Source organism: Sinohyriopsis cumingii, chromosome 10 (assembly GCF_028554795.1).
Source record: "Sinohyriopsis cumingii isolate HCF-2022 chromosome 10, ASM2855479v2, whole genome shotgun sequence".
Classification (NCBI taxonomy): domain Eukaryota; kingdom Metazoa; phylum Mollusca; class Bivalvia; order Unionida; family Unionidae; genus Sinohyriopsis; species Sinohyriopsis cumingii.
Window position 1 is genome coordinate 22124095 of NC_142970.1, and position 141342 is coordinate 22265436.

Genomic DNA, 141342 nt, shown 5'->3' on the forward strand with positions numbered 1-141342 from the left:
TATTTATTAGATTTGATCTCTATAGCAGCCATATTGTATGCCTAGGTAATGTCGTAACTAAAGTCAATTGAATTTTCTTGAATAGTCATTGTATTATTTGTCGGTACACTCCAAAGTCTAGCCAAATAAGGTCAACTATTATTAACATAGCTTGTTGTCTTGCAATGATTGGTTGGTTCTGTGTATGAACAAGACTTTGCTTAGAGACAAGTACGATCGTTACAGAGAATACAGTCTAGTTAGCTTGGGAAACTTGCATTTTAAGGGATGTATCGATATTTTGTAAGTATCAGTCTACTATTTACTATTATAAGACTATATATATTTGCAATAGAATCACACAACACATTTATGTTACCTGTTTTCACAACTGATTGTACTCATATTGAACCAATGTATGAAATTGGAATAACGTTGTACTGATTGTGTTGAGTTGTAGGTTTACTCATGTCAAGGTCACTAATACATTCAAGAGTTGTGCAGTAATGATACATTGGTAATTGAATTCACAGGGTTTTAACATTTTTTAAACCTAGATGCATAGTCATACGATCAAATAGAGACAAATGTTCACGTATTAAATAACATTTAACCCACACCTAGGTCATTTAATGCACATATAGTTGTTTATTTTGAATGAGTGAGATTATAATGTAAAATACCATTTGTACGTCATATTCTGTGATTGTGAGGTCAGTAACATTAGATGAAGCTTCTATAACAGCAATTATTCACAGTTATTACACCCACCCCACCCCTTGTATCATAGAATTTACACCCATTATTAACTTCTCAATCCACAATATACTTATATACCTGAATGGTCACAGAATGATATATCTTCAGTGATTTATACATTTAATGGTAGTGATATTCATGGGATGGATAAAAGCTAATGTGTATACAGTTATGTATAACTTTTTATGGTGGTTACGTACATGACATAGATCAGGCTAGTATTTCGCTATTTATATTTTGTAGCCAAATCCCCGTGTCAGCATAACGTTAGGGTGACAACTCCCTCCACTTGCATTATATAACCCTTGAAGCACATTAAACCGACGCCATGGCAACAGGAGGAGAGGAAAAACTTGTCAGGGATCTGGTCAAAGTTGGGGATTTGACACTTGAAGACAGTAAGTGATCTATATGTTACATATAGGATCCCATTTGCTCTTTAGTAATCCATTGATATATACACTTTCTTCTTATCCATGTTGATAAATAGCCTATTACGTACATGTTATTATATCGACATGTGCAGAAGTTAGAGGTTGAATAATCGCCCCATATCCTCCAACCGTCAAACAGGGCAAGTGTCCGTCACAATGAACTGGTCACATATAATATTGAGTCGTCAAATCCAAAGTTCGTAAACGCATTTAACACATGTATCTCCAGCAGATCAGATCATATTCGATATATATATATATATATATATATATATATATATATATATATATATATATATATATATATATATATATATATATATATATATATATATATCCCAGCTAATATTCTTTATTGTCTTCAAAATACTTAAACCTGCATTTGTAGCTAATTGCCATTGTGGAAAAAGAAAATACTTTATAGGGCCATATTTTAACGATACAAGAGATTACTCAGTAAAGATTTCTACTATCACAAACATAAAACTTAGATGACACTTCATGGAGAGAAGTCAAATATTAACTTCGATGAAATAAGCAATTATAAGCACTGAACCTCTTAGAAAATGGGTCGATGAAACTGTATTGTCACCTGTACAAACCTATGGAAACGCCATGGATTAAATCACCCCCACCCCGATATCGTATTGATTCTAATGCTCATTGTTCAATTAAGGACAATAACGAATTAATATTTCGTTTTATCGACATATTTTTAAGTTCAAACGAATTAATATCATAAATAAGATTTTGTTTTGTTAAAGCAGGATAATAGTACGATTAAAATATTGTGAAATATTATTTATTTTATAAAATTTAAAAATAAATAATAATAATTGCCTGTATATTACTTAAGTCTTCCCGTCATTTTACAGACATACATATCTGTAGGTAGCATTTCGTATGCATAATAAAACAATTTGTTTAGTTACTCATGTGTCGAGGGGATAGAGTAGGATGGGTGTGGCTGTATGACAACATATTTCAGAAGTTACTGCACTGCAAAGCTGTGGATGTCACAACCATTGTAAGCAGAAGACGTTTACAAATGCTTTTTTTTCGCTTCGTTGCTTTGACTGCAAAGTATCAAACATTTAAATTTATACAGGTGATGATACCCGTGGAAACTTTGATATGGAAACAAAAGGTGTAGAGATTATGATGGGGTTTTACTGTTTCTGAAAATCTATGATGATTATGTTCACAGGTTCACAAATAAATCATTTGTCTACTAAATCATTCACTAAATAACTTGCTTTGTGTTAAAGTGTTACAACGAAAATAATTTGTAATGATAATATTCTGTTTATATTCGTTAACATTTACTCCAAAATTATTGTAATATTTTATGAACAATATTGTTTCATATGTACTGCGATACATGTAACATTGTCTTTTCATTCACAACACAATACAGTGTTGATTACGCAATGGTCAAGAATGTGAGACAGTAGTAGTAAAGTAGGACGATATAGCGTCAATTGGACTTACCATTAAAAACTACCCTATGACGATATAACGTCTATGTAAATTTAACATTAACCACCCTGGGACGATATAGCGTCTATGTAAATTTAACATGGACAAAAAACCCTGGGACTGTATAGCGTCAAGGGAATTTAACATGGGAATATGGGACTGTATAGCGTCAAGGGAAAGTGAACAGGGTTGGTCTGTTGAGCGTCAAAGGGAAATGGAACAGGGTCAGGACCCTATTTTAAAAGGGTCCCGACCTGATGGATCTATGGAAATGGAACAGGCAAAAATTGAAACAGGGAGGGTCTCTATTTTTTTTAATTTAAAAAAAAACAATAAAAAGGGGTAGGCAATTGAAAGTCAAGGTATTTTCGAGATATTGGAGTGGCCCTGAAAAAGGCCTTTGGTTATATTATTCTTCTTATTTCTTCTACTTTTGCACCAGCTTCTTATTTTCTGTCCTACACTTTTTCCATTCTTTTCATTCTTTTATTCCTCCTTTTTCTTCTGTTTCTCTTCTTTCTGCTTCTCCTCCTCTTCTTTCTTCCTCTTCTCATTTTCTTCTTCCTTTTCAATTTTTTCGTTCCATGCTCTCATCCTTATCCTTTCCTCTTTCTTCATCCTCCTTCTCCTCTTGTATCTCTTTCAACAGATCACTTATAATTTCCTTTAGTTTTCTTAAATTGTTGATCTCCATCTTCACTCGATGGGGACTATAAGAATAGTGGTCCTCGTTTAGGTTAACTAACATTTGCTCCATGATGTCCAAATTGTCCAGGACGTCTTGCAATTTTTTCATTTTATCAAGGTGGTTCGAAGCCATCTTCCTTTCTGTTCATTGTAGAATGGTGCGAACGACGAACGTTGTGAGTTCTTATACGGAAAGCGCGGATGTGAAGGAAAACATCCCCTAAGACCCAAAACTAATATTACCTAGATCATCGCTTAAAACGCGCGGACGTGAAGGAACACATTCGCATATTTTATCATTTCATATTATCTACTATTCACGTACGCGAATCAGCAATAAACAAACGCAAAATATACTATCCAAACACGCAAAGCATTAAAATGAAACCCAAATCTACTATCCACACAAACTTACTTGATCTCTTACAAAGCCCAATAATCTACTATCCACACAAACATACTTGAGCGCTTACAAACACAAACACATACACTCACACTAGGAAAAAGGAGTCAGTGTTTATATTCACACTACTCTACATACACACATTGGCAAATGGATTACTATATCTTTTCTAGAGTAATGGGTAGCCCTGAAAAGGGCTGTTTGTTTTGAACTCCAGGGTACCTGGTTAATGGTTGCACATCCCCGGCCTGGCACCGCAAACGCATCTCCTACTCCAATCACCTTTCACTCTCTTTGCTGGCAGTGCAGAAATGGAATGAGTGGCTTCCGAATCCCAATCTTCTGTGTCTAGGATCCCGAAATTTCCTTGTTGTGTCTGTGGTACAGCCATTCCTCTCTCTTTTTCCTCCTCTTCTTTTTTCTTCTCTCCTCCTCTTTCATCCTTCCTTCTTCCACTATAGCCTCTGCGGCCAGCTCATTCAGTATGAGCTTGGCATATTCCAGGTGCACATGAAGTTCAAGCATTTTCGCTAGGCTTCTGCTCATTTTGTAGTGTTCATCAATCAACAAGGGTAGCTAGACTGTCTATCTGTTTTCAATTTATAATAAAAGCGCGGAGGTGGAGGAAAACATCCCCTAAAACCCAAAACTTATATACCTAGATCATGACCAAACAACGCGCGGACCTAAAAGAAACACTCACTCACTTTATACTACCCATCACTTTTCTAAAAAAAATTTCATTAAACAAATAATATACTATCCACATACGCAAAGCTGTCAAATCAAACCCCAAATATACTATCCACGCACGTCAAACAGCAAAACAAAAATTATCATAATCTACTATCCACACAAACGTACTTCAGCGCTTACAATCACAAACACAAATAAACATGTACAATCACACCAGAAAAGAGTGATTGTTTATATTCAAACTACTCTACATACACACATCGGCAAATCGATTGTTATATCTTTTCTAGAGATTGGGGTAGCCCTGAAAAGGGCTGTGGTTTTTTGCTTGCGTGAAGTTGAAGCTAGGGCGATCTTTGATATTCTAAGAATGCGAGGTCCTCTGACGATAGACCTTCTGACGATATGTCTGCTTTTTCGGAAAGAGAAGAACTCTTTGGTATCGATACGACAGTCGACAAAGACAATATCAGGTTCAGGTTGCTGCTGCTGTTGTTGTTCTTGTTGATGTTGCTGCTCTCTCTGCTGTTTCTGAAGTCTGTACTGTTCTGTCCATTCTTCTTTCTTCCTGTTAATTTCTTCACTGAAGAGCTCTTCTATCAGGTCTTCAGTGACATTTAACATTCTCACATTCTCTATCTCTTAAGGCTTCAGTATCAGACTCTGTCTGACCCTATGCAAATTCACGTAGGCTTCTTTTAGCTTAGCTAGTTTGGAGCACACCTTCATAGGAGGATGAGTCGACAATTAATGGTTAGACTGGAAACTACCCCGTTTTTTAAAGTCAAAGCGCGGACGTGAAGGAAAACCTCCCTATACGGTTTTCGAGGCGGAACGTTCAATGAGTGTGATGAGAGGGATAGTAAGAAGTCAAAGAGCATGAATCAAGATTCCTATAGCCAAACGAACCACGAAGACTTTTCTTTCAAAACACAACATTTTTTATTCAAAATCACTTGACACTAACAAACAACTATAACATTTTTAACAATTACCAAACAATATAACATCAAACATTTTTTTTTCTCAAATACCAAACATTTTTTTTCAACTCACACAATATTTTGGACAGGGTTGGCAACGTTGTGAATGAAATTGTGATGATTTCCGCTGCTGGAAGTCATTAGGCCATTGATGGACACCACGTTTCCTAGCTTGCGACAAAAGACCAGTATAATGGTCACAAAACCATCGATCTACTTTCACATCGTTTCTAGAAGAAGAACGTGAATCAAAATGAGTCACTAAATGTTCTAAGGAATAGCGCAAGCTGCGATTATGCAGAAAGTACACACACTATTGTCCACACACGAAGGAATCTGTGCCTTGTAATTTCACATTATTTAATCGGGTGGTCTGAGCATTTCTTCTCATAAAGTCAATGAAATCGTCTTCCAAAGGAGGCAATCCATTGGAATCGAAATATTCCACACATCCTTCTTGAGGAAAGTGGATGGCTACCCAGTGGGTTCCTGGGAGATGACTGTCGTCCGTGTTGATCAGATAAGCTTGATGGTTTTGAGATGTGCGATGAGGGAGTTCATCTTTAGCACAGACGACAGGATTCCAAGAAGCAGTGTACGAACTGTGGTTCAAAAGGTAATAAAGTTCCCAGGTATCCATTTTTTGTGTGTATTTTTCCTTCTTCACAGGGAATGATAAGTGATCAATTCGATTCTGACTTTTGCTTCAAAATGTCTGACAAGTAAAGGACGTTTGGCTCCGACTTCTTATTCTGGTCAAAGAGAGATTCGATGCGACGGCGCTCCAGAGACGTTAATGGAGGAGAAGAATGTTTATCTAAGCCTTTATACCACTCGTTCAACACGAATTCTACCTCGATGAGACCCCAAGCTTTGTCCAGATATTCGTCCAATTTTTCTTCTTGACTCAACATCAGACATTTGTCGTGTTGAATTTGACTGGGATGATCGTTGTGACATCCATAGCACTCTTCCTTGATCAATTCTTTCATTATATCTGTCAGGAATGTAGCAGAACAGGAGACTAAATGTTCTTCTTGTTCCGGCCATCTTGACTTCATCATGATAACTTCTTCGTTTTTGTCTTGGGATTCTTCTTCTTCTTCTTCTTCTTCTTCTTCTTCTTCTTCTTCTTCTTCCACGGTCTCCTCACATTCCATGTCTAAAGTTTCTCCACTAGGTAAAGAGGGATAACGGTCGTCCATGGTTTCTAATAATCTAGAATGACTTCTCTTAAACTGTTGATTTCTAGGGTATTGTCAAATTCTGCATACAGGAGGACGTTCACTGTGTCTGGCCGGATTGTATAGGGTGGAAATGTCCCTCGTCGTTGTCTTGTTCTGGAGTGAAATCAAACGCCCACAAGCCGTAGCCTCCTGTATAATCCTCGTACGATATGCCGTGACTGCTGTTGGTTCCTAACTGTCCGGTGGCTTCGTACAAGGACAAGTACGACCTCAAGTAATTCCTGTCACCAAACTTAGGCTCAAACGGTTGGGTACACATAGTCTTGCCATCGCGACTGACTTTGATCTTGGCTACACTGAAATGATCAAACAGGAAAGGATTTTCGTTGTGGACTCCGTTGAAGGCTGAATTCTTGACGATATCAAGAATCAAACGCTTGGGTAACTGGCCTTGGAACAGATGATCTTTGATCATGGATCGCTGCTAGCAGGAATGGTGAACGTTTTTACTTCCACGCGTCGTATCGGATACATGGTGGTCGTTCTGCTCAACGTTTGACTGATGTTGTTTCCCACTTTGTGTAACACTTCCACGCGTCGCACGTAGAGCCTGCCTTCATGGATGATGGTTTTGTACTCGTTAGCATGGGCCAACAAATGTAAAGCGGTACTGCTACGATTCAGTCTCAGGCGAATATCCACCCCTTTCAGTAAATAATTTTCTTGTAACCACATGTCCAAATGCAAACGATCCATCAGTTCTAAACTACGTCCTTGCTGAATTTTATTTCTACGTGTGTTAAACCCCACATTGTGAGGATCGTCATCTGCTGTGAGGGCTGTATCGTTAAACGTGTTATCACCCGCTGTGTCAGGTTTCCATACCACGCAAGCATCCAGAGGAGTATTCTTGGCTTCTTTTCCGTACGTCAAGAGATTTTCCAGGTAGGCATGATACGGGTAAGTATCCATGATGCTGCTGACCAGTTTGTTATTCAAGTACAAGTCCACTTCGCTGAACAAGGAATGCATGAAATTGTTGACAGGAGCTACTCTAGCATCGCCTCCTGGATTGGTATTGTCCGTTTTGATTACTTTGACCTTCAAATACAGGTAACTGCTATTCAGATCGATGTAATCTTCGGGTTGACCTTTGATATCAAACTCGATGGGAGCTGAATCGGTCAAAGAGGAGACGGGGTGAAATTCCACCCATTGGGATTCTTGCATGGTCATCATGGTGGGGGGCAAGGCAAACAGATCCAGTTCCGACTTGGAACAAGCGCAAGACTCTCGATGCATCATTTTTTCTCTTTCTCAATAATCGAAAACGTCTACGTCTCGAACGGTTTTTCTTTTCTTTGTCTTTCTAGCTTTAGACGTGTGAAGTCTGGTAAAAAGGTTTTTTCTTCGCCGTCTTTTTCTGCCTTGTCCTTGCTGTGGCTTCAAGGAAGTAGGAATGCCTGACTCGGTAACGTGTAGGGCATTTATAGGTGTTTCTCGTTGGTCCAAAAGGTCTTTACCCGTTTGTAGCAAGATATTTTTGCCTGCCCTCAAGAGAGCTTCTTTGGGATTTTGTTTGTCAATGATGACATTTTGGAGAAATTCTTTGCTGTATGTCAATGCTGCATCTTTCAAGGCGTGCAATCCGCGTGTCACCATCGGTTTCAACACCGGAGCCATCAAACGAAAAGACGATTTTAACATATCTCCTAAACCGTGTCCTCGCTGTCGAGCAACCCCTCGGTACACTGGATACATGACTTACAACTCGTGAGAGAACCGTTTTCGAAAATGGAGTTTCACCGTGACTTTCCCTTTGGTGAAGGGAATATTTTGTCCCAGATCTCCTTTTATAGCAATTTTAACCGTGTCCAAATACCACTTGCTGACAGGCAAATAGTGAGGATGTACAAATTCGCGGTGGACGTGTTTCCACCTTGTTCGTCAGCGAGCGTGACAGAATCCACTTTGAAAGGAATGACACGCAGTAACGATACGGAGGTGTGCCCCACCACGTTATACTCCACCACATCGGAGTACACACAGATCAAATTTTAGTCCTTGGTTTATTTCTACCGGGAAACGAAATAACTTGCTAAAAGAATCGTTGACAGAAATGACTGGCAATTCGTTTTTCTTCATCATGGCCATTCTCATGTCCATGTCTCCGCCCAACACGTCAAACAATTCAGAACAAAATATAATAGACATGATTTTACCTCCGTCAAATTTCATCAGGAAGCGACGAGCTGCTTTGTGGTACTCCAGAGTGACACTTTTTCTGACACTTTCCAAAGCTTTCAGAAACACGACATTAAATCTGGAGGTAATGGTGCTGACCAAATGTTGACCACTAAAATAATAGCCTGGGGAAATGAACAAGTGGTAGGACCACATTTTAGTTTTGTCATCATAGCTTTTGTGATCATATTTGACATGGGTATTCAAGTACTTTTTCATTTGCTCGTCATGAACTTCCACTGAAAAAATAATTTTGATTGGGAAGGACATTGAGGACTTGGGTCGGGTGAATGAATTCTACCAAAGCCACTTCCCAAAGGGCTTCGTGATCTAATTGGATGGTCTGAGGTAATTTGACCGTGTAACAGCACAACGTGTTGTTGGGAAACACCTCCATGGAACTGTCACTGGGTAAGATTAAGTAAAATTGGTTGTTATTGCTCATAATTCCAAAGTTCTGTGACTGTCCGATGGGTTACTGAAAGTCAGAGACCTGTCTCCGCCCAAAATGGGGTTGATGTTATTGGAATGGTGACTGTCACTGTCACTGGACACAAGGTTCCCGCTGTTCCTGTTCCAGGTGAATTTCAGCGAGTGATTAGGAAGCAGTTAGCCGATGCAGCTGCTCAATACAATGGTCCACAATTGCTTGTCTCCTTGTCGCAAACTCAGATTGGCAATGGCTGCCCCGATGACACAATACACAACGAAGATTTGGCAGAAAAAGACGATTTGCGTTTTAGGCACACGTTCTCCACACCACACCCACAAGGGTTGTTTTTGTAAATCTTGCAGAGAAGAACTGGGTGAAGGAGTGGTCGCCGTAGCTGCGTCTGTGCGAAAGGGCATGATGGTCACTTCTTTTTATAGTCGATGACTTGCGAAGCGTCGATCCAAGAATCAAAACTAGTTGGATATCCTTTCCAACGTACTTTGACTTATTTGACAAGTCGCTTGCCCACTTTACGGGTTCTGCGTTCGAGAATGCTTTCGATGTCGTACACGTCGTCTTCTTTTCAAGTGACACGTTGTAACTCGGGCAAATAAAACATTCCTTTGAGCACATCTCCGTTCATGTCTTCCAATTTATAGACGGCAGGATGACGACCATGCACAAGTCCAGTGACACGAAACAGTTCGGTGGTCCAGTTAGGTAAGTAACCTTTGTCGAAAGTGCGTTTGGTTTTGCCAATGCGTACCCAATCTCCTACATCAAACACACCACTTTTCTTGGGGACAGCTCTCGTCGGGGACGTACCAAATAGGCACTCAAATAGCAGCTCTTCATTCTTGCGAGTCACCTCTTGCGGGGCACATCCAATGCTTCGATGGTAAGATTGGTTGTACTCTTGCACCAGGTGCGGTAAGATGTCGATGTACTTCAGAGTGTGGTGATGCGTAAAATATTTCCACATGCGTTCTTTCAAATCGCGTTGAAAACGTTCAGCGATGCTGTCTTTGGTTTCAGGATTCTCGGTGGTAAAAAAAAATGGATGTCACGTTTCTTTAATTCTTTTTGGAAAGCTTGGTTCAGAAAGTCGGTACCTTTGTCCGTTTGCCATCGAAGAGGGTGACGCCCGCTTTGTTTCAACACTCGTTGCAGGGCTTGCACTAACTCACTGCTTGATTTGGAAGTCAAGGTCACGACCCAGGCAAATTTGGAAAAGACGTCGATGACACAAAACGAATATTTGTAGCCGCGATTGTAGCTGGCGAAATGAGAGACATCGGCTAAGTCGGCTTGCCATTGATGATCGATGCCTTCCACTCGGGTGTGACTTCTGGACAAGCTTCGTCGAATGGATTTGTGTAAAGTGTAAGTAGCTTGTTCTTGTAACCATCGTTGCACTTGAGGTAAACGGAGACTTTTCAGTCGCGTTTTGGCAGCATGATACAATTTTTGAACTACTCCGTAACCTGCAGGATGGGAGGGATCGTAGTAAATGCTGGCTAAGACTTTTTCAATTTTTTTGTGTATTAATAAGCCACCAACTCTTCGGTGATGCTACTTTGGGTGGGACGAAAGTGTGGTCTGGAAACGGATTTACGTGTCCGATGGGCTACGGGAGTAGAAGTCGAAGGTAGTGGTGGAAGTGGCAATGAATGACTTTGGTCTTCTTTTCTTTTTTCACTTCTGGTTTCCCTTCTTTCTTTTTCACTTCTGTCAAAAGAGGAGTGGACATCATCTTTTTAATCCAAGCTTTCATTTCTTCTCGTTGGGGTGTGGGGGACTGGGTAAACAAGGATGCTGCAATCTTACTAGACATGGGAGCTGTTGACTGTTTTTGAAACACTTCTCGTATCTCTTCTTCCTCAGGCCTTCGTGGGATAGCATCTCTGGTGACCCCTGGGGATGGTAGTAGTGGTGGTGGTGGTGGTGATGGTGTGGTGAATGGACTTTTCATCAAGGTTTTGAAATCTTTTAGAGTGGGAAGAGCTGTTTCGCCTAAAGCTTTTGGTGAAAGAGTTGCTGTCATTGCAAGAGTTGGCCGTACTTTTGCGATTTTTCTGTTTCGGACAAATCTTGGCGATCCAAAGGACTGCAATTCGTGTTGTAACTTGGACATCTCGCTCAAATTGGGATTGGTAGGTAAATGCGGGGTGCGTTGTTCTTGCCAACGATGGTATTCCATCCATCGTTTGTAAGGCACTAAAGCTAGTTTTCGTCCATCCATGGATGGGTCAATTCTGAGATCTTATGACTTCAGAGGGCCTTTTTATCTTGCTCCCACCAGTCCTCCCAACACGGTTCGCAAGACTCCTTTCAGCAACGGACCTAACAAGAGGAGTAAAATTCCTCCACGTTGGACCAACATCTTCTTCTTTTGCCCGATGGGGATTTTCTTTTAAACCATTTAGCGCAGAACGTGACGATGTTTGCCTAAGCATTGTTTCTGGTGTTTGGACAAAGAGATCGTGCCTTTCAAGACGTTCAAACAACATTCGCACACGGTATCGATGACCTATTTGGAGGCCGTTTGAATGAGTTTTTTTGTAGGGGTGGAGAAGCTGTCCCCATGTTTGACTAAACGTGGAGGCAGTCCTTTCCTTTCCTTTCCTTGGGGTTTAAAAGAGGAATGTTTTCTGGAGGGCGACATCTTTGCTTGTAGGTTCCGGGACATTCACCAAACAGACACTAACGTCGATGACTAAACACACCCCCTTTTATTTTTTTTTTTTTTTTTTTTGGGGGGGGGCTATCGCTTTGTCATAAAGGTGACAAAGTTTTTTCCAAAATCGCCGATAAATCCTCCCCTATGTTGACGCCTCTTTTTCTTGGAACGACTGTCTTTTCTTAGGGTAACGTCGATGCTTGGTTAAGCGCTTTGTCGGATGACGAGTCTGCCTTTTTCTCTTTCTTTTTTGACTTCTTGGAGGTTACATTTTTTGGAAGTTCACTGACTACTTGGTCGCAGGCCTTTATTATACATGTACGCGTCGCCACTGATTATATTTACGTCGTATCAACTTGAGGACACGCATGACACGTCGTGCAGGGGTACGTAACAGACTAAATCGAGCCAGTTCTTGCTTGGACAAATCCAGTAAACTCTGGAAAATGCCCGATCTTTATTGGACATTGATTTTGTGAGCAGATACTTTGTGAGCTGCGGCTACTGCCGCTAAATGGGAGGGTCCTGCCACTGGGGAAGTTCTGGGGTCATCAACGGAGAAATTCTTGGTGTGATTAACGTTTCCAAGTACTTTTCAGTTCTTGGTGTCATCAACGGAGAAGTGACTGAACCTGAGGTTACCGGAGACGCGGTCACCGCCGTGGCAGGTCGTGGTTTGCGAGTGTAAGGTTGCGTCCTGGCCGAAATACCTCTCTTGCGACTAGTTTTTGTGGACTTGTCTTTTTATGATGACTTTTTCTATGTTTCTTTTTCTGGGGGCTTTCTCTTTCCGGGGTGGTGACTGGTAAGAGGAGGGTCTCGCAACTGGAGAAGTTCTTGCAGACACGGGTCTCTTTGGGGACCTGGTCTTGCCACTGTGCTTCTTTTTCTTCTTTGAGCTTCGTTTGACTTCGTTTTCCTTGGGGAAAACTTTGGGAGCATTAGGATCTCATCTTAAGAGAGAGCGAATGATGACCCCTCCTAGAGTACCGCTCCCTCCAGGTTTCAAAATTATTTTTTTTTTGGTCTGAGTGTCGATGCGGGGATCGGCCAGTTGGGTCAAAGAGACTTTGTTTCGATCGAGAAAGCGTTTGGTTTGATGAGGAATCTGAATGATCCCTTGTAGCAATTGACGTGCTGTCACCGTGAACCATCGTAAGACTTCCTTGAGAATATCTTCTAAGACACGAGCGCTTATTTGTGGATTTTTTTTCTCGACTGATGCCATACAAGGCACGAATCAATTTGACGGGAAGATGCGACTGAAGGGACGTCATGTTCAAACTCTGTGAGACAGACGAAAAGTGTCTGAGGTTTTTATATATTTTTTTGAGTGAAGTTAAGTCGAAGACGGAGACGTGTACAGGACAGGCCCTCCGTCTTGACACCAGTGGTGAAACAATTGGGTACAAAATCGCAAATCATCGGGGGTTGTAGGTTTGAAATCGACGAGTAAAGAGGCGTGTGGAGTTTGAGTGGCATCGTCGTACGCCCGAGTCAGCCAAGGCGTTCCTAACTGTTTAGCTAAGCCTTGCACTTGCGATTTGTCTCGAGGGCTTTAAAACAAGACCACGTAATGCGCATTGAGACTGATGGTGCGATGGGCTTTACTTTGTTGAAACAAATTGTGAGTGATGTAAATGACACTGACATTACGGTGATGCCCTTTGGGCGTAAACCAAAGTTTAATTTCTTCCTCGTTTTCTCCTAACATGTCGTCTAAAATGACCAAATGGGTTTGACGGGAGTCAGAGACGATGCCATCGTCTTCTTTAGGAATGCCTTCCACAAACACAATGAAATCACACTGACTTTCTCGCAAGATGCTGTACGCCGATTGCCAATCTTTGTAACACCACACGACACGTTGAGGTGGACGATCGATCAAATGATGTTAATGTTCGATCAAACGTTTAACAAATTCGGTTTTACCTGAACCGCTAGGTCCAGCAATGAGCATGGTAAAGGGATGGCGAAGATACAAAGCCTCACAACTGGCACGATCTAAGTGTTCGTCGATGATTTTTACAGTAGAATAAGAGGAAGCAGCGACAGCAGAAGTAGCCATAGTGTTAGGAATGTCACTTGTGACTCGAAAACAAATAAGACAAGAGTTGATATACACGTTTATTGAATGATTTTAACATGAATACGAAAGACAAAAATACATAAAAGCCAAAGGCTTAAGTACAACGATAAAATGCGCATCAAAATCATCAACGCGGAATAGAAACAAGTGTCTGTACAACATGTTTTGGGTAAGGTTCTGACCAGTTCTTTAGGTGGTAAGGTCACACAAACGTCCTCCCGAAAGGGTCTTACAGGCATGTTCACGACAGTCCTGTCCTGAGTGACGGGTTCTTCTTCTGGCACCGTCTCTAACACAGGTTGAAAAGTAACTTTTTTCCTTGAACAACTCTCGTGCATACTGGGCCACTTCTTGGTTCCAAGCCTCAAAATCCCATTCTTTCCAGGCACGGACATCTGTCCTATGGGGGTGTACGTCACAAGCTACACACACATCGTCATAAACGTCTTGGGTAGCTAAAAGTTGACGAATCTTTTTTCACCGTAGAGGTCGAGAAGTAATGCAAGGCTTTGAGTAAAAGGAATCTTTCGTGACCATTTAAAGCCACTTGGGTGGTAAGTACTGATCGTAAAGAGTTCACAAGGAATCGGCTGGTAAACGAAATCCCAGAAAACAAGTCACTAAGACACACACTATGCGGCGTCCCAAATTGATTGGATACAGTTCTTGTAATAATTGATGGTAATGATCCAAGGTTTGAATATGGTCATTGTGTTCCTTCCACGGAATCTGTTCAATCACTTGTGACATAAAGCGTGGCATGGATTCCTGATTTTATAGTCTCTTTATTTCGGAAGCGATACAAGTACTTTCTAACTAGACATCTTCGTTATCCAGTTGGGAATCTAAATTGTGCATACTGTAACCTACACTTCAGAGTTTGTTTAGATGTTTCCTCTTCCGCTAAGCAGATCCCACGTAAAATATGTTGGTAATCCTTTAACACGTCTTCCTCAATACGTTGCTCTAATTGAATCTCGAAGTAACCAAAATTATGAACATTTCATTCATTCACTAACTCAAAGTGTTGAACAAAGTCTGACCAGTGGAACAATTTCTGACGAATCAGTTCTCTTATACCAATCAGGTACCAGTGGTTAAAGATCTGGTGACGTAACGGATGCAACTGTTCTTTACGTTTGACTTGTATTTTGACCAGCTCTCGGTAAATGCGTTTTCGCAACTCCACAGGCAAAGCACGAATGTTCTCTTGTAAAGTATCCATGAATAGGTCAGTCAGTACAATTCACAATCTTCTCCTAGAGCAAAAGTAATCCACATAGTAAGTAATTTCTGACCACTGCCACTAAGGGTAAAGTCCAAGAATCTCATTGAACTCTTTTGATATAAACGATTTAGAGTGATATACTAGGATGAATGCACACTTGACCCAGAGAAATCTAACACATTGATTATTTTCTTTCACTTTCCTCTTGTGAATTTCTCGGCACAAAAGTTCTACAGTTACCCATTGAGATTTCAATCTGGCAAGCCCCTGCCAAACTTCCTTGTAAATCTTCTCTTGCAGTTCTTTAGGCAATGATTCAATATCGTTTTTGAAATGAAGTTTAAATACTGGTATCGGTGATGTCCAACATTTGACTCCTAGCCAATCTGGTTTCTTCTTCTCCAATGACATGGTAATTCCTTCAATGTCTCGGTCCCACTAAGGGTAAGTAATGACAATTCGGTGACCAGCGAGCACGTTCTAGGTAGGCCGAATATTGTGGTTCCCTGTGTTGAAGTGACACACCGCAACTGAAGCACTTGACGTTATCCCCTTCGCCCAGGTAGAATAATCCGGCTCTGGCTAATTCCTCGGGGGTTGGTCCTCCCAGATACTAAGTTCATTTTCCTTTGCACGAATGGAGACGATTTTCAAAGTCGCAGTATTCAGGCAAACGCATAGGGAACGAATATTCTTCTTTCACAGGTTCGTTTCGATGAGGGAAGGGTGATATGGACAGGAGTTTGCTCAGGGCTGGATGACATCCGTAGAGGGGGTAAACGTGAAGGTGGATATTACATTGACCATGAAACCCAATAAAGTGTCCACGATGACCAGGGACATCGATTTTGCATCCCTCAGGTTCGACACGCACAGCATCACTTTCCATGATAGGGGTAGTGAGAACAAAGTTCCCGTGATGTTTTACGGCATCGGTATGGTCGCAGTGTACAGCATCGTTCTCATCGCAAGGCTCACAATCGCATTCCACTTCAAAAGCCCCAAACTTGAATTGTGCTGGTCTGAACATGTTTTGTGTTTCTATAAAAGTTTTCATCTTGTTTGCTTGGCCTTGGTAATCACACTGAACTATCGATCTTGCCTAGGTTTCCTTTTAATAAACAGACCAATACCGACGTGTCCATACGGTAAGGTGAAATGATTGGGAAGTCGTACTTGCTTCTGATACACGATCTGATAGACTTTTTTCAAGGGTCGACTGACGATGTGGTGAGTGGGTAAACGTACAATCTTGTTGGGTTGATAGGTGGTCACTTTTATAGTGTTGATCTTTTCCAGACTGCAAGGCTTTTTTCAATACGTCAAAGTTGACCACTCGACTGGTACGATAATTCAGATTCAATCCTTCACTTTGCACTTCGTGTGCACTTCTCCTTGTTTGTCTCGGTATTCGTAGCCGTAATTTTTAGGACCGCCACTCGCGAATCTTAGAATCTTGTCGTCGGGGTGCTTGTCTGTCCAGGCTCCTAATCCGTCTCCTTCGATGTCGGGGTGTTGTTGACTCGGATGATCGATGTAAATGCAACTGTCCATGTCAAAGTACAGGACGAGTTCCCCTAACAGTTCTAAAGCTTCCGAAATTCTAAGCGAGCATGAGCTGTCACGTATGCCGCAATGATGACATTTCCAAAGGGGTCGTCTTGTACAAAGTACAGATCATCTTCGTAATTGAATAAGATCAAATCCTCGCCAAAGACGTCCACGTGTTTCATGAATTTGGTTCTGTCGTGAATCATCTGGAAGTAGCGGGAAGGTTCTGTCAAATATTACGTCTTGGGTAAACACTGTCGTTGTGCCATTTTGCCCCACAAACAATTTAACATTACTTTGGCAAACGATCGCTTTCCTTCGTTTTTCTCGATGTGGTCCAAAGGGATACCTTCTTGTTCCCAGTATTTCTCTTTGAATGTATTTTGGTCTTCGGGAGTGTGACACCAGGAAGAATAGCCACTGGCTTCTTGTTTCAGTTTCAAAACGCATCCACGTAGTCGGCGAAAATGCCTTCCTGCGTGGGGTCACCCATGTGGTATTGTTGTGTCTTGGGAACGTGACAAATTTCGTACACTTCTAACAGTTGGTATCCCATGTCCAGAGCTTTGAACAATTCCACGCTAACCCACGTCCTCGTCATGGCGCGTTCTTCCTGGGTGTGCTGACAAGGTTGATCTTGGTTGTACGTTTCGGCACAAGTACGGCACAAGGGAAACACCAGTTTGCCTTGACAATGGTGAGGTAACACGGTATGGTACAAGTCGGTGTGAGGCAAGACTTGACATTTGATCAGACCCTCGTATTGTCGAATGTGTTTCAGTCGATGTGTTCCGTTAACAATTGCGTGTGCCCTGCAGGAAAGCGACAATATTTGCACACGTAAGGATACAAAGAACACACGTCCAATTATTTGATTCTTCTCCTTTCTCTTCGTCGGATTGGTACAGCAAACTGGTGACATTGGTCTTCCTCCGTACAAACTATCCCTCGGGTTCAGTGGGTCCATGAACTGGTAACTTTCCACGAGGCGTTTAATCTCGGGATCGGTTTTCAAACGGTGATCGTACTCGTGTTTCCACATTTCCACCACTTGGTATCCTTCGTGTTCTAACTTTAGGCGTCGCAGGCAAGTGGCCTGGTACAATTCTTCCATGGTTCGTTGTAAAAACTGATATTTAGTGCCACGGTCAGGGTAACAGACGGGGCATCCGTGAAATAAGCAACCGTTAAACTCGTACACGATCTTGGGGTTTTCTAAGTTCCAGCCATCGACCGAATGCGTTCCGATGGTCTTTTTCACCCGCTCCGTTGCAGGCATGCTGAATCAATTTGTCTTCCTTGTCGCACAAGTAATGTAACCAGCGTAGGGCTTTGACCGAGTATTGACGTTTGATAAAGTTGGTCGTTTGAGGACGGATGACAGACACGGTGTTTTCAGGCATGAATCGTTGTCTGTATACTAAGAAACACGCTTTGGCAATGGTGCAAGCTTCTTTCAAAGGATCGACCCCTCCGTGTTCCATGAACAGTTCTCGAAATTTTCTCGAAATTTTCCACAGCAACGCCTTAAAATGTCCACGTCGGAACGACAATACTTTAACATTTCTTCCTGAAAGTCGAAAGGGTCCGAGGCATGTGTCTGGTACCAAACGTAGAAAGCTTCTCGTTGTCTGGTACGCATGTTTTTGGGGTCGTAGACTTTAGCCTCATGCAAATGGGGTAGAACAGCATGTTGACTGGCTTCCGTATTGAAAAAGTGACGAAAATACCCTTTAGCCATTTATGTCATTCCAAACGTTTTAGGCATTTGATTCAAAGGCATGGCCAAGTATCGCATCGAATTTTTAAACTGCACTTGTCCCACTTGCACGAAAATTACTTTGGCTCCGTTCAAAGTGACTTTAGGACGCTCGGTACCATGTTCCGTATAGTATCTCCAAAGAAACTGTCCATCGTATCCGGATGAAATTGCCTTTTTTCTTCTTGTGACCGTCCTCTTTCTCTGGTTGGGGTTGGTATTTTCGCACGTAGCATTCGTGTTCGAAGTGCACGATGTGGTGACAAATGTGACATTTTTTCTTTCCTCGACATACGTGTGCCTTAGAATTATTGGTACGTATGCAATGTCCACACGTAGAGCACAATCTCAGCAGTTGACATGCACTTTTCTGCTGTGAACCTTGCGTCTTCAAATGTTGTTGGTAACAGGCAGGGCTGACAAACGTGCGCAGACAAGCAGGACAATGCACTGGTTCATGTCCTTCGCTCAGACAGGGTGGAGAGGCCAAACATCCTGAGCATTTCGATCCCCAGTGTTTGTGTTGCTCTCAATTATTATAACCATAGTCACATTTCTCACAGTAATAACCGTATCCCAGGAATCCGGTGATACTGGTAATGGTATCGAAATGTTCATTGTGATGATAGAGGTGAAAGTATTTTCCATCCTTAAAGTCTGTCCCTCGAAACAATAGAGGCCCGCGCATTTCTTGAGGGTACACTTTCAAGGTGTAGCGTGGAGCTAGGGTATCTTGCAATTTTTGCATTTCAGGAATGCCGCAGGGTGTGTCTTTCGGCAAGCCGGCTTGTTGAAACAGGAGTTCTGCTTCGTTTCGTTGTTTGGCTCGGTCCGATTGTTGAATAGTTTTCCAGGCTCTTTTCCATTCTGCCCTGTCGTTTTTGTTGGCATAGGTTCGTCCCACCAAGATAGCCCTGGCTAAACACATCTGCTCTTGAGAATTGTGAATTTGAACGAGGTTACGCTTAATGCTGCGAAGGTCGTTCACCAATAACAACTTATTGCATTATCCGGTCACTTGAGGAGGAGAGACGTGGGTCATGTCCAGTGTGGCTTTTCCATTGGTGATGTCAAACTGATCGTTGGATTGTTGCACGTGTTGAATCTTGTCCATGACTTTGGAAGCGGTCTATTTTGCAGGGGTGCTAAACTCGATCCAAACGGTCGTGTTGTATGGAAAGTCTCAAGCGATCGTCTTATTTGGGTTGACATTGTCGCTTGAGCGTGGTAAGCAAAGAATCACACAACCCGGTGATGAACTCTTCTACTTTCTCCAGCAGTACGTCGGACTTGAAATCCTTAAACTTCACCCTGTAAATGTAAGCCGTAGTTCTAAATTTTCTAGAGGAGCGCTTTTCCGTCTCTCGAATGGAATAGTATTTTTCAGGGTTGACTAAGGGTGGTGACATTTCTTTAGAGGAAAACTGTCTGGGCTTGGATTCTGGTTCACTCATGTCCTCTTCAAAATCACAGGCATGAATTTGTGCCAAGACTTCAGCTCTGGTACGAGACGATATATCACGTTTCTGCCTCTTACTTTCTTTTTCTTTCTTCTCAAATGAATTGTGTCGTTTCATCTTGATAGCAAAACGTCAAATGACTAAAGTTTAAACACCATGGACTTATTTATAGTCATGGCAGACCAGCTTATATAAAGGGTATGTGTCTTGTCCTTTCACTATTCATTTCACTCTCAAACCGAGTAGAACGATGGAAGAGACTACCCAGATCGAACGTTTCATCAGAGCTTTGAGAGGGGTCATTAGAAAATTTTCTTCAGACCAGCCGTCGGACTACTCTCCTTCCTTTCGAGATAAAAGTCAAGATACCTGCTATATCAGTCAGAAGCAAGGGCATTGGTCTTCAGAGCGTCCAGGCCATCAAAAAAGCAAAACAGGGGTTAAAATAGACAAAAGTCAAGATACCTGTTATCATTGTCAAGAAAAAGGACATTGGTCTCCAGATTGCCCTAAGAAACAAGAGGAGACAGAAGAAGAAGAAAGGGATTATGGAGAGGAAGAAGAAGAAGAAGAAGAGAAAGAAAGTAGACAGGTGAAGAAAAAGAAACAGGAGAAGAAAAGAAGAAGGGAAGAAAGTGAAGAAGAAGAAGAGGAAAAGAATGTGACGGTGACAAAATTGAAAAAAACAGAGACAGTAAACAAAGAGACAGAAGAAGTCTTATGAACTTTTTAAGGTGATTTGTTGTGAATTGTGAATTGGATTGTAAATAGTTATAAAAGAATAAATTATGTATAAAAAAGTAAGTGTCTTTGGGTTTTGATTTTAAAATAAGAACCTATATTCAAACACTCATACACAAAGTCTTACTATAGGGTAAAATGGTTGGCATTTTTGTTTTTGCTTTTTTGAGTCATTGGCAATTGAAAGTCTATCTCTTTTCGAGAGACATGGGTGGCCCTGAACCCTTTTTGGTGCAGGGATGATTTTATGCAATCAACTTTAACTGCCTTAAGCCTTTGCCACGGCCGAGGACTACTTCTGATAATGATTTGGTTGAAATCACTAAGGGTGGGACGGTAGGCTTAGTCACAGGACTGAAGTATTTAGCTCGGGAAGGTTCTATTCTCTTCGGTCGTGATAAAGAAGTCTGATACATTCGTTTCTTACTTCTTAACTCCACTAAAATGTTTAACAGTACCGTGACGGTATGACTTTCACTTTCTTGTTTCTTTGCTGCTTCTTCTTCTTCTTGTTTTTTTCTTACATCTTCTTTTCCTGATGCTGCTGTAGGAGAAAAGCTTGTTCTGCTTCCTTTTGCTGCTGTATACATTTCTCCAATTCTTCTTTCTCTCTCTGTCTAAAATTCTCCACGTGTGGTAATGAAGGAGAAGGTGACGATGGTTCTGTAACAAATTCTTGCGAGGTAAGAAAATCCACATAATCCCAGTTCACCTCTTCTGAAAGTAACTCCGAGTTCCCTTGGGTAGTCTCAACGACTGGTACACATCAATTTATCGTTTTCTGAGTTTCAGTCATGTTGAAAAACTGTCGCATGGATTGACTGCGAACAGACGCTAGCGAATATATGTAGACCACGTGACGTCACAGACTGTTCTCTTCGGATTGGACGTGGGCTGACTGAATTTTGTAAAGAGTGTTTGGATTGTTGAACTAACTCAATCCGTTTCAATCCTTCCTCTCCCTATAAATAATTGCAGTTCACTGCATTCCTTCGCCTATTCTGGGTACCCGCAACACGTGGACCACAGTTAAAGCGTCGACTCTGGTTTCTTCCATGATGTTCTGGACGGACATACCGATGTATGTACGATCCAAGTGGACAGTTGTCCACAAGACAGACACCAGCCTGTGGATACGAAGAGTATATGTGGAGAGGCAAGGATGCATCAAGAGAATACTCATTTACGATCGAACAGTGAGACGAAGCTTAAGAAGAAGAAGATGGCACAGATGCCATTGATGTTAAAGGTATATTAACATTAACCCAAAGGCCCTTTTCAGGGCCACTCCAATATCTCAAAACGATCTTGACTTTCTATTGCCTACCCCTTTTTATTTTTATTTTATTAAAATAATTGAGACCCTCCCTGTTTCAATTTTTGCCTGTTCCAGTTCCATAGATGCATCAGGTCGGGACACTTTTAAAATAGGGTCCTGACCCTGTTCCATTTCCACTTGACGCTCAACAGACCCACCCTGTTCAATTTCCTTTGACGCTATACAGTCCCATATTCCCATGTTAAATTCCCTTAACGCTATACAGTCCCAGAGTTTTTTGTCCATGTTAAATGTATCGTCCCAGGGTGGTTAATGTGAAATTTACATAGACGCTATATCGTGATAGGGTAGTTTTTAATGGTAAGTCCCATTGACGCTATATCGTCCCACTTTACTACTGACAATCTATGTATAACAAAATATTAGTTTTCTTCTATAGAATTCGATCTGATCTTGTATGCCTTGGAAATCCTTGTAACTATCTGGAAAACTGCATCAGAGTTATACCTAAGTATAGGTCAATGTGGTCAAATGATCGTTCTTATGCAGAGTTTTATGTCATGAGGATAGGTAAAACATTTGTGAAATGAACTTAAAATAAATTATAGGAATAATTTTATTACAAAATGCAATGTTTTTTATGTTGGCGCACAAGATATATATTGAACTTCTAAGAGAGTGGAAGGTGTAAGGTGAAGCTGTGTGCATTTGTAACATGCCCAATGAAGAGAATGCTAGAATACATCTTTCTTACTTTCTTGTATTGTAGCTAAAGTTTCATTGGATATTGTACTTGTGGAAATTGCACATGATCTATACACACAGCTAACCATACCCACCGCTCCCATATGCTCGAAATATCAGCCTCAATTAGTTTACATTACAAAATCATTAAAATTTAATAAATTAGGGAAAACAAATTCTGCCAGACTAAATAACACCAGCTTCTACAAGTTCAACGAATTTTGCCAGACTAAATAACACAAGTTCAACAAATAGACTACAGATACATAAAATGAAAATAAAATAAGTTTTCAGCTCTTATTTTATAATTTACCTTTGAAAGTCCAGGAAGTCAAAATGACAAAGTGGAGTTAACAGTTGTTCGATAGGTGCGCATCTGAAGTAAGGCCAAGCTGTAAACACTATAAACAAATCACCCCCATCAATCATACACCAAACTAAAGAAAATTCCAACCACCAATCACACAGCAAAGTAAAAAGATCTAAACGTTGTTTTAACCATACCTGAGATATACAAGGTCTTTTAAATAGCAATAAAAACCAGTTGGTAAATTATTTTCCATTAAATTCTAACCCTATTCAAATAGCAGATTGTAGACCGCCACCTTAAAGGGCCCTATAATTTTACAAACATATCGGTAGCAAATATTTCGTATCCACCAGGGTTCCGTCCCACCTAACGATACTAAACAATATTTTGGATGCCCTGAAAAGAAGAAAATATTGAAAATAAAATATAATGTGTTTAGTCTTCTGATTCCGTGATTTTAAATATTACATCTTGTTTTCAAGATGTGAAAAACTTCGTGTTGTATTTGTGCTTTAGGACATTCATCTATTGACATTACACGCTAATCAGGATTTCCTTACTCTATTTGATTTTTAAGTAAATTACTTCCCGATAAATAGCTTTAACAAAGGTAAAACCGAAATGTACAAGCTATTTCAACTTTGTATCATTGGTGTCGTTTAACACGGTATAAAAATCCCATGGAATGTATAGACATAATATTATAACGAACCAGATAATTATAGGTCACCTGGTTCAAGGTTTTCATCCAGCTTTCTCTCACTCCACCGATTTATGGGCTCGTTAGGGACAGATTGTACACTAAACGAATCGTTAGTGGCTTCCCCTATTTTAGACTGCACCAATAGAAACAATCAGGAATTTGCCAAAGAAAATTATTTTCTCATTCCTGAGAAGTAAAATCTTCCGAGTTGTATTTGTAATGGCACGCACGAAACAAACTGCCCGAAAGTCCACAACAAGCAACAAATACAAACATACACACCTAAGGGGGCAGCACGAACACGTAAAAATGCTTTTCTATTTTATTTAATTGGGGGCATCTGTCTGGTGCCCCCACTTCCACCCTCCCAAAACCGAAAGTGCACAGGAAGGAATTGGTAAAGAACAAAACTTAGATAAGCCTACCCTAGTGCTAGACATCACAATAAACTGCCACATTGCAGACTATCGTAGCGATATGACTGAAAAATTGTTAAAGCTACGTTAAAAACTATAATCACAACAACAACAACGTTGCAGTAGATCATGGATCAATACTGTGATGTTTTCTGTTGTGACACTACACCTGTGAGCACAACGCATCAAATACTTTTCTTATATACTCAGGTACATAAGGTAAGATATACTCATAAGTACTATATCAACCATCCCCATACAAAGGGGCAAAGCTGGATAACTTCTCTGCGACAAAGTTAAAAGGGAGATGGGACCAACACACGATGGTCGCATATCACTATCAGAGCTGTCAGCAGATAGATTTTGGGGATATAAATGAGTGCTCCAGACAAGCTGACATTCTAAGAGCACGCAAATCCAAATGAATTAACACCAATGACATTGTAGGCTTGCAAACCTGGGGAGGGAGAAATAGATTCATTCTCTACCTGGACAAAACTACAACGTGCCCTTGCTAGATTTCACAGAAATGGAAATTAATGTTCTCTACAGCCACAATGAAGGGCTATACAGCCACAATTTCAGAAATTAAGAAAATCGAAAATCCAAAAATTCCAAATAAAAAATTCAGAAATTAAGGGATATACAGCCAAACTTTCAGTAGCTCCTCCAATAATACAAGAGGTAAAGGCAAAAGTGAAAGGCATCTAAGTATCTTGTATCCACATAAAGACTGGAAATTATATATTAGTAAGTAAACTGGAAAACAAACATTAAAATCAAAGTAAGAAGTCTTAGAGCAACAGTATGGGATTTTCAAATGGTACAGACAGGAATTAAAATCCTAACCATAGTTAAAGAAGACGCTCATAAAATTCCAACCTATTTCAACACCATGGATATTCTGCTGAAAACATGGTACAGAGGTTGCGAAGCAGACCGGATATGTCCAAAATACACTCATTCCCTTCTCCCCCCCCCCCCAAAAAAAAATTAAAAAATTCAGGGCATAATCCGAAAGAGTGCAAAAATCCATCAGCGCATAAGATGTACGCAAACAGTGTAAACAAGTACAAAAAACAATGTAGCATTAGAAGTGCAAGAACTAAGGGAAGAATTGCAAAATATCGAAACTCAAAACATGATTTTGCAAAATCCAGCAATTAACACAATTTATGACAGCCCTTTAATCCCAACAGGGGAAGTGGCTTATGGCATTCAAGCGCCGAGTATCGATAATGCGATTTTGGAAACAGAACCAAGTACTAGCAAAGATCTAGAGTGGGAAAACATTAAAATCCCCAAAACCTCACCCCCAAAAAGGGGAAGAAAAGAAAGCACACTAGGAACTAATAGGTTTCAATGCTCTAGAAGTTGATAGTAAAGAAAGGAATTTCTTCATCAGAGGAAGAAGAGGAAATGATTGAGGAGGCGGAACGGGAGGGGGCTAGTAGATCTGATAGATCTGAAATCCCTAACCTCAACCGCTGCCTCCAAATAGAAGAAGTGGACGAATTCTCTATAGGATAATCATTGCAAAAAGACCCACCATATACAGTAATGCCCACACATCAATTGAAACAAAAATTAAACAATAAATACAAATAAATCGGTAAGCTCAGGAAAAACAGACTCAAAATGACTCACCATTAGCTGAGACAATTTTAATGGAAACATGACACATGAATGGAAACGAACGTAAGCGGAGACAAAACGGGAACAAATGGGACATACAAACCAATAGACTGGACAAGAAAAACTGACAGTAAAGAAATAAATGAAACTGACAGCAAAGAAATAAATGAAAGTGACAGTAAAGAAATAATCGAAATTGACAGTAAATAAATAAATGAAATACTGTCACAAAGAGAAGTTGTGGCATAGAGGGGAAAGATTGAAAATAATACATAATTTATAGGAAAAACCGATAAACTAAAATTTAGAGATTTATTAATAGTGGCATAAAAATAACGGAATCGGCTAACTTAAAGTATGCGAAATGGAGAAAAAACTTCCGTATTGCATCTATAAACGCAAATGGGATAATGAAGATAAATAAAAAAATTAAAAATGAAAATAAAGGAATATGATGTTACTTTTATTCAAGCAGCAAACAGTGAAACTACACCGGAAATGAAAGCTAGACTAGAGAGACAACTAAATATATGTTAATTAACAATGAAAACCGTAATGATCTTAGAGGAGGAATAGTATTAGTAATACAAATAAGAGGGGTGGAACATGAAAAAGAGCAAATGAGGGGGCATTTTTGAAGGGACGAATGATTCACATCAAATTTAACAATTGGAACTTAGTCAATGTTTATTTCCCGCCACAAGGGAGAAAAAATCTGATTTTAATTGACAATTTAAGCACTTATTTGGAACACTTTATGATGGATAATTTCATAAGGGGGTGGGGGATTTTAACTGGATAGAAGACATAATAGATATAACCTCAGATTTAACAACCAGTGATAAACAATATATGGGGGAAACTAAAACCTTTATGAAACAACACAAATTGACAGACATATACAGGATTTTAAATAATTTATGGACGGACTATACATTTGAATATGGAAATAGGGCGTATACAGAATGTATAATCACCAAATAAAATGTGTCTGACCATATAAATAATTAGGAATTAAAATCGTTTTTGGAGGAAAGGAACAAGGACAAAACACAAGAATGGGACACGCAAAAAAGAAAATTAAAAACATATTGATACAGTTCTTAAAAATAAGAAAGGAAAAAACTAAAAGTTAAAATAGATCTGAAAGACAAGTAAAGAAATAATAAAAACTGTAAGATCTCTGGCTACAGGGAAATCACCAGGTAAATATACAATCACTTCGGAATTATATCAAAAAATCCAGGTTGAGTCGGGATCGAGTCTGGAATCACTGCATAACAATATTTTTATCGAGGAGGTAATGACTATAACAATGAAAGAAGGAATAATCACAATATTTTATAAAGGAAAGAGCAACAGAGAAAAACTGAAAAACTGGAGATCAGTATCACTACTAAACAATGATTGCAAAATTCTTAGTCGGATACAATCTAACAGAGTGAAAATAGGAATGGGAAGAATAATTAATGAAAACCAGATATGCGGAGAAAAAGGGAGAGACATCCAAAATAATATATTAAATACAAAACAATAATGGACTATATAAACAAAACAGGACAAAAGTGTGCCATGGTACTATTTGATCCAGAGAAAGACATAGATAATTCGAATGGAACTAAATACAAAATGTAGTGGAAAGATTTGCTTTCGTAGATGATTTTCGGAAATGGACCAAATCCTGTATAATGGAATAGCCTCAAGACGACAGATAAATGTATATTTTACGGACGAATTTTAAATACAAAGGTCATTGAGGCAGAGTGCCCACTATCAATGCTATTATATGCAATAGCAATTTAAATTCTCAGTCACAAAATAAGAAATAATCCAAAAATAGTAGGGATACGCATCCCTAATTTAAGGGAAAAATATAAATGCTCCAACACACAGATGATCTTTGCTGGTACAGTGTATTTGGTTTTGTTTCTAAGAGGGGCGGTGGTGGACCCTGTGATAAAAGTATTGTTGCGCCGTGGTGATCTTAATATATTCCTCGTTATGACACACGTGCTAAGATGTTCTTCCATGTTTGGAGGGCGGGGGTAGGCAGAAAATTAAGTCGCCAAGTCAAGGTAGGTTACATGTTTCAGTTTGTCATTCCATGCATATTAAGTGCATATATGGTTATTGAGGGATTTCAGGTTAAGTACCTTGAGTTAAGAAAGGTGTAATTATTTGTTGTATGTATTTAATATAACACCTTCTTCAAATGGAAACGTGTAATTATTTGTTCTAGGATAGACCCCGGCGTAAAACATGACACGTGATTCATACATCTCGGGTCATATTCCACTTCACTACTACTGTATGTATTTAATAGAACACCTTCTCGTGGGTCGGTGGTAATTTCCGGGGTTTCCCTGGGATTTTCCTCCACCATTGATACTGGCCGCCATGTATAGCCTATCGTGTGCTGAAAAATGGCGTTAAACTGTACAACAACATCTTCTTCAAATGACAGAGGGACAATATCAGTTTCCACACAGAACCTGTTAAAAACGCTATTGTTGGTATCTTCAGTTTACTAAAATACCGTACAGAACTAAAATAGTGTGATTACTGGGTCTGTGTTATGTCTGATGCAAATCTCTCTTGTAATAATAATAAAATGCTGATGTCATTATGACGATTGTAATGGCAGTTATTTAGTATTTAAATTATACATGTATATTATGATTGTGTTGGTATATGTCAACGTTTATATTATGCATTCATTTAACATTTATATCACGTAAATGTACAAGTTATTTTAGTGTTTTGATATAAATATGCATATATTGGCAAATTAACGACGACAACAATCACGATCATTGCAATATTTTGACAGTTAATGCTTTAACATGCAGACGATTGTACCAACTTATTAACACATTAATCCCTGGAGGTGTTTGTCGTTTTCGCCTGAAATTCGAGTAGGAAACACATTTTGAAAGCTTTTGCTGAATACATCCGAAAACACCAAATTCCATGTGATCTTCCAATAAAGTACTGCCTGGTTGTGTTAGAAACATCGTTTTCCATTGGCTCTTTGGCTCACGCATGAGCAGAAGAGTAAAAAATGGATTTTTTATATCTATTTTTTGTTGCTAAACGGACCCATTTTTTTTTGTTTCGCGACCACTATTTATTCCAAATGCCCATCTTACCCTACTTTTTGCAAAGGTTCATCTGTCTGATTGCAGTTCATACCGGTTTGCATTAGATCTGTGACCAAAAAGTCTGAAATCCAGACACAAAATCTAATTCCGACCAAGGGTGAAAATTAGGTAGAAAAACAAATCGGGTCCAAAAATTGAGTTTTTTCCCTCTGTATTTTGTAGTGCAACTAGACATTCCAGATTATTTGGTATCATTGTAGAGCTGCAACTGTCTAACTTTCTATAATAGCACCTACTTTAGTGTATTGTAAGGCTCTTCTTGGTCCTTAAGAGTGCTACATATTTTTATGTTTGTACATATGAACTGATAGTGTTATGTTAGAAAAGGTCAAAAGCTCGGGGTTGGGGCGACGGAAGAAGGGTTATATCATCATTAAAAAATCAAGAACAATTTGACAATGTTTAATGAATTATGAAAATAAATAAATAATAAATAAGAGCTATAGTTATTGTGTACAACCAGATTATGTAATTATAATATAACAAAGTCGAAGGGGGGCTGTCAGGTGTGGTGGGAGACAACTGTTACAATCTATTTTTTAGTGGAATAAATATATTATTATTGTATTATTCTTGTTAATCTGATATTGTAAAATGTGCTATTTTGAAAGATCCAAAATGTATTAGCTTGAAGCTTCGCTTTTTCTTGTGTCACTTTGTATTTTGGCGCCGACTGTACTCATCAGTTGTTTGACCAACAATGACAGCGCTCCGCTATTTATAACCTTCCCACAGACACCACGTGACACAATTCATCTAATCGCTGAATGCACGGCAACCCATGTAACCAATCAATGTCTTGTATGGTGTGCCGTGTATTGCATTGTAAACAATACAGTCTTTTGCATGGGGTTCGTCCATTAGTTATGTCAACAAAATGGGGGGAGCAGGTTTGAAAAAGTTTGACATTTGTTGACATGGGGGAGGGAGTAGTTCAAGATAAATTGACGTCAACAATGTTATTGTTTACAATAAATTTAATAAATCAAAAATTAGGAAATTAATCGGTGCGTTGAATCAGTCGCTATGTCCATTATAACAATTGAGGAACATTTGGCTCCCCCATGGGAAGCTGATAGAAGCTAGAATATAAACTCTCGATTATTTCATGAATTCATATCGTTATAGTCAATTTGAAATCTGTAAAACAAGTAAAAAGTGTATTAAAAGTTTTGTGTAGACCTTTTAATTTCCATAATTCTATTTTTAGCATAAAAGCCAGCCGTATAAAATAGTGTTATTTTGTAGGGGAGGGGTAAATTGTATTAGGGAGGTCAGTGAAAGTTTGACAGTTGTTGACAAGGGGAGAGAGGGGATAAAAATTGCCTTAAACTTGTTGAGATTATTAATGGACATCCCCATGGTATAACATGTCATCTATACAAATACATGAATTACATAACAGTAAGTATTTCAATACTGTATGGCTTGTCTATTAAATGAATAAGAACATTTTATAAGCTCAAGCTTATGTGAAATTAAACTTTATGATGATAATTTAAGTCTTGAATAATTGAATCGATTCATGTAGACGCGGGCTCTGCACTCAATGCAGACGACTGCTACTGTAACATCAAAACATTAGTTGCAGACATCAGTACAACGGTATCGCAATCATGTTATCAATAAAACATACAAATTACCTTCTTACAGTAGCCTATATCATTAGAGAGAATAATTGCGAATGCGAAAGTATAGAATATCTAAATACGAAACACTTGTGCTAATCCAAGATGGCGAACATCGTGATACATGGATATACATGGACTTTCTTAGTCATGATTTTGTAGGTATTTTACATAGATTGCAAATACTAATACCATGAGAAGATACTATTTGTCGCTGATAAGCTAAACAGTACGCTCTGAAAACATTATGACACACTTTCAAAGACGTTTTACCGAAAGAACCTCTACCTCGAAAATAGGTTAAATATGTTAAGATCGGTTGCCTGGATTGGCTGCTAGTTTGACAGTTCGTAGACATTAGAGTTAATATAATTGCTATGCTTTATAAGTGAACTATCTAATTCATATTCATATTCACCATATTTATAAAAAATGAACTTAATAGAAGCAAACACTGAAAGTAGTATCCAAATCATCGTGACTCCAGCCATGGTCATTACAGTATAATGTATGAACATGACACCACAGTGCTAGGCAGGATGCTATTACCTCCTGCCACATTAGCTCGTCGCCAGGGATTAATATGTTAGCGACGCAATCTGCATTTAAGTATCTCCAAAAGAAATTTGAAATTTTTTGAAAGCGTCTGGATTGAAAATTGATCATGAGAAAATAGAGATCTTAAAATTAAGAAACTGGAGGAAGAATCAGACTGTACTCCCACCTCACTTGCATAAAGATAAGCTTACGCTCTTGGAGTGGTCTTTGAAAAGAATGGAGAAACAGAAAACCATAAACAGATGTGGAGAAGAAAAAAAAAATAAAACAAAATGTAGATATCTGGCCCCTAATGCCACTATATATAATGGAGCGAGCACAAATGGCCAAAACATAATTCTTTTCAAATATGAATTAAATTTGAAAGTTCATATATTTCGATAATAAAAGACTAAATAATTTAGATAAAGAAATACTTGATAAAGCGAATGGATATTTATAGAAACAACCTTTTCTAAAAAAAAATAGTAAGAAGTACCAAGACACTTTAGATATATAAAGGAAATTATTCTAAAATTTAGAGACAACAACATTGATGGGATCTAGATAAAAGAAAACATATAAATAGCTTAGGAAGGAATTAACAAAACAGGATAGGTGCAAATTATAATAAAATACTTGTGAGTAAGATGGGAAGGAATGTGAAAAATTTGGTTAGAAATAAAACCACCGAAAATGCAAAGTATGATGATGGAATATCTGAATGATATTTGGTTAATGGAAGATGTGGCTGTTAGACGCCACATGATAATGGTTATCCCGAAATGCCCGGGATATAAAATACATCCGGTTACCAAATATCATGCAATTGCATAATGTGAGGTAATAAGAATGAAATAATTTTAAAATAAATATATTTAAGAAAACGCCAAAAAATAAATAAATATGTCTTGATCAATGGAATGGCATATTAAAGCCTCGCAATAGAAAATGATATAATTGCATCCAGAAATAATATGTCCATGTTTTTAATCGATGTATGTATATACTAGGCCGATAAATCAGCCCCTCACCCTAGATGATATTGATTGGCAGTTTAGATAGTGTCCATCGTATGAACACAGATCATAGAGTTGGGTGTTGGTTTTTTGATTAATCGGACTATTTTATATACGACTTCGGATATTTAAATGTGTATACTTGTGTATAGTATATGGTTCATTTACATAGCTGTTGACCAGTATAGTTAAACATATGAATTCATTTTAAATCTGTGAGTACGTGTGCGATTATACTAGAGTGTAAGTGCCTTTTTTAACATAACAAGTTAAATAAATTGAGGACCACGTGGCAGATTTGTCTTTCATGGACAATTGCATTATACTCGTTAAATTATTATTATTATTATTATTATTATTATTATTATTATTATTATTATTATTAAATCATAATATCAAGTATGACAATCACCTCTCAGTAGGTGTAGGAATTCCGGTGATAAGAACTGACCAATGGAAGAATGGCGGAAATAATTAATCACCATGGAAAATATTCGTCTGTTTAAAAGTAAATGCTTACTGACTTTTAATTTGCGACAGGAAAAAAATTCTTTGAAGAGAATTACAATGATGATGATGACGAAGATGATGATCTGTAACACATGAAAGTTGTAGGTAAAAACCTTCTGAAACCCTTCGGTTTATCTTGCTTTATAAACTTAATTATGATTCATATATTTCCTTGTGAAATGTAAACAATGCCTGGGTTAAATCTCAATACTTGAAAGCTTATTTTTGTTGTATATTATATTTTCCTAATTTACGAATAAATGCAATCTTTAAAACATAAACTTGTGTATAATCCGTTTTCCGTTATGTTTGACATCGTTATTGTTCCCAGAGAGTGATGTAGTGGGCGGAGTTTGTGTAATATGGTTAAAGACACGCGCGCCTTCTAAACTCGATACTCAAACTCTGCCAGAATAAATAGCTACCACTGTTATGACCCATGTCTCATGTAAACTTTAGTACATCGTGCTTCGCGGATTTGTAAATAAGTACGTTTCTCCATGTTGCATGTTTCCGCCAGCAATCTTTTCAGTGCAGACGTCATACTCCAAGGCAGGCAGCCCAGTGTAAGAAAATGCAGCAAAGTAAATGAATGAAGACGTTTCTTAACACCAACTTTATTGAAATACTCAGAGTAGTACATGCATATAGGGTAACGAATAAATGTTGAATATGTCAGGGAAATGTTAGAGAATTATTATTTAATTTAGTTTATCCTACTCCCTTTTCTTTCTCAGTTTCTGTAAGTCAAGCGCTAATATTGTTGAACAATTTTTCCATGTATGAAGGAAATCTCATTAACCAGGATTAAATTATTCATACTTTCACAGACAAATTAAACGCACAGATCTTTTTCCTTGCAATTAAAAAAAAAAACAAGTATAAAATTTATGTTGCGATCCCGTAATAGTCAAAGGCCGTCGAAGCGACCTTAATTTTGTAAATGTATTGTTTAAAATTCAATCAAAATTATTATTTTTACTTTAGCAGCCGATATGACAGATTTATAAAAAAAATCCACCCATTATAACCAACATCCAGTATTCTGTCTTTGCAAAACAGGTAGTCTTCTCGTGCATTTTATCATTTTGATTCCAATCCAAACTCCCTTTTTTGTGATGATGTCCCTTTTCTGTGCACAATGACTACGTGGATGACAACATTTTCCATATACTTTTCAAGCAATGGCCCAGGAGATAAGTTACTAAATGTAAGGATGTACCCCAGATACAATTTTGATTGCATATATTAATTTGGCTTTTCATACCTAACAAGCGTGTATTTAGTTGTAAAACCAGGGATCATACTGTTTTCGATGTTATGACACAGGGGCAAGGCTGGACCCTGTCATAAAATGATTATTGTAGCGTGGTGATCTTAATACCTTCCTGGTTATGACACAGGTTATAATATGTTCTTCCATGTTTGGAGGGCGTGGGTAGGTAGGATATTAAGTCGCCGAGGCAAAGTAAGTTACATGTCTCAGTTTGTCATTCCATGCATATTAAATAGATGTATGGTTATTGGATGATTTCAGGTTAAGTGCCTTGAGTTTAGGAAATGTATAATTATTTGTTGTATGTATTTAATACAACATCTTCTTCAAATGATAGAGAGGTAATAGCAGTTTGCACACATAACCTGTTAACACTATATTTTTTGGTATCATCAATTTACTAAAATGCTCCACAGAACTATGATAGTGTGATTACTAGGTCTGTGTGATGTCTGCTGTCAATCTCTCTTGTAATGATAATAAAATGATGACGCCATTACAACAATTCTAATGGTCAGTTATTTGGTATTTAAATTATACATGTGTAGTATTTTTGTGTAGATGTATGTCAACGATTATATTATGCATTATTTTAATGTTTATATCACATAAATATAAATATTATTTTAGTATTTTAATATAAATATACACATGCAAATTGAGTAAACATACGAACACCGCGACCATTGCCATGTTTTGACAGTTAAATTTAGAACAATATAATAAGTATGATACATTTAACAGGAATTAATTTTTAAAGTCATAAATATAATTAATTATAATTAATGTATCAGTCTTTTCACACTTCAGATGTACAAGTCATTTCATGTTCTAATGTAATTATATGTGTTTAATTGTTTGTTTGCAGATGTGTATTCATGTGTATATCACTTTATTTCCACAGCTGATAAGTTCCCCTTCTACTGCTCTATTGTCGTCTGCCAGGACAAGATAGTCGTCCTAAACGACAAGACGGGTAAAGTCCAGATCCATCGACTCCATGATGGAACATTCCTGGCATCGTCAGACAGACTGGAGTCAGAACCACGTGACATCTGTCTGATGGACGCCATGACAATCTGTGTCCTTCACAGAGACGGTCTGCTAAAAATGATGTCCATTGGTTTTACAGACATGTCACATGATATTGAAACGACCAGGACTTTACCTATACAGGGATTATTGGATAGATATTATGGTGTTGTCAGATTGAATGACAGCCTTGTTGTCACTGGGGTTAAACAGGGCACGACGTACTGGTGTGTTGTGTCACTTGACGACGGACATGTTGACACAATTCACCAGATTTGTCAAGGGGACGGATGGAGTAGTGTGACAACAAGAGACAACATAATTTACATCTCGTCTAATGCTGGAGTTAAATCCGCTATAACTGGTGTATATGGATTTGACATTTTGAATCCCAGTCAATGTAAATATACATACAAACATCAACGTCTACAAAGGCCAACATCAATCGTTATAAATGAAGACGGGGATATTTTCGTATGTAATGGATTCCTTGATTTCTGTATCCATCAACTTACAGCTTCATGTCAACTTGTCGCCATTTTCACAGAAGGAATTCCACGGCGTCTCCTTACGATGTTCTGGGACAATGGACATCTGTATGGCACATGCATTGGGAGTAGGAACATTACTGTTTTCCGTCAAGGGTATCAAGGTAATTCGTTTTTCTTATATTTTTCATTGACATAACAAACTTTTAATGACGTCATCAATAAAATTATAAACTTCATGTATTGACAATTCTCAAAGAATTAATTTTAAATTTAGAAAACAAAATGTCAACATGACAGTTTCGTCACGCGTAGTTGTCATGTTGAAATGAAGTCACATATAAATAAAACAGTAATTTGTTGTTATAAAATTTGTAATATGTTCTCTTTAATATTGTTAAGTAATTTACATTTATGTGTACTATTTATTAATAATATATTCATTTATATCTAAATAAAAATAACAATTCCTATAAACACAATTTATCAACAAGTAAAGGACGACTATATCTTGTACTGAGTTTATCCACCAGGTGTTGCTTTCATTCCAAGCGCGTGCCATACAGTCTGGTTTAATCTGGATCGTATACCAAAAAAATTTTTTTTTTGCCAGGTCTACAAATGTTCCCATTCTTAAACAATGAATTTATATTGATACACTTTTTGTGATTGCAAATTTATGCCACAATATAACAGTCAATAAAACAAATCATACAAAATAAAAATGAAATAACGTCAATCAGAGGTATGTTATCGGTTACATAAAATGATTTTTGAAACCAAAGGAAAGATATAGAAACAGACAGATGCGTCAACAATATCCCATTTTCAGCAAAAAACTTCCAATATTTGCAATACACATATCATGATATAATTCCAGATACACATTATTTTCCTTACTAGTACGGCCTAATATTTACGTGGACGAGTGCATGATTTGCCAGACAGTTGTGCAAATTTTCATCGTTTTAGACAAATAATTGCTTTTATATTCGTAACATTAGGAATTCTGTACCTTTTACTAACAAATGGTGTTAGAAATTATAGGAATATACACAAGACAACCCTGCTAGAGCCCAACGATATCCAGGACTGATAGTTTTCTTTTCCCCTCCCCCGTTTCTATTTATTGAAATCTGTAGTTGGGTATATAAGGAAATCGTCCATGAATTTTGAACTTTTACATCTTATTACATTTTGTATCAAATAATTTATATCTGTGTGCATCGGAAATTGTGAAATACTAGTTGATACTTTACAAATGTCACATTACTTAAGGAAAATTAAATCTTTTAGCTTTAAAAAATGCATTATATGTTTATAAGTTATTTAGCTTTATGATGCAAACCATGGTTGTTTAATTTTCAAAAAGAACAAGAATAAATTTTATCAAGCTGAATGCAAGCTATTTTTTAAACCCCATTACAGAATTACCAAATAATTTTGCAGTGGGGTAGTCAAAAAAAAAAATTATGAAGAAAATTAGAGAAGGAAGAAAAAATATTTACCCTACTCACGTTTTACAGATCTGTTTTGCTGACTTATGTTTGAAAAGGTGGTGAATATTTTTTTAAAAATAAAATAAACCGAGTTAAATGAAATAAATTAAGTCTGATTTCTATGTTATTAAGTTGATTTTTGTGAACTAATTGGATTGAGCCCGGTGGTCTCGATGTCTTCTTGAGCAAGACACTCAAGCTATTTCAAGAAACATACACGCTCACACGCACACACACACACACATGCACACATACACATTCACACACACATACACACATACACATGCACACAAACACATTTCAGTAGGTCAGATATTAAGTCATGCTATTGAGGAAAATCATCTATGTACATGATATGCACAAGATAACAGTGCTGGAGCTCATTGGCGTCAGTCAGGTTAAATATTTTAAATTGATGCATCATATTAGTAATTTGTGGGAATTTTCTATGACGTTTTGCTCTTGGTTTCTTTAAAATATGTTTATTTAATTAAATCAGTAGAGAAGAGTAAGTACTGTACTATCCCTCCAACCAGAGAACTATCATACAATTTTGGAGTAGGGGGTGGGAGAAAAGTTATGAAGGAAAAAGAAGAAAGAAAAAAATATCCACCCACCCAGTTATATAGATTTTATTTACTGATGTATTAAGTTTGAAAATGTGAGGAATAATTTTATGAAAATAAAACATAATTAAATGAAATATTGTACAATTAAGTCTGCCTGTTGTTAGGTTGATTTGTATTGCATGTAATTGTGACTGAGCTCAGTTACCTCATATCTTGTTGAGCAAGACATTCAAGCTATTTCAAGACACCCCCACCCCACATACATGGTGATTGTGAGATGCTTTCATTACTTTACAGGCTGAACAAGAATGAACATTCCTATCTGGAGTTCCTACAAATACTTTGGCCAGAAGAGCCCCTATCCCTCCTGTGAAAATCAAATTGTTCCCAGATATATTTTATTGTAATCTTGTTTAGTACAGATTTTATTAAATACCTCATTCGAAATTCAGTATCTTGGTGGTATTGCTAATAAGATGGGACAGTTTTTATTTTGCTGTAGGAATTCACAAAGCTTTAGAAGTACTAATGAGAGATAACACAAAACAACCCAGCATTGAAGAGACATCCATAGAGATTGGACATGGAAATATAAGTACTTCATTCATGCATTTATTATAGTTTACCACACTGTGTATTGGTAGGTCACATCCAATATGACACATATCAGAATACAGAATGTATGAATTGTGACATGAATTGTTGATACAGATTAAGACTATTAAAGCCTTTTTACTTTTAAATCAGGGTGTATTCTACATTAGATCTAAAACGTTAGGGGGAGATGTAAATTCCCTCACTATTTAAAAGTGGAGGAGGCATTTTATACATATCAGAGGTTGTAAATGAAGACATACAGGTGAAGCTCGAAAATAATGTCCTTGTATTTCATTTAGTCAATGTGTTTTTGTGCATATTTTTACTGCAGCCTACTGGTATATTCATACATCAGACGATTTTATGGGAGGACCCATTTTTCATCATCTGATTCTCTTCGTAAACTTCATAGAGAATTACCATGAAAATGTACTGACACATCCATGCCAAAATATAGTCGATCTTAAATGAAACTATTTGACAGTTGGATATCCAACATTGCTACCACAATGGCCTCCTTGAAATTCTCAAACCCCAACAAAATATTGTAAAACAAAGTTAGATTTTCATTAAGCTGATTTTTGTGAATTGCGATTGAGCCCGGAGTAGAAAATTGAAATTTGTGCACAAAATTAGCAATATTTCTGCAGTTTTTATATGACATTTTTCTTTCTTTTTTAGTAATTAAATCTGAAACGGAGTATAAATGGATATATTGGGAAGTCATAGTCTTTTTTAAAACTATATCAACCTAGTTACAAATATACTTTTTGTACTCTCCCCACCCCAAAGCTGAGAACAATCACATAATTTTCCAGTGGGGTGGTGGAAAAAAGTTGCAAGCGATAAGGAAGAAAGAAAAGAATATCTACCACTTTCAATAAATTTTACTTATTGACTTCAGTTTGAAAACGTGAGGAATAATTTTATGAAAATAAAACAAACATACTTAAATGAAATATTGTAAGGTTAAGTCCGACTGCTATTAATTTGGCCTTTTATTACATGTAATCGGGGTTGAGCCCAGTAGCCTTAAATCTTATTGGGCAAGACATTCAAGCTATTCTAAGGCACCACCACCCCACCCCAGTCACCGTGGTCATTCTGAGATGCTTTCAGTACTTAGCAGGTTGAACAAGAAAGAACAGTCTTATCTGGAATTTCCTAAAATACTTTTGGCCAGAAAGGCACCTGCTGTATTATGAAAATTGAATTGTTCCCGGATATACTGTACTGTAACCTTTAGTTTGTACAGATTTTAATAAATACCTAATTCGCATTCAATATTTTGCTGTATTGCCAATTAGCTGGGACAAATTTTATTTTGCTGCAGGAAGTCATAAAGCTTCAGAAGTCCTAGTGATCGATGAAAAAAGACATCCTGCCATTGAGGAGACAGCCATACAGAAAGGACTGGGACATGTAAGTGCTTCATACATGCGTTTCATATAGTTTACCACACTGTACTGGTAACTAGCTTCCAATATGACTCTATCTCAATACAGAACTTCTGAAGTGTGATATGCCTAGATGTTACACCTTTATTACTATTCAGGCATTTTTACTTTTAAATTGGGGTCTATTCTATATTAGAACTGAAAAGTTAGGGGGAGAGGTAATTTCCCTCACTATTTGAAAGTCAGGGAATATTTGATAAAAATAACACAGGTTGCAAATGAAGAGAAAGTTGGAGCTTGAAATTAATGACCGTGCTTGAATTTCATTTGGTCAATTTTTGGTGAGATTTTTTATAGCAGTCTACTGGTATATTTATAGACCATAAGATTTTATTAGATGGCCCTTTTTCCATCATCCGATGCTATTCCTAAACTTCATAGAGAATTGCCATGAAAATTTACTGACACATTCATGCCAAGATATAGTAGATCTTAGCGATAGGAATCAGACAGAACTTTACAACTGATAATCAGTTCCACTTAACCAGCTGGTAATCGCTTATAATTGGTTACTAACAGCAAATTTAAATTTTTGTTTGTTATACAGTTATACTGTTGATAAAGAGTTCCAGATGTTAATAAATGTACAGGAGTAAACTCTTTTAATTACACGTTTACTTTAATCTGATAATACTATTACATTTTTGTTCCATTTCGTGTTAGTTTTGTTCTACAACTTTGTTAAATGAATGCAACTTGTTATGGCAGAACAATCATATGTAACTAAAATAATATAGCCATCCCCCAAAATCCTGTCATTCATATGTGATGTGTCTATAATTTATAGTATAGAAGGGCATGGTTTGCTTGTTTGTCATTGTTTACAAATACTACAAAGTATTCTACATTTAAACTGTTTTTTTTCTCTCAAAAGTGTTCAAATTATCTCAACAGTTTAACAACTTGATCGTGTAATCATGACACTATGTTCCTAAGCATGAAATTTTGCACCTATGAAATATGCCGGTGCTATATATCTGTAGTTGTAGAGGGAATTAATAATTCAGATCAACATTACTGGCTGGGAGTTTTAGTAGCCTTTGTGATTTACAACTGAAATGAAGTAGTCTCCCTTCACACAATCGATTAGAGTGTGTCTCAATTGATTTATTTATTTAGTTTGCTCAAGCAAGTGATGATCGATTATAACTGATAACCGGAACAACACTAGGTGATCGTAAATAAAAGCATTGCAACTTGATATCCAATGTTGCCACCACAATTGCCATCTTGAAATTCGGAATGGATCATCATGTCAGCATGGGATGTTCACTAAAACACTTGCAATGTCAATTTGGTCTGATATCAAAATGGCATCCAATTAACATGTAGCCATTTTGGCGTTCACCATCTAAATCTTTTTGATACTCCTTCTAAACTGAAAGTTATATGAAATAGTTGTTTTTTCCTCTGATTATTGTCCCACATCATTGATTCTTTTTAATATATGTTTGTGTATGGGTCAAAATGCATTGCCCATTGAAAACTTGGAATTCACATAAACCACATTGGGGTAGCTGCTTACTAATAAGCCTGACAAAATGAAATGGCCTTACATTCTTCCTCAGTGGTAAAAATCAATTGGAAGTTAATTCATCTTCTCAAAAATTACAAGTAAAACTCGTGTTGACAAAATTTGACCTAGTAATGTCTAGTTTTCTTTGTTGGTCAATTGAATCTAGTGGCCTATATATCCATGAAATCAGAGGTCCAATTTTCATGCAATAGCAACAGAAGCCTCATTCCCAATGGTGTTGTACAAAATATCAAAAATATTAAATAAAAGTCATGTTTGTGAAAAACAAAAAGATGACACATGAGTTTCAATATTTATCCCAAGAACAACCACAAACCTGCCGCTCTCACAGCAACTTAGAAAAACTAGATTCATCACACAAAGAGAACATTCCAACACGTCACGTGATACTAACTAGGAAAGATATCCTGCATGGCCATTTTGGTAGAATCTTGACAATCTTCTCGTTACTTCATCTAAGTGAAAAGTGACATATGCATGTGGTTTTATACCAGAAAACTCAATGTAATCTATACTTGGTCCTAAATACATTGGTGCTGATCTGACCCTCAATATGTTGACCATCTTCAAAATCTTGTCATCGTTATCTCTTGTCACTTGTACTTGGTCCAAAAAAAAAACGTGTGCCCTTCTTTCATCCAGTATAGCCCTAATGAAGCAATTGTGAAAATCTCGTTATCGCTACTTATCGTAAACATAAAGTTGTATTGATATATGGTTTTCAAGGGAAGACTTATTATCATATGTAGTTAGTGCAACATGAAAACTAGGTCAAGATGACATCTAATATGGCCACCATGGCTGACATTTTAAATATGTTGCCATTGAAAGGTATTTCAACTTCGAAATTTTTGAAGATGTTTTTTAATGTTTTGCATGTCCCATACAATATTCAATATAAGCATAAGAATATTTTGGTAAAATTTGTTTCAATTATGTAACGCTTAAAGCTGTTGAATAGCATCAGTTAACAAACAATGTAATGTTATGGTTTTATTTCATTTATATATTTATTTATTGGTAATATCAATTGAAGTGCTCTATATTTTACTTGGTTTCGATAAATAAATGAAGTATATTCATGTTGAGACTTCCTGAAGCGTGCTGCTGAGGTGCTAATTTTTGTTAGAATTACTAATAAGACTGTAGTTATTCCTAAAAATCCTTTTTTTAGCTATATATTTCTATTTTAAATTACTACAGGATTATTACCAGTTCTCAAACATAACAATTGTAACAGCTAAACGTCTTTTGAATTTTAAGAGCACTACATGCTTGGAAATGTTGTCACAGACAGACATAGCTTAGGCCCAAATTCTCAGCCATGAGTATATATTCTACTCAAGATTTGATCATCTCTGATTTGGGAAATTACAACAAAAATACTATGAATAATCAAATTTTGAAAGTAATCATCCATTCATTTAGTGGTAAGTAAAGTCTTGAGATAGAAAATTTGAATCGAGTAGATGAGTACATACATACTGTATGGGTGAATGTAACTTTTTGATTTTGTTACGGGATAGCGTTGGACGTTAAAATACCAGTGACTATTCAGTGACTTGCTATGGCTTATTAAATCTCATCTGAGTAAAGGCCCAGTTAAACTTAGACCATTTCTCCAAGAGGTCTCTGATGAAGTAGGGAACCCTTACAATAAGAATGGGACTAGAGATGAAATGCAGAGTCAAATTCAAGTTTCATCGGATTTATTAACATTCACAAACTTGCATAGCATTAAAATGTCTTGACTCAACTATCAGGTTCATCACTTCCAAGTAATAACTCGTTGATTTTATATCACAGTGGTTGTGTGCAAGTGGACACGCACAAGTAAATTAAGTAACAGTTTTTATGATATAAATTGATATTAATATTTATCAATGTCGAAGTTTAATGTTCAGATGTTATATTAAAATTATTGTTTAATGATAGACTTTTTGGAACTTTGGCTAACCTTTCATTAATTTCATATATGTTAATTTCAAACGGTCCCTTGAGAAACACTCATGGCTGTAACAAAATAACTAACAGCGGAAGTACAAAGCCTTGAGAAACACTCGACATCTTTACAATATAACAAATAACTTTAGAAAAGAGCCTTGAGAAACACTAATTTTATATATCTTCAAACCGGCACTTATTACTGTTATTATTATAGTTCCTATTTATATTGAAATGTATTATGCATCATTATTTGAGCAAGATTTTCAAGAAATACTGACTTGACCGTACATAATCCTAAAATTGATGTCTGAATACTATTTAACTGATAAATAGATATTTAAGCTGAAGTTACTGATTTAAATCCTGACAATTAATAAAATATCTATAAAGGTTTTAGTACACAGATGTAGATTTCAAAACTTAGTTTTAGATCTATCCAAAATTTTCTATAAAGTAAACATTATTTTCTTAGCATTTATTCATGTACATATTGTGAAATAACTAGGAATTCTGATTAACGCCAAAATAATAAATACAAGAGTTACCTTTCATTCGTCTACTTCCTTATATGGTATTCGTAGTAAAAATAAATAGTAAAAGATTTTCCCACGCTCTGTCTAAACGTACGGAGGTCTTGACCTGACCCTCGGAAACCCGAACAGGTCCTGGTAGAGACGCTGACAAGCCTTTTGTACCTCCCCCGGAATTCTGCATTGGACATGGGATATTCTGCCGTTCGCTGGGTAGCAGCCACAGGAGAAAATTTTGCTAGCGCGCTTGCAATAGCAACCATACCATGCTACCGGTAGCAACAAAACTACTCCTACATTAAAAAGTGTAATTAAAAACCTATATAATCCAGAGTGTTAGTTAATTGTGCATAAATGATGTATTCCTCAATGGTGAAAATCTGCAGTACAAATTCATTTTTTAGCTTTAAAATGATTGCTGTAGTGCGCGACTCCATGTATATGCAAGATAACGAGGGGAGTATTCCAAATTTGCCAAAATTAGTAACGAGGCTAATACCTAGGACAGTTATACATGCATTTCTGACATACTACCATTGTGAAATGAAAGTGTTAACTGAATGATTTATTATCACATTTATATTGGAATATGAAATATACCCAAGAATCATACCAATCATCATCTGGTATTGAATAACAATGGGTATTTATAAATAAATTCATATTGTCCAACAATGTTGACAACACCCACCCACCATGCTCGGATGTCGTAACCCCATCTACGAAGTACAGGCACTAGTATTAGTATTACCACTTATGCTGCTTTACCACTGAAAGCTGTACGACGAATGAAATTGATTTTTAACTGTTTTAAACAAAAATTCTAATCTAGATTTCCTGCTCATTACAATATATTGACCTATGTTTGGTTAATATGTATGGCCTTATCTTATTTAATCACCACATACATGAACTGACTTCATGATATATGACTTGAACTATATTCATTCCATTGCAATTTGACCATTATCATGTTGATTTTATATTGCATATACATTTGCAGACAAATTTTATTTGACATGAGATTCATAACTCCTTGTTTGTTATTTCTGGAAGCTTTTTAAATGCTTAATGAACACAAATATCTGAAGACATTATAATCTTTACTCGGCCTAATAGCTATAGAATTATAATTTTCACAAAAAGCGGTCATCAAATTGAAGACAGACATGGCATGGTTCGGACAAACAGTTTTGAAAGAAATACTGCAAAATATTTATATACATACGTTTTAAAGAGTGTGACTTGATTTTTGCCTGCCAATAAGATTAACTTGTTGATGCATAAAAAATGTATTCATTTTGCTTTATTAAAAATAAGCGCGTTTTTTATGTTGAATATATAATTGTTTGCACATGTAGTTAGCGGGTTACACAATGCATAATGTAGAGAGGGTTTTGTTTGCAACATATTCATTTTTTAACCATTTTATTCATCCTAAAAAAAAACATGCTAATTCTATGCAATTTACAACACGCTTACCTTTTGCTTTCTTATGCACATGTTGGCTTTTAATCACCCTCTGTTTCATGCTAACCTGCTTTGTAACATAACTACATGGTGAGTGATATCTGTTCCATGTTCCATATAAGCCATTGGCCAGGAAACCTACTACAGGACCTGGCGGTTCGGGTTAGAGGAAGACATGATTGATTTGGTTTGTGGGTTTTAACACTATTTTTCAGTAATTATAGCATATATTTCCTGGCCAGTATATTTGGTGGAGGAATAACAATAAACGCTAACAACAAGCGTGTTCGCACCCTAAATTGACTGAGCCAAAACCAATTCATGTAGAGGTGAAATGTGTGAGTGATCTCTAAAGGTGAGAGCATTAGACCACTCAGCGACCCATGGCTCCAGGAAAGGGGTACAGTGTGGAACAGATTATGTGGCTAAATGGGGTCCCGAGTGGCAGTGTGGTCTAAAGTGCTCACCATGAACTCTGCGTCTGGTAGAGTCATGGGCTCGCCCAATGTGGGTACATGAGAAAGCTTGCCAGTAGCTTGATGGGTATATTAATGTTTCTTCATTGGACAATTGCTGAATTTGATAACTAATCAGATCATTTTCCTTTAAAACCTGGACTGTTTCTTGGCCAATGGAGCCACTTCTGAATGTCCTTAATTCGGAGACGGTTTGGGAGGTTTTATCTGCTGTGCGCTTTCTATCATATCTGTTCTGGTTTATTGGGCATTCGCATTTGAAATGAGATGGAAAACACAAATAAAACGGACCTTATGGCATGATTGGTAATTCTGCCTTTCACCATGTGACCCATCTTGGTAACTTTGTTTACTTTGTGACAATTATCAAACCTGCTTTATGTTGGTTTCTATGAACTTGCATGATAACTCTGTGTTAAATTAGCAGTCTGTTTCTCTATCTCTTATTGTATTACTTCCCTCAGCTTATCCAAATCAACCAAACCTGTCTTTGAACTTTCTTCTCAGTGTTGCCTTTGTCAACTCTTGCAGATTCTTGCAAGAGTTGACACTTAAAGATTGTATTCTTGTTCTTCCCTGCTGCCCTTGCAACTCTTTTCTCAGTAGATTGATTTTCATCTTTATTCTCGAGACTACCATCTTCATCAGTGTCTGAACACCTGTATTCGTTGACTGCTCGTGTTTCACTCTTCTCGTTTCTATTCTGACATGTTTGGAGGTTTACTATTTGAAATATGGCATCATCTATCTTTCGGTTCTTTATATATGGTACTCAGAGTGAAAGTGAGCTTTAATATATATCATCCTGTCAAGGAACCTTCTCAGTAAATCTTGTCTGGTCTGTTCATCACGCTTGTCATTCACCTTGTCATATATCGTCTTCAATTCAGCGGCATACTCTTCAGCAGTCTCATATATTCCTGGTCTCTGTGACTGACAGGATGCCATATGTTTTTGCTGTTTCAATAATCCTATTTTGACTGGTTAATTCTTTGTGTAATGATTCATAATTTGCATGTAGTCTGTGAGACAATTGTCCATGCACAAATTCACATGCAGCATCTTGTAACTTTGGAAGCAGTTCGTCTAATTTTTCATCTGATGTTCACCTCTGACAAAGGCAACTTCATCAAATCTGTATAGCCACGCCTTCCAGCTCTCTTTTCCAATAATCGGTGGTAACTTCGGGTTTGTGCTTTCCCTCGCCCTTCACCCTTATAATGCTGATGTGATTGTTTGCACTATATGTGTCGATCGATTCACTATCACTTTCTGATGACAGACTTCCCATCTGCATATCTCTTTGGACAGGTCTTGACATTTTAGTGCTAATCTGAGGATTGACTTGCCTCTCTTGGTGTAAAGAAATTATTCGCATCACCTTGTCCAAAATTCTCAACAGTTATGTGATAGTGATAATTAGTCTTTTGTTCTTTGAGTTTTCCTCTCATCAGCATTAATTCTCTACAAAGCTGCTTGCAGCTCATTTGCAACACCCATTAAGGTGTTTTCAAACTTCTTTTACATTACTTTTATAGCTCTGGCTAAGTAAGTCCAAATTCTGGAAAGCAGTGTCCGTAGACTATTTCTCCAGAAAGCCTCAACATTGTCTGCATCTTTAACCCCAGGTATAACACCAGTATCACTAATACTACAATATACTGTTGCTCTTGGATTTGATAGACTGCTATGATGACCTAACACACATTCTCCATCAGGCATCACAGTGTCCATTATAGCTGTAACTTAGAAAGTAGGATTGTTACTAACGTCAACTGTACTTTGAGCAAAATGGTAGTCTCTGCAACTTCTTGTATCCACCATAATTTTACACATGCCATTGCTCATCCAGTTCACTCTTTCAGAACTTGTTTCACATGGCCTATTCCCTTGATGGATACGGGACCTTTTCTGCAATCATCTTATTGGAACTTTCTTTCAATGACTCAGTTTCTAAAATTACTTTTAAAATATTTCCTTTTATAAAACCTGTGAATTTTTTTCTTTCTCATATCCTACCATAGGTACTTTTTATTCTAACGCTAACTTTTGGAGACGTAAATTCATATCCCAGGATTTGAATCAAAGTGGCAATTCCCGCCTGTAACGTATGAGATAAATCACTTACATGCAGGGAATTTACTTGTTACTTCCCTTTCCCTTTATTTGGAATAGACTATAATTAAATCACTTTGATTTAGTACAAGTTTAAATGCTAGTAAATTTAATATATTTACCTGTAATTGTGCTTCCTTAAGATAAATATCAGACCATCCTCCCAATTCTGCCAAGCTTCTAGCTTATATACCCTACAAAATCCCGTAAGGCATAAGGAGTTTGCGGAATTCATTCAGAATTCTGTGGAAACACCAAGTCGAAAAATATTACCTCTACTACATAATTTAAGGAAATACGAATATTTAATGAAGAACAACGTAATTGTTACATTAACTTAATACATATTCATTAAATAACAATTACCTCACATGGAGCACAATTTCTTTCGTGGAGAAATACAAAAACAAAGCCTTCTACAAACCTTTATGAAATCACGAATAAAAAACGAGTGATGACCCGGAAGTGAACCCAAGCGAAATCACTGCATTGGACTAAGATCAAACACCGCATTAGACTAATTAACAGCGAGGAAAATAAGTACCAACTGTAGGCTCAAAACAGTAAACAAAACCAGAATTACATAACAGATACTTTTATCTATAATACTAGAGTTGGATGCATTAACTGCCAACGAATATTGTTTCTGATTGTTCTTAAGAAAACAGGCTCATCACATGGCAACCCCCGACCCCAACCTGTAACACTGTTGTCAGCATCCTGAATGCTAGCTATATTGTTACAGTATATTTGTAATTTAGGTCTAGAATCGTGTAATTGCTGAACTACAGGTCAATTACAAAAGCAAAATTAAATGTCTTTTTTAAATCCAAACAAATATAAATTGGGAAAAGAATACATATTTATCTTAACTGCTAGGTATTAGACTAATAACATAGGAATTAACCTAGAAATCATAATAAAGCTAAGTTTGCAATAAGAAAACTGGTAATGATTTTACTTGGTATACTTTGGGATTCAGAATTGGTTTCAATTACAAATAATTTAATTGTAATTGATCATTACCAATATGGTGCAATTGTAATTGAACGATCATAACTTTGAGTAATTGAAATTGTAATTGTGACTGACATCTGCAAGCACATCCTAATTGTAATTTGACAAAGGTAATTGAACCCATGTTTAATCTCTACAGACATCTACGACAGTGCTACTGTTAATAAGAGGACTCCGCTGAACACACAAAACTATTATTTGAACAGATCAAAAATATATACTTATAACTGCTGGTTTGGGCATATTAAGTCATCACACGAGTTTAATATTATTATATTTCAGGGTGCAAGTACAGTAAGAGTTTATTTTAACCCGATACAGATGCAACTTCGCGGTGCTGTTCTAGTCCACATGACATGTGTACCACAAGATAGTTTGCAGTGTCAAGCAAATATTGCATTTTTGTTAGCTAAGTTGCTGGTGTACAAGGACGTTATGATACTTAATCAGATCATCCTTTCTGGGATGTTTGCACAATGCTATGGCCAATAAAACATGTACACAATTGTATTTAGACATGTTTTAGTAATTTAGCCAAGTCTGTGTAATGACTGAGATCTTGTAACCAAGAAATATCGTCAAGGATTAATGGAATGAAACATTGTTTGAAGTCACTGAAACAAACATAGAACTTCAAAGCCGAGTTAAAAGCATTGTAATTTGTACTGTAAATGCCTAAAGACATTGCATCCATGTACACAATACCGCCATTTGTTTGGTTCTAACTGAAAGTGAAACATAGGAGACCTCCAATATGGCTCCCAGACAGCCATCTTGAAAATCTTTCTATTCCTTAATTGTGACTGCTGCGGTGGCCTAGTTGTTAGAGCATCCATCTTGGTTGCGGGAGGTCGTGGGTTCGATCCCTGGACAATTCATACCAATGACTTACAAAAATGGTACTAACAGCTGCCACGCTTGGTGCTCAGCATTAAGAGATTAGTTTCAGGACTGGTTGGCCTGGTGTCAGGATAACGTGACTGGGTGGAACATGATGCTACATGTCTGCGGCATGATGCCCCAGTGCTAGACATCACTATAAACTGCCAGACTGTAAACATCATAGCGATATGACTGAAAGATTGTTAAAGCTACGTTAAAAATCCAAATCACACACACTCCTTAAATTGAAAGTAACATTGACATGGGTTTACACTAAAAGATGTCTTATGGTATTTAGCTGGTTCTAAATAAAAACGATTCCAATTTTTATTCCAGTATGGTTGTCAAATGATATTACCTTGCTTTCGTATAAATTACTTATGGTCATTAAAGCAGCAGTCCTTTGAATGACACTGATTTTGCATCTGAATGGCAATGTGAAACAAAAGCCCAGTGTTGCTTCCAGTATAGTCTGTTTTTGTATTATAAACTATCTGATCTTGAAAATTATACAGGATTTTCAGGCTTTCCGGAACTATAGGTATCTTCTCAGTCATTTTGTGATGAAGATATTGAAAGAAGTATTTTGTTTGGAATTTACAAATTCAGTCATAAAGACAGAAATATAATTCCAAACTAATAATAATTGTTACGAGTCTATGCTCTTAAAATAAGTAATATAAAAGAGTGAAAGCAACAACCTTTGTATAATTTAACAAATAGTTTATTTCCCTAGAATGCAAAGTGAAAAACGAGAAGAATGAAAATACAAGTCCTAGTAATAAAACTTCTGAATGAAATGGAGTTCAGATCCCGATGAGATCAAAATTGGATGGCAATTATATCTGTTATGGTCAACAAATTGCTGATATGTCAATAATCTCTTGCTGAATCACATACATATTACTCCAGGCTTGAATTCAGTATACATTCCAGTGAACGTATTTATTCAAGATTTTTTTCAGAGCACTTTTGTCTTTCTGAAGTTCAAGCTTTCTTAACTCTAATTCCATTTGTATATTAATTGCAATTCTTTTATGTTTATGTTATAGTCTGATACATATTTACTGATCGAAACCAAAGAATTTTTATCCAAATCATTCTTTTCCACCAAATATTGAACCAAAATATTTTTTCTTGCTTCATTAAAGAACCTTTTGCCTCAGAAAGATTATATTCTCTATCAAGTTGAATCAATTCATCTTTTTTCAAATAGTTTAACTACTGCTGAGTGGGATTTGAAATAAAGATCTCAAATTGTGATGACATTAGGAAAAAAAATGTGCTGAATTCACTATAGATTTCTAAAATGTGAAATAATACTTGGGATTTAAAATAGATTCAAAAACATTGGGAATTTAACTTTTAAAAACAAACTTTTCAGAAAAACCTTTTAGTAAAATTTGTATCCCAAGGACGATAACCCAATTCTCTGTTACGAGTCTATGCTCTTAAAATAAGTAACACAAAAGAGTGAAAACAATAAGCTTTGTAAAATTTAACAATCAACTTGTGTTCCTAGAAAATAAAATGAAAAACGAGAAAAAAGAAATTACGAATTGCAAATTAAATCCAAAAAATAAACCAATAATTAAAAACACAAGTCCCAGTAACAAAAGTCCTGAATGAAACTAAGTTCAATTCCCAATGAGATCAAAATTGGATGGTGATGTTGTCTCTTATAGTCAGCAAACTGATGTGTCAACAGACTCTTGCTGAATCACATAAATATTATTCCTCGTTTGAATTCAGCATAAATTCCAGTGAACGTCTTTATCCCAGAATTGTATCACTCGAATTCAATAATTTGAAGAAAATAAAATTCAACCCTCACTAGTCACAACATAAGATAACTTACAGTGCTAGATGTTAAAGCATCATCATCAGTCCTGTAGTCTGTTACACTGTTGGAGCATCGCACAAGACCAAACGACCAGCTTCCTCCATTCCTCTTGATTTTACATCTTTCTGAGTGAGTCACTCAATGTCATGCCTGTCCACTCTTGAACGTTATCTTCCCAGATATTTCTTTGCTTGTCTCTCTCTCTTTCTTAATCTTTGTACAGTGCCTTGTGGGATTGTCTTTGCAAGTCCTGACGATTGTGAGATGTGCCCATACTACTGCAGTTTACGTTTTTTCACTGTGATCAGGAGGTCATTGTGAGGCCCAGGGGCTTGTCTGATCCACTGTCATATTTCTTCATTGGTGACACAGTCTTTGTATGTGATGCCGAGGGTCTTTCGGAAACATCTCATATGTGTGGCCTGTATCCTTTCCTCTAAGTCAGATGATATGGTCCATGGTTCGCAGACATAGAGAAATATCGAGACCACCAGTGAATGCATCGGTCTGACCTTTGTACTGAGTGTGATGTTATTATCGTTCCAGATGGGCTTCAGTTTTATCAGCACTGCTGTTGTCTGTGCAATCCTGGAGAGTACTTCAGGCTTCAATCCTTCATCTGTTACACTTGCCCTCAAATACTATGGACTGGTTCTAGCTTCGTACATTGGACCCATACGTTAGAGCTGATGTCCATGGTGTTACTAGTTATCATTTTGGTCTTCTCTACCCTGATGTCTGTGCCATACGCTGCAGACGTTTCGTCAAGGCTCTCTACTAAGCTAGCTAATTCTTGCTCATTTCCGACTAGTCCATCAATGTCGTCGGCAAAACGTAAGCGAGTGACTGTTCTGCATCTGATGCTTACTGGTCCTTCATACGTTTCAAATGCGTCAGGCATGATTTTCTCCAGAAAGATGTTGAATAGTGTAGGAGAGAGTAGACAGCCTTGTCTGACTCCAACTGTCATTCTGAACCAGTCCTCTATGCTGCCGTTGAAGCATACTGCACTGGTTGCCTTGTCATGGAGGTGCTATATTAATATGATGACGTTGCCATTGATGTTCTACAGTCTTAGGGTCACCCACAAGGACACCCTGTCAAATGCATTCTTGAAATTGACAAAGACATGATACAGTTCTTGCTGGTGCTGGAGGTACTTCTCACACAATAATCTGAGGTTGAAGATCTGCTCTATTGTGCTGCACACTGCTCTGAAACCTTCCTGCTCCTCGGTAATTATCTTTGCAGCCTATGGCTTTAGTCTGTTCAGCAGTATCCTCAGCATTACATTGCATGGATGGCTTATAAGACTGACAGTGGCTTTGACACTTTTGATCATGTTCCCTTTACTGGAGAGGGTGATGATCAGTGATTGAGTCCACAGCGATGGCCATACTCCTTTTTGCCAGATATTGTTGCAGATGTTTGTTAGGGTGCAAATCACTGCTTCTCCCCCACCTTGGATCCGTTCTGCTGGGACAGATGTTAAAGCACAACTAGTAAAATTCTCTGTCATAAGATAATAAATTATCTGCTTGACCTCAGCTCACATTCGCATTTTCTACAAACAACCATTACCTAATGGACAATAACGTATTAGAATGATTTTTGTATGCTCTAACCATTAGGCTACCGGAGTGGTAAATAATAATAATAATAATAATAATAATAATAATAATGATAATACTACTGAATAATGTTGGATGTTATGTATAATAACTTATCAGGTACATCTCTACAGTTTCTAAAGTTTCATGAATTCATATTTCATATAACAAATTGGCCTATTTGTAAATGGTTAATACTCTGAGATAATTTAATACTTAAGATAAATACGGTAAAGTACATATACCTAAACTCGAAATTCACACGAAAATTTCATCTACTTTAGTAATGATAAACTAATGTCTGTTTATCCCTGTCCATTATTTGATGATTGGGTATCTTATCTACAAAAATAAAAATAATCAGGAAACCATAATTTTGAATCAACATTTTTCTTTCTTTTATGTTTCCTTATCTTTTGTTATATGGCTAATCCAGCATAGATTTATTGGTTCATACTCATTTTCCTTTATGCATGATTCTGTTTGGCTGGACGCCTTGTCTTTTTCTCCTTTAAATCAATAAGTGACCTTTTGCCCAAAGGTCTGTTAAGTGTCTTAACTTTTGTCCCCATGACTGCATCTGGTATTGAAACTGGACTAACATCAATATCTTATTCACTTTCTAAGACTGATCAATTTAATTATTCTATATCGCTATCATTAAACTCTACAAATTCGCTCACATCTCAACCTGAATCCATTTTTGTTTATCTTAACTACACACATTTCTTAAGGTGCAGAAAAGCCCTTTCCAGTATGTCTAAATTTAACATATTACGTTTCAGGCTTTTATCAAAATATTGAGTAAACAGCCATCTTGTTGGTTATGATAATTAAAAATGTGTAATCTTTCTACCTGTTGACTTATCAACGTTTACTTAATATACCAGTAATGGGGTATACATCTACGAGGTACTAGGTATCTAAATAGTGCATTTTACGCATGCGTACGTCACTGGGAAGTCAACAAGCATTATCGACACCGCATACAACCAGCATTTGGGTTGAAGAGTTATTTACAGGTTGATAGACATGTGTTGGGGGAAATTTTAACTAAGACTGATTAGCTAGATAGCACGCATGTGCAAATATTGTGGTGAACGAAGCATGGAATTGTGTTAGACCAATAAGTTGTTCTCCACCTTTTTGTTTTGTTTCACTAGCAGCGGAACAGTCAAACAAAATAAAATAAAGGTGGAGAACAACTTGTTTGTCTAGGAATTATGTGCATTCCAATCAGTCAGCCAATTCAAAACGACCTTGCCATTGGTGACCTTGCGAGTTGAATACAAATCCTTTGAGTTGAAATCAACGAAATTCATACAATAAATGGAGACAACGTCTGTAATGACAACCTTACCTGAATATATAGATGCAGTCTTTGACTGCTTTAGCAGGTACTTTTATTTGACACTCTTGCATTGTTGTACAGAAAAGATAAAAGGGGAGCGAGCGTTTAGATTTATCAGTGGTCATCGCAAGTACCAAAATATCTGATCACTATTGGACATATAACAATCAATTTTACTATACGTTATCTACATGTGTTTGTCAGTACTGACCTTTCCACTATGTGACAATCAATGCCAATCATATGTTAATCTAAAATACCTTCAGAAATGATATAACGGTGAAGTTCTCGTCGAAGGTCGACCTTATCATTTTTGAGATGCTGGACTGTCAAAAGCAACATATAGACAGTACACAGATTTCACTTCTGGGTCATCACCAAGGCCTTATTACTCACTGTGCACTGTCGCCAGAATACACACTTACAACAACACCCTGGGTTCATATTGTCAAGAATAAACAATTGCCCTTAAATTCCTAAAAAATGCATAAATAAAACTCTTCTATCACCACCAAAATGAGAGAGGAAAAAATGTTCAAAAAATAGACTAGAACTACATTCGTGGGGGTACTGAAGTGAAAGTACTAATTATGACCCGAATCCTGACAGGCCTCATTTGTTATGAAAATGTTATTCAAACTTTTATATTGGCATGCTACACTAATTTCAACTTTATATATGAAGTCTTATTGAATTTCCTTGCAAACAAAACATGTGACACCTGTCAGAAAGTATGTAGTGCTGGTGTTCCACAGGGTGAAAGATTTGGTCCAAGTGCTCTTGAGAAACCAAAACTAATTTGCTATATCTTCCTTAATTATAGGAATTTTTGAATGCAGAAAAAACCTAAATGTAATACAAAATAAATCCTGTCTGAAAATATGTTTAAAATTAACAAATATTAATACACTAAAATCTAATGGCAATTTAAATAAACATTTAAATTTTTAAACTAAATTTAATTAAAAACTTAAATTTTCATACAAATTTTAAAACACATTTTGACAAATGTTAGACTGCATAGTTGACTTATAAATAATATTTAAAACAAATGGTTGTTTGAGTCTGTACAACGGACAACATTTTTTCCAGGGGTAGTAAAGAAACATAGCTCACAGTGATTTTGGCAGAATATGCCTGTCCAGGTGCATATAGGCGTACACACTAAAGAAACAATGACGGGTGCTATGTTCCACATTTATTGTGTCAGGAACTTAGGCAGTTGTTTCCATAACTAATAGCACATTCATATTTAAAGTTCTGATGGGACCACTATCATGTTTTAAGGCAAAAATTCATTACATTTCAATGTTGATAGCTACAAGAGGTGAACATGGGATAGGAAAATAGTTTCTAGGGAGGCTCTACCTTACCGAAAAGTGGTGTTGATCTCTCTCGTAAAGACCTACGCCATGTCGTTGAGGTGCTATATGTCAGTCTGGTCATATGAACTAATCTTGGTCACTTCTGGCAGTACACTGCACATGCCCTTATGGGACCTTGCTATCACCACCGGACTAGTGGATAACTTCCAATCTGATCCAAGTCTAACACTTGTTCCAGATAACAGGTTAGACCTGAAGAGATACAATATGTTTCACTTAATTCAAGAAAACAGTAAGATCGACGTAAATGAAGTTAAAATGTCTTAGATATGGTGATTTCAAAATAACATTAAGGATGCAAGCATGGGGAAAAATATTAAACCTGACAGAGTGACATTCAGAAATGTGAAGCAATGACCATGTATTAAAGAGACAAATTTATCATAAAAATGTGAGGTTTCTAGAAGCATATTTAGCCATTTACAGGTCAAATAACTAATCAGGTAGACAATGTATCATAAAGTTTAAGACAATGTTGGGGCGGTGAGGTTTGATCATTGATGCTAACATTAGTACATACAAGTATACAGGAAAGTCAAGTGACAATGTACTAAATTATCATATATAACTATAAGCAATCTTTTTCATGAGTGAAATAACAATTTTGGATATTGCAAGTGAATACATCCAAATGTGGTCACACAGATCAACTATAGGTGACAATAAATAATATATCATCAACTAAATATGAAATTCTGCTCCTCAAAATTTGTAAACAAGAAAGGAAATTTGCATATGTGGGACATATACAATGTACTTGTTAAGATCAAATGTGCAAACATAATTCAGATTATCTGTATGTACATTTATAGTGCATTTTTAAGAATGTTGGTTACCAATTATTAAGCTCATTGATTCAGTGGAGTCAGATATCAGCTGGTGCTTCAATACCGCACACAGTCAAAGTACTAGATTAAAATATGTTACCATACATAGGCATATTCATGATGAAAATAACATTTTGGGATATTTTCAGTGCACACAGCCAGAAATGTGCCTTACAAATTCACTATAGGTACAATGTCAGGCTATATGATATAATGAATGTGAACTTTTGATCCCAAACATTATAAAATGGATGGATATTTGTTCATGTGGGATATGTAACCATGTTAGGATCAGTTGTACAAAGTTAAATTCAAATAATCTGTTTGAATATTTCTTATGCAATCTTTAGAGTGTCAGTTAACAAATGTTATTAGCAATTCATAATGCATACAGCAAGATGGCTCATTAGAATTCCCATAACATCACATAGGCGACAATGACGCACTACACCATTCAATATCTTAACCAAACTGAATAATAAAACGGAATGCATTTTGTGTTCAACTTAAATTTTTTAGCTGTTTTCTTACAGTCAAGGGTATATATACCTGGCAAAAGCATATTTTATCCCTTTGACCTGTATTTCATTCTCAGACAGTTTAACATGATTTAGCAGAGAACTTGAGTAGGTTCTAGTATAAAGTTTTCATCCCTGTCCTCTCACTAAATACCTTATAACTATGTTTATAAACAATCACTGAAGACTAAACAAGCATATATGTGTTACTCAGGAAGTGACCCCATGATAAACACATAAATTAACTACTTAGACCCCTAATAAACATCTGAATGGCCAATACAAAATATAATTTTGTCTTTGTGTAGTTTAAATGAATGTCTCATTTTGACTTACAAAGAATTTTCTCTGACAAAATGTAACAAATATCCAACATAGGAGCTTGTATATGGTGTAAGAATATACACATGCTGATAACATGTAATATCATTCCAAAAATATATATGTGCATTTGGGGGGATTTTTTTAAAAAATTTTTTTATTTTTAAATTTCATTCAAATTTTTAAATAAAAACTAATTTGTTAAATTTAATTTCATTTGTATATTTTCAAATCAATATCCATATTGTATTCAAATTTCATATGTCTATCAATAATAATAAAGATTTTATACCAATTTAAACTTTACTCCAATACTACTCTGGCAGGACATAGGACAGAATTAATTTTACTATATGGCATCTACATTTGTTTTCAGTTCTGACCATTCCACTGTGTGACAATGCAAATCATTTTTTAATCTAAAATACCTACAAAGATGACCTCACGGTGGTGAAGTTCTCATTAAAGGTTGACCTGCTCTTTTTTGAGATGCTGGACTGTCAACAGAGCAACATGTAAACAGAACATAGAGTTCACATCCGGATCATCACCAAGGCCTTATTACTCACTGTGCACTGTCGCCAAAATACACATAGACAACAACACCCTGAGCTCATATTATCAAGAATAAACAGTTACCTTTAAATCCCTATAAAAAAATGCATAAATAAAACTTTCCTATCACCACCAAAATGAGAGAGGAAAAAATGTTCTAAAAATAGACTAGAACTAATTGTGACCCGATTCCTACTATAATAACAGCCTGTGACTCTGAAATCAGCAGATTGGAGGATGCATAGAATCATAACGGTATATCATGTGAATAAACATTAAATTGGAGAACATGTATTTCATTATGACGGCTGCCTGCTAGGTACATAGTACAATATAGGGTTGTAAAAGGCGCCTTTGTTCATGAATATCATTGTTAAATTAATAATGTGATAACATTTTAAGCCATGTTATGGAACGAAAAGCCACACGTATTCAGTAGTTCTTGAGCTCATTTTACTTAATGGAGACAGCTTATGTGTCTGTGATTATAATGATATTTATGATAGCATAAACTTCCATGTATGCATTATACCCGGGTTTCCCTGATGAATATGTTTATGTTTAAAATGATTAATGTCATAAAAGTGAAATGCTATTCCCAACCCCTCTAAAATACAATTACTACATTGCATTTGCTGAGTATTGATAAATGATACATTGAATTTATCACCAGTGGTCATGTAAGGGGCAGATATATAACTTCATATATTTCTCATGAACATTCATACCATGCTTTTGAAAGTCGGTTATGTCACTGCTGCACATGATATGGAAAAAACCCAGGTGTAGGTTAAAAGTTCACATCTAGGGAAAACAACCACATGCACAATTGATAGCTATGTACATTTTATTTAGTGCTGCCACAATAGCAATTTGTATGGTTATGATGGTCACGAAGAGAGCAGTTGTTGGCACATATTACTGTCATGAGATGGGGCCAGATCTGGACCATGAGGTTTTTGAGGTACTTTCACACAAAAATCATTGGAAAATCACACTTTTACAGTACATAAATAAATGTCAGCCATTTGTAGCTCATTCACAAGCGTATTACTCACTGTGTACATGAATAAAAGTCTGTCATTTGGTGCACTTCACAAGCTTATTGCTCAATGTGCACATGAATACAAGTCTGTCATTTGGGGCACTTTCTCAAGTGCATTGCTCACTATGCACATGAACATAGTTCTGTTATTATTCTATTCATCTATGACCGATTTGACAGTGAAATGTTTTTATTTACCTTCCGCAAGTTTATTTCAATGATACCCCCAAACCAGAACACTTTACAACATTTGATACTCCATTTAACATTTTTGTCTTGATTTGCAATTACAGAACTATGTAATTTGTTTTTTGCTAATGAGCCAGTTTAATCTAATTCAGTCTTAACATATGTTGAGGTAAATGCCATACAATGATTGTTTTTAAATTATAGTATAGTAATGCTCTATTGTGTTTCCTCATAATTGCCTGTGACTCAAGTCAGTTATATGAGGAAAATTGAAATTGTTGATGCTGACTCCAGTGTTGTATCACAGACCATTGTTATTTCGTACATTAAGTTTTGCCATAGTTTACCAAACATTTCTTCCATTTGTCTAGGTACATCAAGGGCAGTCAAGTCTAGCCACAGAAATGCCTCAATCTGGACTGGTCTCTGAGGAATCTAAAAATGACAAACAAGGTAATGGTAACTACACAATGTTATAACAGGCAAGCATGCATGACTCTATAGATTTAGGCTGCAATGAATTGTAAAGGTTTGTTTATATTAGGTACATTCCTATAATAAATCGTGGGGCCCCAAGCGGCCAAGTGGTCTAAAGCACTCACCATTATGGATCATTGCCATCTCACCTCTTATGTGAGAAAGCTTGTCAGTACCTTCTCATGAATCGGTGGTTCTTTCTGGGGTTTTTCCGGGTTTTTCCTCCGCCATTTATATTGGCCATTATGTATAGCCTATATTGTGCTACAGAATGGCATTCAACCCAACAACAACAACAAAAAATGACATTCTGATGTACACAAATATTGTTTGTTGCAAATGACAATCATATGAAACTTAAACTGAGAATATAGAAATTTGTAAAAATGTTGGCATCCATTATTTCAGTATTTGTTATTCCTGTTTGTATAAAAAAAAAACTGTACTGAGAGCGCGCGCGCGCGAGAGAGAGAGAGAGAGAGAGAGAGAGAGAAAGAGAGAGTGAGAGAGAGAGAATTATATTATACATGGATCTTATAGTTGTTGTTGTTGTTGTTGTTGTTGTTGTAGGGTTAAATGACATTTTTCAGCACAAGTCTTGTTGCACTAGAAAGTGATCTCCAGATTAAATTGGCATGCACTAATAATCATTAGCGAAAAAAGTGAAAGAAGCAAAACACAAAAGAGTAACTGTGTATCTAACTTAAATGAAAAATGGAGAAAATAATTCCCTTGACTAGAATACGGCACATCCATTAGGATTACCGGTGTGACTTCTGATCGCTTGATTGCGAAGACTGTAAAAGTGAATAATCCTTTTGTGACAGGGATTAAGAAATGTAAAAACTCCGCCCTCGTTCACCACTAGATTACTGGAGAACACATTATAACCCAAGACATTCTTTCACAACAAAGAAATCAGTAAACTTGCAGAGACAAATGCGTTATTTGTATTACAAAGTCGGGGTCATGGTATATTTTGTTGGTGTTTAACTTTGCTGAGTAAAAAAAGGTCTTACATTTCAAGTGTAACTTATTAGAAAGAAGATTGATCCGTATCCTCTTTGATTTTTGGATAAATGTGTTCTAGGACGAAGTATAATAAAACCTATGATAATACCCATTTTATGATAGGCAGTGAATTAACTACCATCTGGTTAATAAGATTTGGCTTTATGTATTGGCTTATATGTAATGTGTTGGTCTACAATATTGCTTCAGAAAAATGTAGAACTTTAAACTAAAAGAAATCAAACTAATCCAATTATTCTTGGAATGGATAATGCATTTATTAATTGTGCATGTAGGTTTATTTGTATGTTTAGAGACATAGCATATATTACAAGTTGTAATATCATATTTCACGCTGAAAAAGTATGGGTCAGACGAACATTTGTCGTTACAGTTTTGAGTCCAAAATATTTTAATTGACCCCCAGTCCTGACATCATCTTTTTTGTTTTAACTCTCAATTGTACTCCCCTGGTGGATACACTGCATACTGTACATGAAATAACAGGACTTGGTTAGGTAAGTGGCCTTCTGTACATAGCAACAGCCTAAAATATCAAGGCTTTGCCAGGGAGGTGGCATACTGTACTTAGCAACAGCCTAAAATAACAAGACTTTGGAAGGGATGTGGCATACTGTCCATACCTACAGTGTGAAATAAAAATAATTGGTTTGGAATGTGGCATACTGTACATATCAACTGCTTGAAATAAAAAGAATTGATCAGGGAAGTGGCATACTGTACAAAGCAACGGCATGAAATAACAAGATTTGGTTAGGGATGTGGTATACATTACATAGGTACAGCATGAAAAAAACAAGTCTTGGTTAGGTAAGTGGTGTTCTTGTACATAACAGCAGCATGAAATGATAAGGCTCGGTTACGGAAGTGGCATAATCTACATAGCAGCAGCATGGAATGACAAAACAGCATGAATTAACAAGACTTTTTTAGGGAGGTGGCATACTGTACATTGCAGCAGCATAAAATAAGGCTTGGTTAGGGAATCGACATACTCTACATAGCATCAGCATGGAATGACAAAACTTGGTTATGAATATGGCATGCTGCTCATAGCGATAGCATGAATTGGCAAGACTTTGTTAGGGATGTGGTATACTGTACATAGCAGCAACATGGAATAACAATGCTTGGTTACGAAAGTGGCATACTGTACTTAGCAACAGCATGGAATGACACAGACTAGGTTAGGGAAGTGACATACTGTACATAGCAATAACATAAAAATAGCAAGACTATGTTGGGTATGTGGCATACTGTACATAGCAACATCATGAAATAACAAGACTTAGTTAAGGATGTGTCATACTATACATAGCAACAATATGAAATAACAACGCTTGGTTAGGGAGGTGGCATACTGTACATAGCAACATCATGGAATGACAAGACTTGGTTAGTGAAGTGGCAGACTGTACTAAGACTTTGTGAATAGCTTACTTTACATGGCAAACAACAAGAAACGCCAAGACTTGTGATTTGGATATTTTAATGTACCGGTAGCTTTTATAATTTTTCAGTTATGTAACTATGATATATGCACTGTGGCAGTATATAGGAATGTCTAGTAGTAAGGCATCATGCCGCAGACATGTGGTATGATGTTCCACCCAGTCATATTATTCTGACACCAGGCTGACCAATCTTAACAATAGCCTCAATGCTGAGTGCCTAGCAAGGAAGTTGCAATGAACCCCTTTTCTAAGTCTTTAACATGATTCAGCCAGGTTTATCCCCATGACCTCCTGCATCTGAGACAGATGCTCTGTCCATTTAGTCAACTAGACTTAAGAAAGAATTGTCTTGCTGTACATATCAACAGACATGAAATAATAAGACTCACATAAAGTGGTTTATTTTACACAACATCACATGAACTAAGATTATGCTACTAACCAGTCCTAATTATTTTACTGAAATACTGACAGAAATAGTCCAATATAAAGTATTTCATTTCCATAGCCGTTGGATAGTAATTCTTATTAAAGCTATGTGCAGAATAGTCCGACATATCGCATATCACGAAAACACTGGTGTGTTATCCCATGTGTCCAAATTTGATAATTTTTTGAGCAGAATATTCTGGTAACAGTTGCATCTTTTCAAATAGTAAGCATTGCAGAATTTTATTTTCGTCGATCGTTCTAATTCGGTGTGCGTTTTGCTTCAATATTGTGATGGAAACCTTAAGTGCGCAGAAATGCCAAACAGCATTTTATATGGTTATCCACTGACTTGAGGCTCAAGTGAATGATATTATGTTTTGCTGTGTAACTTAATATTAGCCTACCCAAAAATATTGACCATTTTGTGGACCTCACTCATCTAATTATTATTTTTAATGAATTTTTATGTTAGTCGGGTATATGCAATATTAAATTTGTGAATAAAAACTGTCACATGTACACTTCACAAATAATGCATTTGACAGTTATGTGCTAACACCATAAAAGCTGAGTTGTAGTTTATTTTGATGTAAGCGATCTTAAACCTTGTTTCACAAAAATACAAAAGTAAAATCGATTGACGTTTTGGTCTATATTCAGAATGTTATCCTTTATTATTACCATTCTTTCATGAATACGTAACATTTATGCTGGTCATGTGCCTTTCACAATTGAACATGTGTGCCTTTTCATTAAGATTTCCTCAATTTGTTGCATCGCGTATATCATTTAAACTGGTGAGCGTGTGAATCAGCCTAAATGAAACAGCCATTACAGAGTATCTAAAGTGTTATCTGAAGAGGGCAATTTGGTATAAACACCGAATAAAACAACATCTGCATCCGATTTGTTTGGAAATAAACAAGGATTAAAACCATGCACGTTTTGTACTGTGTAAGTACTGTACATTATGGTACAGACTGGTCTCCCAGGTAAACTCAAACCTGCCTGTGAATTATGAAGTCTTTATTTACCTTTATTTAATGTTATGTTGGAGAAAACAGAAAATATGCACATGAAAAATAAAAACAAAAGAAATCATATTAGTCTGCAACAGTTCATTAAGTGTTGCCAAACTGAAAATGTGTTGTTTCACGTGCATATTAAGTCTTAGGACACCGAAAATACTTTTGTGTGTCCCATGATTTACAGCCATTATGGTAGACCTCCATCTTAAAATGTTAAACACTTTCACATTGAAACCTTAGCATATAGATAAACTTACCATCCCGCGTTCTTTCGGGTATTTAATTGTTTCCTAAATTATTTGGCCTATACATGAGCAGGGATCGCCCTGTGCTTCACCAGTGTCGCAGACTGCAATTTTGTTACTGAATGGCAACACAATATACCATCTGGTGAACTTTTGGTACAGTAATTTAGCCACTATTTGATTTTGCACTTTTACAGAAATTGTACTTACATAATGAATAATCAAACTTGCTTAATAACTAGGTTGTTATGAATTTCATATCAAACATGCTCTAAATTATGGTACAAATTTTTTCTTTCGTTTTCATACAGATAATAATGACAGAAATGCTTTTCATTACTCTGTTTGCAGATAAGGGCAATATCTAGCACCACTTGGGATAACAGGTTTTATGTAATGCCCAGTTTCAGCCTGTAGTGAATAAGTCCAGATTCTAAACTGGGTCATTAGTTTTAGATGTTTCTTTATGACGACTTTTTTAATGTGCTGTCTGGTTAGACCTAAAACATTGCCAAATTGATATTCAGTATGATTGCCATGGTTGTTGTTTTGCAAATTGTTTTACTGCTTCACCTCGATTGCCACGTCTTTGAAGATCTTGATATTGCATCTTAGATTGATAGATGGTTGGTCATATTAAAATGAACTTTTCAGTTGAAGACCTTAGGATGTTGGTCTTAAATAAAAATAGATTTGACAGCCAGTATAACCACCATGGCAGCCATTTTTAAAATATTGTTGACATGACAACTTCTTAAGAACAGTTCACATGGGCATGGAGTTTTACAGCAGATCACGCTGTTCACTTGATCTTAAATACAAACAATTTCAATCTCACATCGAGTTTTTGTGACATTGTGGCTGATTTTAAAATCTTGTTATTGCTCAAAAAATATCAAGGGATGATTTCACTGCTAAAGAGTCAACCCTTTAACTTTACACAATTGAGTCTGAATCTATCTATCTATCTATCTATCTATCTATCTATCTATCTATATATCTATCTATCTATCTCAACCACTCCAGTGGCCTAGTGGTTAGAGCGTCCGCCTCTTATGTGGGAGGTCGTGGGTTCGATCCCCGGCCGAGTCATATCAAAGAATTACAAAAATGGTACTAACAGCTGCCTCGCTTGGCGTTCAGCATTAAGAGGTTAGTATTAGGACTGGTCGTCCCGGTGTCAGGATAATGTGACTAGGTGGGACATCATGCTACATGTCTGCGGCATGATGCCCCAGTGTGTGACATCACTATCAACTGCCACATTGCAGACATCGTAGCGATCTGGCTGAAAAATTGTTAAAGCTACGTTAAAAATCAAACTCACATCACATCACACATCTATATATATATATATATATATATATATATATATATATATATATATATATATATATATATATATATATATATATATTTAGATATATAGATAGATAGACTGGCTTGAGAGTGAAAGCTGATCCTTATATGAGGATACTTCTTTCTCACAGAATACTTCTTTAATATGCTTTAATACCATGGGAGAACTCAACTTTAAGTCAGTAAAGCTGTATGACTAAATGTAGCTGACATTTCTCAGCTTCTAAATATATGGATGTATTGTTTATTACTGTATGACAAAATCATCTGAGTTAGTTAAATTCTCCATCAATATCAGGGGCTAATATCTAACTTAGTGAAGCCTACATTTCTAAATATAATCATCCAAACTAACAAAAACGTGCTGAGTGAAATTCACAGACTCCAATGTGGAGAGCGGAGAATCCAACCCAGTTACTTTCAACAGCAGATTGTGATGATATCTCAAATATCAACCACATGTCATTCAATTTTCATTTGCCTTTAAGCATGTAGTGGACTCTGGGCCATGCTCAGTGTTCGAAGGCACATGTGCCTTTGAAGATCATTGACATCTCTGAACTGTGTGCGTTCGAGTCTCTGCTGGTCTTTGTCAGCATATGAGAAAGCTTGCCTGTAGCTTCCTGTGGGGTGGTGGGTCTTCCTGCACCAAATATAGTGACCACCGTGTAAAGTATATCATGTGGTGAAAAATGGCATTGAACCCACAGAACTATAAACTATAATCACACTTGTAGTTTATAATAGCGGTTTCCACAAACATGGTGTACGAAAACACTATATGCACCAAAATCTAGTTCATGGGCTGCATTTAAATGGATGCTGAATAATCCGTTAAAAAAAAAAAAAAAAAACTTTAAAATATAAATTATATATTTTAATATTAATTTGCAAAAGATGAAACAAGGTGGATTATTACGTATCTATCACAGCACAGATCCAATCCTTTGCAGACAATATGTCAGAAAATTAACATTTGTGAAACTGTTAAATGTAATAAATCTGCAAAATCACAATATTGGGAAGCGATATGCATTTTCTAAATGAAAAGCTTCCAACATGGAGAACGGGGGATAAAGAAATCTCTTTTATCCTTACAAAATAATGAAAACAAATTTGACCAAATCTGAGCTTGGTTTATTTTTTTGTAAAACTTTTTTAAATATTGCCAGGTGATAAGTCTGCACATGTGATAAATTCCTATTTAAATATTATTATGTTCCTTTGTTGAATGCTGGCTGTAAAATTTGTTTGCATATGTTTACTTATTTCAGGCCCAGTCATTCCTGTGGAGATCCTCCGTATGGATGATACATCCCTTCAATTGTACACAAAAGCTTTGCGTGACGGCAAGGAGAAGGTTTACAACCTACGAGTCATGGTGGTTGGTCAGTTTGGAGTTGGAAAGACAACATTGATTAAGCGCCTCCTTGGAAAGCAGGTTGATATATCCGAGAGGACGAGTACAGAGGGAATCAATGTATATAAACATTGTTTCAAAATCTCTCTGGACACTGGGGAATGGATAGTACAGCACGAAGGTAGGCTGTCATTAGCCCCGAGATTCACAATGAAATGACAAACGTTGTATGATTCTCTCCGTCTGAAAGTGTATGAGTAATGACACATAATTTCTCTTCCACTGTACGTATACTGATTTTAAATATTGACATATGACAGAGGTCATTTTGAAGAAGGATGCAAAATTACACATCTAGTGTGCAGATAGAGCTTTTCAAACTTAGGATATGACTGAGGTCATTTTGAGACCCTATTGGGAGGTGATGTTGCTGTATTGTCCTCAACGATACAATGTAGGATATGACTGTATTGTCCCTTGAACCTATAGTGAGGGAATGTAATTGCTGCTGACTCTATAATGAAGAGATGAGATAGGATTGTCCTTAACCCTATAGTGAGACGTGACTGTATTGTCACTAACCCTATAGTGAGATGTGACTGTATTGTCACTAACCCTATAGTGAGATGTGACTATATTGTCACTAACCCAGAAGTGAGATGTGACTGTTTTGTCCCAAATCCTATAGTGACTGTTTTGTCCCTAATCCTATAGTGAAATGTGACTGTATTGTCGTCCCTAATACTATAGTGAGATGTGACTGTATTGTCCCTAATACTATAGTGAGATGTGACTGTATTGTAACTAATACCATAGTGAGATGTGACTGTATTGTCCCTAATACTATAGTAAGATGTGACTGCATTGTCACTAATCATATTGTGGAATGTGACTGTATTGATCCTATAGTGAGATGTTACTGTATTGTCACTAATCATATAGTGAAATGTGACTGTGTTGTCTCTAATACTATAATGAGATTCGACTGTATTGTCCCGAATACTAAAATGAAATGTGACTGTATTGTCCCTAATACTATAGTGAGATGTGACTGTGTTGTCCCTGATACTATAATGAGATGTGAGTGTTTTGTCCCCTGACCCTATAGTGAGATGTGTTAGTAATGAGAGGATGTGGCTATACTGAACCCTGACCCTCTAATGAGGGAATGGGACTATTGCTGCTGACCCTATATAGATGGGATCATGATGTGGCTGTATTGTCCCAAACCCTCAAGTGAGATGAGACTGTATTGTCCGATGACCTATAATGAAGCAATGTCACTATTGCTGCTGACCCAGAGTGAATGGATGTGACTATAGTACCCCTAACCCTATAGTGAGGAGACGTGACCAACTAACCAACTCCAATGACTGCCTAAGCCAGTTAGAAACCATTATTTGGTTTGGAAACCGTGGTCACTGACTGCAGAAAGCAGGTGGCCATGATGTAAATGACATTTGCATCGATGAAGTACTAAAGTACCTTGTATCCAAAAATATTATATATAGTATTTTGTATAAAGACCCGTGATAATGACATGATTGATATGGGGATAATGTTTATTTATAATATCTGATATATATATATATATATATATATATATATATATATATATATATATATATATGTATGTATATGTATGTATATATATATATATATATATATATATATATATATATATATATATATATATATATATGTATGTATATGTATGTATATATATATATATATATATATATATATATATATATATATATATATATACATATATATATATATATATATATATATATATGTATGTATATATATATATATATATATATATATATATATATATATATATATATATATATATATATATATATATATATATATATATATATATATATATATATATATATAGTATTTTCTCATTTTCAAGATTCTGATCACTTGTCCAGACTGCAACGGTTGATGAAACTATTACATGAACCAGATCAAAAGTCTGATGTCAGACAGGAACAAGAAGGTCATATAGAGATTGTTTATGAAAGAGAGACAACTCCTGAAGTAGATAACACTCACATGAGTGATACAGTATCTAGTTCAAAGTCAGACCAAGAAGATCAATTAACCAACCCCAAGCCAGCCAAATTGTCTGTTATCAAGACAGATGGTGAACATGGTGTGGTACCTTCAGACCATGAAACAACTGCTGTTACTGTTACAATGAGTGAAGCAGAGTCCAGCAAAAAAGAAAAGAAGGATGCAGTGATAGAAATCATCCGTCTGGTCAATGAAAATGCTGACAAACTAGGGACAGATGTAGTGAAATATGCAACATTGTCAATATGGGATTTTGCAGGGCAGTATGCCTTTTACACTACTCATCAAACATTTTTGTCGAGTCGTGCACTGTATCTCCTGGTCATAGATCTCAATCAGCAAATTACAGATGTCATAGAAGATGACACATGCTTCATTGATATGGATGGGATAAAACCATGTAAAGTTCATGGTTAGTAGAACTCTTTTAGCCATGAGTAAGAAACCAAGTGAATGGGTATTTGTACTAATAAAGTTAGTCAGGTAGTTTTTCTTGAAGTCTGTACGTAACAAATCCTGACAATTGTAGTTTTAAGAAACTGCTCTGTAAATTTAGAATGTACAAATCGGCACAAGTTCTAAAAAAATGCATAAGAAAGCTTTCAGGTGTTATACAAGTACAAAAACAACTTCAAATGTTAAACATCCTTCTGTTTGCTAACAAAGAATCTCAAAATGAATGAAGTATAAGCATTGGGATGGGGGTGAAGAAGGGCACTTTTATTGAACTAAGGGGAACCTTTTGCTTGTTTCATAGGTTTCATACCATATTTGAGCACACGATAAAATATGCATGTGAGCCAGTAAATCTGGTGTGAGAAGATCCTGGAGAAAACCCCTGGTAGAACCAGACCATATTAATGTGCCACAAGCCTTATGAAAATTACCCTTAAATTTCGGACTTATGGAATAAAAGCAAATTTTATGGGAAAATGATTGTTGCTGAAATATCCAGATAGCCGTGTGTGATTTGAATCCGAGTTTCATATTAGAATTATTGGAGTTTATCAGGTAACCAGACTAACTTTACAACAGTACCTCAGATGCCTTAAACTGCACATGTTTTCTTCATGGGTAGCGCCATCATGATCAAACAATTAATTCTTGACTTTTTAAAAATGGCATACAGCAAGCGAGGCATTGAAGATCAAAAGGAAATTGATTATCTTAAAAAGTGCTAATAATCTGCACAGATGAATAATAGAAAATATCCAAATTCTAGCGAATAATATCAGGAAGGAACATTATTAAGTTTATCGGACATCACATGTCAATTTGGATCTGTCTTGTAGCAGGAGAAATGAATGTGTTTGTGAAATGGAAAATAAAAATTCCAAGAATTTAGTTCAAGTTGAGACAACATGCCATCGTGATACATGAGTTTTGGAACTGAAGTTTGTGCAACTTTATATATGATGAATAAGGTCTGCACGTAGTTTACAAAACCTTTCATTAGTACATAATGTTTACCGTCAATGCATTTTACGAATACCAAACATTTAAATATGTTTTCCTGCTTTACAGAGCAGTGTATGATATTTTGTTCCACCTTACTGAAAGCTGCTCAAACGTAAGGAAAAAAAATCAACTGCCTCACCGAGACAGTCTCGTCAGTGTTGGCAGGTCCGCATCATAAACGACTTGATGTCATTAAATTGAATATTATAAAAAGTAGAAGCAGAGATAGGCATATTATTATGTATATCTATGATTAAATAAACAGAGAAAACAAATGGAATAAGTATAAAACAGAGAAATAAAAGATATTGGCTATTTACAATTACTATATATGTATTTGAATACAATTTGATTTGATGTAAATTTTGTGTAAAAATGGAGATCCACAAGAGAACCTGGTTTTGAATTGTTTCTGTCAGAAATAAAAGTTGTGATGTAAATTTTGTGTAAAAATGGAGATCCACAAGAGAGCCAGGTTTTGAATTGTGTATGTCAGAAATGAAAGTTGATGTTGTTATTATTATTAGTATTTACTTGATACAATTCTACATTATGTATTTTTTTTTTTTTGTTCTCTTCAGACCTGGCTCACATATGGCTCAACTCTATACATTCCTGTGCATCATCACCTCAAGCCAGTATTCCCCATGTGCTTCTGGTTGGTACACATGTGGATAAGCTTTCAGAGGTATGCTATGTTAGGACTTAATTGTTCAAGTTTAATGATTTATTTGAAGATGATATAGAAGCTTTGTCTTGTGTATATTATCTGCCTCTGTTGTTCCATATTTAATAAATAAATGCAGAGTCTGACCGGATGTATTGAAAGTTAATGTATTTAATAAACTGCAACCAATATCAGCATTATTTCGGTTCTGACCAGTACTTTGAAGCAGGCTTTGCATCCTGCTGAGTGTGTTTTGATGTCTTGCTACTATATGTATCTCAATAGACAACATTAAAAAACAGGAGGAATTTCAGGTTCATGGTCTCTAACTCTTTATAAACTGCCATAGTGCTTCCTTCTTTTCAAGGAATTAATGTGATAGACTTGTACGTAATCAAAATACATACTGTTTCTCAGAGCTGGTTACTCTTGGAAACACGTTTTATCACGACCATAGTTTAGGCCATTTAATAAGAGAAATAGATAATGAACTCGCCATAAATATATGCATGTATGTATGTTTCTATGTATTTATGTATGTTATGTATGTATGTATGTATGTATGTATGTATGTATGTATATATGTGTGTGTGTGTATGTATGCATGCATGCATGCATGCATGTATGTATGTATGTATGTATGTACGTATGTATGTACGTATGTATGTATGTATGTATGCGTTTATATATATATGTATGTCTGTCTGTCTGTCTGTCTGTCTGTATGTATGTATGTATGTATGTATGTATGCATGTATGTATGTATGTGTGTGTGCGTGTGTTTATGTATGTATGTATGTTATATAAATAGATAATTTGGTTTGAATTTCAATAAAAGTTATTAAACGAAAGAGCAAATAATATAATGTTATTATGGTTGATATGTGATGTCTTAATATAAAAATAATTTTAATATGGACATGATAGCAAATAATATTATATTAAAATGGTTGATACGTGATATCCTTACACAAAAAATAATTTTAATATGGACGTGATAGCACATAATATAATATTATATTGATTGATACGTTATATAAAAATAATTTTAATATGGAAGTGGTAGCTAAAATTGTTGATAGATTGAAAAAGATAAAAGACATGGAAATATGTATGGAGGGCAGGCAAATAAATGCAAGTAGTCTGTAGGAATAGAATAGAAGCATTGACACATAGGGTGACAAGTTAAAAGGATGTAAACATGAGTGGTTAAGTAGTGATTGATAAACAATACCCAGTTACAAATTAAGGAAGTAGCAGTGGTTAATGACGATTGATATAATGCTGACACAGTGAAATATACAGCAGTGGTTAGTGATGATTGATACACACAATGCCAAGTTACAGTGAAATAAACTGCAGTGGTTATTGATCATTGACACATAGAATACCAAGTTATAGTGAAATAAACAGCAGTGGTTAGTGAGCATTGATACTCAGAATACAAAGTTACAATGCAATAAACAGCAGTGGTTATTAATCATTGATACAAAAAATGTCAAGTTATATTGAAATAAACATCAGTGGTTAGTGAACATTGATGCACAGTGCCACGTTAAGAGAAATAAACAGCAGTGGTTAGTGATCATTGATACACACAATGCCAAGTTACAGTGAAATACACAGCAGTGGTTAGTGATCATTGATGTACAGAATGCCAGGTTACAAGGAAATAATCAGCAGTGCGTGGTAATAGTTGCATACCAAAATAAATGGAAATACGATTATTATGGTAGAATCAGGATACTTATCTGTGATTATTTCGGATCCAGGTTTCATATTAGAATCAATAGAGTTGGTCATGGAACCAGACTAACTTTACAGAAGTACCTCAACACATTTTAGCTGCCAACATTTTTGTTTCTTTTAAAATGTCTGCATGATCATGCAGTTACTTATAGCATTTTTCAAAGGTGGCACCCATGAAATGACACATAAGCAAAACAGTATGTACAATAATTTTTTTTAAAATGTTTAAATAACACACAATAAAATGGAATATTCTCAATTCTCGGGCACATGCTGGAAGGTTAACAATTACGCATGTTGGACATTATCTGCTGATCAGAGTATGTTTTGGTATGGGATATGTTGTCACGGGAACTTGAAGAAGAAGAAAGGATTACATCAAGTTAAAGATAGCAAAAAGCCATTGAGCTGCATAGTTTTGGAAATCCCTCTTTCAAAATTGTACTGAAGGTATTTAGGGTCTATGTACTTGATAACGTTTTAGTTGAACATAAAGTGTATTGTCACTACATCAATCGCTGAGTACACTTAGGACCTTTCTAAATGTTCAACTGGACAATACCCCTGGACAAATTAAACTGAAAATTGGTCTGACTTGAGGAAGAATGTCAACTGCCATTCTGAGAAACCTTGTTAGGTTTGGCAGGCTGCAACTGATTTTAATATATTGACATATTCCATGAAAATAAAAATGATTCCTTTATTAGACATTGTTTGTCTGTTATGATGTGCTTGATTTAGAATGTCATGTATGAAGAAAACGCAAATACTGCATTTGAAAGAACAACAGTTTAATTAATTTTACTTACAGGAATCGCGAGAAGAAATCATTGAGAAGTACTTCAAGGATATCCGCGACATTCTGAAGGATAAGCCAACAAGACACCACCTGATGGGTGATATTGCTGTTGATAACACGCAGAGTGATCCCAAGCTAGAAATATTGAAAAGAATAATTTTTGAATTAGCATCAAAGCAGCCCCATTGGGGGGAGGAAACACCTGCACAATGGCTTCCCTTGGAACAAGCCATCATGACATTGAGAGCTTCTGGTGCCAAGGTAAATTTTATAGAAACATTCTTCTAACATGTATGCACCCTTTGATCATTATACTAAACACTTCTGGGGCCAAGGTAAAGTTAACATGAAATATTTTAACATTTATACACCTTTCAAAGTTGAATCATATAAATATCAGTATTTTCCATTCATTGATCTTTTGCCTTTATCAGTTCCATAGTATATCTTTGTTTTTAAGTGATCTACCTGTACTATAATTTTAGTTGTACATAATCTACCTGTACTACAACTTTGGTCATAATCTACCTGTACTACAACTTTGGTTTTACATGATCTACCTGTACTATAATTTTGGTTTTACATAATCTACCTGTAATTTAACTTTTGTTTTACATAATGTACCTGTATTATAACTTTGTCGTTGTTGTTGTGGGTTTAACGCTATTTTCCAGTACACGATATGCCATACATGGCGGACAGTATTAATGGTGAAGGAAGAACCCGAGAAAACCCAGAAAGAACCACCGACCCACAAGAAGCGGCTGGCAAGCTTTCTCACATACCCCCATTGGCTGAATCCGAGACTAAAATCAGTGCAGACAGAGGTGTGATGGCAGTGGTCCGTAACGGAGATCGCTTTAGACCACTCAGGCACTTGGGGCCCCCTATAACTTGGGTTTTACATGACCTAACTGTACTATATCTTTGGTTTTATATTAATAGACTTGTATTATATCTTTGATTTTACGTAATATACCTGTACTATACCTTTGGTTTTACATAATATACTTGTACTATAATTTTGGTTTTACATAATCTACCTGTCCTATAACTTTGGTTTTACGTAATGTACCAGTACTATAGGTTTGGTTTTACATGATCTAACTGTACCAAACTTTATGGATGACTTTCGCTTGAGGCAAAGAAGAAACCTATTGATTTGTGTTGTCAGAAGGTCATAGGTCAGAGTCAGCAGATGCAAAGTGAATTTTTTTTGTTGTGCAAAAGCTTTATTTTCCAACCATATATCTTCATCAGAGAGCTTATATATGGCTTACTCTTTTGATAGGGTATACTGTTCAAAGTTCATGTCATTAAGTCACTAAATATAATACCAAGTCAAGGCAAGTATAATACCAAGTCATGGTAAGTGTAATACCAAGTCATGGTAAGCATAATACCAAGTCATGGTAAGTATAATACTAAGTCATGGTATGTCTAAATTCAAGTCAGGGTAAGTCTAATATTAAGCCATGGCTATCTAATGTCAAATCTTGGTAAGTCTAACATCAGTCATGTCATGTCTAATACTTATTCAGTCATGGTAAGTCTAATATAAAATCATGGAAAGTTTAATATTCGGTCATAGCATGTATAACATCAAGTCAAAAGAAGTCTACTACCTAGTCAGAGTAAGTCTACTACCTAAGTCATAAAATAAGTTATGGCAAGTATAATGCCTAGTCATAGTAAGTCTAATGCCAAGTCAGAGTAAGACTAATATCAAGTCATGGAAGGTCTAATATCAAGTCATGATAAGTCTAATACCAAATCATGATAAGTCTAATGCCAAGTCAGAGTAGACTAATACCAAATCAATGTATATATAATATCATGCTATGATAAGTCTAATACCTAGTCATGGCAAATATAATACCAAGTCATGGCAAATCTAATACCAAGTCATGGTAAGTCAAAAACCATGTCAGCGCAAGTCTAATACCAAGTCATGCCAAGTCTAATACAAGTCATGGTTAATCTAATACGAAGTCAAGGTATAGCAAGTCAAGCTACGTCTAATATCATGTCATGGCAAGTCATGGCAAGCCTAATACCAAGTCATTGTAAGTATAACACGAAATCAAGGTATAGCAAATCAAACTAAGCATGATACCAAGTCAAAGTAAGTCTAATAAGAAAATAGTTTTCTGCTAGGGTCATGCTTAGTTCAAGTCCACATACCTTGACCATAGGTCATATTCGTTGAGACATGTTGGTCACTAATCAGCAGTCAACCATTTCCTTAAACATGTGATCGGTATGTAACACTATGCCATACAGAAAAAAAATAATGGTTTATGCACAATTAATCAAGGTCTGCAGTAATTACAACCAACAGACATTCGAATGACATGCACTTGGGATAAGAAAAAATAGTATCAAGTTTGGGATCAAAAGGTCAGTCTGATTGAAAGAAGAAAAGTATTCCTGCATTGTAAAATTAGTTCTGCATCACACAGCTGGATCAAACTTAAACATAACACTTATCACTTTGAACAAAATATAAACCTGTCAAATATAAGGTCAAAAGTTGTAAGGTCAAGGTTATGATAACTGAAAAAGAAAGTGTTTTCAGTACAATGAATGTTTTCTCAGTTGTGGACTGTTAAACATGGTACAGATGCTAGCTCATATGAGAGAAATTAAATAAATGTATTTTCTAATAAAAATGTTAATTTTATTCCTTTAAAATATCAATAATTAGTCCTAATGAGATCAGGGAGCTGTTTCTGCATAATGTACATACAACGTTCTATTCATGTTTTATTCATTTAAAATATCAATAAATGGTCCTAATGAGATCAGGGAACTATTTATGCATGATGTACATAAAAATGTTTGTTCATTTAAAATATCAATAAATAGTCTTAATGAGATCAGGGAACTGTTTCTGCATGATATACATGCAATGTTGCATTCAAGTTTTATTTATTAAACATATCAATAAATAGACTTAATGAGATCAGGGAGCTGTTTCTTCATGATGTATATACAATTGCTTTATTCACGTTTTATTCATTTAAAATATCAATAAATAGTATTAATGAGATCAGGGAACTGTTTCCGCATGAAGTAGATGAAATGTTCTATTCATGTTTTATTCATTACAAATATCAACAAATAGTCTTAATAAGAATAGAAAACTGTTCCTGCGTGATGTACATAAATTTGATTATTTATGTTTTAAAATGAAAGAATTTCAGCATGGCTTTTTATAATTATATATAGTTGAAAAAATTGCATTTTTGTGAAAATTCTGTTCCTGATGCTTGAAATTGGAAGGGAATTCCTATGGTAACAAATAATTGGGGCAATTGTATATATATATATATATATATATATATATATATATATATATATATATATATATATATATAATGCAGAATATTGATAGGTGGTATTTATATAGACAGTATTCTGATAGAGTTTATATAGGTAGTTTTTACACAGGCAGTATTTGCATATAGATTATATAGGTAGTATTTACACAAACGGTATTTACATAGAGTTTTTATAAGTAGCATTTACACACGCAATATTTTGCATTGGGTTTATATAGGTGGTATTTACACAGGCAGTATTTGTATGGAGTTTGTATAGGTATTATTTACACAGGCAGTATTTGCATAAAGTTTATATAGGTAGTATTTATAGGGACAGTATTTGCAATGAGTTTATGTAGGTAGTATTTACACAGAAAGCATTAACATAGAGTTATATAGGTAATATTTACACAGGTAGTATTTGCATCGAGTTTATATAGGTAGGATTTACACATTCAGTATTTGCATACCATATTGCAAATTTTTTTTATATTTCATTTCTGTATTTACTCGGCCCATCATAATTTCTTTTTGGTATCATTGCAAACTAATATACACTGCTGACTTTAACCCATGAATAAAGTTGACCTCTTTGGAATATTTGGGATGTTTCAGTCGTTATGGTTGACCTGTGTTGAATATTTGGGATATTTCAGTCAATATATAGCTCATAACATGCCTTGTGAATGTTGTAACACCTTGTCCTTCATAATGGAACAATTACAGGCCAGTGTAGTATACTCTGATCAACCAAGGAATACAGTTGACCTGTTTGGAATTTTTGGCATGTTTCTGTCTTTATGGTTGACCTGTTTGGAATGTTTGGGATGTTTCAGTCTATATTGCATCATGACATGCGATGAAAATGTTGTAACACCTCGTCTTTCATATTGAAACAATTAAAGGTCTGTGTAGTGCAGCCCATCCAAATCAGCGAAGTGGATGATTATGCAATTAACAACGATTTTGCAAAAACAACCCATCTAAATCAGCGTAGTGGATGATTTTGTAATTAACAACGATGTTACATAAAAACAACCTATCCATATCAGCGTAGTGGATGACAATGTCATTGACTAAACAACCCATCCACGGCAATGCAATGGCTGATTATGTATCTGACTAAATAACCCATCACTGCATATACAGTGAATGATTATGTAATTGACTAACAACCCATCACTGCATATACAGTGAATGATTATGTAATTGACTAAACAACCCATCCAAGGAAATGCAGTGGATGATTATGTAATTGACTAACAACCCATCACTGCATATACAGTGAATGATTATGTAATTGACTAAACAACCCATCCAAGGAAATGCAGTGGATGATTATGTAAATTGACTAAACAGGAAATGCAGTTAATGATTATGTAATTGCCTAAGTTACTAAACTTCGTTCACTGGCACATGTTTAATGGGATCAATCCACATATAACTGATAAGATGAACTCGTTGTTTCAGATGGGTCACAAATACATGTATAAAGGTGGCATGATGCATAATAGTGAATATTGAATCTAGCATTACAATAAGGTTAACACATTAACCCCTGGTGACAAGTATATGTCGCAAGAGATTGTAGCCTACTGACGAGCTCTGTAGCGTCAAGGTCATGTATGTTACACTAAAGTGGGTGGTATTATAGAAAGGTAGACATATGTAGCTCTACAATGATACCAAATAATCTGGACGTTCTAGTTGCGCTACAAAATACAGTGGGATAAACATCATTTTTTGGACCCGATTTCCCCTCCCCCCATTTGCCCGTGGTCGGAATTCGATTTTGTTTCTGGATTTTAGACTTTTCGGTCTCAGTTCTAAGGCAGACTGGTATGAACTGCAAACAGACAGACTAACCTTTGTATAAAGTAGGATAAGATGGGCATTTGGAATAAAGAGTGGTCTCAATACAAAAATAATGGATCCTTTGAGCGAAAAAAAAGAACTCCAACTGTTACCCTTCTGCCCATGCAAGAGCCAAATAACCACTGAAAAACGATGTTCCTAATAGAACAAGGCATTATGTTATTGGAAAATCGCCTGGAAGTTGCTTTCTTAGGATTATTTAAGAAATAGCTTTCGAATTGCGTTTCCTACTTGAATTTCTAACAGGCCAAAATGACAAAAACCTCCAGAGTGTAATGCGTTAATATGATTCTAACTATGAGTGTGATGTGATGCATGTTAAGACCCTGTAAGAACTTGAATCGTGCATTAAAATATAGCTAAGGTGATTCCAGCAATGAATGTGATGTAATACATAGCAGGGTGTGTTGCCTCCAGCATTAAAATATAGTTAATGTGATTCCAACTATGAATGTGATGTAATACACAATAGGGTTTATTGACTCCATCATTAAAATTTAATTAAGGTGATTACAACTATGAGTGTTATGTAATACAAAATAGGGTGTGCTGACTCCAGCATTAAAATATAGTTAATGTGATTCCAACTATGAGTGTGGTGTAATACATAATAGGGTGTGTTGATTCCAGCACTACAATATAGTTAAGTGATTACAACTATGAGTGTGATGTAATACATAATAGAGTGTGTTGACTCCAGCATCAAAATATAGTTCAGGTGATTCCAGCTATGATTGTGCTGTAATACATAATAGGGCGTGTTGACTCCAGCATTACAATATAGTTAATGTGATTCCAACTATGAGTGTGATGTAATACATAGTAGGGTGTGTTGACTCCAGCATTAAAATATAGCTAAGGTGATTCCAACTATTAAAGTGATGTAATACATAGTAGGGTGTGTTGATTCCAGCATTAAAATATAGTTGAAAGTGATTCTGTAAACTATGAATATGATGTAAGGTATACTAGGGAATGTTGAATCCATCATTAAACTATTCCTGAAAGTGATTCTAGAAGCTTGGATCCCCAACAAGTGAGAAATCAATAGGGAGTAATATTTAGATTGTGACTCAGAGCTATATTACACCTGGGATTGTCTCACAATGAATGGGACAATTTCATACAGGCATCAAAAAGGGGTTTCCTCTAATTTGATAGTGAGTATTTTATTTTCATTTTGTATATTTTATATTTTATTATCAAGTGAGAGGTTTAGAAAATGTCCCATTTTTCAACATATTATCTGAAGGTTAACAATATAATTTTGAAGTGTGCAAAATGTTAATTAGGACACGATAAACGTGAAAGTAATTTGATAAGGATTTTTTATTTATTTATTAAGACAAATCAAATTTCATTGTTTTCATCACACATTGCAGTTGTTTTCATGTTAATAGGATATATCACCTTAATCGTTAGCTTATAACTCTTTATATGTCTTTTCATCAGATTGTTGCACGCAGTCTCATTGAAGAGATAAATGTGTCAGGGTCTGTTAGGATTGAAGACAGCAATGAACTTGATCTGTTCCTTAGATTCCATCATGAGATGGGCACAATACTCTACTTCAGGTGAGAACATGGCAATTTTTCCCAGTTGAAATGGAAATTAGTAATTCACAATTCATATGAGAGAAATGCTATATTTTTCTTTAGTGGAATTATCTTTCAATTGCCTTTCCAGGTGAGAAAATGATTTTTTAACCTGTTGGAATGGAAATGACTGTTAATTCACTCTATGTTAAGATTAGGATGCATTTAATTGTACGTTTAAATTACTCCATTTTATACTGTGTAAAATCATGATAGTTTATATTAAAGTGCTCTGTACCTTGGCCATTTTTGTACAAGTTTATATTGTGTTAAAAAATATGTATCAAATGATCCCAAGTCATATTGTGTCAAAAACCAGCTTTGAGAAAGAGATTAAAAAAACAAACATGGTCTCAGTCTGACTCCTTTATGGGATGCCAAGTTTGTCAGTCCATTTGGAGACGGAGAGTTAAAAACACTTGATCCCATTTTGAATCCTTTACGGGATGCCAAGTCTGTCAGTTCATTTGGAGACTGAGAGTTGAAAAGAACGTGATCCCATTCTGACTTCTTTATGGGATGCCAAGTCTATCAGTCCATTTGGAGACTGAGAGTTAAGAAAACATGATCTCATTTTGAATCCTTTATGGGATGCCAAGTCTGTCAGTCCACTTGGAGACTGAGAGTTGAAAAGAACATAATCCCAGTCTGACTCCTTTATGGGATGCCAAGTCTTTTAGTCCATTTGGAGACTGAGAGTTGAAAAGAACATGATTCCATTCTGATCCTAGTCATGGTAAGCATATAAAATACCCCTGCTCTTTTTTCCTTGAACTGATTAAGCAAATTTAAGTGTCAGGATGCTCCAGTGATTACAACGTTCAAAGATGTTAAGTGCATTTTCAGTCGGTTGTTGCCCTATTATATTATGCTATTTTGTCTCCAGTCATTGCATGCATGGGTGTTTTCTTGTTTCTTAGTAGCATTTGTGAAGGGGTTTTGCACCTTGCTGATTGTTTCTGTGCTTAGTTAATTTTTCCTCTTCATAGTAATGGTGTCTGGGTAAGTATTATCTACCCTTTTCTACTTCCCGTTATACTGTGTCGTATTCCCGATTAGTGACATACTTTGTCTCAAGGTGTGGGTGAGTATGAACATAAGAAGGCTTCATGGAACACTCACCCTACCTTCCAGCTGTCTATAAGTTGTTCGTGTCTTTGGTCAGAAGATGTGCGTGCCTTGGCAGCAGGTCACCTAACTTATTGGGAGGAGGAAAGAAAGCCTTTCTTCCTCTTTATCTCAGGATGAACCGTCTAATCATTTCCTGGAGGGTTCTTGATCAATTTTTATTGGGGAAATCTTCTGTTTAGCAGTGCCTTATCAAGGAAAGTAAAGTACTGGTGGCTTGCTTATCCATGGCACTTTCTTGAGCATTTATTTCATTTGGATAAATTTGAGTTGGAATGACCTGTCAGATCTGTGCTGCTGGACTAGTCACCAGTCAGCAGGTGGTTGATGGTCAGTTGAAGTGGCATCACCCCGTCAGCATGTTTCCATTTAATCCAAATGGGAGTTGCGTAAACCACACTACCAGGCAGCAAGTCGGCTCGACCCTCCAGAGCATCATAAATGTGCATGACTGTGTTTCAAGGTATGGGGTACAGGACACACGGTACTAATTATGCGAAACACTGTAAACCAGTCTAGAAATGGGTGAACAAATAATCAAGTATTTACGGGTTTGGTGGTCCATAATTGGTTAATAATCGAAATTAAAATTTTAGAAAATATTTCTTTTGAGAGCTTATCCTATAGGTAATTTAAAAAGAAATATAGACAAAATTATATTGATGCAAGTTTAGTATTTTTGCAGGCTTGACTTAGGAATACTCATTAATGAAAGTAGGACCTGATTCATGTATTGCATAATCATTGACATGTGTTTCAAGCACATGCAGATTTAAAAAAATGCCGCGGGTGATATGGTGTTCTCCACACAGAAGCTTGCACCAAAAATAGTTGTGCATGGAGACATGTAAGTCTGATCATCAGCACCCAGAAATTGTAAGTTATTAAATGTTGAATATGATGGTGTTTCCATATGTTTGCTATGGGATTTGAATTAGTACCGTGACTCCTACAATATACTATGTGGATTTGCTATGTTATCCTTAGAATCATCCATCAAAAAAGAAACAGCCTGTCAGTGGCTTCCAAGGCTGTCAAGAATGGATCAGCAATGTCACTTGCCTCAGAGAGCAACTTGTAGAGTTTGTCCCATCAGCCCCACCTCCACCCTATAAGTGGTCATATAATGAAAAAGAAACATGCATATTCATCTTTGCATTGAAGGATACTGAAAAGGATGTTGCTGCCTCACCTTATGAACAGGCTCATGAAGATGATTGACTAGTGGACTTAAAGAGCTTTCAGAGATGCTGCATGTATTTACTTCTTCTCTTAGGGTCCCCTACCCCCTTTCCATATGTTGAGTCATTTGTTACTAGAGGAGAAAACTGGATTGTTTGATCAGGCAGTAAACACAGCTTACCATATTCTTCTCACAGACGTGTCCAAACCCTTTGAGATAATTTATGTGGCCCATTCACATTCATATTTTCTGCTGCTCCATATTCAGTGAACTTTTCCTGGCGTTATCCTTTTGCACTTGATGGATGGTATCTGCCTCCAGGTCTTGCATGCATTCATGTTTCCTCAAGTTTCCCCCATCTGGACATGAGTTAATACCAAGCAGGGATATCAGCTGCAGCACGAACTTGTGTCCTGGTCAAGGCCTTGTTTGGCCTACAACATACTGACAAAAGGGTCTCACAGTGATCATTCTTTTTGCTGTCCTCTTCAGTCTCATTAAAGGAGGAATTGTTGTCGTCAGTTGCACTTACGTGCTTGCTGAAGGTTATGGCTAAGATATACAGACATCCATTCTCCATTACTTAATTGCTTGTTGAAGGTTGTGGCTCAGGTATGCATATATGCATTCTCCATTACTTAATTGCTTGCTGAAGGTTGTGGCTAAGATACACAGACATGCATTCTCCATGACTTAATTGCTTGCTAAAGGCGATGTCTTACATATACAGACATGCATTCTCCACGCTTTAAGTGCTGAAGGGTCTGGTTAAGATATACAGACGTTAATTCTCCACGATTTAAGTGATAAAGGTTGTGGCTTAGATATACAGACATGCATTCTCCATGATTGACGTGCTTACGTTTGTGGCTAAGATATACAGACATGCATCCTCCATGATTTAAGCGCTAAAGGTTGTGGTTAAGATATATAGACATTCATTATCCATGACCTAATTGCTGAATGTTGTGGCTAAGATATAGAGACATCCATTCTCCATGATTTATGTGCTTAAGATTGTACCTAAGATATACAAACATGCATTCTCCATGACTTAAGTGCTGAAGGTTGAAGCTAAGATATACAGACATTCATTCTACATGACTTAATTGCTTGCTGAAGTCTATGGCTAAGATATACAGATATGCATTCTCCATGATTGAAGTACTAAATGTTGTGGCTAAGATATACATACATTCATTCTCCACGACCTAATTGCTGACGGTTGAGGCTAAGATATACAGACATTCATTAACCACGACTTAATTGATGAAGGTTGTGGCTAAGATATAGAGACATGCATTCTTCATGACTTAATTGATGAAGGTTGTGGCTAAGATATACAGAAATGCATTCTCCATGACTTAATTGATGAAGGTTGTGGCTAAGATATACAGGCATGCATTCTCCATGACTTAATTGCTTGCTGAAGGTTCTGGCTATGATATACATGCATGCACTCTCCATGACTTAATTGCTTGCTGAAAGTTGTGGCTAAGATATACAGGCATGCATTCTCCATGACTTAATTGCTTGCTGAAGGTTCTGGCTATGATATACATACATGCACTCTCCATGACTTAATTGCTTGCTGAAAGTTGTGGCTAAGATATACAGACATGCATTATCCACGATTTAAATGCTGAAGGTTGTGGCTAAGATATACAGATATTCATTCTCCATGATTTAATTGCTTGTTGTACGTTATGGCTACCATATACAGACATTCATTCTCCATGACTTAATTGCTTGTTGATGGTTATGGATACGATTTACAGACATGCATTCCCCGTGATTTAAGTGCTGAAGGCTGTGGCTAAGACATACAGACATTCATTAACCACGACTTAATTGATTGATGAATGTTGTGGCTAAGATATACAAACATGCATTTTACATGAAGTAAGTGCTTGCTGAAGGTTATGAATGAGATATATAGACATGCACTCTCCATTATTTAGGTGCTTGCTGAAGGCTATGGAGTTAGGGAACCGGACTTTTCAAAAAATGGTCTCCAACAGCAGATACACACTGAATAGGAAAGGGAAAATGAATCTCTTGAAAAACTGGTAATAATCAGTACTGAAGAACAAAACAGGAATATTCAGAGTCTTGTGAAAAAAAGCAGTAAGGGCACCATTACATTTATCGGTTATGTATCGTGGTAGGAAGGGACACGATTACATTTACTGAGTATGTCTTGTGGTAGAAAGGGACACAGTTACATTTATTGGGTATGTCTCAGGGTAGTAAGGGACACAATTATATTTTTGTGTATGTATTTTGGTAGGAAGGGACACAATTACATTTATTGGGTATGTCTTGCTTTAGGAATGGACACCATTACATTTATTGGGTATATCTTGTGGTAGGAAGGGACACAATTACATTTATTGGGTATGTAATGTGGCAGTAAGGGACATACTTACATTGTTTGGGTATGTCTTGTGGTAGGAAGGAACATAATTACATTTATTCGATATTGTCATCAATTGAAATGGAAAATATTATTCCAAGAACGATGTCATTTAAGAGATTGTAACAAGCCGTTGAGGTGCATAGGGTTCAGAACTGATGTGTATGCAACTGTACTTGAGGTAAGTAAGGTCTATTTGTTATCTACAAATATTTAAGTTGAATATAATGTTTACCATTACTGCATTAGTTTCCAATGCTAAAGTTTTTAACTACTTATTTTTCAGCTTCACACTAGCATTGCATATTTTCTTATACCTTAGTGAAAACCGGTGTTTACGGGAAACGAAAACAACTGCCTTGTTTGGGTTGGCAGGTCTGAATTTAGCTTATAACAATGAATTTTGCAATGTTACCTAGACAGAATTGTCTATTCACACAGATGCCATATGGGCAGTTTTTAAAAGACTATTCTCACTGCTGCCATGCGACCAGAACAGAAAAGATTGTATGTACAGTGATAAGTAAATGCATAATGTACAAGTCTAAAATATTCTGTGAAGAATAGTATCAGGATTAGTTAACTAAAATTATGTTCCTGAATAGTGTGATCTAATAGTCTTAAAGCAACTTTCGCTTCCAAAAACAGTAGCTAAACTTACATACGAGTTTTCCTTATATCTTATTGATTGTTCCACACAAATGATTGTAAGTGTAAGACATAATAATATGGAGAATGCATGCCCTATTGTGCACTTAGCTTTTCCAACCATCCAGTTACGATGTATGTCCTGTATATTCATGCATTGTGAGTAATTTATCTACATGAGATTATGGATCTGATTGGTAATATAAATGTGTGTTACTGTAGAAGATGAAGAATTTAGAGCAATTTTGTCACACTTGGGATGTGTGGCATATTTACACATGCATTGTGGGTAATTTATTTTCATGAGATTATGGATCTGATTGGTAATATAAATGTTTGTGTTACTGTAGAAAATGAAACAGTGAGAGTATAATATTATACCAGTTAGAACATGTAGCATGTATACACATGCATTGTATGCAATTTATCTACATGAGATGAGGGATCTGACGGGTAATAGCAATGTTTGTGTTACTGTAGAAGATGAAGCAGTGAGAGTGTACTATTGTGCCAGTTAGAATGTGTCTGTTTACATATGCATTGTGGGTAATTTATCTACATCAGATAATCGATATGATTGGTAATAGACATGTTTATGTTACTGTAGAAGATGAAGCAGTGAGAGTATAATATCGTACCAGTTAAGACACGTGGTCTGTTTACGCTTGAATTGTGGGTAAAGTATATACATGATATTGGATATGATTGGTAATACAAATGTTTGTGTTACTGTAAAAGATGAAGCAGTAAGAGTATAATATTGTACCAGTTAGGACATCTGGCCTGTTTGCAAATGCATTGTGGGCAATTTATCTACATGAGATTATGAATATGATTGGTAATATAAATATTTGTGTTACTGTAGAAGATGAAGCAGTGAGAGTATAAGATTGTACCAGTTTTGCCTATAATTACTTGATAAAAGAAACAGATGATCACAGATGATGGACACCTGACATATATATGACCAGCTCCTTTAGGTAGTTGATGCAATGGGCGGCGTGTGACTAGTCGGTTGGCAACAGTGCAAACAGATTTTTCAAATGTAGCCACATGTCAGCCAAGTGAATAGCCTTGGTCTATATGGATTTCCAATAATCATTAAACTTGGTGAGTGGATGTATCTTATTAAGTTATATATCTTTATATGTAATAAGTCCCAGTGACCTATATTTCTTGCCTAACAGCTTGTTCCCATTTTTTGTGCTAAAAGGTTTTTTTTTCGTGTTTCAGGCATGAAACTTGGTAAATGGATGCAGCTGTTTTGTTTTCATGCCCTTAAAACCAAAAGTCACTGTGACCTAAATTTTCTGTCTTAATATCTTGAGTTGATAATTATGTTTATGCTCACATTGATTATCCATGCTAGACCTACATATCATTCTCAGAAGTCCCCTTCTGACCAGTGCAGACTGAAGTAGGAATAAAATTCTTCATTGGTAAAGTTCACACATTAATGACTACAGATACATTGCAGATGGAAGTAAGTTGTTGTTCTTGTGGGGTTTAACGCTATTTTTCAGCACATGATAGGCTATGGATGGCGGACATTATTAATGGTGGAGGAAGAACCCGAAAAAAAAGCCTGGAAGAAATAAATACCCACGAGAAACTGCTGGCAAGCTTTCTCACATACCCACATTGGCCGAATCCTAGACTCGAACCAACGCAGACAGAGGTGAGATGGCAGTGATTCGTAACGGAGAGCGCTTTAGACCACTCGGTCACTCGTGGCCCCTGATGGAAGTAAGAATGAAATGTTAATTGAGTGGTACACTATCCATATTAAAGACTTCAGGTACAATGAAGAGTGGGACATGTTACCATCAGCATGTTAGCCGTGTATTGTACCTGTGAATGAGTATATTAATTAGGTGAATGGACTTTATGTTTGTTGTTTTTCATGCGAGGTCTTACTTGTACTTATATAAACACTGGGAAATTCTTCACTAGCTTCTAAGCGGAATATCATTCAGAGGATCACTTTGCTAGTTATTCATTCATTTATCAGGTCTGCATCATCACCCACTGTTGTGAACATTCAAAACATTTGACTTCACTACACACACCTGTCCCTATTTTCCCACCACATCGCCCTAATAAGGCAGGGGAGAGAAGTCACACCATCTGGGCTATTTTATTCTCCAAGTAGAAGTGTACTTCATTATCCATCAGACACCCCATAGACTGAAAAGTTTACCCATCCGACACCGAGTAAATTGAACAGTGCATCCATCAGACTCCCATGCATTGAACATTGCACCCATCAGACACCATATAAACTGAATATTGCACCATTCAGACACCACATAAATTGAATAGTGTACCCATCAGACACACGATACATTGAATAGTATACCCAGCCGACACCCCATACGATGAATAGTGTACTTATCAGACAACCCATAAATTCAAAAGTGTTCCCATCAGATACCCATACATGGATCAGTGTACCAATTATACACCCCATGCATTGATTAGAGTAGACTTCAGATATGGAATATCTCTCATATCCTAGGGTGCAAAACAACCTGATTCTCCTCATGTTTTCCTCAAAATTCTAAATGCTGAGCATGACTGTCTAGTTCGAATTGAAAATACAGGCGTCAGTTCGAATTGAAAATACAGGCGTCAGTTTCAAAGACCAAGCCTATTTGTAGGAAATCATCTAAATACATTTTGAATGAGAAACATGGTATTGCTTATATACATACATAGACAATATAAACTTGTCAGAAGGTAACACACATCGGCAAAATAGTCTAGTCTGTTAAAACTGTTAGCAAATGGTCAGTTCATGTTATCAACATATTAAGAATATTGAATTACATCATTTTTATGGAAATATCCATAACACAAGAAAACAAAAAGAATATTCGTTATCTTTGTGTTTCAATGCAAACATCTTTATTTTGTATAACTTGTTATTTCTCTTTCACATTGTAAGCCATAAAAAAGAGTCAGCAGAGCACTTAACCATTTCTAGCATTGTGGACTTAGTTATGAACTTATTTATTGGCTTCCACATAGTCTTGAACTGTACATTAGCTTACACAAATTCTTTAACAACAAGCTGATTCTTCTGGCAACAAAAAAAAAGATTTTCTGATTAGAATTTTTTCATGTAAATTAATAATAATTCAAGGAACGTAAATTTGTGTTAATGTATATATCTTATTGATGTATGTTTGTAAAAAAATATCAAAAGCAATCACCTCATTGTTTGGTTTCTTGAGATAAAAATACACATCAGTGCTTGTTGATTTGTTCTGAACAAGGAAATTAATGTATGACGTCTCAATAACCAATATTTTTGTATGTGGGTTTCAGTGTTGAAGGATTGAGGGAGAATATTGTGCTGGATCCACAATGGTTGATTGATGCCCTGAAGTCTTTGATTACAGCTGGGGCATTCATCAAAAAATACCCTGCCATCACAAGCAAGTGGCATGAATTTGAAGAGACAGGAAAACTCACCCATGAACTGATAGGTTTGTATTTATTTGCTTTAAAAATAATACTAGGAAATGTTTGATTACGAATTCATGTGTAGTCTAAGTCTAGCTGATGAGCTTTTTGTCTTTGGAAATGTTTGATGTTCCACAACAAAGACGATGTTTGTCAAGATACATCTTTGTGACCTTGGCCTAATGGAAGGTGTGACTTGACAAAATGATAGTACATGTTATGCCAAGTCAGTATTACAAAGAAAACGATGTTTGCCAGAATACATCTTTGTGACCTTGGCCTAATGGAAGGTGTGACTTGAACATGTGAATTAAAAAAATGATAGTGCATGTCATGCCAAGTCAGTATTACAGGTCAGTTTGCCTTTGTTGTAGACTAATTATATATTTGTCAAAAGAATGACTTAGTTGCAAAACAACTGTTGCTTGGAAATAAACTAAAATAAAAACAATATGGTGATATGTGATAATAATTAGAAATAAATATAAATATTCATTCTAAATTCATGCACTATTTTTTATGAACTCTATTTTTTTTTCTTTTACAATTATTTGCATAATATGGGTCAACAAATGATTCCTGGTGAAAAGGTTTGATTATTCCTAACATTTGACAGGTAATGATAATGGTTGTTGTTGTTGTTCTAGGATTTAGCACCATTTGTCAGTATAAGATAGGCTATACATGGTCGCCAGTATAACTGGTAGAGGTAGAACCCTGGAAAACCCATTGAAGAACCACTGACCCATGCGAAGCTACTGGCAGGCTTTCCCACGTACCCATACTAGCCGAGCCTTGGACTCGAACCCATGCAGACAGAGGTGATCCGGGACGGCGAGCACTTTAGACCACTCGGTCACTCGGGGCCCCAATGATTATGATCTGCCCCTTGTTAAGCTGTCAACTTTTAGATTACTTCTAACACAGCTAGGTAAGGGGTATACTTTAGGATAAGTTAAAATATAAAAGTGTCCAGTCTGAAAATTCTTTCCATAAGGTTGAGTATATTATGTTACGTTGTTGTCCATCCATCTGTCTGTACCAATTAGCTGTCATATATTTGTGTTAATTAGAGCTTGTCCATGCATCTGTTTATCAATTAGTTGTTGACCATCCATGTGTCTGTACCAATTAATTGTCCATACATCGGTCTGTACCAGTAATTAACATTCATCTGTAGGACTGTACCAATTAGATGTCAGCTGAATCAATGAATTTTTGCCCATCCGTCTATATGTAGCAGTTGTTGGTGATATGTTTGTGTCAAGTAGTTATTGTCCATACATCTGTCTTTATCAATTAGTTATCTATTCAGCTGTCTGTGTCATTTACTTGTTATTGATCCATTTCATTGTACAAATTAGTGGCTTTCCATTCAACTGTATGTATCGTGTATGTGCTGTCCATTAATCTGTTCATATCAATTAGTTGTTGTCCATTCATCTCACAGTACCAATTTGTTGTCCATCCATCTGTCAGAACTAATTAATGGCTTTTCAACCATCTGTTGGAATCAACTAATTCCACACAATAATCATTTTGGGTGAGAACTGGCACTTTGGTTTGGAATAAGACTATTAATATTTGGCTAGAAAGCTTAAATGTGAAGGTCATTGGTTGAAAGGAAGAAAATGGTTTACTCGCTATCTACATGTATCATACTTTGTGCATAGCTTGCACTTGAAGCAAGGAAGAACTGTTTTAATTTTGGGTTGTACAGATGAAAGGTCAATCCCTTGGACTCAAAACAATGGTATCTGCAAAATGACATTAGTACTACATGATATATCATAACCAAGCATTGTAAATGGTTTGCATATGACACCTGAAAAAGCTTTTGATTTTTGTTTCAAAGTTCAAGTATCAAAATATATGACTGAAACAAGATAAATAATTTTCAGACAGTAACACTGATTATGCATCACAGACCATGAAATTGGACCCCGTTTTTGGGGTGGCATGCACTTATAGCAAAGAAGAATTCAGTTGATGTTGGTGGCTGTGGGTGAAGATCACTGAGTGAGGAAATATTTTTTTTATGTGCAAATATTTAAGCTATCTGGCTAGAAGACTATTACATGATTCCAACACAGTACCATTATTTCATCATCACATACATGTCTGGAAGACTATTCAAAGATTATCACATAATACTCTTACATCTTCATCACAGATATGTCTAGAAGACTATTGAATTATTCCAACACAATACCATTATTTCTTCATCACAGATATGTCTAGAAGACTATTAAATGATTCCAACACAATACCATTATTTCTTCATCACAGACATGTCTAGAAGAATATTAAATGATTGCCACACAATGCCATTATTTCTTCCTCATAGACATGTCTAGAAGACTATTTAATGATTCCAACACACTACCAGTATTTCTTCATCACAGACATGTCTAGAAGACTATTAAATGATTCCCACACAATACTATTATTTCTTCATCACAGACATTTCTAGAAGACTATTAAATGATTCCAACACACTACCATTATTTCATCATCACAGACATGTCTAGAAGATTATTAAATGATTCCCACATAATAGCATTATTTCTTCATCAGAGACATGTCAAGAAGACCATTAAATGATTCCCACACAATGCCATTATTTCTTCATCACAGACATGTCTAGAAGACTATTAAATGGTTCGCACACAATACCATTATTTCTTCACCACAGACATGTCTAGAAGAATATTAAATGAGTCCAACACAATATCATTATTTCTTCATCACATACATGTCTAGAAGACTATTAAATGTTTCCCACACAATACCATTATTTCTTCATCACAGACATGTCTAGAAGACTATTAAATGATTCCAAGACAATACCATTATTCCTTCATCACCGACATGTCTAAGAAAACTATTAAATGACTCCCACAAAATAACATTATTTCTTCATCACAGACTTGTCTAGAAGACTATTAAATGATTCCCACACAGTAACAGTATGTCTTCATCACAGACAGGCCACAAACATTGTGGATGGCTTTGTACTGTTCTCGATGAAGGATCATGTTAATGTTAGGGTCTGGGTGAAAGAATAAAACAATTATGTGTATAATGTGTTTTACCTGTGTAGGGAACAGTTAAATGGTGGGGGGTTGTATTTATTTTGCTCTTCTTTAAAATAATTTTTTCTGGTCCAGTTAAAGACTATTTACTTTCGAATTTGACTTTACGCTGAACACATACGATGTAATGCATAGTCCAGACAAACACTTTTTGCTTTTCAAATCAACTACTCAAGATACGTTATGTTGTTGTCTTGTCCATTTGCGTTTCAAGTTAGCTTTGTTGGAGTTGCATATAATGTTGATGTCTGGTCCAGGTAAATTATTATTTTGCTTTCCAAGATGACTTTGCTTGTATAGCTTTATGTTTATGGCTGGTCCTAGTAGACTATTTGTTTTCCAATTAAACTTTGCCCTAGATACACACAGTGTTGTTGCCTGATCCATGCAACACTATTTGCCTTTTCAGTCAACTTGGCCCTGTATACATATGAGGTTGCTCAGTGAAAACACTCACACATTTCAATAATTGTCCTCTTAAAACAATCTGAACTCGATTAAAGAGACAGAAGAAACAATGAAAAAAGAGAAAAGGAAAAAACCAGAAACAAATACATTTTTTGGTCCTGGAATGCACTTATTCTGAAATTTGTGGAGAATTTTGATGTGAACAGCAACATACAAGTGTCACCTAACAACATGGTACGTTTATTGCATCAATTCATTTTTTATATATTTTATATCCCGGGTTCTTCTTCCACCATTTATACTGGCCGCTATGTATAGCCTATCTTGTGCTGAAAAATGACATTAAACCCTAGAACAACAACAACTATTTGATAATAAGATGTTTATACAAGCAAGAAACTTCACAGTACATACAGTTTATTTAAATAAATACTCCATTTTCTGCGGGAGGTAGCATACAGAATTTACAATATATTATGGGACAAAATATTCCTTGGGACACTATATTAATTGTTAAAGTGATATTTATGTGCACTGTACGATCTGAAAAATATGTTTTTTGTTTCAAGGTATCAGTAATGGGACACCATTTAAATCATTTAAACATTAATTGTTAGAAAATGCGCTCAAATTTAAATTTTATTTAAAACAAATTTAAACTGGTACATAGGTGAAACTTGTATCCACTGTAAGTGATTTTCCATAAATTGTTCATATTTAGGACTGGATTGATTTTTAAAAATTGACTGTATCCCATTGATAAATCTCTAATACTGATTTCATGTTATTTCTTCTCGGGTGCCTGCATTCTTGTCCCAATTATCTTTTTCCCTGTTTACATTTGGGATCAAATAATCAAATTGACAAAAGTCCAGTGGAAAATATATTTTGCAGTTACGTTTGGCGATGTTCTATACATGTGATCTTCAAACAATGTTTATCAATGCGAGTTTTTTCTTTGAATACATTACTCAATCATAATATCTTAAGAGAACTACTACTACCTCACAAATCCAACCATCAAATGTACTACTGCTAACTAAATGAAGATATAAGTTGTCTGCCAACCTAGCTGATGGTCAGGCAGAGTGATCACCCACTTAAGCATAAGGATTGACAGCAAAAACCATGAACCTGCCAGTTACTGCCTCCACTCGTACGAAGAGAACGTTCTCTCGAGAGCTTGCAAAGCTAGTTTCATCTTGAAAGCACATAATTCTCAGTTGTAAGAGTCTTTTCAGCTCAATGAAAGTATATGCCATCTCTTGTTTCCAAACTCTCTGTCTTCCTTAATCCTACAATTTTCTACCTTTCAACTTGCTAACACTTAGTCAACTTTGCATATCTTAAAGCACTCCGTCACTTACATGGATATCCTATATGTCTTCACTGGATAGATTAGAGCTGTAAAATTGTTATGCGTGCAAGTCTTTATTCCTTTCAGACCCCCATTATATCTGTATAATTGTGTTATTAATTGTTCATCCAGGTGAGTGTTCACTACCGAGGCATTCTAAGCACTCTTGACACCATGCTTCCATGATTGTACTTGTAGAGGCTGCCATTGAGCCTTCTTACAGGTACAAATATAAATATATTATCTCTGGACACTACATGTCTGTGTTAGCTCATCTGATATGATCTATAATTTCCAGGTAATTATCATATGGTATAACTCTGTACCACACCCCTTGTTCAAAACCAAGTGCACTAAACTGATTTGTACAGGCCATCTTTGTGCCTTCCTACAGGTGTTATTGTAATTTATATCATACAAGGACACAATTCTTTATTAGCTCATCTGCTACCAATAATTTATTTACCTAGGAGTTCTTAGCATCCGGATACTATTCTTCAATGGTTCTACATGCCCATGTCGTTCTTGACTTTTCCGACAGGTAGTATTAGCATTAAGGTTGTCGGCTATCACATTTTTTCCAGGTAACTTTCATTTCACTTAGCCCTTCACCCTCACAATATCTAAACAAGACATGTGCAGGTATCCAGCCGTATAATGTATTGTTCCCATAAATGGTATTGTCATTATAATTCCTATGCACTTCATTGCTTATTATACTGGCTGTTATATATTGCTGGGCCAACTTAACATACAGCTCTGCAGCAACATTGCATTCAAATGACGTGTGCAGGGCTCCCCAGTTTGTTGTGCTCTGCTCTATTTGTCCTACAGATTAGAACCATGGGCAAAGCCGAAAATGCACAGCGATGGATAATGACATCAGTCTGCATGCGAAATTTGGTGCAAGGTTTTATGGAACACAAGGGAGATAAGTTGACACGTCACCCTTCAGCATCGGAGACGATTGCAGCAACCAAGTAACCACCACTGGATTCAGCCTTATTGGCAATTCTTATGGTGTTTTTCTCTTCAGGAGTCATCTCCATTTTTATCGCATGCTAGCGAAGGAAAGCTAAATAAACTGCGAACTGTTCCCTCTGACAAGCATTTACATGGATCAAACAAATGTAACCCATCCTAACCTTACAAGTCGGATGACACCTCGCCATAAACATAGGGCTTATTTCCATTTCAGTGTCAATGCCTAAACAGCAACAAAGCTTCCAGTATGTCAAACCTGACCTATAGCATTATGTGCATTAATGAGATGTTGTTTTGCAAATACCTCTCGTTCTGCCATGAGAAGAGACTCCTTACACAGGGACCATTTCAGAGTCATGGTTTATATTTCGGGCGATCTATGTTTCATGAGCTGCAGACATTTTCACTCTTCACCAGCTAATTCCCAGGCATTACAGAAGACCTCAGCCTCACCTCAGACCAGCAATAACGATGATGGTTGCTCTCAAGTAATGTCATCAGTTCTAGACAATACGATATCACAGGAAGAATCATGCTTCTGATCCTCTAATGAGGAAGTATTCCACCTTTTACCCTTGATTTCAGCACTCCTCCTCCCACTCTATTAACTACGTAGACCAGACCACCTGAATCTTTATTCTTGTTTCGAGAAAGGGGGAAACTAACCTCAGATTGCTTCTGCAGTCTGGAAGGATTACAGCCATTCTAAACTATCTTCATTATCAACTACATGATCCAAGCATTAACCGACTTTTCTTCTCACAAAAGTGACTCCCATTTAGTTCATGTCAGTGATACTACCTTACGTTTAGAAATCCTAGCAGGTGACTATGATCTCTCATCTTCTGGAGATTAAACGCCACGTTCAATATGTAAGGTCTGGCTGGCCTTTGATGACACTGAGCAGTTAGTGCAGAGTATTTTAGCTGTAGGTTCTGTGCTGCACTTTGTCTATATGGCTATCTTCAAACAGAAGGCTTATCGTCTTCTACGAATAGCCAGTGATGAACAGAGTCACTAAAAACACTTTGGCCAATGATGAAACAACAACTACAAATTTACAATTGGCGGTAAGTGACTCAGTTTTCTCTCAGCCTCCACTTTCCTTAAGGACCAACATAAGGCGAAGCTGCTAGCACAGTCTTTAACCCCTGGAGGTTTTTGTCATTTTTGCCTGAAAATCGAGTAGGAAACATTTTGAAAGCTATTTCCGAATAGATCCGAAAATACCAAATCCCCTGCGATCTTTCAATATCTTTCTGCCTAGTTTTGTTAGAAACATCGTTTTTCATTGGCTATTTTACTTCCGCATGAGCAGAAGGGTAAAAGTTGGAGTGTTGGGGTGGGGGCTGTGCTAAATGGAGCCATTATTTTTCTATCGAGACCACTCTTGATTCCAAATGCCCATCTTATCCTACTTTTTGCAAAGGCTCATCTGTATGTTTGCAGTTCATACTGGTTTGCTTTAGATCTGAGACCAAAAGGTCTAAAATCCGGACACAAAATCAGATTCCGACTATGGGCGAATTTTGAGTAGAAAACAGTCGGGTCCACTAAATGAGTTTTTTTTTATCAGTATCTTGTAGTGCAGCTAGATATTCCAGATTATTTGGTGTCATTGTAGAGCTACAATTATCTTCCTTTATACAGTACCACCCACGTTAGTGTATCATGCATGACCATGGCGCCACAGAGTTTGACAGTAGACTACAACCTCCTGCCCCATTAAGTTGTCGGTAGGGGTTAATAATTTAATGGCCATATCAAACATGTCCGCATACAAGCAAACACACCATCGATACATAGATAACACAGAAAATCAATAAAAGAATCCAAGAGCCACACATAGGACACAAACCTCTGGTAAATGTCCTATTCAACCTCCATCCAGCAAAAACCAGTCCTCACAAACCATGGCAAAGGAACATTTTTCTTCCATGAGCTTGCTTTCTTATAAGATGATGTCATCTCCACTCTGCTTTTTACACACATCCTAGTCAGAGAATGGCTCAAATTCTTTGCTGCCAAATGAAACAAGATTTGCCATGACAAATTATGGACTCGTCAAGTGGTTTCCAGGTTAGTCTGCCTCATTTCCACACACTTCATCCTCTCTCCAGAGTCCCACCAATTACAGACCCTCCAATCTGACCCATTCAAACCACAACCTTACAGAAAGAAATAAATGACCTTCTTCAAAAAGTATAGTATTATTTATTCATAACATAAATTCTCCTGGGCTTTAATAGAGACTTATCTTGGTCCCAAAGGCAAATGACACTCTATATTGAGTCATCAACTTCAGCGTCTTTAATCATTTTATTCATGCTACTTGGTTCTCAGTGGAAACACAGTAGCACATGTTGAATGCCTTCCAATAGGGAGACTTTGCCATCAGTGTCGACTTAAAAGATGCTTACCTTCATGTCACTATTCACCAGGAATCGATTCAGTTCCTGTGGTTCACCATACAATGACATTGCATACCAATTAAGAGCACTTCCATTTAGACTCATCAACAGTCCTTGGGTCTTCATTCATCTCATGAACCATATAATGCCGCATGTCCGAACCATTTATACAGCTGCCAGTCATGCTACCTGGATGACATCCTGCAAAAATACCAGCTATAGTTGTATTTTAAATCACTACATGATAAATCATGTTACACTGCTTAAACATCTAGGCTTTCCCATCAACAAGGATAAAATCCAACCTAGTACCATCTTAATAATTTCTTAACCTAGGTATGAAGTTCAATATACAGGTAAACATAATTCATCTCCGTCATGAGTGGGCATTGAAAGTCCGAACCATGGTGGCATCTTTACTTTCGATGGAGACTCTAACTGGATGGGAATTTCTTTGCCTACTAGGCTTTCTCGACACAGCAGATTTCTTTATTCTAGATTACCCTTTTATGCACCATGGCAAATTATTCTTCTTTCATGTCGGAGGCCGAAAGTCTGTCTACTAGACTAACCCCTAACCTTCTGCACATAACTGAGTTACCATCTGCAGACTTGGTGCAACCAAAGTTGGCTCACTTGTGGTATATCTATGTAAGTACCACCACCTGGGATTACAATTTGTAATGTTGCAATTACCAGAGATGCTCTCAGGGTGTTTGATTCACGCAAACTTTTACGAATTCCCGCACTTGAAAAGTGACGATGTGTGGGAACTCCCACATTAATTGTATGTCATGCATATTAAAATTTACCCAGGATACAACTCTATTCAGCCGTTCACCCTCAAAATACTTGTGTAAGTGGTAAAAATGTTATACCGCTTGTCAGGATGCACACTTTTTCGTAACTGTTTGCACATTAGGCCCCGTAACAAGCATTGTGTCAAGGTTTGAAATTTGGATAAACAAAGTTTTGCAAATGCGCGTTTATAATATGGCCTATATGGAAGACCCAAAAAAGTGGAATCTCAACGTTGTTCATCTCTAGATAGAAATATAGTTCGGCTAATACTGGCTGATCATAGCAATGAAGGCAATTTATTTTTAAAGTCGGGAAATATATCAGAATATAGGAACTCAGAACGTATTAACAGAGAAACAAGTGAGTGATTTGGAACAAACAAAATGACGTTAAATTGGAATCCAGTGTAGATGATGGATGGAACAAAACAGAAAGCATGCCAATCAGCATCACGTTTTGGCAGTACATGTATTTTGAAATTAAATGTGGAAACAACAGAAAAACAAGCGAAATTAAAATACAATTTAAAAGTAAATTGCATATTTTTAATAAACCTACTATTACATATAAAATTTGATGCATCTGTTAAATATTTTGATTTCAATAGAAGTCTTACAGAGTGGTTTAGGAAGAAAGAGATGGATATTGATGTGTATATATATATTGAACTGTGGTCATTTTATCCTTCCCATCATCTTTGTTCTACTCCCCACCCCCTTTTTATTATTTTGACAAGGGGAGTGGGTGGAGGAAATCCATCCTTAAGTTAAAATCATGGGAGCATCTCTGGAAAATAGAAGGCTAGGGAGCTCATCTATTACCATCCTTTCGGAAAACCAGTGTTTTCATGGTCTCCCCAGTATGAAATCTGCATAACAATGTTCTGGCGATGAAGGTCATTTTGAATGCCTTTCACTGGTAGCAGCAATGTTTAAATGGTAAGTCCTCATTCTGTCCAACAGGCCTACATAACGACAAGGAGGAACCAGGTCCTCAGCCCATTGCATCCTGACATAGGACTTTCTGAAGTGGTATGGTTAACAACAAATTGATGTTGAAGTTCACCATTTCCAAGCATTCCTATTCATACTAGCTAATTCTTTGTCCTGGAACATTAAACTAATACAGACAGAATTGTCTCCCCATCCCTATGTTGTCACTCTGTTGTGTATCCGATGGGACCCGCCATTGGTGGAATTGTTTGCAACGAAGTGGAATAGGTAACAATATACACAGCCAAATACTTTAGCTCTGTGCCCAAAGTGCAACCTCTGCTTGCAATTAATCTGGTTGGACAAAACCCCTTTGAAACCTCTTTCAGGGGTACCTCTGGAATGCCTTTAATACAAGGCTGCTTCCTCATGACATTAGTGACTTCGGGCAGAATTATTGAAATGCATGCAGCAGACCCAAACTACATAGTTCCGACAAGATGAGCTTACTTCGGGGTGCATCTTCTTTCATTCCCAAGAAAAGGCCTCCTTCCATGGGTAACCATACTTTAGTTATGACTGCAAATTATTTCTTTGCCAATAACAGGCTTCCTTCCCCAGTAACCAGACTTTATTTCTGACTGTATTATATATCATTGCAAGCTGGCTTCCTTCCACAGAAAGCAGACTTTACTTATGACTGCATCCTCTATCATTGTCAAAAACAGGCTCCCTATTACAGTAACCAGACTTTACTTACGATTGCATCCTCTATCATTGCCAAGAAAAGGTTTCCTTCCACAATAACCATTCTTTACTTATGACTGCATCTTCTATCATTGCCAAGAACAGGCTTCCTTCTACAGTAACCAGATTTTACGTATGGATGCATCCTCTAATGACTGCATCCTGTATCATTGCCAAGAATAGGCTTCATTTCACAGTAACCAGACTTTACTTATGACTGCATCCTCTATCATTGCCAAGAACAGGCTTCCTTCCGCAGTAACCATACGTTACTTATGACTGCATCCTCTATCATTGCCAATAACAGGTTTCCTTCCACAGGAACCAGACTTTACGTATGACTGCATCCTCTCTCATTGCCAAAAACAGGCTTCCTTCCACCGGAACCAGACCTTACTTATCACTGCATCCTCTATCGTTGCCAAGAGCAGGCTTCCTTCCGCAGTAACACGGCTTATGAATGCTTCCTCTATCATTGCCAAGAACAGGCTTCCTTCCACAGTAACCATAATTTACTTATGACTGCATCCTATATCATTGCCAAAAACAGGCCTCCTTCCACAATATCCAGACTTTACTTAGGACTGCATCCTCTATCATCGCCAAGAACAGGCTTCCTTACACAGTATTCAGACTTTCATCATGAAACCTCCGTCTATTCTAGACACATCAGCTCAACACCCAGTTTGAAGTGGTGCCGTAATAGAACAAGATCCGTAGGGGGAGATCATGCCTATGCTATCTCTGACGAAAGAACATGGGTGTATGTCAACATAGACTATCTCGCCATGCATATGAAGAAATCATGCCAACTCATATGACCTTTTTACGCATTTCAATTGACAAGGTTAGAGCAGTTGCCAGCAGTATAGTATTTAACCAGAGCTGTTCTCTAACCAACAATATTCAGGCAGTGCGATGGAGATCCGGGTCCACATTATCTAGCTTTTATCCCCAAGATTTGTCATCCCAAAAAGCTTAAATTGATCTTCTGGACCCATATATTTCCAAAGCTCAGCAGATCCCAATTCCAGGTCAGTCAACAACTTCCTAAGAAGCCGCTTTTCGACTTCTTCTGGATATATGTGGAATGGGAAATTTGTTCTTTATTTAAAGTGACTTACTGACAGATGAAGTCCCTTCCAGTCGGGTTACATACAAGCTGTCTCTTATACCTAAAGGGATCGGTGATGGTATCTACAGAGTAAGGAGATTTACCTCCCTCTATCTCTTACTTATTCTCTGAATGTATTATGATTGGAGCAACGTTTTCAAAGAATAAACCAATTCTCTTAGTAAAATATATCTTCAACAATCATTGCCCATCCAAAATGCACACATGTTTTCTCAGCCTCCCCACAATTACATCCATATAGAGCATTCCTTACACTCCAGTAGTAGTCGAGTATTATCAGCATTACGTCTTTACTCACCTCATAGATCAAATGAAATTACTACATTGTTGATGAAACTCAACCTGGTACTCACTATTTCTATTTCGAGTTATGTCTACACAAATCTCACAACCTAACTGCTCATTGAATCAGAGGTCCAATATTCGCATGATAACAACAATAAACCCATTTCCAGTTTTGTTATAAATAAATTGGAAAAAAAAATAAAAGTCATTAATTGTGAAAAACCGAAACGGGCAACTAATTTTCAACTTATTTATTCCAAGAACAACTACCAGAAAGTTGTCAAAGCATCCTGGACAAAACCAGATTCATGAAGCAGAGAGCATGTCATTTTGGTAGTCTAGTGGTACAACAAAACCATCATTGACGCATGCTCCATTCTTGATAAATTGGAATTTACTCCCATGTGCTGTATACATAATTTGTGATAAAAAGCACAAAGCAGATAATAAACATTTTTACGTTGTATCCATACTAGAAACATAGTTTTAGAATCCAATTAAGATCTTGAAAAAGGCAAATAGCTTTCCTCTTTTTGTTTCACCATGAGTAAAGGCCATTTGAGCTTTTGCTATAGTCTTTCATGGATCATGTGACGTCCATCCATTGCCAATGACCTCTTACTGTACAGGAGTCCATACTCGAGGCACACAAGGAATATGGGATTATGTTATTAAATTCTCAGAAGTCCATATTTCATTTACATTGGTAAGTAAGCTTATATTATCATTGTCATAGACAGCTTAGAACTACTACAAGTGAGGGCCCGAGTGGCTGAGTGGTCTAAGGCGCTGTCCGTTACGGATCACTGCCATCTCATCTCTGTCAGCGTGGGTTTGAGTCTCATATTCGGCCAATGTGGGTATGTAAAAAAGCCTGCCAGTAGTTTCTCGTGGATCAGTGGTTCTGTCCAGGGGTTTTCCTGGGTTCTTCATCCACCATTAATGCTGACCGCCATGTATAGCCTATAATGTGCTGAAAAATGGCGTTAAACCTTACAACAACAACTACTGCTACATGTGTTACCACTTGAAGTTCCAAATTCCATTAGACTAACCTTGGTAAATAAGATTATAGTATCATTGTTGTAGACAGGTGCTGTAATAAGAGTTGCCACTTTAAGGACCACATAGTAATTGTTGTAGAAAGGTTCCATAATACATAAGAAATGATCATATTAATCGAATGCCTTGCATCAGATTCATTTTGTTACGTCTTAAGATCTAAAGCAGGTAATTTACTACCCATAGGCCTGATCCAGCCCACGACCTGGTATTGTCCACCTATTGACTTCATCGGGGGTGGTGCGGGGCTTTAACAATTGCTAATCTGTACCAATGCCTGGAGAAAGTTCCATGTGCCTGATATCCCTCATCAAGTTTCTGTGAAACTTGGTAAATGAGTTTAATTCATCAGGGGAACTGAGGAGTTTGATTATGATCAATGTTGACAGATGCTTTATTATTAGGTTATTGTTTTGAATCCAAGAAGATGCGTTCCACAAGAAAGAATGTTCTGTTGATTACAAACAATGAAACAATATTGATCACAAACAATGTCAATCACAATTAGACGATAAGCAGATAAACACGAAATGTTTTAATGGCTTAGATAAATGGCTTTAATTGAGAATAATTCACTTTCAAACCGGGCTTCTTTTATGGTGCAAAGATTTTTTATGGTGAAAAAGCCCATCTGGCTGGTTTCTGTGTGTAATTGCTGTTGACAGATTTGTCAAGTCTTTTGTTTGCAAAAGTCGGTCTTGTATGATTCTGTGTAACTGACATTGAGAAATTTGACAACTCTCTTGTTTGCAAAAGCCGGTCTTGTATGTTTCTGTGTGTATTTACTATTGACGGAGTTGACAAGCCTCTTGTTTGCAAAAGTCAGACTGGCATGTTCCTGTATGTGTTGCTACTGACAGATTTGACATGTCTTTTATTTGCAAAAGCCCAGCTGGCATGTTTCTGTGAGTAACTGTTATTGACATGTTTGACAAGTCTATTGTTTGCAAACGCCCATCTGATATATTTTTAGTGTTGATGGCTAGGCATATAGTGTCTAACTGGTATTGACAGTTTTGACTGTATATTGAACCGTGTGGTTGTTTTGTTCTACACACCCGCTGTTCTAAGACATTGCATGATATAAAACTTTTTGTGTATTCACAAGGAGTCATCATATTTTATTAAAAGAAGCAAACTAGAATTGTACAAGATTGTATATATGCCCACATAAAAGTATCAGGCATATGGGACAGTTAAATTAACCAAAATTTACCCCACATTATCTGATTTTTAAATTAAAATTATCTTACGTTATAATGTAATTGGTAAGCTCAGTACTGATACTGCATCATATGAGTATGTAGTGTAACTTCAAAATGACTAACACTGAACGATAGGTTTTGAATTTGTCTCCTAAGGTAAGTCATTTAAGTATGTAGTGCAACTTATAAATGACTGACACTAATCGTTTATTTTGAATTTTTCTCCCCAGGTAAGTCATTTGATTATGTAGTGTAACTTCAAAATGACTGAGACTAAACGGTTGGTTTTAATCTTTCTCCACAGGTAAGTCATTTGAGTATGTGGTGTAACTTCAAAATGACTAACAATAAATGTTTGGTTTGAATTTTTCTCCACAGATAAGTCATTTGAGTATGTAGTGTAAATTCAAAATGATTGACACTAAACCTGTGGTTTGAATTTTTCTCCACAGGTAAGTCATTTGAGTATGTGGTATAACTTCAAAATGATTAACACTAAACATTTGGTTTGAATTGTTCCCCACAGGTAAGTCATTTCAGTATGTAGTGTAACTACAAAGTGACTGAGACTAAATCTTTGGTTTAAATTTTTCTCCAAAGGCAAGTCATTTGAGTGATGCCAAGTAATCAGATGGTCATAGTTTGAGTGCCTGAAGTTTGTATATATCACATAATTTTAGTTTCAGACTAGAAACAACTAGAAATTCTATGAGAAAAATATTTGACATTGAAATTACAGCCATTTTTTATGACACTGACAATTATGAATATGTACCCTTAAATGTACAATCATGTAACAGTAATTTTAATGTGTTACTGACAGATATGAAGTATATACACATGCTTGTACATGTAATATTTTTCTGTGAAATTGTAAGCCAAAAAAACTTAGTGGTAAAGTTAATGAAAGTACATCTACATGACATTTAGATAACTCCATTTATACAATTACATGATATTTATATTACTACATTAATATATCTATATGACATTTATGTTACTACTTAAAAATGAATCTACATGATATTTATATTACTACATTAATACATCTACATGATATTTATATTGCTACATTATTACATCTACATGATATTTATATTACTGCATTATTACATCTAGATGATATTTATATTACTGCATTTATACATCTACATGATATTTATATTATTGCATTAATACATCTAGATGATATTTATATTACTGCATTTATTCATCTACATGATATTTATATTACAACTTAAAAATGACTTGTTATTATGGTGTCATTATTTTCATTTCTAGATGCCATCTGGACGGAGGAAAACCACAGGGAATTCCATGAACACAAGGACCATATCTTGCTCCTAATGGAGAAATTAAATATCATTGCAAAGCCAAGGTCATTCTCTGAAAAAGGAAATGAGCCCAAGGTATGTTTATAGAACTCCTGAAGTTTTATTACTGCACTTGTATTGACCCTTTTATATCCTTTTGTATTGACCCTACCATATTCTGTTGTATTGACCCTACTATATTATGTTGAATTGACATTGCACATGTATTGACCCTACTATATTCTGTAAATAGGCATGTGGTGTTGATGGATAGTGATTTTATTTAGTTGAATATGACTGTATTCCTTGAAATAGGCACATAGTGTTGATGAACAGGTATATAATACTGACGAATAGACTTATAATGTAAGCATAAAAGCATGTAGTTTAAATATGTAGGCATATAGTGTTAATTTCCAAGTATAGAGTACTGATGGATATGCATTTCATGGTGATGGATAGGCGTATAGTGTTGATGAATAGAAATGCTGTGTAAATAGATAGGCACATATTGTTGATAAATTGGCAGGTAGTGCTGATGGATAGGTATATAGTGTTGATGAATAGAAAAGTGGTGTAAACAAATAGGCACATATTGTTGATAAATTGGCAGGTAGTGCTGATGGATAGGTATATAGTCTTGATGGATAGGCATATAGTGTTGATGGATAGGCAGATAGTGTCGATGGATAGGCATATAGTGTTGATGAATTGCCTTAGAGGTTTCATGGATAGGTATATATTGTTGATGGATATACATATACTGTTAATGGGTATACATAGAGTGTTGATTGAGTGGCATATAGGGTTGATGTATAGGCATAGAGAGTTAATGGACAAGAGTATAGTGTTGATGGATAAGCATATAGTGTTGATGGATAGGCATAAAGTGAGCATCGATATACATATAGCATTCATGGATTGGCATATATTTCTAGTGTTAATGGACAGACTTAGTGTTGATGGCTAGGCATATAGTGTTGACGGATAAGCATATAGTGTTGATGGATAGGCATATAGTGTTGATGGATAGGCATACACTGTTGACAGATTGGCATATAATGTTGATGGATAGGCATTTAGTGTTGATGGATAGGCCTGTAGTGTTGATGGATATGCATATAGTGTTGATGGATAGGCATACAGTGTTGATTGATTGGCATATAATGTTGATGGATAGGCATTTATTGTTGATGGATAGGCCTATAGTTTTGATGGATAGGCATATAGTGTTGATGTATAGGCATATAGTCTGATGGATAGGCTTATAGTGTTGATGGATAGGCATATAGTGCTGATGGATAGGCATAGTGTTGATTGATTGGCATATAATGTTGATGGATAGGCATATAGTGTTGACGGATAGACTGGATAGGCATATAGTGTTGATGGATAGGCTGGATGGGTATATATTGTTGATGGATAGGCATTTAGTATTGGGTTGATGGATATGCATATAGTGTTGATGGATAGGCCTATAGTGTTGATAGATTGCCATGGAATACTGATGGATAGACATACAATGTTGATGGATGGGCCTGTACTGTTGATGGATAGGCATATACTGTTGATGGATAGGCATGTAGTTTTGATGGATATGCATAAAGTGCGGATGGAATGACATATAGTGTTGACAGATAGGCACAGAGCATGGATGGATTGTCATACAGTACTGATGGATAGGCATATAGTGTTGATATGATTATGATATTGATGGATTACCATACAGGACTGATTGATATGCATATGGTGTTGATGGATATGTATATAGTGTTGAAGTATAGGCTTGTAGTGTTGATGTATATGATTATAGTGTTTAGGGATATATATATATATATATATATATATATATATATATATATATATATATATATATATATATATATATATATATAGTGTTGAAGGAAAGGAATATGGTGTTGATAGATAGGCATACAGTGTTGATGGATTGGCATATAGTGTTGATGGATAGGCCTATATAATTGGTGGATTGCCATACAAATCTGATGGACAGGCATACAGTGTTAATGGACAAGATTAAAGTGTTGATCGATTGCCATACAGGACTGATTGATATGCATATCGTGTTGCTGGATTGGCGTATAGTGTTGATGGATAAGTATATACTGTTGATGCATAGGCATATAGTATTGATGTATAGGCTTGTAGTGTTGATGTATTTGATTATAGTGTTTAGGGATATATAGATATATATATATATATATATATATATATATATATATATATATATATATTTATATGGTGATGAAGGAAAGGAATATAGTGGTGATGAGTAGGCTGATAGTGTTCATGGATATGCATATAGTGTTCATGGATATGTATAAAGTGTTGATTGAGTGGTAAATAGGGTTGATGGACAGACTTAGTGTTGATGGCTAGGTATATAGTGTTGAAGGATAAGCATATATTGTTGATGGATAGCATATAGTGTTGATGGAAAGGCATATAGTGTTGATGGATAGGCACTTAGCGTTGATGGATTGTCTACAGTACTGATGGATAGGCATATAGTGTTGATGGATAGGAATATAGTGCTGAAGGATTCCCATACAGGACTGATTGATATGCATATGGTGTTGATGGACTGGCATATAGTGCTGATGGATATGTATATGGTGTTGATGGAGAGGCATATAGTGGTGATGGCTAGGCGTATACTGGTGATGGCTAGACGTAAAGTGTTGATGTATAGGCACATAGTGCTGATGGAGAGGCATATAGTGTTGATTATTGGTATATAGTGTTGATGGATATTCATATAGTGTTGATTGATATTCATATAGTGTTGATATATTGCCACATAGTGTTGATGGATAGGCATACAGTGAAGATGGTAAGGCATACAGTGAAGATGGCTAGGCATATATTCTTGATGGTTTGGCATCTAGTGTTGATGGATAGGATTATAGTGTTGATGTATATGCATATAATGTTGATGGATAGGCATATAGTGTTGATGGATAGATACATATCTTTTAAGGACAGGCATATCATATTGATGGTTGGTGTGATGTATATTGATTGTATTCAGTTAAATTTGCATATAATGTTGATGAATAGTTATTGTTTTATTTCCAATTTTTATCTGTGTCCGGTGATCTATACATCACGAAAGTTTTATAGGCCAACACTCTTAGACGTATAGTGTTGATGATAGAGACTGTTCTTGTATTCCTTCTCTATTTTCGGTCAGACATGCATCATAAAATGGTTTAGGATTGATGCTCTTTGGTAGCAAAATCATATTTTGAATGTAAGGACCTAATATCAAGAATATCAGTTTTCATCATTTTCAAACGGTTTTTAATTGAGTTCTGGTTGCTATATGACACAAAAGTTACTCCTCATTATTTATTATTATTTTTACCTCTACAAGACAAGTTTGGACACGGTATCAGTGTTCCATCTGTACCTCCGTCAGTGTCCATCAGGATATCCATGTTAACATCTGTGCCACTGACCTACTCTATCCCTTTAGTGTTGTCTCTGACCTGCCAACCATTACAATTTTATTGTAAGTCTTATAGAAGTTAGTCATAATATATGGATTTATGGAATTAAATTACAAATTATGGAAAAACGATAGAGATACAATTAGGACAATGTCTTGTGTGTGCTTGATGGATAATAGTTTTTTTGTTAGATTAAGTAGAATTATTCAGAGAACCAGACTAACTTTATCAAAGTAAGTCGGACAGTTTAGATTGTTTGTATTTTGTGATGCGAAACGTCTGTTTGTTCAAGATTTTCAGCAGGTCAGAATGAAAGGGACAATAAAGCTCTGAGAAAGTTTTAGTAATGCAGATGAATAAAAGGGAATATTCGGATTCTTGGGAAAGAAAGCAGGACAAACACAGACACACACACATACAGACACGCACACACACACACACACACACACACACACACACATATATATATATGTGTGTGTGTGTGTGTGTGTGTGTTGTTCCTTGCTCTTTATTCCAATGTATTAAATATTTCAGTGTTAATAAGATGATTGCCGCAGACAATCGATAAACAGACGCTATGTGGACTGCATGTTACGTAAGGGGGCAGGAGGTACTATATCACAATTATACCGAAATAAATAACTTTTTCAATTAGACATACATGTCCTAATGTTGGAAACTTGTTGTGTATGTTGCAAAAGGTGTAAATCAACTCAATAAATGGATGGTAATTGCACTGTTCTGAGTCTGCCACTTTGCTCTCCTACAACATAAACTTATATGAGAGAATTAAAGCAACACCTCTGTAACAGCCTGTGATGGAGCGATTGTTTCAGGAGCTGCAGTGAGATTGGGCCCATCAACAGGAGCATGAAAGTAGTTGTATGACAACAGACTGTTTAAATAACTTCAGGTGTTCCAACACAATGTTTTATTTAAAATATGCACAACAAAATTCTGAAGTCAAAACCTCTATGTTCTGAAGGTCACCAGAAAAAATGCACATTAATATGCTTCACATTTTGATTCGTACATGCTACCATATATTTGATCTCGTGTTTCTTGACAAATATGATATTTATGTGATCTGACTATGGCATCTTTCGACTCGTATATGCTAAAGAGATCTCGCTAGGATTTTAAAACTAGGAGTCCAGGATTACCATTTTGGAAAAAGTATTAGTCCCACCATCACAAATTGCAGTCCTTTGTTTCCTACATAATCAAGACAGACGTGAGTGCATCTATTGTTAGATGGAGAGGTTTTTGTAATGTAATAACTCGCTTTAATATAGCTTCATTACAACAGTATATTGACAAGATTGCAACTTTATGGTTTATTTATTTGTCTTCGTCTTTGTAGTAATTTTAGGCAATGGTTAAATAGTATCTGATTTGCTGTTTTTTCCCCCATATTTTCGCAAAGACGTGTCACTTCGAAAACATCTTAGACCTTAAAGCGCATCTCGCAAATTGCACTACATAGCATTGTCCTATACTTTTCTGACCTACATAATTTGCATTTTAAAGTTAAATTTTTAATAAAAAAGTACATTGGCTTTGCTTTCAATGATTTGTATATTTTTCTGAAAATATTCGCCCGATGATTTACGAAAACAAACAATTTAATAATGTGGAACATCCCATACTTAGCGAAGTCTGCCATTATTTCCCGTTAGGCCTACTGGTTCACTTACAGTTTCAAACTAATGTTATGAAGAAATAGTGTACAAGAGGCATTTTAAAATAAAGTATGGACAGTCAATGTATCTCTTAAATGGCCCTTGTTCGTCCATCAGAGTGATACTGAATTTTGTCGATCCAAGTAAGGACGTATTCCAAACACAAAGCTAGGCATCATACACTTTCTTACACTTAGCTACTGTCATACCAAACACTAAGCTGGTCATCACACACTTTCTTACACTTGGCTACTGTCCTACCAAACACTAAGCTAGGCATCACACACTTTCTTACAATTAGCTACTGTCCTACCAAACACTAAGCTAGGCATCACACATTTTCTTACACTTAGCTACTGTCCCATCCGAACTATCAATTCTAGCAGCTTTAGCACTCTTCTGAATCTCGTTACAATCTTCGTAAGTTTGCCGTTTAACCCCAAAATACTTATCCAAGTTTTCGAATAGCGTTTTGTCTAAGTCTCAACATATCTTGATTGTGCGGTCGCGTGCATTACTTATTTCGATACATTCGGAAATGAACAAAATAACGAAAGCTAATGTTGTGCATTTGATGTACTTTTATAAATGACCGCATGTACATCTCTGGGACTGTCTGACTCAGAATTAAATCACCGTAAATATAATTACATTACCACCCGGACGCCAGTCAAAGACTTTGAACTTGGCGCCTAGGTATTGCATCGTGTTCTTTTTGATGTACTCTTATAATGGCAACATGTATATACATCGAGGGGTCTTTCAGTCACCGAATTACGTCATTGTAAATATCAGCACAGCTAATTGAGTAACACATTTTCCCACAAAGTAGGTGGCTGAGGCAGGACTGGCAAGTCTTTGAATTTTTTGCACACCTATTACATGCGTACGGAGGACTCTCGCCTCAATGATTTGGATGCGTCCCAGATCAAAATTTAGCTTCCAAATTCGCGTAATTAAGCGATTCCGATATATCTGTGCTATCATAGGTTCGATCTTGTGGTTCTTGACACATATGATATTGTTGTGATCTGATTATTGCATAACATATTTTAACTCGTATAGGCTACCATAGATTCGATCTCGTGGTTCTTGCCAATATGATATTGATGTGCTCTGACTATTGCATACAATCTTTTGACTTTATCAAACTATACACTGGTTAACTGATTTGTTACAGTGATATCAGTTTTAGGAAGATATAGAATATGTTTGAAAACATGGGATATGGCCATGTTTGGCATCTAGTGGCATTCATGTGTGTATTTTTAAAGTAGGGTACTCATCGGTAATCACAACACTTTTATCAATCAACTGGTGATGCAGCATTATTAACTTATGTGGTATTTTTAAGATAATTGCATGATAGGTGGCTCTATGCAGAAAGACACTGAACACTTCGACTACCGCAATACAGTAGAACCTGTGATAACGTAGGAACCAAGTATGTGTGAAGTTGAGATAGACCAAGAAGCCATTGAGTTCCAAAGTGTTTGAAACTGCACTGGAGGAAATAAAGGTTTCAGTAAACTTGACAAAGGTTTAAGTTCAACACGATGTGTACCAGTGCTGCTTTAAATCACACCTCTAGACTTTGAAGTGCATGTTTTCCAGCTTGACAATATCAATATGTTGTCATATCTTACTGAAAACTTAAGAAAATGTAACTACCTTACTGAAAAGATCTTGTTAGTGTTTGCAGGACTACTATATATTACTATTATGTGAAACTTGGTTTAATTTTATTCCATAATTAGTAAGTGAATTGAATATCACTCAAAAGGTAATGATTCAATATTTTAATTGTGAATCATGCTTACCTTTTTGGTTTATAACTTGAGAGGCGTGTGAGATTAAGGTATGTAATTTTTTATACTTGTACATCATTATTAGAAGGCATGTGAAATAACCCATTGAAATTCTGTTATGAAAATGAAGGATACTGTACAATATTTTAAATTTTGCATCCACTCAGTTTTAGAGTCATTGAAATGACATGCAGTTTATCTTCAAAAGTGTTGCCATAGTGTTGTGTGTTGAAGTTTTTGATTAAACTTTCTGTTCAACCCCAAGTGTACAAAGATTAAACAATGTATACATATTTATCATGCGACTACTGTGCTGGTTATGTTAATGCATCCGTATCGACATTTTTATGTATACCATGTATAATGACACGTTATGACTTTACAACTGAATACAAATTAAGTCATACCACCATGAAAAGGAAATGCATAACGACTGAGGCATCCATATATATTTCAGTCATTTCCCTGTGCTATTCAGCTGTTCAAAAAGATAAAGTCTGTATTTTTATGTGATACATGCAATTTTGATATGTGCCCATATCAGTTCAATTTATGAACTGTTTAAATTTTTAAAGGGAAGATTCACAAAAGATATCAGTTATTAGACTCATTTCATCAGTTTCGTTTCAAATGAGCATTCTTGCCAGATTACGTATGATCACTCTCGTGCCATGGTACCAAATCATATTTTCAAGGCAAGGTCACAGATCATTATTTAGGCTTTATTCTCACTTGCCCATGTGCCATGATGACATATATCTTCAAAGTCAACCTCACATCTATATGTTTAGGCTTGATTCACATCTCCCCTTATGCATTCTAATATATGAGCTGTTTAAGATAAATGATATAAACCTTGTTTATGTCGTATCCTCAAGGTCAAGGTTGCAGGTTAATATATTCAGATTATAATGTTTATGTTGTAGATCATGAAACCTAAGGTACAGGTATGAACAATAATAACACTTATGCTTCTCATGTTGATGACATATAATATGTTACAATCAAGATTTAATCTGCTAGGTCAAGATTATTTATGAATTCCTTCAAAGTGTTTTATGTCCTATTTAGTTTTACTACCCCATCAGATAAGTTACTACAGCATGCTACGTTCCATGTCTGCATGGTAACTTAACAGCTCTGTCATAAAGGTCTTGGTCAGATGATATCATTGTGAACTGTTATGGTCTCATCAGGAGTTACTCAATAGATGGAGTGCAATCAATTTTGGTAATCAGAAAGTAACATGTCTGGTTGATTTCCATTATTTCTCAGAACTTGAACAATTTGTCTCTGCGAGTCATATTTGAAACATTTTGTTGAACTATATTATCTTCATTTATACAGGGATTGCGATAGAAACCATCCCTTGCTGTCTACATAATTACAGATAGACATTACGTATTTATATATTACACTGGATCAGTGGTACTTAACGGAGTTTTCCCAGCTTCCTCCTCCAGCAATTTTACCGGTTATCATTTGTAGCCCATCTTGTGCTGAGATATGGCATTAAAACCCAACATAACATGTATTATACTGATCATGCAATTTGTCACCGCTCATCGTGGAGGGGGTTTTAGTGGGGACGGAGAAATTGAAAACCTCTCTACTGGCACACTACAAACTCAGTCAAGGAGTTTCAACACAGTGAAATTTCTCATTCACTATGCGTATTTGCCAAGCTATGTTTCTGAACATTATTGACACCTTACAAATTCATAATCAATATATTTTAACACAGTGAAGTTTCTCATATGCAATGCATACTCGTCTAGCCATGATACTGAAGTGCTGTGAAGAAATAGTGCTGTTCCTAATTAGTATGCCATATATAGCTTATTAAGTGCTGAGCAGAGCCCTCTAATTGATGTCAGTTTCTATACAAATCATCCACACGTAACCTCCCACTCTAATTGATGTCATGTTTGTATACAAATCATTCATACTGAACAACTCCCTCTGATTGATGTCCAATTTCTATACAATTCATTCATTCTATACAATTCATTTATACTGACATACTCCCTCTGATATATGTCATTTTTCGGTAAAATGCATCCACACCGAACAGTTCCCTCTGATTGATGTCAAGTGACTATTAAAAAGTAATCACACTGAATAGCTACCACTGATTGAAGTCAACTTTCTATACAAAACATCTACACTGACCAACTCCCTCTGATTGATGTCAAGTTTCTATGCAAATCATCCACACTGAACAGCTCCAACGGTTTAATGTCAATTGCCTATACAAAGCATCCACACTGAGCAGCGCCCTCCGATTGATGTCAAGTTTCTATACAAATCATTCACACCAAACAGCTCTCACTGATTGATATCAAGTTTCTCTACAACTCAATCACATTGAACCACCCACTCTGACTGATATCAAGTTTTTACACAGATCAATCACATCAAGCGTCCCACTCTAAATGTTATTGGATTTTTACACAAATCAATCACACTGAGCATCCCACTCTAAATTATATCGGACTTCTACACACATCCAGTATATTACTTTTCGTTGGAAAATCTTGATTTAGCTAGACAATCTGGCGTTGATATCCACTTTCGAGCTCAAGTAGCACAACCTTATGTTGCCGTGGCTGGTCCACCAGTTGTTCATGGTAACTACAGAGCAATTGCGGGTATTGTTTCAGATAAATCAATGTTACTTGAAGGTGCTGGTGGAAGAATGCGAGTTATTGACGCTCCAGTAGAAAACATGTAATGAAATCAATTATCATATAAAAATGTCGTATAGTAACGCTGGAGTTACTCTGACTTCCGGTCAGGTAAAAAAATTGCAATCAAAACTCGGGAGTAAATACGGAACAAAAAGTTTACTAAAAAATATCAGATTTCTAATGGTGGTCCAAACAATTTATCATTAATCAAGACTCAACTGTTTGATTTTGAATTCACAGAGATTATTAAAATCTACAATGAAGCAATGACGGTGACCTATTTAGAAAATCAGAATTTAAATAACAACGACATCGCAAGTGCTGCTACAACAAATCGTAACAAATATGCTCCAATAAAAACAACGATGATATCAGTAAATTCAAATAATCCAGAAATTAATGTTAACTTTCCAACTGCAATTTTAGTAAAAGAAATCACACTGGCGCAATTGCAAATATATCAAAGCTGGCCAAATATCAAATCTAAATCATTTGGTGGATTACATGCGAATAATTCACTTGTATTTGCAATTAGAAATAAAGATGATGGAACTCCCGATTGGCAAGTTGTGTCTACTTCTACAGGAAGTTATCAAATCGAACAAATCAATGATGAATTTCAACGGAGTATCAAATCAGTAACCGAAGATAAGCGAAAATAGCTATAACAGTCCACGAACCAACAGTATCAGTCGCAACAGAGATAAATTCTCCAGATTACGTTGTAGATATATACCAGTCACCAATCAGATCTATTTTAGAATGACCTGAAATCCCGCCAGAGTACATGGACCGCTAGAACCAAAGTTAAATAATTTTATCACAGATGAGAAAAAATGTATAACAACTCCAAAATATCGAAATAGGTATGTGTGGGATGGAACCAGTGATGTGGATCAACGTTATGCTTTCAGTGGCGAAATAAGATACTGAACGTTTATAAACTGTATTCCGATCCCATTAATTCTGAAGTCAAACAATCAATCGACAGAATACAACATCTGTTTTTGTCATTATCACAACATTTTAATGATGATATAAAACAGCAGATCATTGACTCAATACAACATCTAACTCAAGTGGAATCACATTATAATTATATTAATGACACTTTCACTAATGAAGCATATAACCACGCTATTTCTTTCCCCCCGCCCTAGAAAACCATTTATCAATTATTATAAAATAACAGAAAAACAACATGACGGACCAGGTGATTTTACATTTGTAGTACCAACATTTAATAAAGACGAAAAACAAATTTATCAACGAAAACGTTTCTAAAATACTTGAAGAATGTTGAAAAATAGCCCCTTCTCCAACTATTCTAAGACACAATAATAATCCATATGGTGAAGGTTTGCAGTCAATCTTGTTTGTGATGTAATTGATTGAGCTATCAAATATATCTTGAAAAATAAAATCAAGCTCAGCAAGGATATATGCATTTACTCCGCAAGTATCTCCTAGATATTTAATCGTACAAGAACCTATTAATCCTGTTTATCTACGACGTAATCATCAGTTATTATCAAGAATAAATTTTCAAACTTATTGACCAATCCGGACACTTAATTGACTTACGTGGAGCATATCTTAATATAAATCTATATGATAAATCTGAACGCTTTTTCAACTTCAAATTGTAATTTTATTCGACGGAAAATTGTTAAATTTCTTAAATCTTGAGGCAAACCTTCTCTAAATGATTTTTCAATAAATCGTTAAATTTTCATTTATTTACCTTAAAATACAACAAAATTATTCAAAAAACTGATAAAAAACATGAAAAATGCCAATCTATCGATAAATTATTTAGAGAATCGCTGGGGGTTTTGCCCTCAAAATTTAAGAATTTGACAATTTTCTTGATAAAAAAAAAATAAAATAGATGAGAAAACGTGAATTTGACTAATTTTCATGGAAAAACAACACAGTTTCAGAACGTTTCATAAATAGTAAAAATCAATATAAAAATATTTTTGTAATTTTATTTTATGTAAAACATTTTACAATTAATCAAGGGGTAGTTATTTAATGTACCACAAACTGATGGCTTTCATACACAACAGAGAAGCAATTGAAAACACATGAAAACGATAATGACACAGTTTACAGTAAACACAGAAAAATTTTTAGTTGACGTAGTTATTGATGAATACGGTAACAAATAATTTTTATTGACGCAGGAACAATTAAATCAACTGCGGCAAGAACATATTTCTATGATCACGTGTGATAGACATCAGATTCTAAACTATGCACATTTCTGCATTAAACTCGATCAGCTTAAAAAAAAAATTTGTCTAGTTCTGAATTGTAAGACATTAAAAATATTTTCTTGTTAGTATATTTTAAAAAGTAAAAACAAAATAAAAGCAGACTATTTATTTTTACTGATTCTCACTAATCACTCTCACCAGTGTACTTGAATCATTTTCATAAACGAGAGTATTTTCACTTTTAATATCTGATATAATTTTTTTAAGTTGTCTCACTGGTGTATTTATAATCTTATTTGTTTCGCATTCGTCAGATAATTTTGATCTAATATTATCATTCACGATAGAAATAGGTACACATTTTCTACTTCTATATCTTTCGCTGTTGATAAAGACTGTAGCATAATTTCGTGGATACTATTCATTAATCGATATTCAGATGACTGTGTATCCACCATGAAATTTACGATTTTGTAATGATTCAAAATCAGAAACGATATTTTCAGAATCAAGTTGAATATTTGTAGAACCTTTTTTATTTTTTTATTGCAGAAATAATAACAAATATTTTCAAAATTCATTTTATTATATGTATTTTATATATTTAAATTGTAATTTTAAAAAACAGATAAACCGTAGCATCGTGAGCGGTTATCAGTCATGGGTTCCTTTCATTCCCCTTCGATAGGGTCCTTTTTCTAGACCTTTCTTATGGCCTTTTCGGCACCCCACGAGGCTTTTCTTTTTGACCAACATTCTTTCTGAATGTTCTTGTGGGGTACCCATCAGTAAGATTTAGAACTCAAATCACGCTAAGGTTTATTTTTGGAGGCGCCATACATTAATTTGAAAAGTTCCCCCAGCGAATCTTCTACACGAAACAAAATTTTAGAATATTCAGAAGGTTGTCTATGCCTTTCAATTTCTTGTACACCCCCCATCAAACCCCGAGGAGAGTGCATAACAATACTCACCATGTTGCCTGACGTGGTGAGGAGTTACACATGAAACGCTTTCGGGCTGGTGCCCACGATTTTATATAGAAAAAAATCTCTATAATCGGTACCGTCGACAGTATGTCGGTCACGAGATCCGAACCCTGACTCCCAGGTTGAGAACCTACCTCTGCGCCATGTTCCAATCTAACAAATATACGTTTCAGACATTATTATAAAGTTACCTATGGTAGGTTGCTGCACAAAGTACAGTGAGGATTTATTTATGTTTAGAAACTCGCGTTATAAAATAAATGTATATCTAATATGTTTCTGCCTTGCTGTACTGTACTGTACCGCGTGTTCTTTCTGTACATGCAATGTGTTTTACCTTGAATCCGCTTGGAAGTTAGAAAGCATAAATATCCTTTGACTAATTTGAACTATTATACAATTATGTTACTTCACTGATATTTGTTATGATACAGATAGTTAATTAATTATTTACCAGGACACAATTAATAACGTTCTACCCAGAATTATATACCACATAATTATTTACCTTCCTTCATGTCATTCACCTTAAGAAAGGGAGATAACCGTTGAATTACTGATTAATATATCAGAAAAAAGATGATTATTTTATCTTACATGTTTTGTGAGTGGGAAAAAAATCATTGTTTCATATTACGGTAGAAAAAAGTCATGAAATGATACAATAATCATTCCAAAATTATATTAACAATGATCATGATGATACAAGACAAAAAGATAAATAATTTAGTAAATATAAGCGGCATAACTACTTAATACCACAACTGGAGAAGACACAGTTATCTCCCCAATACATTAACGGAACATGAGTTTTGTTCGTACCCTTTTTGAAAAAGAAGAACTTGTTATATTTCCTGCTACAGAATATAGTGAATTTGGGTGAATATCAAAATATTTGGCAGCTGTATACATCGACGGGAATATTATTTCTTCGCCAGACTGTACAGACTTAATTACCCATTTTGCAATTGTTTTATACTTACCAGTACCATCACATGCAGAATTCTGACTCTGTGTGATAGCTCTCAGATTATAACAATTATTATCAAGTTTTCCTCCGTTGATGTAGTCGATCACAAGACCATCTCTGATTGCTCCGTAATAAAACTCGAATATGAATCGGTGACAGTAATAATTTGTCTTTCCTCCAACACAGAATCTTAGATAAACAGTATTACTAATCATACTGACTGGTCTTTTTAGTCAACAGTGTCTAACCACACCATCACGAGTTGCTTCATAATCCTTGATGATTGGATGTCTTAATAAGTCTTGGTTCATTTATATATAATATTTGTTTAAATAATACTTTGTTTAAATCATTACTTTGAGAATCTAGTTAGATAATCTTCTACACTTTGCATGACCTTGTCAACGTCAATACTTTATTTTTATCATAATATCTTTGTCTTTCTCATTATTTTTTACCATCACATAGCATACACAACTGTGTTTTTCCACTAACTCCAACACCACATCGTAAACACGGTTTTGGTCCTAGACTCACGTTACAAACGCTTTGCGAATATGTCCGCATAATCCGTTTACGCAGTCTTTGTTACAAGGAGTCAAGGAACTATAATCAGCTACTTGAATGTATCCTTTGCTTGAGATATTATATATATATATATATATATATATATATATATATATATATATATATATATATATATATATATATATATATATATATATCCTTCAAATTAAATGGTTGTCTTAATTTTTAATATGAACGAATTTGAGAGATTATCCTAGATCAAGCCTTCTAATGATAAATGTAATCTTGATCGAATATCCCCTGACCTTCCAATAAAAACACTGGTTGATCCGAAGAATAAAAGTTTGATTAATAAAATTCACTTTGCCAAGAAGGAATTTAGCAAAGATGGCGCATCTTACGTATGGTCAACATTTAAAATCACCAATGGTATCGATGCTACGATGAACAAAAAAACGAGCAGCACCTATCAATAATTATCTTGACAATCGAAAATATCTGTTTAAAGTTAATTGTGTTGTATTAGCAGAAACAAACTATTGGACAAATATGATCCTGTCCTTTATAACGAAAAATTGCCAAACTAAGTAAATATTCCAAACCAGGAATGTTTACTGGTATTGACAAACCATATTATGAAAGAGCATATCCTGTAACAGCAGTTATTTATGGAATTTATACGATAAATGATAAATCCTGCTTTAATCATCTAAAACCGATTAAATTTTCAAAAACAAATTGTGTAGCCGAATAAGCAACATAGTATTTTACCATTTCAAGTCACGGAAACGGTCTAGCCGAGAAAAGACATAAAATAATAAACGAATGGGAAGAAATAGTTAAAGACACCGGAGAGTCCATCAGAGATGTCGCTGAGCTGGAAACATTTTTTTCAATATCAATAAAAACGATACCCGGAGAGATTTTGCACGAATCAAACATAAAACAATAGGAGCTTTGATCAAATTTATTAATCACAATGCACATGCATGGACCAATGCAGTAACAATATTTTCACAAAATCGAACTGCTAAATTTTATCAGGGAGATATGTTCGATTATATTGATTTAATAAGTAAAAACGATATTGTATCAGTATGACTATTTCAGAGTTCTGAAAACGATGACGAATTGATTAGATCAGGTGGAAATATTTGTTTCGAAAAAGAAAGTAAATTTGATCAGTTTGTACGAACTAATGGCGTTATTTATCGAACAAATTATCTTCATACAAAAATGAAAAATCTTGCATGGCGATATACTGATGATACTGAGCTATTGCTCAGTAATTGGTTTAATGTACCATCAATTGCGCCTCATTTAGCTAGAGAGAAAAATTCGTGGAAACCAACTATGTTTGATTTTATGAATGATATAATATTGAGTTATGTCGAATACGGACACGGTGGATTGTGAAATGCTAAATGCCATCATGTTATTTCGGTTGATATGGTTACATGTTATCCGGGAAGTTTTCTTGGTATGGGAGAATGTTCTGTATATTTTAAAAGATTTGGTCATCCAACACACGAAATGACTTAGAGTAGTGATAAATGAATATTTACCGGATTTAACTTGATTAAGTTCGCTAGTATCGAGTCATTCGAGTTTGCTAAAGGTCTTCATCCAATTTTGTTATGCTTGGTTTGGTAAACATTTTTGTGAAACAATGTGGGCACCACCATTATTATTACGATATATGCTCGATGGTAAAAATGCTGATATTTTTAACAATAAGTGAAGCAATTATATCGTCGGCAAAAGGAAGTTTGTTGGCACAACAAAAGAAATATTATGGTGATGAAAATCCTGATACAACCGATTATGAAAATAAAATTGCAAAATATCTCGGCAGAAAAATAATCGGTAAATTCATCCAAGTGGATCATACGATTATAAACGACATTGCACAAGGTTGATTATAGATGATGCTGAGTTAGATTTTATAATCGCTGATACAACGAAAATAAATACGTTTATAAGTCAAGATATAACTTTATTGCCAACTGGATACAAATTAGGTACAATTGTGAGTTATATGGACGGTGAATCACCGCAATTCACTCATTTAAGATCGTCAATGCTCGCATACGTTTCGATAACTCTATTATCGATGATAAACAAAATTGCTGGGTTTGCTGTCAGAGTCGCTACGCATTCATTTTATATCAATAAAAAAAAAAAATCAGGATTGTTGGAAAAATGAAATATAGAAACTTATGCATTATGGGGCTATAGGAGAATAAAACAAGAAAATATGTTGAAATCAGAGATATATACTGCAAAAAATATAAAACATTAAAATTATCATCTGCACTGTCAGTGTATGATCCCATAGCTAGACATAAAACAGTTTATATTAATGGACAAGGAAGTTCTGGTAAAACAACTCGCGTGATTGAACTATTTCGAATTTTGTTAGGATCACTTTAACCCCTACACACAGACTTGTAAGAGAAACGACATAAAGAAATATTAAATCATGTACTTGTCATAGCTTTTTCGATGCAAAGGAGAAGCATGGACTCCTGGTCGAATTGGCGAGAAATACATTCCAAAGGTTATCGTTTGGGATGAAATATATACAGTGTCGTTAGAAACATTACAAACTTTTCTTGATTGATTATTAACAAAAAATACTGCTGTAATAATGTGTGGCGATCAAGGTCAACCACCACCTTTTGTTGGATTGTCTCCACATAAATGGTTGAAGAATTGTGTGGATCATTATGAAGAAATAAATGATGATCATAAAGCACTTGATCCAGAATTAAGAGAGTTTAAAAAGTTAATCAGACAATAACCAAATAAAGATCAGTGTGAAATAATGCATGAGGTAATTTTAGAAACCCTTATTAACAACTGTGAAATTTGTGCAGACCAAATGATTTGGTAATTGCAAGTAGAAAGATAGTTCGTGATACACTTGGACAACAATTATTTATGTTACATGAAGACAAGTTTCCAGAACTACCAGTGCCTCTTTGTTATTGACCGGTTGATACGCGAGGGCAGAATATCGACGTTGATAAACCAGGATCGTCAGAAAAACAAAATCTTGTATTAAATGACATTGTTTTAGTTGATGTCAAAGTTGTTGAACATGCGTTGAAAATAGACAAATCTCGGTGGACTGATGGATACGCGATGACGATTCATTCATCTCAGGGGTTAACTATTTCTGATATTTTAGTTTGGAAGGTCGATGATCGTATTCAATTGTCAAATTTAGATTGTCTTGCAGTGTCTAGAGTTAGAAAAATATCTCAATCGCGGAGGGTTATTATAGATGTTACAGAAACCACTGGCGATGCTATTGAACAATAATATAATAATAAGAAGGAAAAATAGTTATAAACAGGAGGCCCCGAGTGGCCGAGTGGTCTAAAGCGCTCTCCGTTACGGATCACTGTCATTTCACCTCTGTCTGCGTGGGTTCAAGTCTAGGATGGGTCAATGTAGGTATGTGAGAAAGCTTGCCAGTAGCTTCTCGGGGTCTATGGTTCTTCCAGGGTTTTTTTCCGGGTTCTTCCTCCACCATTAATACTGGCCGCCATGCATAACCTATCATGTGTTGAAAAACTGTGTCAAAGCCTACAAAAAACAACAAGTTATAAATAGTGTGACAAAAAAAATTAAGCACGACTTTGACCTTGATGCTAAATTTATAATAATGCTGAAACTATAACAATCAGTGTGCGAGCTGTAATACAGTATTGTTGTGGCGATACTCGAGTAATGATCCAAGACAATATACTGTACATTAATAGTAAGTTCGGTCATACACGCGAAAATATGATGCTGACCTGTCTTGAATGTAATCGACGTGAAGGAGCTAGTTCAGTGAATGTGGTGGAAATTGTATTTTCAGGAATTATTTGTAATTGCTTGTGTTGGGAAGCAGTTGAATCTTGTCTGTATATTGCAGTTCTACCCGTGGATTTTTGTCACGCCAGATATTTTCTGTGTTATTACACTCCAAATTGTATCATTCGCTCTTTTTTACAGCCTTCAGATTCACTGGGTTCATATAAATATCTTACAGTAACATTACCTAATACTGGTTGTTTTGAAAAATCAGTTGGTTTTATTGGTATATATTTGTTGTGATTGCATTGATGGGTTTCATAGAAGTTGTTCGAGCAATTTCGTTATTTAACGCGACTATCACACTTGGTAATCTTGCAACCCATTCACGAGATCTCGTATCCTGAATTATTTCCTTCGCATACTGATATCCAGATAACTGCTCAGCGAGTGCTCGATGACATCACTCAGCAATTGCCTGATCATGATGAATTGCAGTATGTCCTTGTCGTATTTTGACGTTATGATTTTTCATCATCTATCATACTACATCAAGGAATTCCTTGCATGGATCAACTTGTAATAGTTGTGGCCATCGTAAGGGTCCACGTCAATAAATTATTTCAAATGCAGAAGCTACTTCAGCAGTTGTTTTAGCTGATAGTAGCTCTGCTTCTTTATACATACTTGCAACATCAATGACAGTTAACACGTATTTGTACCTAATATGATGTCTACCAATTTTAATAGTATCATGTGGTAAAAATAAATTATCTGCCTGATGAACTTCATTAGGAGTGCTGACATCAAAATTTGCATGCTGAATTCGTTTAGGTGGTGGTAGATACATTTGCCATATTGCCCGTTGTGCTAACCACTTTACGGCGGCAGATCGTTCGACACCTGCTGCATTAGCAATTTTAATAGTTGCTGCTCTACCTCTCCAGTATCCCCCTGGATTATAATAAATTGATTCCATTATTTAATAATTGATTAATTAATTATCAGCCCCTGATGTTAGTTTGCCTTTCATCGCAGATCATACCAACCATTTAGCTAATGCTTCTCTGATAGAAACATTTATGGAATCTAACGAATAAATCAACTTTACATCTGCAATATGTCTATTTTTTAAGTTTTTGCTTTTATAAGTTACATTATGAACGCGACATGCTTTATCAATATCATTTATAGGATATTCACCAGGTTTTGGTTGATTTTGGTTATCAAGTCGGATATCAAGTCGGGTACAAGACCACAACAGTTATGTCCCGAAAAATGTTTTTCTCCTGATTATTTAGCCCATGGTGTCCCTGGAAATTTTGACATTAATGTAGCAATATCACCACCGTCTTTATGTTAAATTCTAGGCAAAAACAAAAATAAATTATGTTACATATTGCATATTTTACACTATATGCTATTTTTCCATTTTTTGTTGTAATAGCGAATAAATCAGTGGTTGGAGTTTTAACTCTACAACGTAAACAATGTAGATTCATGTTTATTTATAATATGGATGTAATTAATTTCTCAGCGACACGAAAGCAAGAGCCAGTAATACATATTTCAGCATTACTGAATTCTGTTAGAATTATTATAATTGGTCCAGCTCGAAGTGAAAAGACACAATTACTCTTATAATGAGATAGTAAAGTGGGACAGGTTATATTTAGTTGCACCATCAGTTGATGATCAGATATGTTATGATGTACTTAAAGACTTAAATGAAAATCCAAACGTGTTAAATGAAGATGGTGAAGATATTTTTTAATTGTATAACCGATGTTGATGAAGCACCATCTGTAGATGAACTAGATAGATATATTAATAATCTCGCTGTATATGATGATGTGATGCTGGATAAACAATCAAATCCAGCTGGAATATTTTCCAGAGAAATACAGATATAATTCATGTCACTCAACGATAAACACAAGTACCTAAAGTGATAGAGATAACTGTACTATTTTAGTTGTGTTTAATGGAGTTGATACACATACTCTGAGAAATATTCATCAAACTTGGTGAAGCGTAGATATGGACATAATTAGATTTAATATTTATTTTCAAAAGCACAAACTAACCCACACGGATTTGTAACAATAATTTTACACGATCCCAGAACAAGATATCATGTGGGTCTTGATAAAATATTTGGTTGATAATTATAGCAGCAGAGGAGTGCCACCTCATATAAATGTCCCGACGTGTAACAGACAGTTTGACGTCATTGATTTTCGTTTTTGTAGAAAGCCTTAGTTTTCAAAATTGGACCTTCCAGCAAGTGGTCTGTTCACCTCCTCTGCTGCTGTTGTTGTAAAGTGCTTGGAGCTTCTAAAGATTAGCCGTTATACAAATTCCTCCTTATTGTTATTATTATTATCATTATTATTATTATTATTATTATTATTATTATTATTATTATTATTATTATTATTATTATTATTATTAGTATTACTATTATTATTGAGACCTTTACTGGAGTCCAGTAGAATCACAACTGCCAAAATGGCAGATCTCACCCCAATTAATCGGTTTTGGGAACACCATCTGGAAATTGATGACAAAGATTTCACGAGTATGACTAAATATGGAATAATTCAGAAAGATTAACCTGAGCACCTACAAGTGGGAAGCCGAGCGCTAAATACACACAGTAGAAAAAATGGCGCTCGATTTCCGACGACAAAAATAGCAATTATTTTACAATAAATTATACATAGCTTCAACATTATGATGAACAGTTTCATCACACTGGTAATGAAAACTTACGAACTTACATGAGTATTACCTTATTCCTGGAGAAAAATGGATACAATGTCTATTTCTCTCTCAGAATAGAAGGTAAGTGATAACAGCTTACAATCCTACCATGTAAACACTGGGCTTCAAAAATCTTTACCCAGATAACAAATATTTAAACAAATCATTTTTATATGTTTTACATATTGTATCAAAGTACTTTTCTTTTGTGCAAGGGTCATATATCAAAATTTTTTATTTCATCTTTCCAACATGTAGGGAATGTTAACAATAAAATGTTAACAATAAAAGGAGATTATACATTATCTCAAATATTAATGATATGTGCAAATACACGTTATAAGAATACAAGTTGACAGGTTGTCAGGATGGTTTCACTATCAGCTCTTCCTTCCGTAATAGGTATATTAGGTGGATGAAATCATAAAAAAATTGTTTATTTATTAGACTACGCTTTACACCAACCACCTCCTATGCTTTATATCAGTTTCATCAACAGTGTAGCATTTATGTGAATAGTTGTTTATATACTGTGAGATTGTGTGTGTGTACATACTATTATTAGCTTGTATTTTATATGCACATAACAGAGAGCCTCAAAGTAGATTAGTTTCTCATTGGTAACTCCTTGAGTCACCATCTAAAGATAAAGTCTTTAGTATTAGTATTAGTAGTATTACTGCCTTTGATCACATGACTGAACTGGCTTAAGAAGAGTAGACCAACTTATGTATTATTTTCCAGTATTTTTAAAGGGTCATAATGTTTCTACCAAACAGGCAAATTCAGCTGCACAGTTGCAACCTTTAGATGATGTGCTGATACTAAAATGTAAGTGGACTGGGGGATAAAAGACTAAAATGTAAGGGGACTTGGGCATCAAGGACTAAAATGTAGGGGGACTGGGGATAACATATTAAAATGTAAGGAGACTGGGGGATAAAAGACTAAAATGTAGGGGGACTGGGGGAGAAACTATTAAAATTTAAGGGGACTGGGGGATAAAATACTAAAATGTAGTTGGACTGGTAGATAAATTACTAAACTGTAATGGGGACTGGGGGATACATTACCAAAATGTAAGGGTACTGGTGGATAAAATACTAAACTGTAGGGGGACGGGAGGATAACATACTAAAATGTAGGAGCCCCGATTGGTCTAAAGCGCTTTCCATTGCAGATCCGTGCCAACTCACCACTGTCTGCGTGGGTTCGAGTCTCGGATTCGGCTACTGTTGGTATGTGAGAAAGCTGCCAGTAGCATCTCGTGGGTCGTTGGTTTTTTCTGGGGTTTTCCCGGGTTCTTTCTCCACCATTAATACTGACCGCCATGCAAAGCCTATGGTGTACTGAAAACTGGCGTCAAACCCTACAACAACAACAACAACAACAACTACAATGTAGGGGCCTGGGAATAAAATACTAAACTGTAAGGGGACTGGGGATAAAATACTAAAATTTAGGGACTGGGGATAAAATAATAAAATGTAGGGGTACTGGGAGATAAAATACTAAACTGTAGGGACTGGGGATAAAATACTAATCTGTAAGGTGACTAGGGGATAAAATACTAACATGTAGGGGGATTGGGGGATAAAATACTAAAATGAAGTGGGAATGGGGGATACAATACTAAAATGTAGGGGGACTGGGGAATAAATTCCTAAATTATAGGAGGACTGGTGGATAAAATAATAAACTGTAGGGGTACTGGGGGATAAGCTACTAAAAGTTCAGGGGACTGGTGGATAAAATGGTAAAATGTAGGGGGACTGGTAGATAAAATACTAAACTGTAGGGGGACTGGGGGATAAACTACTAAAAGGTAAAGAGACTGGGGGATAAAATAATAAAATGTAGGGGAACTGAGGGATAAAATACTAAACTGTAGGGGAATAGGATATAAAATACTAAACTGTATGGGGACTTGGGGATACAATACTAAGACGTAGCGGGACAGGGGATAAAATACTAGAATGAAAGGGGACTGGGGGTTAAAATACTAAAATGTAGGGGACTGGGGATAATATACTAAACTGTAAGGGGACTGGGGATAAAATGCTAGAATGTAGGGGGACTGGGGATATGAAACTAAAATGTAAAGGGACTGGGGGATAAAATACTAAAATGTAGAGGACTTGGGGATAAAGTACTAGAATGTAAGGGGACTGGGGGATAAAATAGTTAAATGTAGGGGAATATGAGGTAAAATGCTAAACTGTATGAAGACTGGGGGATAAGATACTAAAATGTAGGGGGCTGGGTAATAAATTACTCAGCTGTAAGGGGACTGGGGGATAAAATAACTAGATTGTAGGGGGACTGGGGATAAATACTAAATATAGGGGGACTAGGGGATAAAATGCTAAAATGTAGGGGGCTTGGTGGATAGAATATAAAATGTATGGGGACTGCGGGATGAAATACTAACATGTAGGGGGACTGGGGGATAAAACTAGTTTTGATTTTGCAATACATACCTATTGGTATTGCTTAGTCCTTACACAAAAATATAATGACAAAATTACATGTGCTAGGTCACATGTCCGACTTCAAGAATTGTCTATAAAGTCGTTATTTTGGAATACAAATTCTCGTCGTATAGAACAGGATAATTTCCATCATGAAATGGTCAGCTACACTATGCAATAGCAACAGGTAAGTATTGCACCATTAACATTTCCACCCATCCCTCCAAAATATATACTACATTTATTAATACTCTTTTTTATGAAACAATCTTTTTAATACGGAATTTCCACAGGAAGATTTAAAAGGATTCTTGTCGGTCATCTTGAAAATCTTTTTGTCGCTAATCCACCTGAAACGAACGTCATCTCTACATGTGGATTTCCAGTCAGTCCAAAATAAAATAAGTGCCAATATCATATCCATATTTGGTCACACAGAAGCCATAATCAAATTCTTGTTATTGCTGAACTTGTTTGAAATTATGTTTCACTTACATGCTTTTCTATCCTCGTTTTTACAAATTATTCATTTATATCCTAAATTGTATTTGCCTATGACCTTGATTTGTGTTTATAAGTCTAGGTTTGAGTATTTTTGACTTGTATTTTCTGTATTTCTGTGTGTGTGCCTATATATAATATATTCTATTGTTAGGAGGAGAACTACTTCCTTGCACCTTTTATGCTTCATCAGAAATGTCCAAGGGAAGTTACCTGCCCAGATCAAGATCCCCGGATTGTGAGCACGTTGGATCTGAGCTGTGAGTTTACGGGGATGTTTTTGCCACCCCCCATCTTCCATAGGCTTCTTGCTGCCTGTGTAGCTCACTGGCCAGTTGCCCAAAATAAGGAATCCTCCAAAAGTCTCATTTTCTGTGGCAGTTGTGTGTTTGATCTTGACCTGTTCCACAGATTGACTCTATACTACAGGAACCATGTGATATGTGCAAGAATAACGAGGATGGTGATTGATGAAGTCAGGACTCCTGATGCAAAGCTTTGCAGCAGAGTTAGAAAGTTCATTACATTGAATCTCTCCAAGATTATCTCTTACCTTGGCGAGACCCTGCAATATGCACTGCATGTACAGAGTCCACCATCCCGAGGAGTCCCTGAAGCTCGCATGTTTCAGATGTGGTTTACAGATGAGGTAAATTGTTTTCAACCATTACTGAGGGGTAATATGATAGTATTGACTTCCCTTTAGACTACTGTTCTCCCATAATGCTATCAGGTTTAATATGCAAGTCCATGGGCAGAGACTGGTCATTATATTGCATTATATAACACTCCTGTTCTCTTATCTGGCTAGGAATACAATTGCATGAGTTAGATAAGTCACTAGACATCCCACCAAGTAACACTGTAAGATAGCAGTTACTAAAATATAATACACCAATAAATCTAGTCTGGTACCTGACATAATGCAACATTACTGAATAACTGTAATAGTCAAAGTCTTATGCCAGAGTAAATGGAAAATGTGCACTGCATTGTCTTAAGATACATTTCTTTAATTAACCAACTCAAATCCAAACCTATATAATGTGGAAATTTAATCACATGTGTTTCATTTACTTCTATGCATTATATATTTTTACTAATCGATGGAATGCTTGTACTTGCATTATTCCTTTTTTAGGATCTTTTAGTCTATGTATATTTTTCACATCAGTTTTAATTTGCCTGGCTATAAAGCCTTGTGGAATCCACCGATGACTTGCCACTACTCAGGAAGTCGTATTTCTGATTCATTAGTGATCAGACTATTAATGCAGGCTAATAATGTCAGTATATGGCATAAGAGAGAGAATGGGAGACTAACAGATTAATGAGGTGATATTGTATATTATTGGCTAACTATTTTACCATTATATTTTATAAGACTTTGATCAAACTAGGAATTTGAGCATATCCGAAGGTGATCTCAGTAGACTTTGATGATAGGGATGTTCCATGCATATTGATGAAGTGATAATGCAACTAAACTGAATTTGTTGCCACTCCTGAGTTAAAATGAGATTGTGATTACACTTTTTATATTAATTTATATCATGACGGTTTTGAAGGAGTTTGATAATGAACAAGTTCCATGTACATTAGTGTAATGGATATAAGGTCGATTTTGATTGAATGTGATAGTTACCCCTCTGTAACCTGTATTTATTGAATTAGATCCATGCATATCAGTATAATGAATGTATGGTCGATTTAATTGGATGTGGTAGTTACTGCCCTGGAATCTGTATTTATTAAACAAGTTCCATGCATATTAGTAGAATGAATATGAATTCGATGTCATTGGATGTGTTAGATAAAGCCTTGGTACCTGTATGTATGTCATGATGGCAATCAAATTTAAGGCCTTAACTTTTTCGAGATCTTAAATGATTTAGATGAGTTAGATCCCCCATCAGAATTAGCTCTAAGTTTTGGACAAAGTCTGTGATGTTCCAGAATGTTCAAGAATATTTAAGCTTAATATTAATAAAGCTGAAAGATATAAATGGGGTCACGTGTATTTAAAACTAAGGATGAAATAATACATTTTAAGCTACTACATATAAAATCCGTTTAATCTGAGATGGAATTATTATTTTTAATTCAAAACTGTTGAATGCAAATCATTTTAATTGCTCCTAGCTCATTTAAAACTAGAATTTATTCAACGTTTGTAGAACGTTGACCACAATAACTGTTGCCTCATATATCCAAATGTTCCCATTGGACACATTGAGTCAGAGAAGTGATCATTTTCCAGTGTTTCTAAATAAACCTACAAAGTTGATTAGATTTGTGTCCATTTTACAACCAAAGAGTTCCAGCCGATATATTTTACTGTGTGTACTGTTTAATCGTTTGAAGTGTTTAAAGCATTGAAAATCAAACTGATAATCATTCAAGTTTGTTTGAAAGGTATCTTCCCTCATTCGGTGTATTTAATGATCTAGCTGACTGTCGATACTCTTTTACATAACTGATGATAAAAAATATCAATTATATCAAATATCCTCAATTGTTTGGTTTTCTTTGAAAATATTCTTACGATGAATTGTGCCTTTATGAAATGTAGCTGATTTTTTTCTGTCTCTATAGGCCTAAAAGGAAATGGTGTCAATTTGATATTCATTATTGCCACAACAGACGCCATCTTGAAATCTTTTGGTCATTGCTCCTATAGAAAGGACAGTTATATCAGCATTGGTTTATCACCAACATACTTTGAAAGATGTATTGCTTATCCTAATTTAAAACAGTATTGATTTTGATATCCAATATGTCCATGTTAAAAATTTGATTAGCGAAACTATTAAATGGCAAGTGATTTTGCCGTTTCCGTCAGAAGAATTCACAGGACTCTATTATTATAACTAGGCACTAGGCGCCATTATATGCAGCATGAGTATGAATTTATATTTTCTTTGATATGTTATGTCCTCGATTAAAGCATTTTAGTAAGCTGAAAATGTTTTATGCTGATGTAGATAGTGGTATTACCACCAAATGCAATATTGTTCTATGTTCGAGGTTAGTGCTTGGTATGTAAATGTGGTTGGATTGATATTCACTGTACATTTGTGTTTATATTCCTGATTAAAATGCCACTTAAATTCAGCCTCTAAATGTGATGAAGATACACTTTATTTAAGCAATTGTTTATTTGACTATTAGCTATTCATTTACAAAGAAAGGACTTTTTGAAGTGCCTAGTACTTTTGAATGATCAGTTGGATTTCTTTTGCCAAGTTATTCTTTCCTTGCAGTGTGATTGACCTCACTATGAATTGCCATATTGCAGACATTACTACAAAAATTAAAGCTACGTTAAAATCCAAATGATACACACTCTTTAAGATTCAGTCTAATGTGCAACTGTACCTTGATGTGTTTGATAAACACATCTTTCTTAATGCTAAATTAAACCTGCCAACAAAGTGAGCTTTCATGCACCACGAGTCCTTACCTATGACTACTTTAATCCTGTTACAGGGAGGGGTCTGTGTGTATAGGTTAGCATGCTTTTTCATTAGAGCTAGGCAGCAGGTTCCATTTCTGACAGCATGAGTTTGAATGGAAATTTTCTTAAGCATCATACATATATAAACTGTTTTGAAAATATTGATATCATTATATTAATTTATTTCAGATAATTATGTGTCCATAAACAATGTTTGTGAAACTGTAAAAGCTAATTGTATGACATGTATGTTATGTACATCAGTGTCACAAGATGTATATATATTTCAAATTATTCAATTTCTTCCTTCTTTATTTACTTTTCTTTCTTCAGAAATGGTAATATCTACAATGTTTGACTTTAAGGTGTACCATTATTAGCGTGAATCTAGCTCAGTAATGTTATCAATGCCGCATTAAAAACATGTACATTATATATATATATATATATATATATATATATATATATATATATATATATATATATATATATATATATATATATATATATATATATATATATATATATCTTTGTCTCCATTAAAATCCTTCATCCCTACGTATACAAATTGGGGAATATGGTTTATTTTATCTCAGTTGTGTTTTTTTAGGGGTGGAGATATTTATATAGTACTGTTGACGCAGGGTCAACCCTAGTTAGATTTGTACTGGTTTTAGAGCCATTGATTTTCTTTAATGAGCTGTCATAGGATGCATCTGTTCTTTTCTTCTGTCAAAATAAAATAATACAAAACTTTTCTTCACGATGTTTAAATTACCGGCATCAACCTGTAATGTTTACTGTATGTTTAATTATTGAAGTCATGGATATATGTAATATGTTAGTCCTCCATTTCATTTAGGAGCATGATCCTGATGCACCCATAACACCGGAACACATGAATCATGCTCGACTCTCTATTGCTTTAGTAACTATTTGTGGAAATGCCATGAGAGAAATTCTCCTTAGCAGATTTCCTGCGCCATTCAAAGACATCTACCAAGCTATATTGGCCAAGAAAGTCACATTGACGGGTAAGCAGGGTAGAACTCTTCTTAACTTGGATCAAGTTAAGCTGGTTTTCCCAGACCCTCAGGGACAGAAAACAGGAACGGTGGACCAGTTTGACCTTTCATTGCTATATACTCTGATCAGAAATGTCAGCTCAGTTCCTGCTCCATTGACAGGATGGGGAAATGATCCACAAGATCAACCAAGGGACAGTTCTCTTGGAGCTAGTGTGGAACGAATTCGTTCATATAGAAATCATATCAGTGGTCATTCCGCAGATGGAAAAATTAGCCGAAAATTATTTGAGGATTACTGGAACAATATTGATGCAGTACTTCATGACATTGAATCAGTAATTGGCAGACAGGTATACAGACCAGAGCTGGCAAAGCAAAAGAGTCAGGTGATCTCCATATATCAAGCTTGGTAGCTACAACAAATGATAATGGATATGCAACAGGTACGAAGTAAAAAAATGGTGTGTATGATATGTTGGTAGAACATACATGTAACTCATTCTCAAGAATGTAGTAACACATTTGGTTATAGCTAAACAAACACGTTTGGTTTCTATGAAGTATAAGCTTTACCATTTTCAGGATACCTAATTGTATTTTTGAACGTGTGAATGCCAATATGTGGTGTGCAATTCATGACAAAAATATCAGGCTGGATAATATTCACATGGTTTTCAAAATAATCTCAGTCTTGATTTAAATAAAGTGTCATCATATCATGTACACATACCAATTACATCACATTATCATGTACAAATCACAATTACATCACAGTATCATGTACACATACCAATTACATCACAGTATCATGTACCCATACCATTTACATCACAGTATCATGTACACATGCCAATTACATCACAGTATCATGTAAACATACCAATTACATCACAGTATTATGTACACATCACGGTTACATCACAGTATCATGTACACATACCAATTACATCAAGTATCATCTGCACATACCAATTACATCACAGTTGTTTTACACTCTGTGTCAAATCATGCACACACACTAATTACGTCACAGTTTTGTTTAATTTTTATCATATCAAGTATACTTAATAATTACTTCACAGATTTACATCACAGTATTTAGCATAATAATTGAAAGTTTTACATTCTGTCATCAAATCGTTTTCACATAATAATTAAAACAAGATTTGATAGTCTGTCTTCACAGCATGTACAAAGAATAATTCAATTAAAATTTGATGGAGTATGTCTTCACAGCAATAATCACGTCATCATTTGTTATTAGCTGTTTGTTTTTTGAATTTGTTCTACTCCACGATGAAAGCATGCGTTATTTTAAAATTAAAGCTAATTGTATTACCTTCATGAAAATGATATCATTTAATTTGTACATGCCATTTCTCACCTCATTGCCATATAGGAATGAATATAAAGTTCTATTTTACGGGGACATCAACGTCTCCCCGATGTATTATAAACAACTGCACCTTCTTGACCATAGGGGCTTTTCCAGTGATCTGTATGTTTTTAAAACCTTTATTACTTAGATATATGTGGCACTGGACATTTTGCCAAATGGTACATACATACTGTATGCAAGAAAATTTAAAGAATAAATGATGAGAGTGCATTTTGTAATAGTTTAAAGTAACTAATATTGCATTATGACATGGAACATTACATAGAAAAAATATATCATTTCATATATCATAACAATGTATGGACTTGAGTTATATTGCACACTTGTAAATTGCACTGTAGCAAAGATTCTGACATGCAGAATCGGCTTAATTTTTTCCTAAGTCATTCAGCTCATGGAGTTTTTAAGTTTAAGACAAGAACTGTATGCTTTTTTCAGCATTGTCCAATCAAAGGCTACTTCCCTTGTGTGTGGAGGAGGAATGAATGCTTGACTAGATCCTATGTACCAGCAGAAACATTCCCAGGACAAGTCATTCCATGTCATGAATCAACTCATTACTTTATGGGGAAAATTAGTTATGTGGGCGGAAACATCTGACAACATTTATATGGATAAACTAAAAACAAGTGTTGGCTGTGGTGAAACATAACATAATTATAGGCTGACTACCATGGAGAAACACAATACATATACAGTGTGTACTATGGAGAAATACAAGACAGTTATAGTGTTAGCTTTGGATGAACTCAAGACAATTAGTGTTGACTATGGTTGCGTACAAGACATTTTTAGTAGTGTCTATGGAGAAACACAAAACAGTTATTATGTTGACTTTCAGGGAAAAACACAAGACAGTTATAGTGTTGACAATGGACAAAGAAAAGACAGGTGTTTATCATGGATAAACATGGAACATTTTTATTGTTGACTAAGGAAATACACAAGACAGTATGTTGACTATGTGACTATGGAAATACACAAAACAATTATTATGTTGACTATGGAAAAACCCAATACAGTTTGTATGTTGACTATGGAAATACACAAGACAGTTTGTATATTGACTGGAAACACTCAAGACGGTTAGTATGTCGACTATGGAAATAAATAAGACAATTAGTATCTTGACTATGGAAATACATAAGACAGTTTGTATGTTGACTATGGAAATACATAAGACAGTTTGTATGTTGACTATGGAAATACACAAGACAGTTAGTATGTTGACTATGGAAATACACAAGACAATATGTTGACTATGGAAATACACCATACAGTTTACATGCTGATAATGGAGGAACACAAGACAATTACAGTCATGAGTATGGAAATACACATGACAATTATTGTGCTGTCTATATAGAAATAATACATGTATAGTGTTCACTTTGTAAATACACAAGACAGTTATAAAGTTGACTATTGACGGAAATAGTGAATAATGGTGGCGCATTGACTGACGAAAATATAATTGCTTGCTTTTAAATGTTACATTATGTAGATTTAAAGATTTCATTAGTTGTACATTTTCTCATTATTTTTTAAGACTGATGTTTGAAACTCCTCTTTTTCTTTAGAGGTTTGTTTGACTAACAATATAGTATTACAGCATGGCTGTACAAAGCACGCAACTGAATTCACTTGACACTTCATATTCCTGTTTTTATCATTAATTATATCTTAACCATGATCATATAGTCAGCAATATCATTTATTTTATTTATACTTTTTGTATTTCCTTGCTTGCAGTTATTCTGAGTTTATGTGACAAGGTTAAGTAACGAGACTAATAGTGCTTCATTTCCCATAGAACTTAATGTTGATATATCAAAAAAGGAAAACTTCATTAATTGGAGGCAGGCAATTTTATAAAGCCTTCAATAGCAGATTCTTCACAACATGTTTTTGAACCTTATGCTGTTATGCAGGGTGAATGCCTTTTCTGTACATAATAGTGTAGTCTCTCACCAATAGTTCATATGTTATTTTGTCATTAGGGAATAAAGTATAAAGTATATATATAGGTTTCTATGTCGTCTTCACACACGAGTTTTAGCATTTTCTGTGTTGATGCCAGTCACCAAGAATGCACTATACTAACTTAGACTATATTCAAAGTATGCGTAATGATATTAATGTAGAGAGCAGAACTAATGATGCGATATTAGTAGTTCATCTCATGTGGTTTATGTTATGTATTGCCTGTGTGTCTGCTATTTAGATATAAAAGCGTGAATAACAACCTCTAAGTATTAGTTACAGAAGTATAACATTACCCAAGCCTCTGCAATAGACCATAGCCTAACTGGAATAACTTTAGCAAACAAAGTATTAGATTGCAAGACCATTAATTGTAATCTCTGCAGTAAAATACAACTTATTAAATCTGATCCAGAGATTTATATTAGTCTATGTTTAGGAATGATAGATAGCTTTATTGGATGTACCAAATACATACTCTACATCTGGCAGGGATTAACATCCTGGTCAAAATGTCCATGCATTTTAAGCCAATTCAAGTGCCAGTAGTATATATATATCAAATTGTGAAACTGACTTCTATATTTTCTTACAGAGTTATAGCACTTTATATACATAATAAAAAGCATCAGAATCAGGTCTTCATATACCATTGGTTTATGCGTATAATATTCATGACGGCAAACTGGTGTCAACTGACCAAGTAAATGCCTTAGAGTGAGGACTTGATATACCATTGGTTTATAAGTAGTATATTCATGATTGTATGCTGGTGTCAACTGACCAAGTAAAGCCTTAGGGTAAGGTCTTGATATGCCAGTGGCTTATAAGTATTATATTCATGATGGAATATTGGTGTCAGCTGACCAAGTAAAGGCCTTAGAGTGAGGTCTTGATATATCACTGGTTTATATGTACAGTTAAACCTGTCTTGTGAGACCACTACCACGGAAGACCACCTGTCTTGGAAGACCGTGTTCTTTTTGCACAGATGTCTTGGTTATATGGTGTTATGATATACCACCTGTTTTGAGATACCATTATGTTTAGGCAGGATGGTTGGTCTTTCAAGATGGGTTGTACTGTATCATATTCAAGATGTAGTGATGGTGTCAAATGACTTAGGCAAGGCCTTAGAGAGAGGTCTTGTAATACCACTGGTTTATAAAGGCATTATAGTGAGGTCTTGATTTACCATTGGTTTATAAGTATTAGATTCATGATGGTATACTCATGTGAACTGACCAAGTAAAGGCCTTAGAGTGAGGTACTGATATACCACTGGTTTTATTTTATTCATGGTGGTATATTGATGTCAACTGAGTTAAGGCCTTAGAGTGAGGTACTGACATATCACTGGTTTATAAGTATTAGATTCATGATGGCATAATGGTGTCAACTGACCAGGTAATGGCGTTAGAGTGAGGTATTGACATACCACTGGCTTATAAGTATTTATTCATGATGGGATACTGGTGTCAACTGACCAAGTAAAGGCCTTAGAGCATCATCTAGATATACCACTGGCTTATAAGTAGTATATTCGTGATGATATACCGGTATCAACTGAACAAGCAGAGAACTTAGACTGAAGTATTGGTAATGCATTGGTTTATACATATTAATATTCATACTGATGTGGCCTCACCAAATAAAGGAATGAGAAAGAGGTATTGATATATATACGTGTATTGTTAATATTAATTATTATATGTATTATTATTATATTCATGTTAGTGCACCCTGACCAAAATAAAGGATTTATAAAAAGGTCTTGATATATGACTAATTTATTATTATTAATATTATTATTATTATCGTGCTGGTGTAACCTGACCAAAAAAGGACACATAATGAGGTAATGATACTCAATTGGCATATGATTATTATATACATTCTTGCATGTTTCAGACAAACTTCTTAGTATTTCTTTTATTAATCAAGGTTGGAGTTATGACTCTTCTTCATCATTTTGTCCCAGTTTTGTTTTGTATATTGGTTGAATTGATTGCATTTTTGGGAGGTTTTGTTCTCGGTTTAGTCTTGTATTGGCCTGTGTAGCTCCAATCCATGAGAGCATCATCTCAGCCAACAATCACAAACCCTATTCATACCCTTGGTGCCTAGTGAGTGGATACAAAAACATTTGTCTATCCATGTATTACATGTATTCATGTGTCTTTATTTGATCTCTCCATTTGCCCATCCTAATGAGTGAACGTTTCCCTAGCAGTTTTGTGCTTGATTTAAACAATTTTGGCTTGTCTCTTTTCTGACTAGCAGGTTTTGCCCATGTGTTAAAGAGTTATTTCCCTTTATCAGTCTTCATTAATCAAAGTCAATAATTTAACATATGTTGTGTCTATATAAAATCAAGCATACACTGTCTTCACTGACACTTGCTATATTTCTTACAAAGTTTAGGCCCGTTATCAGTCAGAAATTTGCAAAGTTTAGATATACAAGTGTTATCTACATCAAATTTGGCAAGGAATGTCTTTAATTACACTCTAATTGTTACAGAGTTAGCCCTTAATCAATACAAAATATGAAAAAATCAGATATAAAACGTATTTTCAGTCTTTATCAAATTAGACATGGTCTTACTTCACTTGGCCGAAGAATATTTAGCTGGCATAACTTCACCATTGACAGCAATAGCTGGCATAACTTAAGCATTAACATCAATAGATGACTAAGAGGAAGTCATTACATTCATTGTGATTGTCAACAACCTTTACATGTGTGTGTGTGTGTGTGTGTGATTTTTTACATGTGTGTGTGCGTGATTTTTTCTTCCTTCAACATGTCTCAAAGTTTGGTCTTCCATTGAGTCAATTATTGAATAACAAACAACAGTAGAAATCAATTTGTCATTATATGTATTGAATTTATTTAATTGTCTAATCTATTATTTCTTTCATTTTCAGTTTGAATCAATATCACATTTGGAAGAATCAATATATTTGTATATTTATTGTTTCAGTTTGGGTCAGTAAATATCTTTCAACAGTTGAAGGCTTTTATTAATTTTGTTGGTACACTGAAGTGTGTTCAATCTACCAGATGAGATTTGCACATAACATTAAACGTATTAATATGTTGATCATTTAGCTATCACATGCTAACGATTCATATGGTGTATTTTTTACACTGCGCTTGCTATTCACACTGTATCCATTTTACATTGTACTCACCATTCACACTGTGTCCATTTGACACTGCTCAGATTCATGCTGTGTCCATTTGACACTGTGCTCACCATTCACCATTAAAACTGTGTCCATTTGACACTGTGCTCACCATTCACACTGTGTCCATTTGACATTGTGATCACCATGCACCATTCATCCTGCATCTATTCGACACTGTGCTCACCATTCACACTGTGTCCATTTTAAACTGATCACCATGCACCATTAATCCTGTGTCCATTTGAAACTGTGCTAAATATTCATGCTGTGTCCCTTTGACAATGTGCTCACCATGCTCTATTCATCAATTGTCCATTTGACACTACTCACCATTCACCATTTATATTGTGTCTATTTGACACAGCTCACCATTCACAATTCATGTTGTGTCCATTTGCCGCTGTGCTCGCCATTCATATTGTGTCCATCTCACAATGTTCTTATTATTCATGATGGGTCCATTTGACACTGTGCTAACCATTCACCATTAAAACTGTGTCCATTTGACACAGTGCTCACCATGCACCATGCACCATTCATCCAGTGTTCATTTGTCACTGTGCTCAATATTCATACTATGTCACTTTGACACTGCTTACCATGCACAATTCATCCTGTGTCCATTAGACACTGCTCACCATTCACCATTTACACTGTGTCCAATTTACACTGCTCACCATTCAGAATTCATGCTGTGTCCATTTGACGCTGTGCTCACCATTCATACTATGTTCATATCACATTGTTCTCACACACAAAATAGTTCAAAAGAATATGTTAACCAAGTGATCTGTTCAAACAATGGCATGTCAATAATGTTTTGTCATCCAAGTGTCCCTGTCAAAAAATGTATAGGACCAAGTGCTGAGTAGGATGAAAACTGAGTCAAGTATCCCAGCCGACAAAATGTATAGGACCAAGTGCCGAGTAGGATGAATACTTAGTCAAGTATCCCAGCCGACAAAATGTCTAGGACTAAGTGTTGAGTAGGATGAATAATTAGTCAAGTATCCCTGTCAATAAAATGTAATTTAAACAACTTTTGTATAGGATATAAATCAGTCAGCCTAGTACCACTGACAAGAATGTGTCACTGAATATGTGGTATGTACGATAAAAAAAGAAGAAAAGTCGAACAAGTATCTGTCAGAAAAATTGTCAGTGACTCCAAACACAAGACTGAGGTAAATAGAAATGGTATCATTATTGAAGGTTAAAAGTGTTGTCCAGGATAATTTCCAATGAACAAAGTATCCCCGTCAAGAAAGTGTCACTTGACCAAGTGTTGCTTAAGTTATAAAGCAGACAACCAGATAATTTATTTTTTGACCAAGTGTTGCCTAGGGTATAAAGCAGGCAACCAAATATTATATTCATTGACCAAGTGTTGGCTAGGGTAAAAAGCAGTCAACCAAATATTACATTCATTAAAGTGTCAGTTGAAAAAGAGCTGTGTAGGGTGTAAAGCAAACAACCTAATATTCTATTCATTCAAGTGTCACTTGACAAAGTGTTGCTAATGATATGAAGCAGACAACAAACTATTCTGTTCATCGACCAAGCGTTGCTTAGGGTATAAAGC

The 141342-nt window shown here is 35.8% G+C and overlaps 2 protein-coding genes across 2 annotated transcripts; both read left to right on the plus strand.

The window, feature by feature from the left end:
- Positions 1 to 216: 216 nt before the first annotated feature.
- Positions 217 to 59749, plus strand: LOC149789707 (uncharacterized). Its single transcript, XM_089973100.1, has 5 exons — positions 217 to 282; positions 982 to 1136; positions 34915 to 35694; positions 39529 to 39617; positions 59642 to 59749. The coding sequence occupies exons 2-5, from the start codon at positions 1067 to 1069 to the stop codon at positions 59747 to 59749; spliced, it is 1047 nt and encodes a 348-aa protein (XP_089829226.1). The 5' UTR covers positions 217 to 282; positions 982 to 1066.
- A 6828-nt stretch (positions 59750 to 66577) lies between these two features.
- On the plus strand, positions 66578 to 138348 carry LOC149789708 (uncharacterized). Its single transcript, XM_089971712.1, has 10 exons — positions 66578 to 66838; positions 68582 to 69157; positions 70785 to 70891; positions 73431 to 73679; positions 80072 to 80193; positions 88920 to 89080; positions 104761 to 104888; positions 128854 to 129348; positions 133019 to 133627; positions 135022 to 138348. The coding sequence occupies exons 1-9, from the start codon at positions 66601 to 66603 to the stop codon at positions 133595 to 133597; spliced, it is 2655 nt and encodes an 884-aa protein (XP_089827838.1). The 5' UTR covers positions 66578 to 66600; the 3' UTR covers positions 133598 to 133627; positions 135022 to 138348.
- The last annotated feature ends 2994 nt before the right edge of the window (positions 138349 to 141342 follow it).

Bases quoted from the DNA above. Each gene is read 5' to 3' on its own strand.
- LOC149789707 (XM_089973100.1), top strand. From the start codon at position 1,067: ATGGCAACAGGAGGAGAGGAAAAACTTGTCAGGGATCTGGTCAAAGTT. The intron at 1,137-34,914 runs GTAAGTGATCTA...TTATTTCCACAG, and splicing joins GGATTTGACACTTGAAGACA to CTGATAAGTTCCCCTTCTAC. The intron at 35,695-39,528 runs GTAATTCGTTTT...ATTTTGCTGCAG, and splicing joins TTTCCGTCAAGGGTATCAAG to GAAGTCATAAAGCTTCAGAA.
- LOC149789708 (XM_089971712.1), top strand. From the start codon at position 66,601: ATGGATGATACATCCCTTCAATTGTACACAAAAGCTTTGCGTGACGGC. The intron at 66,839-68,581 runs GTAGGCTGTCAT...CTCATTTTCAAG, and splicing joins ATGGATAGTACAGCACGAAG to ATTCTGATCACTTGTCCAGA. The intron at 70,892-73,430 runs GTATGCTATGTT...TTTTACTTACAG, and splicing joins ATGTGGATAAGCTTTCAGAG to GAATCGCGAGAAGAAATCAT.